Source organism: Sciurus vulgaris (assembly GCF_902686455.1).
Source record: "Sciurus vulgaris genome assembly, chromosome: 4".
Lineage (NCBI taxonomy): Eukaryota > Metazoa > Chordata > Mammalia > Rodentia > Sciuridae > Sciurus > Sciurus vulgaris.
This window is the reverse complement of record NC_136464.1, coordinates 153,873,687-154,017,865: the sequence shown is the minus strand read 5'-3', so window position 1 is coordinate 154,017,865 and position 144,179 is coordinate 153,873,687. Positions and strand designations below refer to the sequence as shown.

Sequence of the window (144,179 nt, the reverse complement as noted above, 5' to 3'; positions counted from 1 at the left end):
CCCACCTCCTGAACCCTTGGGAAAAGCCATCTGTCAATTCATGCTCACCATTAAACAGAACCTCATGTTTCTCAGGTTTTCTTGTGATGCTCTTCTTGGAAGAAGATTATCTTCATGGCCAACACCTGAACTTCTAAGCAGGCAGTCTCCTCTCGTCTCTATAGCAGGCCACATTCCTGAGGCGTCTGTGCCTTGGATTAGTAGGAACAGTGTGTGGCTCCTTCCTACCATCCTCCCACACCTGCACCTGCCTGCCCAGACGTGGAGTTTCTATCAGAGCCCCTACAGCTCTCATGCACACAATTCGACACCTGACTCAGGTCCCAACTATGCCCTCTGGTCCTCTACAGAATCGTTTTATTCCTCCTGTAAGAAAATTTTTTCTTGGAAGGGACCAGGAGACATCAACAATTAAGAGAGGAAAAGCGCCAGGAAACTAGGATCCTCTCTACATCTCAAGTAGTGGTGATAATGACCACGTACTGTAACCTTCATTTTAAAAATCATTTCATATTCTGAACACCTAGATGCCTGAAATTACAATAATGAGTAGCTTCCAGCAGTACAAATTTGTTTTTTGAAAAGATTTAACACTCTCAAAATTTGGCCATTAACTTTCTTTTAAGGATCTTTGAGATCTGGTTAAAACAGTATAGATAGGAGCATGGAAATCCAGTCAAAAGGGTGGAAATGCCCTTCCCCTCTGGACCAAAATTTCTATCACATAGTTTTGACTTAAGAAATTGAGGAAACTTGGACTGGGGGTGTTGTTCAGTGGTTAGAGCACTTGCCTACTGTGTAAGAGTCCCTTAATTCAATCCCCAGCACTGCAAAATAAAAAAGAAATTTAAGAAACTTGAGAAAATGCTAAAGAAATGGAAAAGCCCCTTGCCAGCTTTCTCCCTAATTCCTCTGTGAACACTGTGAGTCTTCATTAAGGCAAAATTGACACAGGAAGGACTCGACTAGATGTAAATGATGGAAACCTAACTCATACTGGCTGAAACAAAAATGAACTTTAACTCATCAAAATGAAGTCAAGAGGCACATTTGGCAGCTGAATTCAGGAGTTCAGACAGTGTTCTCTAGCTCAGTCTCCAGCTCCTCAAGCCTGCTTCTCTTCCTGAGTAGCTTCATTCTCAGATGGGCTTTCTCCATGGTCCCAGAAAGGTCCCACCTACTCTTTGGCTTGTCCAGTTCCCATAGGCAGAGGCTTCAGAGGAAAGAGCAAAGTCTCCTCTTACCTGCTGTCTGCATTGTTGAAGTCCTTCCCGGGGACCTTTCTCTATAGCATCTCAGACAGTTGATCCTCTCCTTCCGCAGATTCTTTCCTCCCTTAATTTCTGTTACTATGTTCTTTGTTTTCCTTCTCAATTCTCTTTCCTTTCATGCCTCCTAAATTTGGGCATTTTCTGAAATTCTGTGCTTATTCTTTTTAATTAGAAAATGTATAAAGTAATATGTACATGCACATATATTTGAAATATTTTTTTAAATTATACATGTGAACACATTTGTAAATAGTTCTACTGGAATTTAGTTCACATAAAATAAAAGACATCTGTTTTCAGTGACTTTTGGCAAATGTAGTCATGTAACTACAACCATAACAAAAATATAGAACATTTCCTTTCCCCCCATATTTCTCATGCCCCTTTGCATTCAAACCTTCCCCCCACCTCTGACCCCATACAATTGATCTTCTTTCTTATTCCTAAGAAATAAGAATTTTTTTGCTTATTCTACAACAAAGATAGAATCATATAATGTATAATTTGTATACAACTAGAATCATAAAATATATACACATATTTTTATAGTACTAGGAATTGAACCCAGTGACACTCTACCACCAAGCTACACCCCCAGTGCTTTTATTTTTTATTTTGAGACAGGATCTTGCTAAGTTGTCCAGGCTGGCCTCCGGCTTGCAATGTTCCCAAGTTGCTAGGATTACAGGCATAGGCCACCACGCCCAGCAATTTTTTACGATGGTTTCTTTTACTTATAATGCTATTTGGATATTTGCTCATGTCATTGCATGTATTTATAGTACTTTTATTTTATTAATGTCTTATTTTTTGTATGGATATACTAATTTATGTATTCATTGACCAGCTGGTAAATGCTCAGGTTGTTAGAAGTTTGCAACTAGAATGAATTATGTCACTATGAACATTCTTCTACAAGTATTTATGTGGCTACATATTTTCATTTCTCATGTGTAAACATGCAGGAGTGAGATTGCTGGTTGTTGGTAAGAATATGTTTAACTATCTGAAAATAGTTCTACTATTTTTCAAAATAGTTCCAAACTTTTTCAAAATACCTGCACCATTTTTTCATTCCCATCACCAACGAGAGGGTGCTCAAGTTACTTCACATCCTTGCCAATGTTGCTATTGTCCAACTCTCTAACTTTAGCCATCCTGATAGATATGTGGTTTTAACTTGCCTTTCTCTGATGATAGGTAACATTGAGCATATTTTCACATGCATAGCAACCACTCATATATATTCCTTATGAAGTGTCTATTCAAATGTTTCACCCACTTTTGACTTGATATTAGTAATATTATTCAGTTAGAAGAGTTTTCTTAAATATTCTTCATACAAGTTCTTTGTCAAATATATGCCTCGTCTTTTCTAAAATTTAAGCTCTTTAATGATACATTTGCCATTTATTGTTGTACCCTTAATGCCTACACAGCACTTGACATATGGTACTCAATAAACAATTATTAATAAGTGAATGAAAAAATTTCTAAATGTGCCCAGTAATCTGCAATGGAATGTCAAAGACAGATTTAAGGATGAAAATGTCTCCATCATTCTTCCTTAATTTCAGAATAAAGGGATTTTCTTATCCAAAAAGAACATGGCAGTACCTACAGAGCATCATCTAGCAAGACTCCAGTCGCCAATTCCAGCTGCCAAACCTGCTCTCTTTCTACATGATTCTGATGAAACCAGGGAGAAAGGGACTAATTTGACTAATGGCAGATTGCCTCAGGTTTCCTGCCTGGGTTTAGTGACTTCAGGAAAAGTGATACAGGCCAGTAGGTATCAAACTTGAGCAGGCATAAAAATTCCCTGGAAAACTTATTAAAATATAAATTGATGGGTTTCATTCCCAGAGCCCATTCACTGATTCTCCAAAGAATTCTCAATTATCCGTGGAGTTCCTCTTGGCCCAGGAATCAATTACACTTTGGAAACCAATGTTGTAGGCAAATGTTTACCAAGTAAAAAGTCTAGAATGTTCTCCATCTGACAACCTCATATGTAGCAAGTGGCACAGGAAAATAACTTATTTCAGTTTCTAACATCAACATAGATGAATGCATGCCAGGCACCAGGAGTCGTACACATCAACCTGAATATCAGGTATGGATTTGATCAAGGAAATCTGTCGACACCTAAGTGAAAAAACAACCCAAAAACACCATACAGAGTCTGTTCATAAACACTACGCCCGGGTAAATATTTCCTAAACTGGGATAAATAAAAACATAAACAAATAGGTCTATAAAAATATTCTAGGCTTGAAGGGAAAAGGACAAATATCCTGAAAATTGAAGGAAGGAGCACACCTCCAGAAACAATTCTCTACAGGAAAAGGTACAAACTTAGCTCAATTGCTTGGTGTTCTCAACAAGGAAACATCATTTCTGAAAATGAAGCAGGAAAACCATGAGAAAGATCAGAAGTTGTCCAGGAAAAGTACCAAAAGACACAAAAAGTTTGAAAGAAGAGAAAATAAAAGACACCCAGAAGTAGAGGGCAAATACTAGATCCAGATAATATAGTTTGGCATTTACATTATAGAAAATTAAATAAGTTATATGAAAATCAAACTCAATGTCTTCCAGAATACGAAAGAAAAATACAAGTTAAAAATGATAAGAGAGAAGCTGTTGGATATGGGCAGGGTAAGCGAGAGTAGAGAGGAACTTAAGACTAGTAAGGCTCAGGAAAGAAGTCAGAAATGACCAAATGGAAAGGAAAACATAAGGACATAACAGAGACATCTGTTTTCAGCAATATGGTAGAACTAGACATCCTTTTTAAAAAAATTCAATATAAAATACCTAGATATGATAGATAAAACCTAACAAATATTCTTTCAAATTCACAGCTGACCCTCCAAGAAAGTAGGAGACAGCCTCAAAGATTCCAGAAATGAAGCAGAAGTTGGAGCTCCTTTGAGTTGCTATTATCACCAACCAAAAAGTTTAGATTTTTGTTAATGCAATGCAGCAGATAAGCTTTCAGGCCCATACCTTGTGAAATGTAGAAGTTAGAATTGAGATTTCATGGACAGCTCAGAGATATCAAAGACTCCTTCTCAGGAAAAGACTTCCTGTCAGCAATGGAAGAGGACATGAAAACTCATGTCTTATCCTAGGCTCTGAAAGAGAAGGAAATGCCTTTCCTTGAAATCATAATTTTACATTTGCCTTTGTGAGTAAGGTCTGAATGCCTACTACTTGTGTGATCTGGGAACCCCCAAAACAAAAGCTTAAAGCAGTCCTGAATGGGGACACCTCAGTGGAGCACCTGGTTAAAGCAGGTTTAAGTCTTTTTGAAAGATACCCAGGATTTCCAAAGATGAAGCCTGGCTCTTTAAACATTCATAATACAAAATATAAGGAAACTAGAATTCACAAGTAAGGATCAGAAACCATCACAAGTAGTGGAAGTAGACCCTCAGCCAGAAGGAATATCAGTTTTCAAGTAGATATTTAAGGAAATTAAAGATGAAACTGAAAACATGAGGAAGGAGAAAAACACTACAAAAAAAAGAAGAAAAATTTTAAAGAATCATAAAAATATCTAAAAATTAAAATAGAATAATTAAATTTTAAAATTTAATGAATACATTAGAATACCAAAGTATGTAGAACTTCAAAGAGAATAACTGAACCAAAAGATGTGATTAAATGAATAATCCAGAAAGCAACACAGAAAAACAAAGAGATGGTAAGTAAGAAAAGTTGATATAAATATAGAACCAGAATGTGAAGTTAATTTACATGTCATTAAAACCAGGAAAGGGGCTGGAGTTGTGGCTCAATGGTAGAGCACTTACCTGGCATGTGTGAGGCCCTGAGTTTGATTCTCAGCACTGCATATAAATAAAATTAATTAATTAAAAGATCCATTGGCAACTAAAAAATATTTAAAAAAAAAGAAATTAGGAAAGAATAGAAAGAATGGAGAAGAGGAACCCTTTTATTCCTCACTTAATAACATTAACTTTTTACTGAAAATGCTGATATTAAATGCAAAGTCATTAAATGAAAAATATTTTATTTATAAATAAAATATTATGATACATTTCACCCCAAACCCAAGATATCCAAAGCAATTTTCAAATGCTAAATTATATTGATCCACCAGTGAAAACAAGTTTATGTAATAAATTGTAATATAAAAGTAAATAAAAGGGCTGGGGAGATAGCTCAGTTGGTAGAGTGCTTGCCTTGCAAGCACAAGACCCTGGGTTCGATCTCCAGCACCGCAAAAAAAAAAAAAAAAAAAAGTGGATAAAAATACTTTTTTGTAAACTTTAATGTAGTGGAAGCTCATTATACTTGCTAATAGAATACTTTTGAGGGATGGTAGTGGAGGTAGAGAGGTATAAGAAAGTCATACTTTAAATAGTCCTTTTTTCTGAATCATGTTCTTTACCTTTGGGAGAGACCATGATTATCTTGTGCTCAAAATAGTATAGAAAAATACCTACAGGAAAAAATTAAGGTTAAACATAAGTAGTACTTCAAACTGGATAAATACTGCACAGGTATTGTAAAGTCATGGGAGAGTCTACCACGTCAACTCCATGACAGAGAACAGTTATGGATTCACTGAAAGTGTTCAATTCAAATTTGTTTGTATAATATTCTCTGACTGTGAACTGTTGTATTGAGTCAATTGATGGGTATGGTTTTGCCTGAAACAGAATTTAAAACATCTTCTAATATATTTATTGTGTTATTGGGTTAAATAAAAACCATTATGCTAGGGAAAAAAAGGAATTGTCTAAAAAGTGGTATAATTTTAGGAGCATTATTAAGGCAAAAGGTTATTAACTGAACAGATATTATGGGAGATAATATGTATTTGAAGGAATAATGACTAAAACTTCTTAAAAGTTGAAGAAGGATGTAAATCCTTAGGTTCAGGAAGCACAGTGATTCTCAGGAAAGACCAACTAAGGCAGTCTACACCCAGACATTTCATGGGGAAACTGCAAAGTACCAAAAGCAGAGATAGCATAACACCAGTCAAAAAGAAAAGACAAACTATTTACCAAAGAACAACAGGTAAGCAGACAACTTGTTTCTCAATAGCAATAATAGAATCCAAAAAAGTCAGTAGAATAATATTCTCAAAGCTGTGAAAGAAAATAATTGCTAACCTAAAACAAATACCCAGGAGAGTACACGGTTAGCTCTCAGACAAAAAGTACTGACACCTCCTGATTATACCCATCTTTTAAGAATAACAATGAAACAGACATTTTTAGACAGTCGACAAACAAGGAAAGTCAATTTACTCTCTCACACACGCAAAAAAAAAAAAAAAAAAAAAAAAAAAAAAACCTTTAAAGAACATACTTCAAAAAGAGAGTATTTGGCCTTTGTCCACAGGTCAGCATGGCCTCTTGGTTCACGTGGTGCAAAAGCAGGAATATCTTTAAAGTAGACTGCTCCAAATGGCACTGCCCAGTGGGCTGCTCCCTTGTGCATCCCTGCAAACACAACTTCCTCCTTCAGAAGGCCTGGAGGCCCCAGGGTCATCCTGAGTTCTAGGATGCTACTTTGGCACCAGCATTAACACTACAGTGTTGTCATTTTCTTCTGAAAGTAAGTTATAAGGGACCAAACTATGTGATCCTCCATTGAAGCAAGACAACAAACAGGATAGTAGAGAAAAAAAAAAGTGGAAAGGAAGTTTGTCAGAAGAATCTTGATATAATGAGCAGATAGAGAGGCAATGAGACCTGGGAGGCAGGTTGTATCCATCTCCAGTAAACTGTAGACTGAGGGGGAAAGAATGTGACTTCAGAAAACTGGAAATATCCTTCATTTGCTCTCAGAGCTTCTTTCTTTGAAGTCAACACATTTTTGAAGTTTTGAGTTTGAAACTCAATTTAGACTTAACCATGATGGAAGTTGTGTAATAGAGTCACCAATTTTATTAGCTTAGGCGTCCTCCACCTCTGCTCACTTATGGTAATAGTCCCCTGTAAGTGTAAATCAGTGTAAGTTTAGTACCTTCATTATGAAAAGTGTGTCCCATCCCATAGTAAAGAACTCCTGCTGAGAAAAAATCCTATGATTTACTGAATGTAGGAAAACTTTTACCCACATATCATGTATCATTGAATATAGAAGTCATGTCGAAGAGAAACCCTGTACTTCAAGGAATATTGAAAAGCCTTTAGCTCGATAACCGATTTTATTGAACAGTGGCAAATTCATGCTGGAGAGAAATCAGTGATTATAGTAAAATTTTATTGAATATTAATGAGAGGGGGAAGGGCAGGGGTATGAAAGATGTTGGAATAAGACAGACATCATTACCTTGTGTACATGTATGATTACATGAATGGTGTAACTCTACACCATGTACAACCATAGAAACAAAAAGTTGTACCCCATTTGTGTATAGAGAATCAAAATGCAATCTATAAAAATTTTAAAAAAGACAATGTGTACTAGAGAGAAAACTTTGCACTAAGTATGGTAAAACTTTCTAACAAATCTTATACCTTATTCTGCATTTGAGCAGTCATACAGAGAAGTCTTGAAAATGTAAGAAATGTGGAAATATCTTTAGTCGAAAATAAATCCTTACCAGGCACAGTGGTATATGCCTGTAATTCCAGTGGCTCAGGAGGCTGAGGCAGGAGGATTGTGAGTTCAAAGCCAGTCTCAGCAAAAGCAAGGTGATAAGCAACTCAGTAAGACCCTGGTCTCTAAATAAAGTAAAAATAGGGCTGAGGATGTGGCCCAGTGGTTGAATGCCCCTGAGTTCAATCCCCAGTACCCAAACATACATACATACATAAATACATAAATCCTCATTTATTAAAAAAAAAATTCATACTGAAGAGAAACCTTGTGAGTATAGGAAAGCTTCCATTCAGATGTCACACCTCGGCCAGCAGAGGATGTGTGGTGGGGAAAGTTCTTTGCCTGTAAAGGATGTGGGAAATTCTTCAGTTACAAATCTAATCTCACTAAGCATGAGTATTTTCGTAATAGACAGACACTTTCTGCATGTAATGGATGTGGGAAGGTCTGTAGCCAAAAACAATATGTCCTTGAACATCAGAACACTCATACTGGACAGAAGTTTTTTGAACCTATTAATTATGGACTCTTCCAAAACAAAAAGACTCTTCCAAAAACAAAACCTCTTTACCCATCAGAAAACTCACACTGGAGAGAAAACTTTTGCGTAGAAAGAGGATAGGAAAGCTTTCATTCAAAAGTCCAACCTCATCAGACAGCAGGAAACTCACATGGGAGAGAAGCCCTTTGTATGTAAAGAATGTGGGAAAACCTTCAGTGGCAAATCAAATCTTACTGAACATGAAAAAATTCAAAACAGAAATTCTTTAAGAATACAGTGTGGACGAACTTTTGACCAGAAGTACCTCATAAATCATTAAAACATTCACTCTGGAGAGAAACCCTCTGAGTGTAATGAATTCTGGAAAAGCCTTCTCTCAATGAACATCACTTATTGTGCATGTGAAAATTCATTCAGGTGAGAAAACTTTTGAATGCAATGTGTGTGGAAAAGCCTTCTCTGAGAGTTCATACATGTGAGAAGCCATACAGGTAAGAAACTCTATGGATGTAATCAAGTGGAAAAGCTTTCTCTCTATTCTCAACTCTAACTGCACTTGAGAATACTTATGGGTAAGAAGCTTTATCAATGCAGCCAATATGGGAATGCTTTCAGCCAGAAGTCACACCATATTAGATACCATAAAATTCATACTCATTAAAAACCCTATGAATTTCTTCAAAAATGGGTAAGCATACATTAGATAGTTATAGCACATTCTGAAGCAAAGCAACACAAATGTGGTGAACTTATAGAAACTCTAAAAAACTTTTAGGACACTGAGAACGGAAGAGGAAGACATTTGTATAATAAAAAGACTTCCAAAAACAAACAAACAAACAAACAAACCCCACAGCCAATGGCAAAAGTAATGCTGAAATTTTAAGACACATCTCTACTAAAACTGGAACAGAAACAGGCATCAGAATGGATCTGAAGTTCTTCACTGTGTAATAAAAATAAGTTATGTTAGAAAGGAAGAGATTAAAAAAAAAAGGAGTTACTTTAGATTAGGCAGAGGAGAGTGAAGGGAGGGGAAGGTGTATGGGGGTAGGAAGGATAGTAGAGTGAAACAAATTATTACCTCAAATACATATATAACTGCATGACCGATGTGATCCTACAGTATGTACAATCAGAAAAATGAGGAGTTATATTCCACTTATGTATGATTTATCAAAACGCATTCTATTGTCATATATAACTATAACAAATAAAAATTTTAAAAAACAGATGATGGATCATCTACAAGTAATTAAACTCTTGTGGTATTGATCCAGTAGAGCAGATTCCAGAAAAAGACCTGTGTATTCAGTAGAACTTGGAATATTAAAGAAATGCATCAGATGAGGAAATATGAGACTACTATAAAAATTATCTGGAGGGACTGGGGATATAGCTCAGTTGGTAGAGTGCTTGCCCTGGAAACGCAAGGCCCTGGGTTCAATCCCCAGTACCACAAAAAAATAAATAAATAAATGATAAATATTTTTTTAAAAAATAATTTGGAATTAATTTGTTCTCTGAAGGTGAAAAAGGAATTGACCATGAACTACACACGGAAGCAAAATACACAAAAATTGAAGACAAAATATGAAAAAGCTATATGCTAAAGTGGCTATGACCTTGGGAATAGGGAAACATTCCCTCATTACAACAAATTTTAAAATCTTTGACTATTCTACTCATGAGTCAATACTTCAAGAAATATATACCAGGAAATGTACTGTGACTTGATTTGTAGTAACCAAATATTGGAAACAAGTTAAAAGATCATCAGGAACAAAATCCAAAGTTCTTTTGATGGGCTACTACATATCTGTAAAATGTAACAAATGTGATCCACCCTATTAACAGCAAAGTCTTAAAAAATCATGTTGAGTGGAGAAAAAGAAGTTTTAGAATTTAGTGCAGTGACTTTTTGTAAATTTGAATTAAAACTACATGAAATCCAGTACTTAGTAATGGATACATATATATAAGTAAATGTTTCTGAAATGAATTGGAGGATACAGACCAAACTCTTGATAGTGGTGGCCTGTGAAGAATGAGAGGGGAAGGGAGGTGGGGTAGGAAGGGGGCTTTAGCTTTCTATATATAAACATGCATTTCTCCTAAAGACTGCAAGTACATACATGAAGATACTGGTTAATTCTGGATTTGGGTATATGGATATCTTGTCTTTTTTTTAACTCATACATTTTCAAAATTTCTCAACATTAATAAGAATAGGGGTAAGGGTGGGAACACTATACCTGTAGAAATCACATTATAATGGACTAATTTCAATCAAATACTGAACTTTTTATAGAAAATATTTCAAAAATTTTATCGACAATTAGCGGATGGACATGCTTTCTATGTAATTTGAAATTATCTATTTTATAAGAATTAAAAATGACAGCATACTACCAAAAAAAGAGAAAAGGAGATGCGAGACAGGATATTTTGAGAAATACTTGAATTTTTAAAATTTATTTGTGCCTCTTTCCTACATACTCATGTGTATGTGAATTAAAGAGTTTGCCATCCTGGTTTCCCAGTTAGAGGTATACTGTGCATATTCATCTTCACTTTGTTTACTTACTACTACTGTTTAATTATAGACTGGCCATATTTTCATGACAATACAAACAACTAACTGACAAGCACTTTTCTGTGATTCTGTCATATTTGGTACTGTCCCATTTGGTATAGCAAGTTGCTTGCTGTTTTGTTTTGGATATGAGGTATCCCCCAAAGCTCTTCTGTTGATGCAGGAATATTCAGAAGTGAAATGATTGGACCGTGAAAGCATAACCTATTAGTCCATCCTGGTTTGAATGGACTCTGGGTGGTAACTGTAGGCAGGTGGGGCATGGCTGAAGGAGGTGGGTCACATAGCTGAAGATGCCCTGGAAGAGTGCATCTTCCCTATGGACCCTTCCCCTTGCTCTCTCTGCTTCCCAGCTGCCATGAGATGAGCAGATCTCCTTTGCCACAACCTTCTACCATGAAGTACTTCCTCATTTGGGGCCCAAAGTAATGGACTCAGTCAGCCAAGGACTAAATCCCTGAAACTATGAGCCCAAAAGAAACTTTTTCTCCTCTAACTTGCTCTTATCAGGTATTTTGGTCACAGTGACAAAAAGTTGACTAACACACATGCCCAAGGTCAGAGTCTATATAGGAGAAGACTACCCAAGTGTATAAAGAAAGACATGAATAATTTGAGAATAATTTAAGCAACATTCAAATACCTTACACAATTCAGATCCCATGATTCAGAAACCTAGGGTTCTGCAGGAACTGGAGCAAAAGTCTTGGCACACAGCTGCCTTCATTGTTTTATCATTCATTCCATAAATGTGGAGGCAGCCTGGGAGCTTTGAATACATTTCAGTCTCTCAACTCATAAAGCCCCACTCACACAATCATGTCAGAGCCCCTGAGTGGATAGACTCTGTTAAACTCTCAAAGTCCGTGGAGAATTGCAGACTGGGTAAGATCTATTAGTACCAATTTATAACTCCAAATGAAGATGGTGGAAGGACTTATTGCTTAATACTGATGTTAATTAAATGAAAGCGTGTAACCCTTTGAGGATAGAAAGTGGTGGAACTGAGCTTTCTAGATTCCCTTCCCTTCCCAGTTCTATGTTAGCCCAGGCAATGGGTTTCCAAGAGAGAGATGAATTAGTGGCCATCTTCTTGTGCTTGAAAGGTTGGGCAGGGCACAAGGTGCTGTAGCAACTCAGGCACAGTATGTCACTTTTTTGGTGGGGACAGTAGCTGGGCCCATAACTATCCAGCTCCTACTGGACCCTCTTCAGATTCTCCAACTTCAGAGCCAGGTGCACCTTTAACTGCCTAACAAAGGACAGTGGCTGCTGCTGTACAATATTCCATCACCACAGCCGGAGGTTTGGAAGCTGTAAGAATGAAATTGTGTCACTTGCTGGTATACGGATAGAACTGGAGACTATAATGCTAAGTGAAATAAGCCAGATTCAGAAAGTCAAGGGTGGAATATTTTCTCTGATTTGTGGAAACTAGTCTAAAATTAGGGGGGGAAAGAAAGAGAAAGCAAAAAGAAATTGAGGAAGGGATTCCATCAAAATAAAAGAAAGATCAGGAGAGTAGAAGAAGGGGATTGAGGCGGGGGAGGAGGGATGGGATAAGGAAAAAACAGTGGAATGAATCTGACCTAACTTTCCAATGTACATGTACACCACAGTGAATCTCACCATTTTGTATATCCACAAGACGTTAATTTTTTAAAAAAGTAAATAAATAGAAAGTCAATAGAGTCGAGAAAAGGAAATGCGGGAGGGAGGAGGGTGATGGTAAAGGCAAGTACAGGGGACTTAATTGGAGCAAATGATACTTCATGCATTTATAATTATGTCAAAATAAATTCTAATGTTATATATAACTACTATGAACCAAAAAGAGAAACAAAAAAGAAAAAATATAAAAGCATGAAAAAATAGACATTACCTAATGGAGCCAGATAAAACAGAAAAGAAAATGATATAAATATCCAAATATCCAAATAAGTGCCTAAGTGTACATAGAAACTGAGGGATGTTACACTTTATAGAAAATTGTTTTTGCTTTTATGTCTAAGTAACATACCTAAAATAAAACTTTATTAAGATTTAAAAAAAAAGGAATCGATGCATGTTCCAGTCCTTGCTCATGATCTGCAGTTTCATCTCACAGGTCCCAATCACATCCACCTTCTCTTCCCAGGTACCTGCCCTGGGGATTTTAGGCTCCAACACCAGGTACAGAAGACAACACTGATTGCAGAGGCAGTATAATCACAACTCCACAATTACATAAGGTCAATGTCGTTGTTATCTATTGCTGTACAGCAAATTACTGTAAAACAACAGAAACATTATTTCACAGTTTCTGTGGGCTGACAATTTGGCAGTGGCTCAGCTGAATCAGAATTGACCCAGGCCTTTCCAGAGGTTGTCCTTATGATGCTAGCAGGGTTCTACAAACTTTTTCTATAAAGGCGAAACAGCAAATATTTTTGGCTTTGGGGACAATACAACACTTGTAATTACTCAATTCTGCCGGCATAGTATTCAAGCAGTCACAGACTGGAAAGAAATGACCTTGGCTGTGCTCCAACAGGCTTTCTCTGCAGCACTAGATAGCAAGCTTTGTGACCACAAGGGGTCGTTGTTTGCTGATTCCTGATCTAAAAGTTTAACTGTGGCTGGAATATCTGCTTCTAAAATTTGGTGCTATTAACAGGAGACTGCACTTCCCCATATCCAGAGCATGAGTGTCCACACAATATGGTGGCTCGTTTGCTTCCCCAGAGTGAGTAATCCAAGGTAGCAAGACAGAAGTGGCAAGAGCCTTTATGATCTAGCTACCACTGTCACATATTATCACTTCAACTGTTTTCTATTGGATATTCAAATCAAGACTGACACGTTATGGGAGGGGTCTACACAGGGCAGAAATATCAGGAGGCAGCCATCTTTCCATGGGTATCTTAAAAGCTGACTACCACTGTCAGGTCCCTAAATAATATCCCTGTGGGTTCTGTTTCTGTCATCATACCCACACAGAAGTAAGAATAATACAAATTTTTATATTCCAAAAATAAAAATAAAAAGAAGTCATTTTGGAAAAATGCTTCATTATAGTCCAAGAAAATTCTAAATTAATTCCAAATATTTATATAAGACATGCCTTATTTAAAAAAAAAATCTCAAGAATATAAATATCTGCAAGTAACCAAGTATGGAGAAGAAAAAAAACAGCTTTGTGTAAAAGGGACCAAAATTAAGCTGCTTCCTCAGACACTCCAACCCTGAGGTCCTAAAGATGATACGAATATTTTTAAAGACTCTGATGGGGAAATGAGTTCAAGAATTCTATTCTGAAAGTGATGATCATGTATCCATGTGTTAAGACACAGACTTAGAAAACTGCTCATGGATACCTGACTGGTTGAGGGAATGCAAAATTAAGAACTCATCATCTCTATTTCCTCAGTTGAAATCATTTTCCTGTCTACCTGAGTTATTAATGTTCCCTATAACCATGTTCCCTATAACCCAAACTTTGTAGCCCTTATCAACTAACACTGCCTTTCCCCCTTATCTTTCCTTTATTGCTCGCCTTGAAGTTTTCTGTATATGAAGAAATTGTTTAAATCATTGTCACATTTTTCATTCCTATGTGCTACAACTTTGGTCTCTCTTTTCCTCTTGCTTATACATTCCATTAGTATCCTAATTCTCCCCTCTGTTCAACTATGCATGTTTTAGTCACATGTTTCACTACTGTGAGCAAAAGACTTGACAAGAACAATTTTAGAGGAACAGATTTTTTAGGGTTTACAGTTTCAGAGATCTCAGTCCCTAGACAGCCAGCTCCATTGCTCTGGGCCCAAAATGAGGTAGAATGTCATGGTGAACTAGTGTGTTGAAAGAAAGCAGCTCAGGACAAGACAATCAGGAAGCAGAAAATGTTGCTCACCAGGGACAAAATATATGTCCCAAAGGTATACCCCCAGTGACCGACCTCCTCCAGCCACACCCTACCTGACTACAGTTACCACCCAGTTAATCCCTATCAGTTTATTAACACACTGATTAGATTAAGACTCTCAGAAACCAATCATTTCCCCTTTCAATGTTCTAATATTTATTGTCTCACACATGAGTTTTAGGGGCACACCCCATATCTAAACCATAACAATGCACCATTGCCATATTAAATTCTGATTATTTTACTTTTTCTGCTTTAAAACTCTTATGATTCATCAGTGCTAATAAATTAGGTACAAATCCTTCTTTATGGCATTAAGGATTCCCTCTCAACATATTACAATAGGACAACACTAGGTACACTTAGACTCCCATAAGTTGAAATCACATATTGGGGCAGGGGGATTACTTTTCTTTGCTTCATGTTTCTTTCCTAGGTCCTAGAAACACCCTCAGCCTATCACTTAAGGAATAGGAGAAGTGAATAATACAATGGAAGATTTGGGTAGATCCAGCTCATTCTCTTCCTGTTCCCCTTCTTTGGGGGACCTGCATACCTTGACCATGTGCTGTGAACCATTCTCAGCTTTGGCATAAGCTTAGTGCAGAAGCTGTATCCCTGGGAGGAGACAGGGCAAAGTGAGTGCTGGGGTTATTCAGGATGGGTACGTCTGTCTGGTTCTCCAGTTCAGTATCAGGAATTCCATTATTGCCAAACACCTGAATGAATCTGGAGGCACATGAATATTGAGGTTTTCTGGAACTGGTGGAATTACTTGTATTACTTAATTTTTGTGGGAAGTATACCAAGTATACCAGGTCATGTGGAATTTTAATCCTTGACACTTTTCCATTGCTAATATTGCTACCTAATGCCTACTTTTAGTTCTTTAAGCCTAGATGATTTGTCTCAGATTGCCTAAAAATTTTGACTTGGTGACTTTGAACATAGGCAAGAGGATCTTTCTATTTTGCTGGGACTGCAAGCACTGACCACTACAGGTGATCTCAGTGATCTCACACTTTAGCCACAAAAGCCTTAGCAAGAAGACTTAGGTTGAGATAGAAAAAAAAAAAAAAATCTTAAGTCTGTGAACAACTATAGATGACTAAGTGATTTTTGTCCTTAATTCTATTTATGTGATGAATTACATTTAATGATTTGCATATGTTAAACCATCCTTGCATCCCTGGGAGAAAACCAACTTTGTCATGATGTACAATTTTCTTAATATGCTGTTGAATACAATTTGCAGTAATTTTTTTAAAAATTTTTCACCTAAGTTCATCATGGATATAGAGCTATAGTTTTCTCTCCTTGATGAGTCCTTATCTAGTTTAGTGAGATAGTTTTAGTCAGTTTTTTCTCTGCTGTGACTAAATGACCTGACCAGAACAACCGTAGAGGAGGAAGTTTATTTTAGGGCTCATGGTTTCAGAGGTCTTAGTCCATAGAAGGCTGGCTTCATTCCTTGGGGCTTGAGTTGAGGCAGAACATCATGACGGAAGCGTGTAACAGAGGGAAGCCCCTCACATCACGATGAGGAAGCAGAGAGAGTCTCCACTCACCAGATACTAATATATACCCAAAGCCATGCTGCAATTCCCACCTCCTCCAGCCATACACTACCACTTCAGTTCATCCCTATTGGGGATTAAATCACTGATTGGGTTAAGACTCTTACAACCCAATCATTTCTCCTCTGAACTTCCTTGTATTGTCTTACACGTGAGCTTTCGGAGAACACCTCACATCCAAACCACAACAGTTATGAGTATGATGCTGGCTTCATAGAATGAGTGAAGAAGTGTTCCCTCCATTTCCATTTCATGGGATAATTTGAGGAGTACTGGCCTTAGTTCTTTAAATGTATAGTAGAATTTAGCTGAGAATTCACCTGGTCCTGCATTTTTCTTTGTTGGAGATATATTTATTACTGCTTCTATCTCATTACTAGTTATTGGTCTAATTAGGTTTTCAGTGTCCTCTTGATTTATTTTTGGCATATGTGTCTAGAAATGTATGTTTCTTCTAGATTTTCCAACTTATTAGAGTTTAGGTTTTGAAAATGATCGTCTGAAATTCTGTGATGTCTTGGGATGACTTCTGCTTTTTTTTATTGTAAACAAATGGGATACATGTTGTTTCTCTATTTGTACATGGAGTCAAGGCATACCATTTGTGTAATCATAAATTTATGTAGGGTAATGTTGTTTGATTCATTGTTATTTTTTTCCCTTCCCCGCACCCCTCCCACCCCTCTTTTCCCTCTATACAGTCCTTCTTTCCTCCATTCTTACCACCCTCCTTATTCCTAACCCTAAACCTAAGCCTAACCCCAATGCTAACCCCTCCCACCCCCCATTATATGTCCTCATCCACTTATCAGCGAGATCATTCGTTCTTTAGGTTTTTGAGATTGACTTATCTCACTTAGCATGATATTCTCCAATTTCATCCATTTGCCTGCAAATGCCATAATTTTATCATTCCTCATGGCAGAGTAATATTCCATTGTATATATATACCACAGTTTCTTTATCCATTCATCAATTGAAGGGCATCTAGGTTGGTTCCACAATCTGGCTATGGTGAATTGAGCAGCAATGAACATTGATGTGGCTGTATCTCTGTAGTATGCTGATTTTAAGTCCTTTGGGTATAGGCCAAGGAGTGGGATAGCTCGGTCAAATGGTGGTTCCATTCCAAGCTTTCTGAGGAATCTCCATACTGCTTTCCAGAGTGGCTGCACTAATTTTCAACCCCACCAAGCAATGTATGAGTGTACCTTTTTCCCCACATCCTCGCCAACACCTATTGTTGCTTGTGTTCTTGATAATCGCCATTCTAATTGGAGTGAGATGGAATCTTAGGGTAGTTTTGATTTGCATTTCTCTTATTACTAGAGATGTTGAACATTTTTTCATATATCTGTTGATTGCTTGTACATCTTCTTCTGTGAAGTGTCTATTCATTTCCTTAGCCCATTTGTCGACTGGATTATTTGCATTCTTGGAGTAGAGTTTTTTGAGTTCTTTATAGATTCTGGAAATTAGCGCTCTATCTGAAGTATGAGTGGCAAAGATTTTCTCCCACTCTGTAGGTTCTCTCTTCATATTACTGATAGTTTCCTTTGCTGAGAGAAAGCTTTTTAGTTTGCATCTGTCCCAGTTGTTGATTCTTGCTTTTATTTCTTATGCTGTGGGAGTCCTGTTGAGGAAGTCTGATCCTAAGCCAACAAGTTGAAGATTTGGACCTACTTTTTCTTCCATAAGATGCAGGGTTTCTGGTCTAATTCTGAGGTCCTTGATCCATTTTGAGTTGAGTTTTGTGCAGGGTGAGAAATAGGGGTTTAATTTCCTTCTGTTGCATATGAATTTCCAGTTTTCCCAGCACCATTTGTTGAAGAAGCTATCTTTTCTCCATTGCATATTTTTGGCACCTTTGTCTAGTATGAGAAAATTGTATTTATTTGGGTTTGTGTCCGTGTCCTCTATTCTGTACCATTGATCTACCTGTCTATTTTGGTACCAATACCATGCCGTTTTTGTTACTATTGCTTTGTAATAGAGTTGAAGATCTGGTATTACGGTACCCCCTGCTTCGCTCTTTCTACTGAGGATTGCTTTAGCTATTCTGGATTTCTTATTCTTCCAGATGAATTTCATGATTGCTTGCTCTATTATATTATATTATAAGGTATGTCATTGGGATTTTAATTGGAATTGCATTGAATCTGTATAGCACTTTAGGTAGTATGGCCATTTTGACAATATTAATTCTGCCTATCCAAGAACATGGAAGATCTTTCCATCTTCTAAGGTTTTCTTTAATTTCTTTCTTTAGTGTTCTGTAGTTCTCATTGTAGAGGTCTTTCACCTCTTTTGTGAGATTGATTCCCAAGTATTTTATTTTTTTCGAAGCTATTGTGAATGGGGTAGTTTTCCTAATTTCTCTTTCTGAAGATTCATCACTTATGTATACAAATGCATTGGATTTATGAGCATTGATCTTGTAACCTGCTACTTTACTGAATTCACTTACGAGTTCTAAGAGTTTTCTGGTGGAATTTCCAGGTTCCTCTAAATATATAATCATGTCATCAGTGAACAGGGATAGTTTGAGTTCCTCTTTTCCAATTCGTATCCCTTTAATTTCTTTGGTTTGTCTAATTGCTCTGGCCAGAGTCTCAAGAACAATGTTGAATAGAAGTGGTGAAAGAGGGTATCCCTGCCTTGTTCCAGTTTTTAGGGGGAATGCTTTCAGTTTTTCACCATTTAGAATGATATTGGCCATGGGCTTAGCGTAGATGGCCTTTACAATGTTAAAGAATGTTCCCACTACCCCAATTTTTTTCTAGTGTTTTGAGCATGAAGGGATGCTGTATTTTATCGAATGCTTTTTCTGCATCTATCGAAATAATCATGTGATTCTTAACTTTTAGTCTGTTGATATGGTGAATGACATTTATTGATTTCTGGATGTTGAACCAACCTTGCATCCCTGGGATAAAACCCACTTGATCATCGTACACTATGATTTCTGCTTTTTTAATCTCTGATTTTATTAATTTGTGTCTTCTTTTTCTTTTGGTTAGTTTAGCTAAGGGCTTATCATTCTTGTTTATCTTTTCACAGAACCAACTCCTCATTTCATTAGTCTTTGTAATGTATAAAGCTGCTCCCCCGCCCTTTCCGGTGCAGCCATTTTCCCCGCCTCCCAACCACTTGTCAATCTGTGAACATAGCTAGCTATTGGTTCATCAGTCAGCTTGCAAGTATCCTTCTCCGATATTGGTCCCCTGTTAGCCCGGCGGAATTCAATGGCCTTACTGTAGCTACCCCACCATCTTTCCTCATCTTTCTCTCTTTCCTATTCACTTTCTCTATCCTCCTGGGTTTCACACTTTCTTGTGCATTCCCTTTCTCGTTCCCTTTCTTTTCCTCTCATTTTCTATCTTACCCTGCAGGGAGACACTCTGTTTGCTTAATAAACTCCCTTATGTGATTTCCCGTGTCCAGCATGGTTTCCATGGGATTCCTTACAATCTTTGTATGATTTTTTAAATTCTCAATTTCATTGTTTTTGGTTCTGATGTTAGTTATTTTCTTTCATATACTGGTTTCTTCTCCTTTTTGAAGGAAGGACTGTTAGAGGCATCATTAGATTGTTTATTTGGTGTCTTTCTGATTTTTTATGTAGCCACTCATAGATATACGCTTTTTTAAAGAACCACCTTCATAGTGTCTCAGGTGTTGCTGATATATATTATATCCCTATTCACATTTGATTTTCCCATCTCAGTTCTTCGCTTCAGAGTTGAGAAATACAGAGCACTTTTCAAGTAGCACTTCACTGTGCAGCCTCTAGTCTGCTTTCCAAATTTGTCCCTTGTGTTTCTCTCTCTACTATCCTTCCCCTCTGCAGTTAACCAGCACAAGTGCCACTGCCACAACCAGATTGTTTCCAGTGTACTCAGTGTTCCTAGTTCAATGCACCCAAGTTTCTGAGTCTCTGAGACACTTTGTATGGTAATGAATTTCAGTGAATTCCCTCTTTCCCCCTCATTGAGAAGTCGCACCCCCACTGCTTGAATCCAAAACCATGGAGACACTAGGAATGCAGCCTTCCACTAATCCACAATCTTGAATTTCAATTCATTCATTTCTAAGAAGCAAATCTGATTGTGCAGCCCCTTACTCGAAACTACACACACATATACACATACACAGAACAAAAATGTTGGGAAATAAGGCTGAGGCAGATTGAGGAGTACTCACCACATCATTAGAGTGAGTGAGATGCATTCCAAACACAATGCAATACACAACCTGGGTGTCTGTGGCCAACAGAAAGTTCAATGATGCCATGGCTGGTGCTGACACTCCGGCACCAGATAAGCCAGGGGGAACTGCATGCAAAACCTGGACCTAGCCCACCCCTCTTGGATCCTTCCAATTTCCCTAGCCTCAGGATGAGGGCAGGAACCCACCAGCCATCTTCTTCAAGGCATGGCTTACTGTGCCTCCCTCTCTTGTTCAGTGTAGACAGACTCACTCACCTTGAGCCAGTGTAGATGGGGACTCACAGGCCTTAGCCTATATACCCAGCAACCTGCTCACCTTTGCCAGCATACATGGAAACTCATTTGACCTGAGCCAGTGTACAGCTCTCATTTGGTTTGACCTAGTGTGACTAGAGACTCACTCCCCTGGGCCAAGTGGGGATGGAGACTCTCCCCTTGAGCCAGTATAGACAAGACTTAATTTTAGCTGGTGGCCTTTGCCACAAGGAACTCCTCTCCCAGGCTTAAGGCCCCTTTGCCAAGGTGTGTGGAGAGGATAAGTGGCAAGTCTTGGAGAAATCACATCTGAGAAGGCGTTGGAGGCCCCAAAGTGTTCCATGGCATCATCTCCATAATACCATATACATGGAAAGAAGAAGTGGGCCAGTGGCATGTAGCCTCCCCACCCAAACCTCCTCAAGAACTCTGCCACAGGTAGTAGAGAGGGAGCACATGGGATTTGGGGAGTGGAGATGTCCCGCCATTTTATGGATACCATTTACATAAAAGCAAAGGGTACCAATGTGGAATTACTCTTTGATTTCTATTGACACTGTATTTCATGAAATGAGTATGCACAAATGAAGACTAAGAAATGCTCAAGTTAGCCAGTTTGCAAAGCTTTGGGAACTTTCCATCCCTGGAATCTCCAGAGTTGTGCGCCTAGAGGGGCTCTGGAAGTGTCTTCAAGCATTTTTCCTTTGTGGTCAGAAATGACCCTTAAAAAAAAAAAAAAAAAAAAAAAGTATGTCACATGTGTCTTTTTTTGTTTGTTTGTTTGTTTGTCTTTGGAGTTGTGGTATTGGAAAAGCAGGAGCACTTAACCACTGAGTCACAGCACCACCCCTTTTTTATTTGTTATTTTTGAGACAGTCTTGCTAAATAGTTCAGGGCTAAGTTGCTGAGGCTGGTTTTGAACTTGTGATCCTCCTGCTTCCACATCCCAAGCCACAGGGATTACAGGTGTGTGCCATCACACCCAGCTGGTTTTCACAGTTTGCCATTTTCTGCCTGGGTCATGTTGTGTTTTGATATTGTGAAAAACATGTTCACCTGTCCAAACACAGAGACTGGACTTAGAGACACAGGTACAGGGAGGAGAGGGTTTACCCTAATGACAGTCTTGAAAGATCGGGTGCCTGGTGGTCAGGGACCCACAGATTGGGTACAACCAGTGTTTTATCCCCTAAAGCACAAGATTCTTACCCACCTCCCTGGTTTCTCATTGACTGAGTCCTTTGGGGTAAACAATCTTCCCAAATGTCATTGATATTTTACTGACTCCTATGGGGTTGTTTAAAGAAATATACCTTTTGGTCCCAACCTCCCTTTGCTTTCTTGTGGTGGAAGAGTCCCCTTGGATTGAGTGCCTTTTGGCAAGTACATTGTTTGTGGGTTAGACGGGTCGGGGCCATTCTTCTTACCTCCTATTTGTCAAGGGCTGTGAATTTTTACACTGTGTTAACTGCTTCTAAGTTTTCATTCTACTCTCCCCTCTAGTTATGTTTCTTACATCCCAAGTCATTTTACATTTAAAGCTAAATAATGTATTCTGAAAATAGACCACTAGACTATCAAGTCTTCCTGAAAACTTATGTGTGAGATAATGCAAGGTAATTCAGAGGGGAAATGATTGGGTATGAGAGCCTTAACCTGATCAGTGGGTTCATGCACTGATAGGGATAACCTGAGTGAAACTGTAGGCAGGTAGGGTGTGGTTGAAGGTGAATCATTAGAGTCACACCTTTATGGTATATATTTTGTCTCTTCCTGCTTCCTGGTGTAATGTACTGAGCTGCTTTCTTCTGTCATGCCCTTCCATCTTGATGTTCTGCCTCATCTCAGGCCTAGAGTATCACAGTCAGCCATCTGTGGATGGCGCCCTCTGAAATGGTGAGCCCCAAATAAACTTTTACCCCACTCAAATTGTTTTTGGAAGCATTCCAGCAACCCAGATGTGATGTTTGTCTTCACATACTCTGAATAAAAGCAAGCCTCCATTGCACAGGGAAAACTAAATAAACTGATTTTCCTTTATAAAATATATAGCCTCCAGTTACTTGCAGGAGCGACAGGAAATGGATTAGTACAACTGAACAACTTTCAACACACAAGCTTTACAATTTAAATGAAATAGATCAATTGGTGAAAAAGTAAGAACCACAAGAACCATAAGAACATGAACATTTACATGGTCCAATGACTATTAAGAAAATTAACTTCCTAATTTGAAAATTTCCAAAAAGTTCTTCGGGTATAGATGATATTACTAGAGAATTTTACCACACATTTAAAGAAGAATTAATATAACCTATATGCAGTCATTTCCAGGAAGTAGAAGAACAAGGAATAAATCACAATTTATTTTATGAAGCTGGTCTTGCCAGATCATTCATCTAGAAAAGTCAAAATAAAACAATGAAAGTAACCCAAAATTGTCAGGTCAAAGTCCATCAGGAATATAGACACAAAAATCCCTGAATAATGCACCTTATTGACAAACCAAGACAAAGTCACACAAAATAATAATAATAAAAAAAATCCTCTTCTATACACTGGATTTTTGAAGTGAAATATTTGAATTCCCATCCCTTTCATTTTAGATATGTTCTACAGGTATTTCTGCGTATTTTCAATGGGCATTTCTTTTAACATGAGAAGGAGAAACAGCACACTAATGTGAAACCATAGGAGCATAACTTCGGTATCATACAGAAGGCTACTCCTGTACATCTCCACCCCAACCCCTCAATTACTGATGTCACAATTTAACAAGTGTGTACATTGTGTGTGGAATCAAGGCTGAAGTGACCTCTGAGGGCCTATGTGCCTCATCATGGTGAACAAATTTTTTGGCATCCCCAGGACCAGCAGAGGGTCCCAAGTCTCTTTTAAAAAAAAAAAATATGTTCTTCTGTACCCTGGAGCCCTTGGAGTGGGGCACCAGTGATCCTGCAAATTCCTGAGGTGCCCATAAGGTATCTTTCCTATTGTGTTTATACAAACTACTTAGCATCTCTTTAGGAGCTGTAATCTCTTTAACAAGCACACCTTTCTAATCCCCAGTTTTACATGCACTTTTCTGGGCAAACTGCAAGCATTTAAAAACTTTAGCTCTGTATTCTGCTTTCTATTTCACAGTAAACCAGGCAAAAGACTGCTATCAATAGCCAGGCCAGTGACTGAACATTGTGCTATATTGAAATTTCTCCCACCAGATTAGTTAGTCCATCACTTTTACATTCAACCTCACACAGAGTCTCAGGACATGACAAAATGTAATCAAGTTCTCCAAGTCAGTATCTGTTTCAGTTAGCTTTCTTGTCACTGTAATCAAAACCCCTGAGAAGAACAACTTAAGAGGATCACAAGTTTATCCATGGTTCATGATTTGAGAGATCTCAGTCCATAGATGACCAACTCCAAGGCAGCACATCATGGGACAAGGGCCCTGCAGAGAAGGACAGCAAGGAAGTAGAGAGAGGGGGAGAGGTGGCAGGAAAAAAGTATTCCTCCAAGGCATGATGCCAGTGATCCACCTCCATTAGTCATGCCCCACCTGCATGTGGTCGCTACCTGATTATTCCATTGAAAATACAAGGTTCTGATTAGGTTACAACCTCACAATCCAACCATTTTACCTTTGAATATTCCTATATTAACACAGGAGCTTCGGTGGGGGGGACACCTCATATCCAAACTATAAAAGGCTGTAAGCCTGTCTGCTTGGGACACTGAGTCAAGAAGATCAAACATTCAAGCCCAACCTGAGCAACTTAGTGAGAGCTTGTCTCAAAATAAAAAAGGCTGGGGATGTACCTCAGTGGTAGAGCACTTGCCTAAAATGTGTGAAGCTTTGGGTTCAAGTGCCAGTATTTCCAGGTAGCTGGGGGTGGGGGGGAAATGGTGCTTAAGGGAATGAGTTCAACCCTCCTGCCCCTTTCATCATGTGAGGATACAGCAATGAGGTGCTCTGACCTTGAACTTGCCAGTTTACAGAACTGGAAGAAGTTAATTTGTTAATTAGCCACTCTTAGGTTTTTTCTTACAGAAGCATAAAGGGATCCAGTCATTGAGGAATGCCTCCATTTCTTCCCCCTATGGGAAGGAGAGTTTTGCTGGTTCTAAGATTCTTGGCTTACACATTTTGTCATTTATCATTTTGAATATATCAATTCCACTGCATTTTGCATTCCAGGGTTCCCAATGAGAAATCTGATGAGGACCTTATGGGGAAATCATGATTAACCCTTCCTCCCTTTCAGCCTCATAGTGTCTTAAGGAGCACAGCATTTTGTTATAGTATCACACTGTGAGGTGTTACCATCCTTTTGACAACAATTACTTAAGAGTTGGAAGAAAAAGGAATTGGATATCTTGAGTGTAGATATGCTGAGGTCTTTCAAAGTCAAAAGTAATCAGATTCTTAGACATAAAATTAATTCCATTGAAGTTTTGTACAAATGTTTATTTCTAAACAAGTAAAACATCAGTCTCTATAATTCACTGAATCCAAAAGTTTCTGGAATCCTTTTTCTTTTTCTTTTTTGAGATTTATGTGAGGTTTAATGAATGAGTCTTTTCCTGCAGCATTTAATAACTCACTCAAAAGAACAAGTCTTTACTGAGAAACATTAGAATATTTAATATTCTATATGAATAATATGAGAAATATCTCATTTTCACAGTAACTTTTTTTAAGTCCCAGTGATGAAAAACTTAAAGACAGTTTCCTCAAAGGAAGTTAAAACACTGATGAACCCAATGCAGTGTTTTAGCATCAGTGTTTAGCAGTCCAGCTTTACTGTTCTGTTGCTTTGACTGAGTCTTTTGGAATATCCTTTTTTATGAATTGTATTGTTGTTATGCAGCTATGGAAGAAAAAAGCTGAACATTTAACTCATCAGTGAAATAGTGAAAGAAGGAGCAGCCAATATACTATAAAAATCGAGGTGAAGTGGAAGTGCCAATGCTGGATTGAATATTGCTCCTGTTAGATCTCCTGCTGAATACCCAAAAAGGTGATGCGTGCAGTCAGCACGTGGATAGGAGGCTTGATTCGGACCTCCTGGAAGTGCAGCAGAGCGCTGTGGAAGATAAAGGGCCAGATGGCCTCTGTGATGATCACTTCGAGTAAATCGGCATGGATGGGATTCTCGTAAGCCAAGTTCCTCTTGCTGAAGTGATAATTGGTCAGACCCAGGTTCCACAGGGCACTTATGCAGTACCTGCTGCAGAGAGTGCTAACAAGCTGAGACGACAGCCTCACTGCACGCATCTCGGGGGACTTTCCCCTCAGCATCATCTGCATCATCACACCCCACGGGCTGCTGGAAGTGCCCACGAGATTCAGGCCATGCACCAAGATGAGAAGATTAGCGTCAGCATCCAGGTGGGGTGCGTGGGGTTCTGCTCCCTAAGCAGTTTAGCTCGTGGGTGCAAGAGCAGAGCTGAAAGGTGGCTAGAAACTCCAAAACCAAGCGAGGACCACAGGCCTGTGCAGCTGCTGCTGGGCAATCACGTGACCCAGCCCCACCATTGACAACCTACGTCCTGGAAAGGCGCAGGTGTCCTGGACTTGGGGCCAGAGCCCCTGCCGCGCGACACTGCTGTCTCCAGTCTGACGAGGGTGCTTGCTCCTGCGCAAGGAGAGGCGGTCTGGGGCCTGAGTCGGAATCCGCTGCCCCACCCCTACTCATGCCCCTGGGGTGGTCCGGTTCTAGGCCAGTGGGAGAACCCAGGTTGTCACACTGGAGGGATCCTACCCCCTTCCCCAGCTGGAAGGTAGTGGATTGGAACTAGAGCCAGGGAGGAGAGGAGGTGAGGGTGGCGAGGGAGCCGCCATGCTTGAGCGTTGGCTGAGGGGCCAACGGTCAGCCGGGCCGACAGTACAGTTCCGCCTCCCTCTGCTACTGGAAGCGGGTGCGGGGGAGGGGGCATAGAATCCTTTCTTAATCTTATTCAGAAAGTGGCAAAGGTCTGGAGACTCAAACAAGAGTTGTTGACCACTGGGGCCTATGTTCAGGCATGACTGGGCCATTGTCTCCCTGACTTCCCAAGGAGCTAGTGAGCAAATCTCAAACAGCAGGTATTATAAGACAGGCTGTGCCTGGGTTTTTGTCCATAAGTTCAGGTGGTTCTTGGTGGTGACCTGTAGGAATTTCAGATAGCACATTTTGTGGCTGTGGTCTTTGGATATTGGTTTTTTGATTTGGGTTTTTTTCATTTGGTTTGTTGTTTTTTTAATCTAGTATCCTTAGTTGGTGTTCCTGTTTAGGATGCATAGAGTAGTCAAGACTAGCATAATGTTGCAGCAGCCTTGCTCCTGTGATGAGATGGCCTTCACAGACCATTATCACCTCCTACAGACCATTGGGCATGGTGGGTTTGGCCAAGTGAAACTAGCCCGCCATCTACTCACTGGGGCAGAGGTAGCAGTGAAAATCCTGCCAAAGGAAAGGCAGGTGTTTCCCGTTCTCTCTGAACCAGACATCTTGATGACCCTGAGCCACCCACATGTGATTCAGCTATTCCAGGTTATTGAAACTGTCCAAAATGTCTACATCGTGATGGAATACGCAGGTGGGGGAGAGCTATCTCACCACATCCAGGCTGGTGGCATGCAGGAGGAGGAGGCCCGAAGACTGTTCAGGCAGATTGCAAGGGCTGTGGGCTACTGCCACAAGAATGGTGTTGTGCACCGAGACCTGAAGGTGGAGAACATCATGCTGGATGCCAGAGGCAACATCAAGCTCATCGACTTTGGCCTAAGTACCAAGTTCATATCTGGGCTGAAGTTGAACAGATTCTGGGGCACTCTTACGTACCTTGCTCCTGAAATCGCCTTGCAGCAAGAATATGAAGGCCCCCCAGTGGATGTCTGGAGCCTGGGTGTCATTCTGTATTTTATGTTGACAGGGAAATGCCCATTTATGGGGATCACCGCTAAGCACCTGCTGAAGCTAATCGTGCGGGGACGATACCAAATTCCTCACCATGTTCCCATGCACGCACAAAACCTCATCTGTAAAATATTGACTGTGAACCCCAAGCAGCGACCCTCAGTAGAGCAAATCCTGCAGCACCCATGGCTGAGTCAGAGAGAGCATTCACCACATCATTATCAGGAGCCACTCCCAAAACAACCAGATCCTGCGATAATGACAATTCTGTTTGATATGGGCTGTGACCTATACAATACCTGGGTGTCTCTGGTCAACAGAAAGTTTGATGATGCCATGGCTACATACCTGATACTCCAGCACCAGATAAGAAAGGGGGCAGGCTGCATGCTCCAGCTGAAACCTGTGCCTGCAAGGCCTAGGCCTAGCCCACCCCTCCTGGATCCTTCCAATTTCCCTGGCCTCCCAAAGAGGAGTATCAGTGAGCCTGCCCTTTACAACCTCCCCTTGCCCTCTCAGCATCAGCTGCTGCAGCTGCCTGAGGAGGACAAGCAGTCAGGGCAGAGGGGCATCAGAAGGTCCAGCCTGCCTGCCATTAATCTCTCCTTCCTACCTACATGGACCCCCACTCGTGCCACAGCCTCCCAGCAGGACTCTGTTTCCCATTCATCCAAACCCTTGAGTATCCTCAGTAGGTGGGCTGAAGCAGCAGACAGTAGCAGTTCCTTCCAAGACACCTCCACAGGGCAAGTCCACGACAACAGAAGACACCAGAAGAGGGTGGCTAGAAGGATCACAACCTGCTTTCAATGGCTGTGTTGTTGCATGCTGTGTGTCAGCAAAGATGTGGCTCCCGTGGCAGGAGGGCAGAGACCTCACAGCTGCAGAAACAGAGTGGCTCCAGTGGGATGCAGAGCTGAGACAGACCAAACTCACGGCCAGTCAGAGGACCCTGAGCTCTTTGGATCCTGACGTCACAGCGTGGGCATTGGTCACCTAGACTCAAACAGCTGCAGGAGGGAGGTGTGCTACCTGGTGCAGGCTTCTCCACATGGGTTCCACTCAGGAGTGCCTCTGGATCCATGGACATCAGGAGTCTCCTCTGCCTCCACCTGCAAGAGACATCAGAGACTGTGTTCCCTAGGACACTTCGCCCTACACTGTCTTCTCTGTCCTATCTCCCATGCTTCTGGGATGGAAGATATGTTTCTCACGAATTATAAAATAAAATTGATGTTCCAAAGGATTCTTTTTAAGGCTGATTAGACAAAAGGAGGGAGGCCTCAGGGTGAGGGCAGGAGCCCACCAGCCATCCTCTTCAAGGTGTGGCCTACTGTGCCTCCCTCTCCTGTTCAGTTTAGAGACTTGCTCACCTTAAGTTAGTGTTATTGGGGACAATATTGGAAATGTTGCATTCACTTTTGTACCATCATAAAGTCAAAAATCTTTGACTATGTTTGAGATAGTTTGTTTATATTTAAATTTCAGGCAAGAGATTAGAGGTTATTTAGGTCAACTTCATCACTGCTGAATGATACTAAAGGCCAAAGACCCATTTCTGACTGATGTTTAAGAACAGAACCACCCTAGAGCCCAAAGGTCCTATGTCTACCCAGGCTCCTTTCTTTATCCTGACTCATTCATTTATTTATAAATACATTCAGGAAATACTTTTGAGGGCTTATTTTGTGCTAAGCACTAGATAGTAACACTTGTTGCTATTATTAATTGTAGCTGAAATCATAAAATAATCCAAATGTCTATAAAATAATATCCAGATTCAATACAGTAATATTCAGCAACAAGAAGGAACAATATACACAAACAATGAAATAGATCAATCTCAAAAAATCATGCAATATGAAATAAGCCAGGTATAAATAACATGATTACTACATTGATATGAAATGTTCACAAAGAACAAATCTATAGAGACATAAAGTAGAAATGTGATTTTGTAAGGCTGGAAGTGGGAACAAGGATTGACTGAGAATAGATAAAAGGCTATTGTGTGGGGTGATGGATATGTTCTAAAACTTTTTGTAATAATGGTTGTGAAACTCTAGAATTACTGAGTCTTTTTACATTTACAATTTGTGGACTTTTTGGTGTGTATCTTATAAACCTATTTAAAAAATAGTAGGTTTGCTTGGGAGACTGAGGTAGGAGGATCATAAGCTCAAAACTAGCAACTTAGCAAGGTTCTAAGCAACTTTGAGAGACCCTGTTTCAAAATTTAAAAAAGTAATGGGGATGTGGCACAGAGGTTACGAGCCTCTGGGTTCAACACCTGCTACCAAAATATAAATAAAATTAAATTTAAAATAAAACACAATAGGTTTAAACAAAATTGACAAACTCTTAGATTAAGAAAAAAAGACTGAAATAAAACCAGAGATGAAAAAGCAGACATTATATGATAGTCACAGTGACAAAAAAAAACACCAAAAAAGAATAAATTAAAGGAGGAAAAGTTAATTTTGGCTCAGTTTCAGAGGTTTAGTCCATGATGGGTGACCCCACAGCTCTAGGCCCAAGGTGAAGCAGAACATCATAGCAGAAGGGTGTAGCACAGGAAATCTCCTTGACTCATGGCAGCCAGGAAGCAGAGAGCAAGACCAAGGTGCCAAGGGCAAAATATAAACCCCAAAGGCAAACCCCACTGATCTTCTTTCTCTAACCATATCCTACCCACCTATAGTTACAACCCACTACGGTAGTTCATTTCAAATTATTAATCAATTGAATGGATTAATCTACTAATTAGGTTACGGCTCTCGTAACCTAATTTCACAGCTGAGCATTTCTATCTTCCCTAATATGAGCTTTTTAGGAGGACACCTCATCTCCAAACCATAACACATTACAACCGATAATGGAAGTACTATTGTAATGAAGTAATCCTTTGTTACAATATAAATACAAAGGATTATTATAGATTATGAACAACTCTATATGTTATGAACAACTCTATGACAAGAAATTTAATAAACTAGAAAAAGGACACATTTCTCTGCATTATAAATTCCATGTACCTACACCCTAATGTGATTTGCTGTTTCTTACAAAACCACTATTGGTTTTATAATTATTTTATCAGTAATAGTGTGACAAGCTCAAACTACAAAAAAAAAGTTTGATTTCTGTCCAAGTTAACACATGAAGTCACACAATTGACAAATGAGTGTACTTTTGACATAAATATCCACTGATATTTTCATTTACTTAAGGAGTAAAAAAAATTATATTTCAATGATGTAAACTACTTCTTTGTTTAATTGAGAGATAGTTTTCAAATACCGAAAGAATCATTTCTTATTAGATTTTGGTCACTGTGAAAAAATACACAAATTAAACAACTTAAAGAAGGAAAGGTTTATTTTGGCTTCAGAAGTTCTGGTCCATTGTCAGTTAGCCTTCTTGCTTTGGGCCTGTAGCAGCACATATATTATGGTGGAGCACGCGGCAGAGGAGGCTGCTCACCCAATAGCAACAAAGAAACAAAAAGCCAAACAGGCAGGAAAGGGCAGGGATCTCAATATCCCCTTGGGGTACACCCACGATGACTTAACTTCCTTCCCTAGGCCCCACCTACTACAGCTTCCACCACCTCCCAATAGTGCTGCCCTGAGGACCAAGCCTTCAACACCTGGTGGGGTAAGGGGAGGTATTCCAGATCCTAACTATAGCAGTTCGCCAGCTTAGAGGAGCTATTAACAATGTAACAGCTTAAGACATGACATATTTTAAGTTTAATCTTCAACAACATTTTAATTCTCACTGTATTTTTTTCCCTCTCATCACTTCTCTTAAGTCGAGATAATAAGCAGTAAGTCAAAGCTTGTTTTGCACCATCTAAAAATTTTGATGGAGTAAATAGTTCCATCATGGCTGATTTCAAGGGATCAACATGGCATCACTGAAAGCAAAGTTGGAAAGAGATGTGTAAACGGATACAATAAATGACCTCGAGAGCATAAATAATGGTAAAATGGACTAAAATAATTAAAAAGTGATTAGTATTGAGTTTTTAATCTTTGTTTTTCATACAATTTAAGTTTGTGTGATTTTATTTTTAATAATGATGATATTTAACTTTATGACTCATTAAATTTCTGGACTGACTCCAGCAGGCTACTGACTGTCCTGTTTTACCAATGAGAAAACCGAAATTCAAAGAGACTATTAATAACTTCCTGTAGTCACAAAAAACAGTGTCACCAAGTTGTCTAATTCCAAACCTCTTCCTTAACACTGTTACTGGTGATCTACCCACGAACACCCTAACATCTTCATGTGAATGGATTTATCATTTCTTGTATGGTCATTACCTTCTTTTTCCAATAGGTAACATGAGAAACCCAACTAGGCCAAGAGAAATGAATAAATGGAAAAAGAAGATCTCTCTACTTATGCTTTGTTAAAATTACAGCAGGATCGTTCCCTACTGATATTTGGTTAAGAAAGAGACCAACAATTGCTCAGAAACTAGTGGAAAGGATAGTTTAAAAAACAAAAATCACTTGATGTTTCTTTTCATACATTTTCATTGTATTTAATGTAAATGTTAAGAACACATGAAGGACACTGTTCAATTGTGACCTGATGGTTCATAGACAATTATACATACTCAGACCTATTTTTTGTTTGTTTGTTTTGTTTGGGTTGGTTGAGTTGGGTTTTTTGTTTATTTGTTTCTCATTCCTAACATTTTTTAAGGCAGTTCTTTCTGGTACATCAACAGTTTGAGGACTAAGATGTTTAATTAGAATATAGGAGTTTTGTTCTTGTACTCCTTTACCTTTATTTTTACTATTAATTTTTAAATTTTTATCCTATACACCTTTTTCTCTCACCTGTTTCCCTGGATCCTCTTTCCCTCCTTTCCTCTACTAATAGCCAACCTTTACTGATCTATCTCTCATCCTCTATTTTCTACTTCTATTTTCTTTCCCCTTCCCTCACAAACATCGTTTCCTACATTATTTCTTTTCTATCTCTGTTCACGACTTAAAATTGTAAACCTGTACATAAACCTACTATATTGACTGTGGGCAATAACTGAACATATCATATCTGTTTATTGTGACAATTAACAGAGTAGATACCTAAGCAGGAACTATTTGGTTGGATGCTGTAACTATTTGCTTTGGTTGTTGTTATTATCTGTCTCCCCCTAAACTGTGAGGTACTGGAAACCTTCAGAGTCCCTATAAATCCACAGGGTAGAAATTCTACTGCCTCAAAACCATACTGTCAAATAGGCAGACACACAAACAACATGAAAAAGCAAGGGAACAAATCACCTCAAACAAACCAATATAATTCATAACAGAATCTATTGACACCACAGTGGAAGAAATGACAGAGAAGGAGTTTAGACTATTCATAAATTGATCTGTGAGGTAAAAGATGATGTAAGGGAGGAAATACAGGAATCAAAAGATCCAAGAAAGAAATGGAGATTCTGAAAAAAAAAAGCAGGAATCCTCAAAATGAAGGAACCAATAAACCAATTAAAAATTCATTGGAAGGTATTACCAATAATCTAGAACAATTGGAAGACAGAGTTTCAGATAATGAAGACAAATTATATAACCTAGAAAATAAACCTGACCACGGAGATAAAATGTTAAAAGAACATGAAAAAAACTTCCAAGAAATATGGGATACCATGAAAAGACCAAACTTAAGATTTATCAGGATGAACAAAGGTTCACAGATACAAATTGAAGGAATGCACAATGTTTTCAATTAAATAATATCTGAAAATTTCCCAAACCTTAAGAATGAAATGGAAAACCAAATACAGGAAGCTTACAGGACCCCAAATATAAAAAAATTACAACGGACCCACACCAAAGCAAATTGTTATGAAAATGTCCAACATATAAAAATATAGAATTCTAAAGGCCGACAGAGAAAAACAAGAAATTATTCTCAGAGAGAAACCAATCTGGATCTCAGCTAGTTTCTCAACCCAGACTCGTGAGCCTAGGAATTCATGGAGTAACAACATATTCCAAGCACCGAAAGAAAATGGATGTCAACCAATAATACTATACCCTGCAAACTTAAGCTTCAGATTTGAAGATGAAATAAAAACATTCTATGATAAACAAAAGTTAAAAGAAATCACAACTAAAAATCCTGTACTACAGTCAGGCATGGTGGCCCAGGCCTGGAATCCCAGTGGCTCGGGAGGCTGAGTCAGGAGGATTGTGAGTTCAAAACCAGCCTCAGCAAAAGCAAGGCACTAAGGAATTCAGTGAGACTCTGTTTCTAAAAATATACAAAAAAGGGCTGAGGATGTGACTAGTGGTTGAGTACCCCTCAGTTCAATCCCTGGTTAAAAAAAAAAAAAGAAAGAAAGAAAGAAAGGAAGAAAAAAGGAAAAAAGAAAGAAAAAAAGAAAGAAAGAAAGAAAAATCCTGTACTACAGAACCTTCTCAGCAAAATATTTCATGAAGAAGAAATGAAATATAAAAGTGGAAACCAGCAAAGGGAGGAACAACACTAAAGGAATAGTCAAAGGAGAAACTAATTCAAATTTAAAAAGAGAAACAAAGCAAAATGACAGGGAATAAAATTCACTTCTCAATAATAACACTGAATGTCAATAGTCTAAACTCATCAATTAAAACAGATAAACTGGCAGATTGGATTAAAAAACAAGAGCCAATAATATGCTATCTCCAAGAGCTTCACTTCACAGGCAAACATAGAAGGTAAAAGGATGGGGAAAAAAACATATCACTCACATGGACTGTGTAAATAAGCGGAGGTTTCCATTCTCAGATAAAGTGGTCTTCAAACCACAGTTAGTCAGAAGGGATAAAGAAGTGGACTTCAAGCCACAGTCAGAAAGGATAAAGAAGGACACTTCATACTGCTTAAAGGAATCATACATCAACAAGATGTAATGATCATAAATATCCATTCCTCAAACAATGGAACATCTATGTACATGAACAAACCCTTCATAATTTCAAGAATCAAATAGACCACAACGCAATAACACTAAGTAACTTTTAACACACCTCTCACCACTCAATATATCTTCCAAACAGAAACTTAACACAGAAGCTACAGAACTAAAGAATACAATTAACAATTTAGACTTAACAGACATATATAAAATATATAAAATATTCCATCCATCAATAACCAAATACACTTTCTTCTCATTGGGGCATCCTTCTCTAAATTAGAACATATCTTAGTCCCCAAAGCAACTCTTAGCAAATAGAAAAAAATAGAAATAGTACCTTGCATTTTATCCAATCATAATAGAATGAAATTAGAAATCAACAATAAAATAAAAAATAGAAGCTGCTCTAACACCTGGAGACTAAATAATATGCTATTGAATGACCAATGGATAGCTAAGAAATCAGGGATAAAATTTTAAAAAATACTTAAAGATAGATGAGAACAGCAACACAATTTATCAAAATCTCTGGGACACTATGAAGGTGGCTCAAAGAGGAAAGTTCATTGCATTGAGCACATTCTTTAAAAAAATAGAAAGTCACCAATTAAATAACCTAACTTTACATCTCAAAGCCCTAGAAAAAGAAGAACAAATCAACACCAAAAACAGTATAAGACAGGAAATAATTAAAATCATAGCTGAAATTAATGAAATTGAAACAAGGGAAAAAAACAGAAATTGATGAAACAAAAAGTTAGTTATTTGAAAAAATAAATAAAATTGACAAACCCTAAGCCAAGCTAATGAAGAGAAAGTGAGAAATGTCAAATTTACTAAAATTTGTGATGAAAAGAAAATATCACCATGGACACCAGTGAAATACAGAAGATAATCAGAAACTACTTTGAAAATCTACATGCCAATAAAATAAAATCATGAAGACATGGACAAATTTCTAGAGACATATGATCTACCTGAATTGAATCAGGAAGACAGAAAAATTTAAACAGATCAATTTCAAATAATGAAATTGAAGACATCATCAAAAACCTTCCAGCAAAGAAAAGCCCAGGACCAGATGGCTTCTCAGCCAAGTTCTATAAGACTTTCAAAGAAGAACTCCTTTTCTATTTCATGGAATAGAACCCTTCTAAACTCATTTTATGAAGCTAATGTCACACTGATACCAAAACCAGAAAAAGACACATCAAGGAAAGAAAACTTCAGACCACTATCTCTAATGAACATAGATGGGAAAATTCTTAATAAAATATTGGCAAATCACATACAAAAACATATAAAAAAGATAGTGCACCATGATCAAGTGGGCTTCATTTCAGGGATGTAAGGTTGGTTCAACATATGGAAATCAATAATTGTAATTCATTTCATCAATAGACTTAAGGCCAAGAATCACATGATTATCTCAATAGATGCAGAAAAAGCATTTGCCAAAATTCAGCACAGATTCATGCTCAAAACACTAGAAAAACTAAGGATAGTAGGAACATTGTAAAAACTATCTATGCTAAATCCAAGACCACCATCATTCTAAGTGGAGAAAAACTGAAAGCATTCCCTCTAAAAACTGGAACAAGATATGGATGCCCTCTTTCACCACTTCTATTCAACATAGTCCTGGAAACTCTAGCCAGAGCAACAAGACAGAAGAAAGAAATTAAAGGGATACAAATAGAAAAAGAAGAGCTCAAACTATCCCTAATTGCTGATGACATGATTCTACAATTAGAAGACCCAAAAAATTCCACCAGATAGCTTCTAGAACTCATAAATGAATTCAGGAAAGTAGCAGGATATAAAATTAACACCCATAAATCAGTTGTGTTCCTATACACCAATGAAGAATCAGCTGAAAGAGAAATCAGGAAAACTATCCCATTCACAATAGACTTAAAAAAATAGTTGGGAATCAATCTAAAAGAAAAGGTGAAACACCCCTACAATGAAAACTACAGAACACTAAAGAAAGAAATTGAAGAAGACCTTAGAAGCTGGAAAGACCACCCATTGTGTTGGACAGGCAGAATTAATATTGTCAAAAGGGCCATAATAGCAAAAGTGCTATACAGATTTAATGCAATTCCTATTAAAATTCCAAAGATGTTCTTCATAGAAATAGAAAAGGCAGCCATGAAATTCACTTGGAAAAATAAAAGGTCCAGAACAGCCAAAGCAATACTTAGTAAGAAAAGTGATCACAATACCAGACCTTAAATTATATGGCAGAGCTATAGTAACAAAAATATTACAGCTGGTGTCGTAGCTCAGTGGTACAGCACATCCCTAGCACATATGAGGCACTGGGTTCGATCCTCAGCACCACATAAAAATAAATAAGGTTTAAACATACATGTGTGTATATATACATTTATATATGTATATATTTAAATGTTCTACATCTCTAACAATTGGAGAAATGCAAATCAAAACTACATTGAGATTTCATCTCATCCCAGTCAGAATGTAAATTACCAAGAATGTAAAAAACAATAAATGTTGGCAAGGATGTGGGGGAAAAGATTCACTTATACATTGCTGATGGGATTGCACTCTGGAATGAACCACCATTTGACCCTGTTATTCCACTCTTCAGTTTATACCCAAAGGACTTAAAATTACCATACTATATTGACACAGCCACATCAGTGTTTATAGCAGCTCAATTCACAATAGCTAAGCTATGGAACCAATCTAGATGCCCTTCAACAGATAAATGGATAAAGAAAATGTGGTATACATACACAATGGAATATTATTCAGCCATAAAGAAAAATGAAATTATGGCATTTGCAGGTAAACAGATGGAACTGGAGACTTATCATGCTAAGTGAAATAAGCCAATTCCAAAAAACTAAAGGCCAAATGTTCTCTCTGATATGTGGATGCTAACCACAAGGACGTGGAAGATTAGTAGTTCACTGGACTAGACAAAGGGGAATGAAAGGAAGGGAGGAGGAATGGGACTAGGAGACTATAGAATGAATCAGACATGTCTTCCCTATCCTTATATATAAACACACAACCAATGCAACTCCACATCATGGATAACCACAAAAATGGGATCCTAACTACAACAAGTTAATACTTATTCTATGTATGTATAATATTTCAAAATATACTCTGTCATGTAAAAAAAATTTATATATTAAAAAAATGTGTGTGTGTGTATACCTCCATCACTGGCCAGAAAGTATGGACAGACCTACAGGGAGCAGCAGCAGAATAAACCTCAAAGAAAAGGCAGAGACAAACTCACACTTCCTCATTTTAACCCAAGCATGGGATGTAGTACCTTCCAACAGGACCAGAGCGGCGCACAGGAACAATTTTTTTTTTTTTTTTAGGTACTGGGGATCAAACTCAGGGCCTTGTGCTTGGGAGGCAAGCACTCTAGCAGCTAAGCTATCTCCCAAGCCCCCAGGAACAATTCTTTAAGAAAAACAATCTGTTCAATAAGTATGATTAAAAAAAAAAAAAAAAACACAGCAAAAAGGAATATGGTAGAGAATTCAGAGTGAGAAAGATGAATATATTACAGCTCTTGCCTTGGAGGAGATAAACATGGATGCAGAAAATTGCAATAAACAGCACTCATACCATAACAAAGATGTGTACAAAATGTAATGTGGAACATGGAAGGGTTTGGAAATGGAATTAAAATTAATCCAACTAGGAAACAAACAAAACCCCGCTTAGAAAGTGTCTTAATTTACACAATGGAATTCCAACAGAAAAGCACTTTGAAACGTTCTAAATAGAGTAGGTTCAGGCAAAAAGCGTAGTCTTGCCATACTTGCTCGGCTTCAATGGCAGCACCAGCACCTGCGCAGCTGCTCCGGCGTCTCCCGCCCGACACCATGGGGTTTAGCCGCACATGCGCAGTCGGTCTGGTCGGGATGCCGCTCGGCCCCGCCCTCACAGACGCCGCGTTCCGAGAGCCTCTGGCGTAGGGACGCTCACGCGCGGAGTACTGCGCAGGCGCACTCAGGGTCCCTTAGCAGACCTAGCGCCTTTTCCTCTCGCCCGAGCGGCTTCTGGTTTGCCAAGTGCTGTTGGGCCCGGCAGGTGCTGAAAATCTGGGGTCGTGGACCCCGGCCAAGACTCAGCAGCACGGAGGTGCCGGGTGTCGCCGAGGGCGCAGGGCCGGGCTCCGCAGGCGGCGTGCCCTGCCCAGCGGCCCCCGCCCCTGCTGCAGCCGCGGCCCTGGCTGCAGCCCCCGTCGCGGCCCCAGCTTCTCAGTTCACCCTGCTGGTGATGCACCCCTGTGGCGGGCAGGACGAGGCCTCCGCGGAAGGCGTCTTGCGGCAGGCCCCGCTCCCGGCGGGCAGCCTCGGGCTGGGACAGCAGATTGGGTACCCATGTGAAGTGGCAGGGGATGCCGAGGAGGACGCAGGGGAGGATGAAGCGGACCTGTTGGACACTTCGGACCCCCCAGGGGGAGGCGAGAGCACAGCCAGCTTGGAGGATCTGGAGGACGAGGAGACACATTCAGGGGGCGAGGGCGGCAGCGGGGGAGCCCGGAGACGGGGCAATGGCGGGGGCAGCATGAGCAAGACCTGCACCTATGAGGGCTGCAACGAGACCACGAGCCAGGTGGCCAAGCAGCGGAAGCCGTGGATGTGCAAGAAGCACCGCAACAAGATGTACAAGGACAAGTACAAAAAGAAGAAGAGCGATCAGGCCCTGAATTGTGGTGGGAGCGCCTCATCTGGCAGCACGGGCAACGTCAAACTGGAGGTATTGCACCTTGCTGGGGCCCTGGGGAATGGGAGATGGAAGAAAAATCCGCACTCCTGCCGAAAACCCCATTTCCAGGACATGCCCACCTATTCCCGAATGGTCCGGGTTGCATTCACATCTTTTTCCGTGTGGAGCCACCCTTTTAAATTATGGTTTTGGGGATTTCAACATTTGGGATTCTGACTTTTCAGAATTGCTATTGTGGAGATTTTAAACATTAGAGAACTTAGACTTAAGTGATTTTGATCTCTTGGAAGTTCAACACTTGGAATTATGACATTTGGGATTGTATCTTTTGGAATTATCTAGCACTTACTAGAGGAAAAAGGATTCCTTTGACAATCTGATAAAACCTAATGAAGACTGTTCCCATTAAAAAAGAACATATACAGGTGTTTAATGTTGCATACAAATTCATAGGGCTCAGGATCCGTGTAGATCTTAACCCACCTCAGTCCATATTCTTGTAAATAATATATTTTACCAGATCTTGGATTAAAGAATTTATGCAAACAAGCATCTTACTACAGAATGAAAGTTAGTAAAAGGAATCAGTTTTGTCCCTGGTATGTTCCACAGGTACCCATACACTTCAGAATTCTTTAGAGAGAGAAGATAATACTCCTCTTCAAGGAAGTATTTTACCTGTGGCTACTTTTGTTTGTTTTTGTTTTGAACTACTAGCATTTACATCTAATGCTGGGGAAATGTATAAAGGACAAATAGATAGTAAATTAGCATCTCCCTTTCCATACCCCCAAAAAGAACTTTAATAATTTCTCTGTTTTAAAATAATTTGCAAGCGTTCTGGGTTTTTTGTTGTTGTTGTTGTTTTAGGGAGGAGAAATTAATTACTGTAATTCTGTGCCATTTGTCTTTTATTGTGTGACACCCAGTTTTAAGGACATTGTAAGAGCTTTAAGTCTTTATCTTTGTTGAACTGAGTATAAAGAAAATAACAGTGCCATTTAGAATATAATAAGGGCCACCATGGTACAGCTATAGTAGTTTAAGGTGGAATAGATCATTGGAGGCCGAGATTACTCTGGAAAGGCTTTGTAGAGGAACTGTGAATAAGCCAGAAAGGATGGCTGTTTCTTCTGTGCTAGGCTCGAAGTGGAGTCTTACAATGCTTCATCAGTGAGGTGGGTTCTGTGTCTTACATAGGTGGAAACTGAGTCACATGAAGGGTAAGTAATTTGGCCTAGGTCACACAGCCAGAAAGTACTCAAACACAAGCAGTCTGATTCTAGAGCTTCACTTTTACTCCCAGACTACATTGCTTCCCTAGAATTCTGGTGGATAAAAGGAGAGTCAGAATGCTTCAGTTAACTGGAACGCTATCTTGTTAGGCTAGGAAAATTGTTAAGTATTTTAGATTCTTTAAGGTAACTAGGAGTACATATTTGATAGTAAGTACTACTGGTTTTGTTTGGATGTTGGTGTCTAAGGGTAATGGTATCATTATAGGGCTTACCTGTTTTATTTATATCAGTGGCAAGAAACTGTTTATGCCAGTGCTAATATTTTCAAACCAGTTTATTGTTTTTTCCCCTAGTGACTTCTACTAAATTCTGAAAGCCATTTATCATTTGCTCGTTTAAGCAATGTTTTACTGCCTCACCCTTGTTTTGGTTATGAATTGGGCTAAAAACTGTCAGAGTGTCGCATTAGCAATATAAAATGGCCTCTGAGTTCATATATTTATTCAAAGACAGGCAGACCCTGTATTTTGGCCCAGATAGCTCACATGAGAAGAATGTTCAATTTCACTTAGCATTTTTTATAATATTGAAGATAGTTCCCAAGTAACTTGTCACCCTCCCACCCAGACCTTTGCCCCTTCAACATGCAAAAGAATTCAGGTGGAAATCCTGGAGGGGGAAGGACTGAGGAGATATAAAATTAACTTCCAAAGCACCTTTTCTATGACTTAATTCCAGTTGCACAGGAACTGGGCAAAAGAAAAAGAGGCAAAGAAGCAAAAATCAGTTCATCACATCTCTGAAATGCTTATCATTGTGCATTACTATACTGTTAACTATTAACATCATTTCTTTTTATCATTTATCCCAGGAGAGTCCAGACAATATACTTTCCATTGTCAAACAAAGAACAGGATCTTTTGGGGATCGTCCTGCAAGACCTACTCTTTTAGAACAAGTGTTAAATCAGAAAAGACTGGTAAGAATCAGCTTGTATAGTAGTTACAAATTTATTAATGAAAGTTGTTTTGTAAGTGGAACTGTTTCAGTTTTTGAGATTTTTAAAAACTTGTTAACCAGTCACCAAAATTGTATTTTGCCTCTTGCCAGTACACACTGGAATCTCATATATCCTGTTAGAACTGTAAGAGGAGGAATATCTTTAATCCTGTTTCTTCAGTGACCAAACTTTGAATAGCTGAGAAAGATAGGATTCTAAAACAGACTGCTTGTTTTCTGAGGTTTGTGGAATAATATTTTAATGTTGAAATATGATTAAACCAATATTTAATAAGTATCTATTACAGATTTGATAGAAGGAATCAGAAGTAAATCAGTAAAGGAGCAAGTGTTCACTAATTATTGGAATAATTAGTAATTTAAGGTCATAAAAGAACTTAACATATGTACCGTACACCAAATTCCTGATAGTCTTAAATTTTTTAGAAAATAAAATTAGAATTTTATCTCAAAAATTTGGAATTAGATTTTTCTGTTTTAAAAGACAGAATAACAAAGAAGAGATTATAAATTTGACCCATAAGAGTGAATGCTGTAGTCAAAAATGGTAAAAATCAAAATGCAAAGTAACAGAGAAAAAAAATGAATGCCACAAATATAAAAGTCTGTGGTTAATATGGTTAATATCTTTTGAGATGATGTTGTTACTGTGTTACCCTGGCTAGTCTCAAACGCCTGAACTCAGGCTCAAGCAGTCCTCCTGTCTCAGCCCCCAAGTAGCTGGGATTATAGTCATACCCCACCATGCCTGGCAAAACATTCACGTAATTCAATGAGAAAAAATCTTTGGCCTCAATACACTGCAAAAGATAAAAAATAGAGATGCGGTACTGAGACTCAAACCCAGTGCCTCACATATGCCAGGACTCAGGATTCAAAAGAGGAGATATTGAGACACTTGGGACCAACTCAAAGCAGCCGGGTGACTCTAACCCGTTGGGAAGGCATCCCGAATGGGACGGTGGTCCCAGAACGCAGGAAACTTTGTGAAGTAGAGCTGCCGGCGAGCCACCCCTCCCCCCGCTGGAGCAGTGAACTCGGACAACTGGGAGCACCGTAAAGGAGGCCGCTCAGCACAGCGCTGGGACTCGGAGCCACCACTGGGGCTCCGGCGGCTGCCCAGGGGAGGAGTGGCGAGGAGAGCTGTGTGGACTCAGAACACCGGGATCTGCCCTGAGGAGGAGGAGGAGGAGCGTGGCCGCTTGGATTCGGAGTGACTGCACCAGAGCTACAGGCGGTTGCCAGAGGAGGGGCTGCGTGGCGAGCTGTTTGGACTCAGACCACTTCTGAACACCAGGGCCTGCCCGGAGGAGTAGGACGAGGAGGAAGAGGAGCGCGGCCGCTTGGATTCAGAGTGACTACACGAGAGCTACAGGCGGTTGCCAGAGGAGGGGCTGCGTGGCAAGCTGTTTGGACTCAGACCACTTCTGAACCCCGGGGCCTGCCCGGAGGAGTAGGAGGAGGAGGAGGAGGAGAGCAGCGGGGCGTTTGGACTCGCAGTGACTGCATTAGCGCTCCACGCGGCTGCTCAGAGGACAAGGCGAGTGGTCAGTTCTTTGGACTTAAAGTGACAGCTCCTGAACACAGGGGGGCTGCCTGGAGGAGAAGCGTGGTGGGTCGCTTGGTCTCGAGTGGCCGCACCAGAGCTCCGGGCGGTTGCCCAGAGGACCCGTGCAGCGGGTCACGTGGATTCAGAGCCACTCAGAGCGACCGCTCCTGAACACCCGGGGGGTTATCTGGAGAAGGAGGAGGAACGGGGAGGGTCACTTCGACTTGGAGTGATTGATTGCCCAGGGCTACGGGTGGTTGGTGGGAGGTGGAGACACGCAGTGAGTTTCTTGGACTCCTAGTGACCGCACCGGAATACTGTGCGGCTGTCTGGAGGAAGAGGCGTGTGGCGGGTCTCTGGGACTCAGAGCGATTGTACGGGCCCCAGGTGGCTGCTCAGAGGAGGGGCCGCATAGCCAGGCGATTAGGTGCAGAGCAGGGTCCCAGGATCTAGGAGGCTTCTTGGTGGAAGAGCCGCACAGAGACAGGCTTAGGGCGGAGCGAAGGTTCCAGGCCTGCAGGCAGATTCTCTGAGGAGGGGCAGCCTAAGGAGATTCATCTGCGAAGGGTGAGGCTCCCAGGCCCAGGAGGTAGGGCCGGGCCCCTGGGAACTTCGCAGAGGAAGGCAGCCCAGCCCAGGCGGTAGCTGTAAATTGAGGGGAACCTCTAGGAGGGAACTAACCAGCGAGACCTCCCCACCGGGTGAGTCTTCCCTGCCAGGTGAGGTTTCCCCACAAGGACGGTAAAACCAGAGACTCAGGCCCAAACAAGCCTTGCCTCAGCCCGCAGCCTAGGTCCCCTTTGGATGACCATTGGTCAACAAGTGGAGGCACCTCTGCCCACTAGCAGGGATTATACCCCACCTGAAGGCCACCACTCCTAGAGAGGCAACTTCCTTGTGGAGCACCGCATTATCAACTTCCTCCAAGACTTCAGCCTACTGAAGGCTAAGGGGGGATATATATAGAAATCCTCAGGGACATTGTAAGTCAATAGAGGAAATCTGCAATATCTCAGCGGTCCTCTGATACCTGAACAATATGAGAAAACAAGGAAAGAAAATGCTGCAAACAAATCTAGATGTTACATCAATAAAACCCAATGACAGCATGGCAGAAGAAATGACAGAAAAGGAGTTCAGAATGTACATACTTAAAATGATCAGAGAAGCAAACGATGAGATGAAAGAGCAAATGCATGCACTGAATGATGAGATGAAAGAGCAAATGCAAGCATTGAATGATCGCACCAATCGACAATTAAAAGAGCAAATACAGGAAGCAAAAGATCATTTCAATAAAGAGTTAGAGATATTGAAAAAAAACCAAACAGAAATCCTTGACATGAAGGAAACAATAAACCAAATTAAGAACTCCATAGAAAGCATATCCAATAGGATAGAACACCTGGAAGACAGAACCTCAGACATTGAAGACAAAATATTTAACCTTGAAAACAAAGTTGAACAAACAGAGAAGATGGTAAGAAATCATGAACAGAATCTACAAGAACTATGGGATATCATGAAAAGGCCAAATTTAAGAATTATTGGGATTGAGGAAGGCCTAGAGAAACAAGCCAAAGGAATGAACAATTTATTCAATGAAATAATATCAGAAAATTTCCCAAATCTGAAGAATGAAATGGAAAATCAAGTTCAAGAGGCTTATAGGACTCCAAATACACAAAATTACAACAGACCCACACCAAGGCACATTATAATGAAAATACCGAACATACAAAATAAAGACAGAATTTTAAAGGCTGTGAGAGAAAAGAACCAAATTACATTCAGGGGGAAACCAATATGCATATCAGCAGATTTTTCAATCCAGACCCTAAAAGCTAGAAGGGCCTGGAACAACATTTTTCAAGCCCTGAAAGAAAATGGATGCCAACCAAGAATCTTATACCCAGCAAAACTTACCTTCAAATTTGACGATGAAATAAAATCCTTCCATGATAAACAAAAGCTAAAAGAATTTACAAAAAGAAAGCCAGCATTACAGAACATTCTCAGCAAAATATTCCATGAGGAAGAGATGAAAAACAAAGAAGCAAATCAGCAAAGGGAGGAATTATCCTAAAGGAATTGTCAAATAAAGGAGGAGCCAAGTTGTGTCAAACAAATAAATAAATAAAATTTAAAAAATGAACCAAATGACTGGGAAACCAAATCATATCTCCATAATAACCCTGAATGTTAATGGCCTGAATTCATCAATCAAAAGACATAGACTGGCAGATTGGATTAAAAAGAAAGATCCAACAATATGTTGCCTGCAAGAGACTCACCACATAGAAAAAGATACCCATAGACTAAAGGTGAAAGGATGGGGAAAAACATACCATGCACATGGACTCAGCAAAAAAGCTGGAGTATCCATCCTCATTTCCGATAATGTGGACTTCAAGCCAAAGTTAGTCAGAAGGGATAAAGAAGGTCATTTCATACTGCTTAAGGGAAGCATAAATCAGCAAGATATAACAATCATAAACATCTATGCCCCAAACAGTGGCTCATCCATGTATGTCAAACAAATCCTTCTCAATTTCAGAAACCAAATAGACCATAACAATAATACTAGGTGATTTTAACACGCCTCTCCCACCACTGGACAGATCTTCCAGACAAAAATTGAACAAAGAAACCATAGATCTCAATAACACAATCAATAATTTAGACTTAACGGACATTTATAGAATATACCATCCAACCAAGAGCGAATACACTTTCTTCTCAGCAGCACATGGATCCTTCTCTAAAATAGACCATATATTATACTACATAGCTAATGTTAGCAAATACAAGAAGATAGAGACACTAGCATGTATTCTATCAGATCATAATGGATTGAAGTTAGAAATAAATCAAAGAGTAAAACACAGAAACTATTCCAACATCTGGAGATTAAACAATATGCTATTATATGATGAATGGATAACAGAAGATATTAGGAAGGAAATTAAAAAATTCTTAGAGGTAAATGAGAACAAAGAAACATCATATCAAAATCTCTGGGACACTATGAAAGCAGTACTTAGAGGGAAATTTATTTCATGGAGCGCATTTAATAAAAGAAGTAAAACTCAACAAATAAATGACCTAACACTACAGCTCAAAGCCCTAGAAAAAGAAGAACAGAACAGCACTAAAAGTAGTAGAAGACAGGAAATAGTTAAACTCAGAGCTGAAATCAATGAAATTGAAACAAAAGAAACAATACAAAAAATTGACAAAATAAATAGTTGGTTCTTCGAAAAAAATGAACAAAATTGATCAACCTTTAGCCACACTAACAAAGAGAAGACGAGAGAACACCCAAATCACTAAAATTCGGAATGAACAAGGAAATATCACAACAGACAGGATTGAAATACAAAACATAATTAGAAGCTATTTTGAAAATCTATACTCCAACAAAATAGAAAATTTCGAAGACATCAACAGGTTTCTAGAGACATATGAATTGCCTAAACTGAACGAGGAGGACATACACAATTTAAATAGACCAATTTCAAGTACTGAAATAGAAGAAGTCATCAAAAGCCTACCAACAAAGAAAAGTCCGGGACCAGATGGGTTCTCAGCCGAGTTCTACAAAACCTTTAAAGAAGAGCTCATTCCAATACTTCTCAAAGTATTCCATAAAATAGAAGAGGAGGGAACCCTCCCAAACTCATTCTATGAAGCCAATATCACACTGATACCTAAACCAGACAGAGACTCATCAAGGAAAGAAAATTTCAGACCAATATCCTTAATGAACATCGACGCAAAAATTCTCAACAAAATTTTAGCAAATCGCATACAAAAACATATTAAAAAGATAGTGCACCATGATCAAGTGGGTTTCATCCCAGGGATGCAAGGTTGGTTCAACATCAGGAAATCAATAAACGTAATTCACCATATTAATAGACTTACAGTCAAGAATCACATGATTATTTCAATAGATGCAGAAAAAGCATTTGATAAAATACAGCACCCCTTCATGCTCAAAACACTAGAAAAAATAGGCATAGTGGGAACATTCCTTAACATTGTAAAGGCCATTTATGCTAAGCCCATGGCTAATATCATTCTAAATGGTGAAAAACTGAAAGCATTCCCCCTAAAAACTGGAACAAGGCAGGGATGCCCTCTTTCACCACTTCTATTCAACATCATTCTTGAGACCTTGGCCAGAGCAATTAGACAAACCAAAGAAATTAAAGGGATACGAATTGGAAAAGAAGAACTCAAATTATCCCTATTTGTTGATGACATGATTATATATTTAGAGGAACCTGGAAATTCCACCAGAAAATTCTTAGAACTCACAAGTGAATTGAGTAAAGTAGCAGGTTACAAGATCAATGCCCATAAATCCAATGCATTTTTATACATAAGTGATGAATCTTCAGAAAGAGAAATTAGGAAAACTACCCCATTCACAATAGCCTCGAAAAAAATAAAATACTTGGGAATCAATCTCACAAAAGAGGTGAAAGACCTCTACAATGAGAACTATACAACACTAAAGAAAGAAATTAAAGAACACCTTAGAAGATGGAAAGATCTTCCATGTTCTTGGATAGGAAGAATTAATATTGTCAAAATGGCCATACTACCTAAAGTGCTATACAAATTCAATGCAATTCCAATTAAAATCCCAATGACGTACGTTACAGAAATAGAGCAAGCAATTATGAAATTCATCTGGAAGAATAAGAAACCCAGAATAGCTAAAGCAATCCTTAGCAGGAAGAGTGAAACAGGGGGTATTGCAATACCAGATCTTCAACTCTACTACAAAGCAATAGTAACAAAAACGGCATGGTATTGGTACCAAAATAGAAAGGTAGATCAACGGTACAGAATAGAGGACACGGACACAAACCCAAATAAATACAATTTTCTCATACTAGACAAAGGGGCCAAAAATATGCAATGGAGAAAAGATAGCCTCTTCAACAAATGGTGCTGGGAGAATTGGAAATCCATATGCAACAGAATGAAACTAAACCCATATCTCTCACCATGCACGAAACTAAACTCAAAATGGATTAAGGACCTTGGAATCAGACCAGAGACCCTGCAGATTATAGAAGAAAAAGTAGGTCCAAATCTTCACCTTGTTGGTCTAGGATCAGACTTCCTTAACAGGACTCCCATAGCACAAGAAATAAAAGCTAGAATCAACCACTGTGATAGATTCAAACTAAAAAGCTTTCTCTCAGCAAAGGAAACTATCAGCAATGCAAAGAAAGAGCCTACAGAGTGGGAGAATATCTTTGCCAATCATACTTCAGATAGAGCACTAATCTCCAGAATCTATAAAGAACTCAAAAAACTCTACTCCAAGAATTCAAATAATCCAGTCGACAAATGGGCTAAGGAAATGAATAGACACTTCACAGAAGAAGATCTACAAGCAATCAACAAACATATGGAAAAATGCTCAACATCTCTAGTAATAAGAGAAATGCAAATCAAAACCACCCTAAGATTCCATCTCACCCCAATTAGAATGGCGATTATCAAGAATATGAGCAACAACAGGTGTTGGCGAGGATGTGGGGAGAAAGGTACACTCATACATTGCTGGTGGGGCTGCAAATTAGTGCAGCCACTCTGGAAAGCAGTGTGGAGATTCCTTAGGAAACATGGAATGGACCCTCCATTTGACCCAGCTATCCCACTCCTTGGCCTATACCCAAAGGACTTAAAATCAGCATACTACAGAGATACAGCCACATCAATGTTCATAGCTGCTCAATTCACAATAGCCAGATTGTGGAACCAACCTAGATGCCCTTCAATTGATGAGTGGATAAAGAAACTGTGGTATATATATACAATGGAATATTACTCAGCCATAAAGAACGATAAAATTATGGCATTTGCAGGCAAATGGATGAAATTGGAGAATATCATGCTAAGTGAGATAAGCCAATCTCAGCCAAAGGACAAATGATATCGCTAATAAGTGGAGGATGACACATAATGGGGGGGAGGGAAGGGTTAGTGTTAGGGTTAGAGTTAGGGTTAGGGAGGGGGGCAAGTATGGAGGAAGGAAGTACTGTATAGAGGGTAAAGAGGGGTGGGAGGGGTGGGGGGAAGGGAAAAATAACAGAATTTATCAAACAACATTACTCTATGTAAATTTATGATTACACAAATGCTATGCCTTTACGCCATGTACAAACAGAGAAACAACATGTATCCCATTTGTTTACAATAAAAAAAGATAAAAAATAAAAATATTACCATTAAATGGTATAGAAAAGTAACCAATATCAATAAAGTGATACAGTAGACAATAAGTGAAAAGTATTTAATAATTGGACATAATGATGTTGAAGATTCCATGAAAGGGGCACTGACATTCTTTCATCCTGTGTCAGCACAGCAGTTTTACAAACTAGTCAAGTAGCATATATCAGGAGTCTAAAATGGTCATCTGAAGATTTTTGCAGAAAATAAATTCTAAATATGGATGAAGTTAAGCATAAGGAGATTGCCAGAAATGTAATTATCACAAGTAGTAAAATAAAAGTTGAAACAATTTAAATGTCCTAAAGTCTCTTAACAGCTCAGTAGATAATTATACATTTAGTTAATATGATTTTGGATGGTCCTTACAAATAATTTTTAAATAAAAGTATTCAATAGAAAAGTAATATAAAATAATATACAAAATTGAAAATAAATTTTATAATAGTCCCACTCTATATGGTTTCTCTTTTTTAATTTATTGGGACTAAAATCACGTCAAATTTTATTATTAGTTTGCAGCTTAATTACAGTGCATGAACTACATGCCTGATTCAGGCATGTTTAGTTTTGTAAGCATAGTGCATGTGGTGTAGGGACACATCAGAATAATTCCACAGCATGAATGCAATCTGATCACATAAGAATAACACTCTTAATAATTGTTTTCTTTTTCTCTTTAAGTCATTACTAAGAAGTCCAGAAGTAGTGCAGTTTTTACAGAAACAGCAGCAACTATTAAATCAGCAAGTTTTGGAGCAAAGACAGCAGCAGTTTCCAGGAGCATCAATCTGAGGAAACTCACCAGGAACCTCAACATGTTTTTCTCTTACTGTAATAGATGAACATATTTTTATACTAAAGATAATTGGGGTAAGATATGCCAGTAGAATATAAACATTTTCCTATGAATGTATGTGTGCACTTGGGGATAAATAAGTACTGCACTTTTTGCATCTAATCCTTTCAGATGACCATAAGTTTGAAAATATCAGTTTATTTTCCCAGAATAGCATTTAATCAACGATTTTTTAAAAATATGTTCCTCTTCAGTCATTGTTACTGAAGATAATGAAGCCATTTACTTTCTGTGCAAGTCATGAAGTTAACAGATAATAATCTTGGAACATATAACTCTGTAGTTCTTATCAGAAGGTGTTGGACATGTATAAGTATGTTCTTTGGGTTGTCATAGTGGACTTAAACTGCTGGTTTTTAGTGAGTGGGCCAAGAATGCTAAATGTTTTGTAGTGTCTGGATAGTCCCACACAACTAAAAATTATCTCACCAGCAATGCTAATGATGTTGCTCTTAAGAAACACTTAAGATAGCTACTTGTAGTGAGAAGATATAGTTGGAGCACCTAGAATTGGGTTCTGGTAATAACCTTTCTTTGCAGTAAGACTGGAGCTGATGGAGAGGTAAGCATTTTTTTATGTATAAGGAAAAGATCATTGGTCATTATTTGTGCAGGAAGGATTCAAGTATGCCAGAATGAATGCATCTCCTAAAGTTGGTTTCTCACTTTTCTGTTATCTGTTAGTGTTGCTCTCCCTTTTAATAGACACTCTTATTCGTTGAATTTATGAATAGTGTAATGTATCTCAACCCAACGCCAGGACAAAAAAAAATCTTAATACTTATTTTTCATTAAAGAAAATGAAAAAAAGGTTCTTTTCAAAAAGAAGATTCTAAAAATAATAACATTTCAGCATTTCCTCAATGGATTTTCAATGCTTAACTGTTTTAAGACTGTGTTATTCCTAAGTACTATCAAAGAATCATTGGGTAATCTGAATACTTTTTTTTTTTTGTATTTTCTCCTAGGAAAACTTTGAAAAGGCAAAGCTACCAATAAAAATAATTCAAATATCAAGATACATTAGAATAATAAATGTATATGTCTCAAGATGAACTTGCAAAAATTGGTTAGTTTCTTGTTTTTTAATTCTGAAATATATATCATGTTAAAGTTAGTCATAGCTGTTCTAAGAAGTACTTATGTAGAGAAAGAATGTTTTTCTTCATTTTTATGTATGTTTTTTATTTACATATCTGCAGAAACACTTGCCAAAATTATTTCATTAAAGTTAAGTTGTTGACCTTTCAGTTGTCTTACTTATTTAGTTGTTTTGTACTAGATACAGAGGAATGTACTATTTGTTATTGTACTTACACTATTGGGAGCTCTATTGACTCAGAGTGTTAATTTTTATGGTGGAAAAAAAATCAGCTTATGATTCTTCAGATGAAATAGAAAGGAAAAGTAATAGGCCAGTGAAAGCTGAATGAAAAGGGATGAAATAATGTAGTTATGAGAGCTTTGAGATGATTACTAGTTGTTAAACCCTAAAAAAGTTCATTGAAAGGCTCAGAATCTACCCTAGGATATTTTTTAGAATAAAATAGCTGCTCTTTATGATTTTGAATAAGAATAGGACAGTTTTTTTGGTACAATTTAGTTATTGCCTACCATATTAAAAAACTTTTCCCTTTAAAACTATCAAAGTAATAAAAGTTTTTTTATTTGGGGCAAATTTATTTTGTCCCCAGTTTTGTGTTCTTCTGTGTACACATGACTTTGACTATGACTTGGCAGCTCCTGCCACCAAGAGACTGAATTTATTTACCTACTCCTTAAATCTAGAGGACTGACCTGTGACTTGTTTTGGCCAAGTTAATTCGAGTGAATAACAGTGAGCCAGCCACAAGTAGACTTCTCAAGGTTTTAAAAACTTCCACCTATTTTTTAGACTTCTACCCAACAACTAGGATAACAAGTCCATCCGGGCCCACAAGACTGTGAGAGACACATGGTCCAATCACTTCTGTTGTACCAGCTAAGAGCCTGCAAACCGCCAGACATAAGTTTGTGAGGCTTTTCTAGACAAACTGTCCCCTGCCAGCCTGCCAGCTAACTACAAATAAGTCAGATGCATGCAAGATCAGCCAAGCCTATCCCAGATTTACAGAATGATCCTGTTGACCTGTAGATTTTTAAGCAATAATAAATGCTAAAAATTGTAAGCCACATAGTTGTAGGGTGGTTTATTAACACAGCATTCATTTTATAGTATGTAATCCATACACTTTATTGCTACATAGAAAATCACTCAAAAATTTGGTGGCTTAAAACAGTAACATTATTTTTCCCAGATCTTAATATGATTACTATGATTTTAAGTGGCTATGCCCATGCTTTCGAGCTAGGTATGCCAGATGCAAAGCTCCCTCACATAGGCTCTATGCAGTGTGACCCATTAAGAAGTAGACTTTATTTTTCCACCTCCTTGAAACTTCGGGCCGTATGATGAAGCTTCACAGAATGTGACTGGAGTAATGCTGTGCCAGCTTCATAGTAGATTAAAAGAAATGTATAAGTATAGATGTGTATACTCAGTAATAAAACCATAAAGGAGTGAACTGGGGTTGTGGCTCTGGTAGAGCACTTGCCTAGCACATGTGAGACACTGGGTTCGTTTCTCAGCACCTCATACAAATAAATATATAAGTAAAATAGAGGCCCATTGACAACTAAAAATATTTTTAAAAAATATAAAGGACTTAACGACTTTCATTTTCCAGTAAAGTTGGGAGAGAAATAATCTGTTAATATGAGGTACAGGAAATGAAAAGAGACTTTATTGAGAAAATGTTAAGTAGCTACATTAAAGCCAATGAGAGAGGTGGTCAGCAGCTAGTAACAATCCCCTTCTTTAATGGTAGTGAACTTTTGGTTGGAAATGGAGCCCCACAACAATACATATAAAATACAATTCTCACATTAATATGCCAGAGAATCCAGACACAAGTAATATGTGCATAATTCCACTTACGTAAAATAGAAATGCAGTGAAACGGTGCTCTGAGATCCAGAAGAGTGGTTCCACACGCAAGGAGACTTCCAGCATTCTGGTGCTACTCCTTCTTGATCAACGTGCTGCTTATGCATTCACATTCTTTTAGTCAAAGTTCAGCCATCTATGTATTTAAGGTTTCTGCCTTTGCAGTATATGTTTGGTACTTCAGTTTTTTAAATGTTTGTTTAAAGATATTCTCAGCTTCCCTGGCAGCTGGGTGTGACATGAGTAAATTCTGGTCAATAGAATATAAGCAGAAGCCATGTGTACAATTTCCAGAAAGTACCTTTAAAAAAAGAAAGCAACCCATTTCCCCTTTTCCTCCACCCTGCTGCCTGGAATGTAGACAAAGCAGCAGATCATCCAAGGGCCAAATGGTCACTCAATAGGTAAGGTGAAATGAGATAAAAGGAATCTGTGTACTTTGATGGCCTCAGGGAACAAAGTCACAGCCCTAACCTGGGGATGTTTTTGGACTATTACTTGAAAGAGAAAGGGAATATATTGTTCCCCCCACCCATGGCCATTGTGATGTCTATAATAATTGTTAGTATAGCCAGCCAAATTTGTACCCCAAATAATATTGTAGGTGAAAGAAATGGCAAGTGACATTAAAGACTTGACCTCCTGGAAGCTATAAATCTGTCAAGGTAATATTATTTGACAGAACTTAACCAGCCACGGTAGTAGAAAAGATAAATTAGAGGTTTGATCTAGGGTTCAGATAGTGGAAGAAGAGGTGAGGGATTAGGGTGTTTTTAAGAGTACTTTCCATGATAGGAGATAAGAGTTCAGGCTAAGCAGAGAAGAAATGAGACCAACAGGGTCTAGAGGTTTCTGTGATGTTGCAGTGCAAGTGTAGGAAGAGTGAGAGCATCTAAGAGATTTAAGCCAGGAAACTATGACTTTTAGGTAGTACTCATTACAATGAATTAATAATGACTAGCCCAATTTTTATTATCCTTTATACCAAAATGTATATCAATTAAGTTGGCCCTTTGCTCAACTAAAGACACTTCCTAGGCTGCTTCTGGAAGAGTTTGACTTAAGAGCAATTGGATAAACAAGGCCAAAGGAAAGGGAGGGGAGGCTCACTTTGGGAGGAAGCTCAAAGCAATTTGTTTCAGCTCATCAACCAGCAGCTCTGGAGTACTGCATGAATTTAATTTTTTTTTTAAATGACAAGAAAGAAAAGGGAAGAGAAAGTTATAGAATAGTTGTTTTGCTTCAGGAATAGTCAGTTCAAACTACCACAGAGAAAAAGAAGGCAGTCAATCAGGTGACCTTCCAAACAGGGTCTCTCTCAATATTTGCCAAGAGTGGTAAGGAGATGGTAATTAAACTCTTATTTATGAATAGGCAAATTGCAGAGGGTTATAACTAATGTTACTAAAAATTAGATATGCATACATACATACTTGTGTACAGAATTGAAAGTTCCTTTTGTAAAAATATTGGGGGCACTGGTGGTTTGGAGTAGGAGGACCGGCCCACGGGGTGGTCAGGGTACAATTTTGTTGAAATAATCTTTTATACTAAGCTTAAATTTTCACCATGCACATAGAATCTTTTCAAAAATATTTTCTTCCTACAAACTAAAAAAAAAAAAAAAAATATGTCAGAAATTGAACAGAGTAGACACCTTGTACTTAACAGTTATTCTCCTTTGCTTTCTGTTTGGGTTTATGGAAAAAATAAGTTTTACTAATGAATCATTTGCATATATGTGCACGTATTTTTAGTGAGACTCATACACCCTTCATTTCAGTCAGTTTTTTTGGCACTGGCAATTTTAGAGAAGCAAAAGATTATTTGGCATACATAGTTTCAGAGATCTCAGTCCATAGACAACTAATTCCATTTCTCTGGACTTGAGGTGAGGCAGAAAATATGGTGGAAGGGTGTAGAGGAGGAAATCAGCTCAGGACCTGGCAATCAGAAAGCAGAGAGGCCTCTGCTTACCAGGGACAAAATACAAACCCAAAGGCAGATCCCCAGTGACCTACCTCCTCCCACGGCACCCTCCTGTCTACAGTTACCAACCATATCAGTGGATTAACCCACTAATTAGGTTACAACTCTTATAAACTAATTCCACCTCTAAACATTTTTGCATTGTCTCAAACATGACTTTTGGGGACATCACATATTCAAACTGTAAACCTCCCCTGCCCCAGAGTTTTTTACCATCCATCTTGAGGTTCCAAATGCATACTTCCCTACTGGAAGTGTACAAAGAAAATGTAATTTAAAGACAAAATGAAAAAATATCAGTTTCCTAGAAATTTATAGTTTCCCAAATAATTCTACATACTTAGGTGCTCTCTGCAATAATCTATAATGCATGCAAAAAGATTATTTTATAGATACAGAAGCAGGATTGTGGAGTTTAAATCAGTTGCTTAAGACAGCACAGATGCTGGACTTAGGTGCCTCCTCATCCCAAGTTACTTACTACATACGGTTGTAGTCAGTGCAGTTTGAACTTGCACCTTGCGTCCTGGGGATGTATCCACCATCACTGGGACATAAGAGTAAAGTTTTTTTTAAATATTTTTTTTAGTTGATATTGGACACAAAGCCTTTATTTATTTTTATGTGGTGCTAAGGATCCAACCCAGTGCTTCACACATGCTAGGCAAGTGCTCTACCACTGAGCCACAGCCCAGCCCCAGAATAAAGCTTTTGTACAGATGAAGCCTTGATTTTTGTAATACATTAAAAGATGAATTTTATTTAAACTCACCCTAATTATATTACTCTACAAAATACTTTCTTCTGGCTAATTCATTTGAACTTCAAAACATGACAAGTAAAAAAAAAAAAACAAAAAAAACATGACAAGTATTATTGTCTGTTTTGGGATGAGGAAAGAAACAGAGAAGTTTGAAGTAACTCGTAAACAGGTCTGTTAGAAGAGAGCCAAGATTTGAACCTGAATCTGTCTCCAAAAGTGGTGATCCTTCCACAGTGATAGGTTGTTGCTAAACACTAACAGTTTCAATAAGTGCCTGCTTTCTAACACAGTAAGCATTTCAATAAATTTCAGTAATTTTTTGGTATATACTACAACATTATCCCTGTTATAATCATATGTTCTGAGGTTTCTTTTTACAGATTCCCCACATTGTTTTTGTTTTTTTGGTTCCCCCACCCTGCCTTCCATGTATCACCCAACTTCAAGAAAATCTTTGTCCCAATTCAGTATGTGTTTTCCCATGTTCACTGAATTATATATAAACACATGTACACAGAACTGCCATTGTTTCATTAAAATATGGGCACATTATACACTCTGGTCAGTGTATTGCTTTTTTGTGCACCAGTATCATGTCGCAATCCCTCTGAGTCCCTTGTGTGGACTGATCTAAATCATTCCTTCAGATGGTTGCAAAGCATCTCCTGATGTACTGTGTCATTGTTCATTCAGTCATTTCATTAGTGGTAGGCATTAAACTGGTGTTGTTTTCTACCGCTGTAAACAATGCAGCAGCAAACATCTTTACATATCCTTACATCTTGGTGTGTATTGGTGGTTTCATGGCCTTACGAAAGACTCAGGAATGGGCTTGCTGAATGGAGGATAATATATGTTTCCTTTCCATAGATGTGGTTATATTCCTTTTTCCAAAAAGAGTTTTAATATTTCACATCCTTACCAGCAATGAGAGGCAATTGGTTTCCTCACATCTTGGCCAGCAGGAGTTAACTGCTCTTCTTAACTCTTGCCTTTCTGATCAATATGTATGGCTACTTATTAAGTTTATTAGCATTTCCCAGAATAATTAGTAAATGAAAGCATCTTTTTAGATGCTTGTTGGCTGTTTCAATTTGCTCTTTTATGAACTGTCTTGTCATAGTTTTTGCCCATTTTTCCATTAGGCTCTCTTTCCCTACTTAATGCACAGAAAGAAGTCTGATGAACATTCAGAAAATAAACCCTTTGTCATTTTTATCCCATTTCCCTAAATCTAAAGTTTACTTTTTTGTATTGTGTTTTGCCATAAAATCTTCAAATTTTTATATTTCTTAATGTGTATAGATAGCATTTCTGTTATGGCTTTAGGGTTTCTAATCTTGATTTAGAAAGTCTCAATTTGGTATCTTTGAAATGAACACTGACTTACAATTTCCTGTTCCCTTTTCTAGAATTAGAAAATATAATTAATATGGATATTGACAAATAGTCCTAATTCCTTTTGTATAACTAATTGATATGGAAATTTTCGTATTCTTTTTATCATTACTCCCTTGTTTCTTTCTTTATCTAAGAAAGTGAATGAACAACCAGTGCTATAGAAGGAAAATGAGTACTATACTCGTGACAGCTGATGCGGGGGTTACATTAAAACCTATGTTCACGTGGCAGATTTTATGAAAATGGGCCAAACTATCATTTGTCTAGCAGGCTTGCCTCATATAGAAGAATATCTGGGTTAAGTGCTACTGTTATAGAGTTTAAAGTCAGCAAGTGTGTTTTTAAAACATTTCAATGAAAATATTTGACATGTTTAATAATTAGGTGAGTTGATCTCACCTTTCAGTCAACCTATTATCCTTAATACACAGTACTCCAAATAATCATTTGTGTTATTCCAAAGTATTGGAGATGAGCTTTTCTTGTTATCATCTACTACTGCAGTATAAATAAATCTTTCTTCTTCACAACTTTACCCTAGTAACAAATGCACACAGCTTTTCTTAAGATGTATTCACTAAGAACAGATGCTGGTTTTCATGAGTTATTTGTTAACTTGGGCTTAAGAGGACAGAAGAGTATATGCAGCTTGAAAACAAAAACAGAAAGCAGAGGAAAACAACCAAATAAGTATGAATGGTAGGATTTTGTTTGTTTTCCTCCTATAGTTGCACCTTGGTACTATTCTCAAAGTGGAGAGCACAGACACCACTAATAAGATTTTATACTGGCTGTCTTAGAAAATCTAATAAGAAATGTTAATAGTAGTATATTAATTGATATTAAATATTTCCACAAAAAATTTATTGCCATTTATTAGTGTAATATGATTATATTAAACCTTGCATGTAAACCTATATACTTGGCCATCATATTGACTAGAATCATCTGCAGAAACTTGTGGGGGCTGGTGAAAGTCATTGTGTCAGCATTATTTCCCTTCAGAAAATAAGGGAACCCCCAGGTATTAGATCGATTGATGTTTCCTAAGATAAGCCAAATTTGTCTTAATATGGAAACTTCGGTTTGCTTTCAGCAGGGGAGTATTCAAAGACCCTTTTTTCCAAGCTCCTATTATGCTTCCAAAGGTGGCCTTTTCTAACTGTCCCTCATGGCATGTATATCCTGCCTCTCCCATGTATAGCCAGGGAAATGCCTATCCTAGAAAAATCCATCTCTTAACCTGGGTGTCCCCATTTCTCTCTGATGACAAATGATGTTACTGTTTCCCATGTCTCTTCTATTTCTTGTTTGCCTCTTTGTGCCAGCAACAAAGAATACAGTTTGTTCTTTGCTTATTAGTCCCAGACATTGGGGTCGTAAAGTCTATCCAGTATTGTCTGAATACTTCTTGCTTTGTTAGCAACTGGAAACTACAGCCCCTGCCCAAGGCAAGCATTGCCCATTTCTGAAGGGCAGCAAGAATTTAGAACTCATTCTCAGAGACCCACTTTGGAGGGGAAGCCTGGGGGCTTTCTGACCAGCCAAGCAGCTCAGACCAGCCCACTGAAGATCAGATGCCAGGACCACCACTGCAGTGACTATGAAATGAACAGCAGGGGCAGGAGACCAGTGCTGCCTTCCCTGCCTACGTGGTGCCCTTACTAGGAGAAGCATTGGAATTGGAAGCAGGAGTTAATAGGCTTATTTCTAGCAACCAAAATGGCAATTCCTACATAATCTGAAAGAGAGTAATAGGTATTTCAAACAGAAATCCCTTAAATAGCTCATATATAGGCATAGCAAATTGAACAAGGAAACTGATCCAAACTAGAATAACAATCATAATACATTGTAGGGTTTTTTTTTTTTCTTTTCAAATTTTTTTAAGAGTTGGGGTTCTTACTGTGCTGCCTTAACTGGCCCCAATTCTCGCACTCAGTCCTCCTCCCTCAGCCTCCCAAGTAGCTGGGACTTACAAGTGCACAGCACCATACCTGGCTTGTGTAGATATTTTCAAATAGGACTGCCTATATTTTGTAATAAGCTGCTCTTACCTGAGATCTCTTGATGAACAAAAAGTAAAAGTTTTATCAGTAGTCCACATACCTAACAGAGTCACTATAATGTTTCAGCTATCTAACACACCCTCCCCCAAAGCACAGTGGCTTAATTTTTGTTTGTTTGCTTTTTCATATGTTTGGTTCACAATGATCAGGATTTGGTGAGCCTAGCTGATAAGTTCTTATAATCTTTTTCTTTTGCAGGGGGCGGCGGGGGGGGGGGGGTACGGTTACCAGGGATTGAACTCAGGGGCACTCAGTCACTGAGTCACATTCCCCGGCCCTATTTTGTATTTTATTTAGAGACAGGTTCTTATTGAGTTGCTTAGTGTCAACTTTGCTGAGGCTGGTTTTGAACTTGTCATCCTCCTGCCTCAGCCTCCTGAGCTGCTGGGATTACAGGCATGCACCACTACACCTAGAGTAATCTTGCTTGGAATGTCACACGAGGCTGCACAACCTGGGAATGTGGCTGTGACTACAGCATCCAAGGTGGCCTCTCATACTGCAGAGCAGAATGTGGCAATCCAAAGGCCCCTGTGACGGCATCATACCTGACAAGATCCAGCCGCTCTCACTGCCAGTCAGTTTTTACATTTTTGGTAGTTGAAAAACTAGTCTTTACATTTTTTAATAGGTAAATTTTTGAATAGAAATATCTTAAATAGCTGACGTATAGGCATAGCAAATTGAACCAGGATACCGATCAAAATTAGAATAACAATCATAATGCATTATAGGGTTTTTTCTTTTTAATTTTTTTATTTTTGTGATATGCAAAAGTTATATGAAATTAAATTCAGCATTGATAAATTTTATTGGAACATAACCATACTCATTTATGATTTATGTCTGCTTTCTCCTATAGTGGCAGAATTGAGTGGTTGAGATAATCAAAGAGCCCACGTGGGCCACAGAATCAAAAACATTTACTGATGGGCCCCTTAAGGCGTTTTCTGGCCCTTGCTCCCGAGCCTGTGTTCATAGACGACGTGCCTTCACTCAGTAGTCTAGCCAAGATTCTTACATGAGGACTTGCTCCCAAGAGGACGAGTCACTGGGCAAACACTTACCAAACCTCTGTTTGCTTGCTATTTGCTAACATGCCATTGGCCAAATTAGGTCACATAACTAACCCAGAGTAGTGTAGGCAGCCAAGAATACCACAATGTGTGGTTCGCTGGAGGTCACTAAAGTAAAATCTACCACAGTTAATAGTTGAAAAACCTAGATTTATTGGACTGCTAACTATGAGTATGACCTGATAGTACAGCACAGGACACAATTTAATAATTTTACCTTTAACAGCAATAGTTAGTGGCTTTTATCAAAGAGTAAGATAAACTAATGGATCCTTGTAAATACTATCACTCAAAGATATACTAATTCCTGTAACTTGTGGCTGTTAAGCTTTTATGGCAAAAGGAACTTTGTAGAGGTCATTAAAATGAAGGTCTTGAGATGGAAAGATTAGACTGAATTATCTAGGTGGGTTCTAAATATAATCCCAAATGCCCTTGTGAGAGGCAGACAAAAGAAGACTTCTTTAGAAGATGAAGTAGCTGTGATGATAGAAGCAAATTGAAGGGATTTAGGAAAAGTTTCTCCAGCCAAGGAAATGCAGGCAGCCTACTGAATCTAGAAGCTAGAGAAAGCAAGAAAATGAATTCTCCCCCAGAGTCTCCAAAAAGAACCATCCATACCAACACCTTGATATTGGCCCATTGAGACTGATTTCAGACTTCTGGCCTCCAGAATTGTAAAAGAATGTTGTTTTAAGTCACTGAATTTGTGGTAAGTTTTATACAGCAGGGAATAGGAAATTAGTACAAGTCTTCAAGAGGTGGCAGTGAGAGGGGCTGAATCTTGTCAGGTTCTAAGCAAGCACTGCTTAGAATCTCTTGCTTCTCTTATCTTAAAGAAAAATTTACCTAATGTAAAAAAACTGATCAACTAAATTCCATTCTATAATAATTACAATTGAATATAAGAGAATTGGTTGCAATCAAAAGGCATTTCCTCTAATAATACAGAATATGTAATATTTATTGTACACTTAGTATCCTCTGTTCTTCACCAAAGCTTTCTAAACCTCAACCAGCACTTAGCTGTAAAACTTATAAGCAGTAGAACAATTTGGAGCCTCAAACTCCCAAATATGGAGAGCTATTTTCCAAAGCAATTTGTAGTTTGCCTGGGGCATGATCCCAAAGGGGATTCTATCATGCTTTGCAATACTCTTGCTTTTTAACTAAGTAGTAGCACTACTTTAATTTGTCATTACAGATTTAAGAATTTGTTTTCCTGAAGCCTTGGTTTAGTATGTAGGACCTTTATCTCCAAGTTCCTGCCTGTGTTTGCCTCTCTCCTTTATTCTAGGCCATTGTGAATTATTTACATGATATAGTAACAAAGGATCACTCTATTTCACCAACGTTCTTTCCACTACTTTGAGTTATTTTCTACTCCTTCAATAATTGAAGAAGCCTCTCTAGTTCTTCAAAACAAAGCTTTATATTTCCTTTTATGCCAGACCAGGAGAATATCAGCTTTGCCACTTTTGTTTACAAACCTGTTTCATAGTATTTATAATATAATAAACTCCTGCAGGAAAAAAATCTAATCAACTTAACCTTTTTTCACAGTGTACAAAAACTAAATGACATTATCAAGAGAGTACAAAGTTAACTTACAGAATGGGTGTAAACATTTGCAAATCATTGATCTGATAAGGAAATCATACTTAAAATTTGAAGAACTCTTACAACTCAATATAAGCACACACACACACACACACACACACGAAAGAAAAATGATATTAAGTGAAATATTTTCTTAAACATCAACATGTTTAAACATTACATTATAATAATTTCACTGTACAGATACACCTTAACCTACCGTGGGGTTATATCCTGACAAAACCATTTCAAGTTGAAAATATCTCAAGTCGAAAATGCATTTCTTACATCTAATCTATTGTTTTAGTCAGCAATTTTGCTGCTGTGACTAAAAGACCCAACCAGAACAACTATAGAGGAGGAAAGGTTTATTTGAGGGCCGGTTTCAGAAGTCTTAGTCCATAGAAGCCGGCTCCATTCCTCGGGGCTCGAGGTGAGGCTGAACATCATGGCAGAAGAGTGTGACACAGAAGTTCACATCCAGTTTCCATACAAAATATATACCATGCCCCCAATGAACCACTTTCTCCATCCATACCCCACCTGCCTCCAGTTAATATTCAGTTAATCCCATCAGGGATTAATTCACTGATTAGGTTAAGGCTACAAACCAATCATTTCTCCTCTGAACCTTCTTGCATAGTCTCACAAGTGAGCTTTTGGGGGACACCTGACATCCAAACCATAACACCTATGGAACATCATAGCTCAGAAACACAGTACTTTGTAGAGTGTCCACTGTTTATCCAATAATCATGTGACTGAATGCTGCGTCTCACTGCTGCTGCCTAGCAACACCAGAGAACAGCATGCTACGTAGTGTTAGTCTACATATGCATATAGTACTGCAAATCCTTCCAGCTGAATGCTATGACCTTTACACAGTTGTAAAACCAAAAAATTATAAGTTGAACCATTGTAAACTGGGGACCATCTATACCTTTAAATATTTATACTGAGATAAAATTTACTTTTAACATTCACTTAATGATGTTACAGTTAACTCTTTTTAAAATAATTTTGTCAAGAAAACCAAATGTGTTAACAAATGAATTGTAAGATGGTATCATGTTTAGTCTGAAGACTAAATATATAAGAAAATACAGATTAAACTGGGTCATGGCATCAGAATTGACAAAATACCTTTACAACATGATGTTTGAAATTGTGCTTTACACATCAGTGGGCTATTTTGATAATTTTTAGAGTTTTTTTTTTCTTTCTGAATTATGAGGTTAGCCTGCCACTTGCAAGAATTATCTCCAAATAACACATTGCAGGTGTGAATAGTTTCTGATGGAAAAGCCAAACTGAATATAATTTTCATTATATTTGCTCCATTTAACACAATTATTCATTATGTTACTGGTGTAATTCTGAGGTCACATCTAACTATTTTATCAGATGCATGCAGATTATGGAGCCATTGGTGACCATGCAGAAGTAATTTTAAAAATAAGAATCTTTTTGTTAACTCAGTGATGCAACATTAGAATTCCTGGTGATTCCTGCTATACTCAGAGTCACATTTTGAGAATAAGTGCTTAGAATTAAAGCCAGTTTTGAGCTGTCAAAACTACCTTGCTACTGATGTGTAGCTGAATAACTATTTTCAAACTGGATCATAAGCAGGCTTTCCTGATGACCTGCTGTGTGTGGTCAATTGACATGTATTTGGAGACTTGCAATTATTATTTTGAAGGTGAGAAACCAAATACTTAACCTATTTTTAAAAGGGAGAAGCAGAAACAAATACAATTTCTGCCTTATATGCCCCAAATATCTTTTCAAAGTTGGAAAATGCTGAAAATGAGTAGATACAAACCCTGCCTTTAAACACCTCCCAGCTTCAAGTCTATAATCCCAGGGGCTCAGGAGGCTGAGGCAGGAGGGTCACAAGTTCAAAGCCAGCCTCAGCAATTTAGCAAGCCCTAAGCAACTTGGTGAGAACTTGTCTCAAAATAAAAATTAGAAATTTTGGGGGATGTGGCTCAGTGATTAAGAACCCCAAGTTCAATCCCTAGTACCAAAAAAAAACTCCCAGCTGAGAGATGGACAAATAAACAATGTGGCACAGATAACTGACCATCGATGGGCATAATTGTTATGGGAGTACAGAAGCCAGTCATCTACCTGGCTTAAGGGAACTGACTGCAGGAGGGCAAGTTCAATCAGCCCAGGCCTGATGAAGATGTCTTTCCTCCGACCCCTGCATCAGCCTGTCACAGGAGATAGCAAATGGTTCCCCTTTTATCTTCCTTCACAAGTGGTAAGCTCCTTTATGGTCAAAAGTTTATTATCACTGTTCCAGCTGTATAAAAGCAATCTAATGATTGAATATGTGTAAGTTTCTAGGATGATGAAAATACTGCATCTGTAAAATGGGCTAATGTTTAAAGACAGTATTTTATGTCTATACCCTGATGTATTTTAAAAAGTATACAAGTGTTTGAAATGCCAAAGTCAAATGTTAGATGCGAGAACAGGGTCAGGAGCTGTTGGAGGTACAGGGACAGAGAAGCCATCCCTGCTCTCTAGAAATGGTATTACCACTTACTCTTTCATCATATTGAAGATTGAACCCAGGACCTGGCACATGCTAATCCAGTGTTCTACCACTGAGCTACATCCCCCAACCTCCAAAATCTTAAACCTGAACTTTCATGATTCCCACCCGTACTGGAACCTAAATGACTTGTCTTTCAACCATTTATATTTTGGAGTTTCACAAAACAGTTCTTCTGAATAAAGGGCTACACTCCTTCTTTAAAAAAAAAAATTGAAAATACATCATATCAAAATCTCTGGGACACTATGAAAGCAGTACTTAGAGGGAAATTTATTTCATGGAGCGCATTTAATAAAAGAAGTAAAACTCAACAAATAAACGACCTAACACTACAGCTCAAAGCCCTAGAAAAAGAAGAACAGAACAGCACCAAAAGTAGTAGAAGACAGGAAACAGTTAAACTCAGAGCTGAAATCAATGAAATTGAAACAAAAGAAACAATACAAAAAAATTGACAAAATAAATAGTTGGTTCTTCGAAAAAATGAACAAAATTGATCAACCTTTAGCCACACTAACAAAGAGAAGACGAGAGAACACCCAAATCACTAAAATTCGGAATGAACAAGGAAATATCACAACAGACAGGATTGAAATACAAAACATAATTAGAAGCTATTTTGAAAATCTATACTCCAACAAAATAGAAAATTTCGAAGACATCAACAGGTTTCTAGAGACATATGAATTGCCTAAACTGAACGAGGAGGACATACACAATTTAAATAGACCAATTTCAAGTACTGAAATAGAAGAAGTCATCAAAAGCCTACCAACAAAGAAAAGTCCGGGACCAGATGGGTTCTCAGCCGAGTTCTACAAAACCTTTAAAGAAGAGCTCATTCCAATACTTCTCAAAGTATTCCATAAAATAGAAGAGGAGGGAACCCTCCCAAACTCATTCTATGAAGCCAATATCACACTGATACCTAAACCAGACAGAGACTCATCAAGGAAAGAAAATTTCAGACCAATATCCTTAATGAACATCGACGCAAAAATTCTCAACAAAATTTTAGCAAATCGCATACAAAAACATATTAAAAAGATAGTGCACCATGATCAAGTGGGTTTCATCCCAGGGATGCAAGGTTGGTTCAACATCAGGAAATCAATAAACGTAATTCACCATATTAATAGACTTACAGTCAAGAATCACATGATTATTTCAATAGATGCAGAAAAAGCATTTGATAAAACACAGCATCCCTTCATGCTCAAAACACTAGAAAAAATAGGCATAGTGGGAACATTCCTTAACATTGTAAAGGCCATTTATGCTAAGCCCATGGCTAATATCATTCTAAATGGTGAAAAACTGAAAGCATTCCCCCTAAAAACTGGAACAAGGCAGGGATGCCCTCTTTCACCACTTCTATTCAACATCGTTCTTGAGACTCTGGCCAGAGCAATTAGACAAACCAAAGAAATTAAAGGGATACGAATTGGAAAAGAAGAACTCAAATTATCCCTGTTCGCTGATGACATGATTATATATTTAGAGGAACTTGGAAATTCCACCAGAAAATTCTTAGAACTCACAAGTGAATTGAGTAAAGTAGCAGGTTACAAGATCAATGCCCATAAATCCAATGCATTTTTATACATAAGTGATGAATCTTCAGAAAGAGAAATTAGGAAAACTACCCCATTCACAATAGCCTCGAAAAAAATAAAATACTTGGGAATCAATCTCACAAAAGAGGTGAAAGACCTCTACAATGAGAACTATACAACACTAAAGAAAGAAATTAAAGAACACCTTAGAAGATGGAAAGATCTTCCATGTTCTTGAATAGGAAGAATTAATATTGTCAAAATGACCATACTACCTAAAGTGCTATACAAATTCAATGCAATTCCAATTAAAATCCCAATGACGTACCTTACAGAAATAGAGCAAGCAATTATGAAATTCATCTGGAAGAATAAGAAACCCAGAATAGCTAAAGCAATCCTCAGTAGAAAGAGCGAAGCAGGGGGTATTGCAATACCAGATCTTCAACTCTACTACAAAGCAATAGTAACAAAAACGGCATGGTATTGGTACCAAAATAGAAAGGTAGATCAATGGTACAGAATAGAGGACATGGACACAAACCCAAATAAATACAATTTTCTCATACTAGACAAAGGTGCCAAAAGTATGCAATGGAGAAAAGATTGCCTCTTCAACAAATGGTGCTGGGAGAATTGGAAATCCATATGCAACAGAATGAAATTAAACCCATATCTCTCACCATGCACGAAACTAAACTCAAAATGGATTAAGGACCTTGGAATCAGACCAGAGACTCTGCAGATTATAGAAGAAAAAGTAGGTCCAAATCTTCACCTTGTTGGTCTAGGATCAGACTTCCTTAACAGGACTCCCATAGCACAAGAAATAAAAGCTAGAATCAACCACTGTGATAGATTCAAACTAAAAAGCTTTCTCTCAGCAAAGGAAACTATCAGCAATGCAAATAAAGAGCCTACAGAGTGGGAGAATACCTTTGCCAATCATACTTCAGATAGAGCACTAATCTCCAGAATCTATAAAGAACTCAAAAAACTCTACTCCAAGAATTCAAATAATCCAGTCGACAAATGGGCCAAGGAAATGAATAGACACTTCACAGAAGAAGATCTACAAGCAATCAACAAACATATGGAAAAATGTTCAACATCTCTAGTAATAAGAGAAATGCAATCAAAACCACCCTAAGATTCCATCTCACCCCAATTAGAATGGCGATTATCAAGAATATGAGCAACAACAGGTGTTGTCGAGGATGTGGGGAGAAAGGTACACTCATACATTGCTGGTGGGGCTGCAAATTAGTGTAGCCACTCTGGAAAGCAGTATGGAGATTCCTTAGAAAACTTGGAATGGAACCACCATTTGACCCAGCTATCCCACTCCTTGGCCTATACCCAAAGGACTTAAAATCTGCATACTACAGAAATACAGCCACATCAATGTTCATAGCTGCTCAATTCACAATAGCCAGATTGTGGAACCAACCTAGATGCCCTTCAATTGATGAGTGGATAAAGAAACTGTGGTATATATATACTATGGAATATTACTCAGCCATAAAGAATGATAAAATTATGGCATTTGCAGGCAAATGGATGAAATTGGAGAATATTATGCTAAGTGAGAGAAGCCAATCTCAAAAAGCCAAAGGATGAATGATATCACTAATAAGTGGATGATGACACATAATGGGGGGAGGGAAGGGTTAGTGTTAGGGTTAGAGTTAGGGTTAGGGAGGGGGGCAAGTATGGAGGAAGGAAGCACTGTATAGAGGGAAAAGAGGGGTGGGGGGAAGGGAAAAAATAACAGAATAGAAAAAAAATTGACATTGGTAGTTAGCTAACTAGTACAATCTCTTGAGAGTAATTTAAGAATAATAGTATTTTATATAAACTTTAACCTTTATAGGAATCTACCTTAAGGAAATACTGATTATGTAAGGATATTCAATGCAATGAGTTCATAACAGTAAAATATTCTGAATCTTTTATTTAAATCCTAAGTGTCTAATAATGAACTACCATAAATTTATACTCTAATAAAAAAATACCTGATCAAGTTAATAAGAAAGTTACTCTTTTAGAAATATCTACAAAATATTTACAGATTTTTTTCCTCCACTATTTGAAGGCTAGATGGAAATTTATATGGAATTAAAAATTTACATGTTAGATAGAGACTTCATTTTAATTTTTCCTCACTAGCCTTTCTTTAACATCTTTTTAATTGTCAATATACAGCAGTGTACAGATATTTACAAGAGTAAAATTCATCATTCTTTCCTATACAATGACTATCACTGAATATTTGCTACTATGCAGAAAAATTCTTCTATGTACAAATGGTCCCTGACTTACAATGGTTTGCATTATTATTTTTCATGATTTTTCAACTTTAGGATGGTGTAAAAACAATATGCATTCTGTAAAAATCACACTTCGGGTTTTGAATTTTGTCCTTTTCCCTGGCCAGTGACACTATGATACTCTCTTGCATTGTTGGGTAGCAGTAGCAAGCCACAGCTCCCAGTCAGTCACACAATCTCCAGAGGAACAACCAATACTCCAAAGTATGCCGTGCTGCTAAACTAGGATGTTTTTTTAAGATTAGGTGTATTAAATGCATTTTTCACTTACAATAATTTCAATTTACCAAGGGGTTATTTAGATGTAACTCCATCAGAAGTTGAGCAGCATCTGTATATCATCTCTAAAATTTCTACAAAATGTATTCAAGATTTTATACTTAATACCAGTAATCCCAAAATGCTTAATTCAGAATCACCACCTAATTTCTAGACAGCACTGTGAATTTTTTAAATATCCTATTTTCAAAATAGGACAGTTTGAGATTAATTGTTTTAGGAAGGTATAGGTCTACATGCAGTGAAACCTGATATGAGGTCTGTAGGAAAAATGAGCCAAAAGACATATTGGGTACAGTATTCTTTATTATAAACAATCAGATGACAATATAAGTATGCATTTGAAGGACAATCAAAGCCAAGTTCATTATAATCAAAAGCACTGCTCCACTCACATAGAGACAGTTTCTTTTTTTGTTGGTGTGTTTTACATTCATTTGAACTTATCTTTAACATGTGCCAGGATCACCTAACCTGATACACCTGTCATACAGTTCAGCTGTTAAATCTTAACAGGAAAGACAATTTGGAATGCATGTTATATTTTGATTATTTATTTATTGGATATATATACCAAATATTTGGGACACAAAGGAGCTTAATGTCTACCAAGTAATATTTCTAAGAGGCATTTGTCACTGTTGTTGTTTGCTGTTGTGGGAATATTCATATCCACAAGAGACAATATAAAGGGATCCTAAATGCTAGCAGTTGGTCAACTTTTCCTGATTAATTCTGAGTATAAAAAAAAAAAAATAACATATAAAGTGTATGTGTTAAAAGTGACATCTTTTGGTTCCAAAGCACTGGTAGCTACTAACATATCATCTAGCTAAAACAAACTTTTCACATTTCATTTATTAAAATATTTTTTTAGTTGTAGATGGACACAATACCTTTATTTTATTTATTTATATGTGGTGCTGAGGACCGAACCCAGTGCCTCACACATGCTAGGCAAGTGCTCTACCCCTGAGCCCTAGCCCCGGCCCTCACATATCATTTTTTTAATAGACAAAACAAAAAAGTACTGGCTTTCTTGTGAGCAGGCCTAGATGTTACTGTTCTCTGTCTCATGAGCCTTGTCTATTGCAACTTGAAACGTGATTGTGGTGATGATGTACTTAAAGGCCTCCCTGTCCACTCTTTCATTATCCTATAAAAGAATGATATTCAATTTTTTGGCTTTTCTACCTCACCGAATGAATGCCAAATGGACCACAGAAGTCTGAAATTAAATACTAGATTACAATATTTGAGAACTCTTAGCAAAAGAAGAAAAAGTTGTAAATGTGACTGTTACAATGACCAGAGGGTTTACTTATCAATTCTCAATTATGAGTTTTACGGGTATCCTAATAAAACCTTTTAGTCTATGACCATACTACCCTGAAAACACCTAATCTTGATAATAAAGGCTTTGAGTGTGACATGATGAGTAATATGTGCCAATTTCATAATTTATTTTTCACAGCAAAAGTTCAGGTGCACTACAATAACCTGTCCTAGTTTCCCAAAGTTGCATGGAAATGTTAGTATTTTTGTTCTTGTAAATGTCATTTATAAGCCACGACTGCTGATTAATTCTGTAAAGACATAGCTTACAAAAGGATGAGTTTGACAACTTGTGGGGAGATCAAGAAAACTGTGTTTGATCTCCACAACAAAAGCTATGTGTTCTTGATGTTTCCCCCACAGACTGTACTAACATGGGACCATCCTAATTATTGACTTCTCCAAGAAAAGGGGAAATGGGGCAATTATTAGAAAATGGGGAGGCAAGTGTAAGAAAAATAAAAACTTTTGAGACATGGAAGAAAAGTAGCATTTATCCAAGGAATTCATTACCTGATTGCTCAGAAGAAAAGGAAAATAAAATTTCAAAATACAGATAATTAAGAAATCAATGGTAAATTTATGATTACATAAATGGTATGGCTTTACCCCATGTACAAACAGAGAAACAACATGTATCCCATTTGTTTACAATAAAAAAAAAAGAATGAAGGAGAAACTTCATTCTTTTTTTGGTGGTGCTGGGGATTGAACCCAGGGCCTCGTATGTACAAGGCAAGCATTCTACCAACTGAGCCATGTCCCAAGGCCAAATGAGAAACATTAAAAAAAAAAAAAAAAGAAGTATAGGAAAGAATGTTTCTCTGGGTTAGAGCAATAATTATCTGACAACAAGGCAATAAGTCATCCCTTAACGATAGCCAGGGTGTGGCAGAGAATGCTGGACTTTCAAATAGGAAAGCTCAATCCCTCTAACAGAGGGAACATCTTCTGACTGATTGCCTAACTAACTGAATTCACACATGATGCTGTTATGTCCTCCTCACTTTGAGCCCCAAATTTAACTCAGGTTCCAACCTAAATACAAAACTCGCTAACTAGAAGAATACAGACCCAGTATGTCATAGAACTGGTGAGTCTAATAAGTGTAAGTGTATATCCTGCCGTATTCAGTTATCATACGAGGTTTTTTAGGTATCCAATGCAACCTTTAGCTTACCATGTTGCCATTACAGAATGGTTTTATGGGGAGGATGGACTAGATGAGCTCATCTGTGTTTGCCATATCAAAAAGAAGATGGAGGTTGGAAGAGGAACAGGAGGAGGAGAAACCAATTTGGAGATTCACACAAAAGAGAAATTTTTAGGATTAGTATTTCAGGCGTTAAAAAAAAAAAATCAATGACACTTTTTTCAAGCAAAAGGAAACTGGCATATTTTTGTTCTAAAAATTCTGAACCATGAAAATGTCTATATAAACAACTTTTCTATTAGACTCTCTGCTCCACGAGGGTTGGGACTGCCTTGTCTGCCTTTGATTCCACAGTACCTGACATTGTACCTGGCACATACAGGTGAACAATACAGAGTTGATGAATCAATAAACTATGGTTTTCTAAACACTAAGTGGGCCACCTAGTTTTAATGCAAAATGGAATAATTACTTTCTATTATATATATGGAAGTTTCTATTAGATAACACTAGTCATTATAAGAGGTGACATTAGCAGCTCACTCATATATCTTTTTCACATGATCATTTCTACCTCAAATACAATTTAATGAGAAACAGCTACATGTGCACTAATGCTAGATAAAATGCATAAATGAAACAATCTGCTGGATTATTGAAGTACTGTCTGTTACAAGCAAAACTTCCATGTTAAATTACACATTTTTAAGAGGATGTGAAATATTTTTCCAAGCAATGTGGTGGTGTGTGGATAGCAAGTACCTAAGAATTTCAGGAATTTCCCTTTATCATCCTAGAACATGTTTTTTAATATTATGTATATTTTAAAAGATGTCCTGCTATTCAGTACCACCATTCTCCCAAAATTATATGAGCTTATATGAAATTACTCTTACTTATGAAGTTATTTCCAGGTAGGAAACTAGCTTTAGAAGAGGCTACCAGATTTAACCAGTTGATAATTTAGTCAATACAGGCACAAAGGTAATTAATTCATAAACTTCATCCAACATCGTGTCTAGATTCCCTCAGAGTCGTTATTATTATTTCAATAATCTGTAAATAGTTAATATCTGCCAACAGGCAGGAAAATGTGGCAGAAGAGGTTCCCTGAAGTAGAAGCTTTAATGTGGGAATGTGAGTAAACGTTATGATTCCCTGTTCAACCCTTTAGTGTTACTGCTTCTCTGCATGGGAGTTAAACATGGCGGCATCGCCCACTGCAACAGACTCAGAAGTCAAACCAGACTTCTGAGTCTGGAAGACCAGAACCTGATTTCCAACATGAAAAACAGGAGCCTCCCTGGGTGGTTCTGGACATACCTTATAACTTGGGATTATAGTGCATTCTGTGCTACTTTCATGTTTGTTTTCCCTTACTGGACTCTTTGTTTTTAGAGTGCTAGGTTGAGGCAACATGACTCCCAGCTTCACACTTTTTCTCTTTTCCAATCATGGTTTATATTTATTTAAAATGTACCATTGATACCAGCACAGAAGTCCAGCAGAAATAAAGGATCTGTGGCTTACCTCACATAACTCCTATACAAACTTGATTATTTTTCCCTTGCCAATAGCACTACAAGTGAGATAATTTAAACCATATGGGTTTGATCACTCGGTTTTGTCTAAAAGTGTTGTTTGCTCTATAGCTACCAAAACCTGACTTTGGCCACATGAAGTGTTTCTGTTAGGTCTTATGACATGCTGACTCGAGCTGCCTGGGCTCCATCAACACCCTTCACATGTGGCTGACGCTGCTGCCTTTCACTTGCTTCTCCCACAAAAGCAGCAGCACAGGACTGAAAAGCCTGCTTTTCTAATCACACCCTACTGGCCCCAGGTTAACTAGGTAGCACGAAACAAGTGGTGATAAAAAATATGAATAGTGTATATTATATGTATTTACACGTGTATTTAGAAACTTGGGTTAGCTGCAAGTCTAAAATGATCTAAGCCACTGCCTGCAATAGCATCTATTCTAGAGAAATGAAACTTAAGACATAACTGTTAAGACACTGAAGAAATGGGGTTATGCGGGGATCCCATCTGAGTCAGAACCTTGTCCAACCACTGCAGTGGTCCATGAAGGTGAATCTCAATCCAGCAGGGGGTGCTCGTGACATCCTGGCGATGATACTCAGCTCCCCAACCCTGAAAAGCAAGAACAGAGCCCGAGTGATTGTGTCAGCCTCCAAAGCCTCCAGGCAGAGTACAGAGTTCCTGGCAGACCTCACACACTGGGCAGCTCCTGACAAGAGAGGGAGAGGGCGCTGCACCATCCTGTAAGGACAGACAACTGCATCCATCAGATACCAGAGGAGTCTGGATCGGTGCTCTCCCTCTGGGTTCACACGACTCCATGCCACCCTAGAGGTCTGGGCTCCAGCCCAACACCTGGAAAATGCTGGCAAGTCATTTCTCCTCCCTTCAGGGAAGAAACTCCACCTTACGTTAATTCACGCTGTGCATTCTGCACAGAATGGTTACTCCTTACAGGTCACTAATTAGATCTTAAAACTGTGAAGAGAACTGGAGGGCCTCTTGACTTTCAGGGTTGATATCAAAGCTTGCATATCTATTAGTATATTTTACACATTAATAGAAAGTTATTTTTAAAAACAAAGGTAGATCAAGTCAAACTTATTAGTTTTGTTACTGGGAACAGTGAATCTCTTCTTGGTAGTTATTTAAAAATGAGATTTGACCATGCCTGTTCGCATTTTACATTCGTGACCACGATTCTAAAGTGGCCCTCTACTGCCACCTGGCACCACATTCCCCAGTCTCGCTTCCCCTTCTAGCTTATTGCTTCACCCTGGCTCCACTCCCAAAAGCCTGCTCCCCTGTCTGCACTTGCAGCTTATGATCTTTTTTTTTCTTATTTTCATGAGAAAAATGAATCTATCAGAAATGAGAATGTCCACCCACTTAACATGGCCTTTCTATGTCTTACCACAGATAAATCATCTGTATTTCCAAATAAGTCCATCCTTTTACACATTAGATTCACTAATCCACTTATGCATTATTAAGACTTTTGGTCGTACTATTACTTTGCTGGTTGGCCTTTCTCAGTTTCTTTTACTGGCTATTTAAAAATCTCTTATCCCTCGCCTTCTAAGTATCTGGGCTCAGTCCTAGACCCACCGTCTTCTCAGTTTAAACTCAAATCTCATCCAGACTTATGGAGTTATATACTATCCATATGTAGGAAATTCCCAAGTTTACATCCCCAGATGCAACTCCTGTCCCCAAAGAGATTCTTACCTCTAACTCCCTACTCAACATCTCCACTTGGAACATGTGACAGGCACCTCAAAGCTGCTGTTACCAAACTGAACTTACCTCCAAGCCTGACTCGCCTGCATCTTCTCCATCTTGGTTAAAGGCAACATTTCATCTTCCTACTTCTCTTTCCTCACACCTACCTCAAATCTGCCTTCACAACTGGACATCCTTCCACTGCTCGTAACTTCTTCTGGAGTTCTCCTGGCAGGAGCACCCATCTCTTACCTGAATATCACAACAGCCTTCTCGCTTCTCCATTTCCTACATTAATACCTATTATCCACGCAGCAGCAGAGTGATCCTCAAAAACGTTAGTCAGACCACGGAACCCTTCTGTTTAAATCTCTGCAAGGCCTGGTCACCTCTTCACAAATAAATGCCAAACTCCTTGTGGTGGCTAATGAAGGTTTGCTCTGATCTCCTCCCACCACACTCAGTTGGCTGCAGGCACACTGGCCTGCTTGTTTCTCCAAATTTCCAGGCATACTCTTGGAGTTAGAATTTTGTGCTTGTGCTTGCTTATTCCACTGAGTCCTATGACCAACTCCACCATCTTCAAGTCTCTGCTGAAACGTCTTCTGTGGCTGAGGTTCCCATCACTTGAGGCCTCCCCAGACCTCAGCACCCAATTCCCTTTACCTGTCTCTACATGTTCTTATTCCATTCACCTTTATTATGGCTGTTGTTTATTGCCTCTCTCCCTCCTAGCATATTGGTTCCATGAGGCAGAGATCTGCAAGTAACCATCAAGGTATCCCAATGCTTACAACAGTGCTGGGCCTGGCACATGGCAGGTGCTCAGTAGGTATTTGTTAATTGAATGAATAAAGGAGTCCAGGGTCAGCAGACATCAGAGCTGAATAAGACCTTAGAGATGATCTGATCCATCACGCCCACAGCATTTAGTGATCTATAATTTTTAAACTAATCATCTATAATTATATTCACCAGATATTTTTAAAGTCACTGTAATACTAGCAAGTTTGTTTTTTTGTGTTTTTGTCTAGCTTTACAAATTTAAAGTTGCATATCTGAAAAATACATCCAGTTGATCTGAGATGAAATCAGACTTCTACGAGATGTTGGCATTCCGTCCTCATTTTAAAAATAGACCTGGATAAAATAACTAGAGTTGGAATGATGGTTCATTAACAGCAATTCAATGCCCTCTGCTGGCTCTAAAGTAACAGAGCATTTGAAAAGATTTCTAGCTATGTGTTAATTACTTTACATGCAAAAATGCTCTCAACAGTGAATGTGAATAAAGCTGCTTTGTCATCATGAAAGAGAAATGGTTTCCAGAAATCACTTTTTGAAATTGTAAATTATGTATTCTTGATATTTATTTTTAATACAGTTGCTAAAATTATTAAAAAAAAAAATAAGAATTTGTAGAAAAATAGAACAATTTTTTTGTCCTGGTAACTTTAAAGGGCTATGAAAATTTACTCTGAGGGCTGGTGAAGTAACTCGGTGCTAAAGCACTTAGTCCCATAAAATACCATTATTGTCGCCTTATTTTCTTCATTTAAAAAAAAAAAATCAGACAGCTCCTTTAATTTGTTTTCCTCCTAAAGTAACATGCTTAGGAACTTTCACAAAATTGCTAAACAAGACAAATCCTGTTCATAGAGAGCTCTTCTTAAAAACTCTTAACAGAATTCAAGAAAAAAAAAAAAAAGATTCTTATCTACCTGAACTGACTGTACTACTGCCACATCCACCAAAGACCAAAGAATGCTTCCAAATTTTGTGTTGTTTCTCATTTTTATAATCCAAAAGCAATTACTCCTTACCTTAACAAAACTCATCCGTATAGTGCACATCTTAGTTAACTCATAAACAACTTCAAAGCCATGGTGAACCGACTGGGCAAGCAGCTGAGCAAAGAGCTGGTTGTTGAAGACCTTGAGGCTGCACCCACTGGGGATCTTGCAGACGGTGGCTGGGTGGAAGCCATGCTGATAGTTGCAGTTCCTGCTCTGCACAAAGATGCTGCTGTCGCTCACACACTCGGCATACACCTCTCCCCCGACGTAGTACAAGTGCACGCCTGTGGACACAAACACAGCACCCTGCCAACACTGTTCCCTTCTCAGTGACTCTTACCAGCTGGAGAGATGGGACTTTTCCATCAGGTGAATTTTCACATCTCCAATCACAGATGTCTGAGTTAGGCGTGTGACCCAAATCCCCACTTGTTTTCATTATAATTTTTTTTACTTTTAAAAAGTAATTAATTAGGAGTATTTTCAGCTGTCATAATTTTTGTCATTTTCACAAGTCCATTTAAAAATGCAGTCCTTGGCTGAATAGAGTGAACATGCCTGTAATCCCAGAAACCTAAGAGGCTGAGACAGAAGGATTCCAAGTTCAAGACCAGCCTGGGCAACTTAGCAAGACCCTGTCTCAAAATGTTTAAAAAAAGTTAATAAAAGGGGCTGGGGGTATAACTCAGTAGCAGAACACCCCTGGGTTCAGCATCCAGTACCTCCCCCATGTCAACTGTTACTCCCAAGGAACAACTAACTACTCCAGTAGGCTTTCATATATTATTACTTCTGTTACTCTCTCAATCTCAGGCTTATTTATTCCAAAATAAGGTTTCATAATATTAGAAACAAAATAAATACATCATAAAAAATATAATCCTTCATGTACATATGTCAACAAAAAATTTAATTTAAATGACAGTTAATATCACAAAAATGTTACTTAAGCACACACACTAAACCCACTCCAGGGGAAACAATAAATGAATTTTAAAGTTTATTTTACTAACAGCTATAAATCTGTTTCTCCTACTAGATTCTTCAAAGCGATCTATCTCATTTAAAAGGTGTACCACCCACTATTACAGTCAGGTCATACAATGTCTATTTGACTTGTGAACAGTGACGTTCCCAACACTATCAGACATAGTATATAAAAACTTATGAGTGAATGTAGCTCATACCACTTTACCTAACATTATTGGGGCTATCATTCAAAAGAGCACCCCCAAGAAAGGGCTGATCATGTGAATTTTTATTCCAGGCTAAATTTTAGTCAATTCTTTCTCTCCTCAAGTCAGGGTTTGAGATTAAATATAAAATTACAGCAAGGGGCTGGGGTTGGATAAAATGAAAGACATTATAGTCTAGTGAATATTAAATACAAGAATGATTTTTCTCCCATTTTAATGGAGGAAAAACTCTAGCACCAGATGTCAGCATAACCACCATGCAGTTAAGAGGAACTTGTTGAAGTGATCCAGAATATACCTGTTATATGCTGGTTTCCTCAAAAAGAAAATACAAAACTTTTAAAGATTAGAGCTTATAGGTGCCCCCGCTCACCACCAGGGCTTCTCATACCCCAAGTTTGGGAAACTCTACCGATAGAGCTGCTCAGTTTGTCAGAGTGAAAGAAGCACTGGAGGTAATTTTGCATTCTGTGTGACTAACTCCCGACATACTTCGTTCTTTTTCCCTGTCTTCTTTCCCTTGATAGGATTTTGCCTAAGTCCACAGAAGAGAGAAGCCTGGGCAGGTGGGTAGTAGAGAATAATAACTTCTAGTATATATTCCAACCACATTGCTCAGAAGAAACCGACCCAGAGTCCCACAGATAAAGCAGAGCTCTGGGTCTCAGGCCACTGTTACTTTGTCACTGCCTATGTCAGACTGGCTCCACCTTCTCTTTCCTCAGCCTTCCTCTCCCTTTTCTTTCTTTTCTCCATTATTCATTTTCCTGATGGCCTGACACTCACGACGCAGGCAGACAAGGAGAGGAAGCAGAACAGCCCCACTGAGTTGGAAGAGATGACTTGACTGGACCATAGTGAGGCCATGACAGCAGGGCCTCCCTTAGCCACTCTCGGGGGGAAGCCTGCCTCTTAGGCAGGGGTTGGGTAGGCGAGGGGGCCTAAAAGAGGGAAAGCAGGTGAAGTAAGCCAGAGTGAGGCTCCTAAGCCTTTAGTATGCATTTGAACTGAATGACCTTCAAATATATAATCCTCCTGGAACCTATTAAGTAGAATAGATAAGATTTTTGTTATCTGACCCTGGTCTTTATTTAGGGGTTGGTTTTCAATCCTGTTAAAGGCTTATCTGCAACCACAGTACAAGTTGGCAGAGAAAGAAAAGCAGAGGAGAGCCTGGGCTGATGGCTGGGTAGGGGCCCAGCATCCTGAGAGAGGAGTAGTAGAGCCAAGGGGAAGAATGTGAAGACCGCTGTGTTTAGCAGGAGAGGTCCAAATCCAGCCCGCTGTGGAGGAGGTCAGCTTTTAGAAAGAGGGCATCATCAATACAAGAGTCCAGTAGACGATCCCTGGGCAGGGGTATAGCTCAGCCTCAGCAGTAGAGAACTTGCCTAACATGTGGGAGACCCTAGATTGCATCGCCAGCACCGCACACAACAAAATCAAAACAAAAAAGCCAGATAGCTCACTGACTCAATAAGTCTTAAGTTAGTAAGTTCCAGGTGAAATGGACACTTTCTCGCTTTGGGAACCACAGATAAGGAGCTTAGATTATGTTACAGATCAGTCTACAAAATTGAACAGGCTGGATTTTAAAGCATGGGATATTTGATAACAATTTTCAGACAAGAATCTCATAGAACTCATTATTCCGCTCTGTTCATGAATACTAGCAGGTGGTCTCATATGTTTTTATCTCTCTGTCAGAACTGCACCTCACTGAATGTTATTATTTGTGAACTGTCCACTTTTTGGACATTTCTTTAGGCCAGTTCAGTAAATAATGAACATGTGCAGGTTTCATTGCAGCTACATCTACCAGTTCTTTATGAAATCATACCTATTCTCATAGCAATAAAATATGCCACTAAAGTGTTATTATAACAGAAATTTTAGATAAAGCAATGTAAACAAAACTATTGTTAATATAATCCTATAACATGTTCTAACTTCTAGCAATAAGGAATAAGAAAGTACTACCTGCTATTGTTGTACGTGTGCCTGCACAAATACATAACAACAAACCCCACTATTATATATAATTGTAATCCACCAATAAAAAAATTCTGGAGAAAAAAAAAAAGAGGTTACAAGAGAACCCAGGCAATGTGGTCCCAAGGCAACCTCTGTTCACACTTGGGCTGCGTCTTTCTTTATCTAAACTTTTCATTTGTGTGAGACTGCCACCCACTTTTTATGAGACCAGTGAGTCTTGAGTCTTGAGTCTTGTGTGGTGACACCTTGGGATTGATTTAGGTCTGTGCAGTCAAAATGCAAGTGTGTCCCTTTAATCTTGTTCTATTGTCTCAAAGTAGAGGCACAAGGAGGGAAGACTGGAAGGAGAGAAAATGCCACCAGAGGGAGGCTGGGAGAGTACCCAATGCCCTGGAATCTACTCAGAGTTAGGGGAGGCAGTCAGGAAAGTGTAGGTATGCATGCAGATCTTCTGACCGGGAAGGAAGGTAAATGCCACCCCCTACTAGAGAACTCAGCCTCTCCACTCTGCTAAGAGCAAAACCTCAATGTACCGTTCCCATTTTGATCTGGAATGTCCCCAAAAGCAGTAATACTGCAATGTTCAGAGGTGAAAAGCTTGGCTTAGGAGAGCTATAACTTCAGCAGTGGATTAATCCATTTAATGAAGTAATAAGTTGAATGGTCTACTGTCTACCAACTGTAGGCAGGTAGGGTATAGTGCTGGAGGAAGTAGGTCACTAGGGGCATGCCCTGGGGGACTATATCTGTTCCTGGTCCCCTCCCTCCTCTCTGGCTGTCATGAGCTCAGCAGCTTTCCTCTGCTGGGGCCTTGCTCCATGACATTCTGCACCATCTCAGGCCCAGAGCACTTGAGTCAGCTCACCATAGACTGAACCTCTGAAACTTGGTGCCAAAAATAAACCCTCCTCTAAGTTGCTCTTGTCAGTCTTTGAATCACAGCAACAAAAAGCTGACTAACAAACTAACACAACTTAATGCCTCCCTAGAGGTTACTCGATCTTGCCTTTGCCTTCTGTTCTGTACAGATCTTTTAAAACCTGGCTGGTAATCAGGATCATCTGGAGCTTAAAGAAAGTACGTACTTCTGGGTGTGAATAATTGTAGTTCTTTAAATTTCTTATAAAGTGAGATACATACTGAAATAGGTGAACAAAGGAATACAAAGTCTGAAATTTGCTTTAAAACACGCTAGCAAGGACTGGGCCTATAGCTGAGTCCGTGTGAGGCCCTGGATTCAATTTAGCATCACAAAAATAAATAAATAGATGTAAAATACTCTATCCAAAACAGTCTGGAGGGTAGATGTAAAAGGAGGGCACAGAATGTCAATCTTATTGGCACTAGAGATGACATGAAGACTCGTTACACTACTCTCTCTACTTTTGTGTATATTTGAAGTGTTCTACAACAATGTATGATCAAGAAAATAAATATCCAGATTTCCAAATCCACACCCAGAGCCTAGGTCAGAGGACGAGCTAGGCCTTCCATAGGACCGTTCCTAGAGTTGTGCACTGCACTCCAGGGCCTGCCTCATTGTCTTCCAAACTTGGTATAATTACTATAATACTTTTTCAGTAGAGGACAGTGATTTCTTTTGAGGAAGGGGCAACTTTTCCTAATTTGCATAATCACTTCTGGACTGTAGGAAGTCTGTATTTGAAGACTAAGTCTCTGTGGACAATGGTGACCAAGCAGGTTTGGGCCCAACTGCACTATGCTGAATGTCCCCTCACTGCCAGTCACACACTGGGCCACCAGGCTTGGGCTGGGCTGGGCTGCACTCTCTCACTACTGTGGTAGTGTCCCCAGTGCACCCTTACACCCCATGTACCCCATCCTCACAGGAGCAAGAAACCCACTTAGAAAATACAAACATGGAAAATTAAAGTCCGCCACAGACCCACAGCCCAGAAATGATTACAGCTCATATCTGTTATGTATCTTTGTCTTCTGTGAAGTACGTTTGAAAAATTGGGATCATCCTTTACGTGATGTTTTAAAACTCTATTTTTCATCTAGTAATATATTATGAACTTTTTTCCAGGATACAGGATATTCTTCAACATCAAGTTTAATGGCTGTAATAGTATGACATTCTATGTTAAAACTTTTTTTAGGATTTGCTTTTTAAAGTTGAGAAGCCATATCCACGCTTGAAAGCAGAATGGAAGGGTTATTTTGAGACAGGGAAACTAAGTCCTTGGAAAAAGAAGCAAATAAAATAACACCCGAAAGGGCAAGTCCTCCTTCCGAGGAACTGACACAGCAGACACTTGCGTCAGGATGACTGCTTTCACGAACAGGAAGAATTACTAGAATTCCACAGAACTTAAAACACGACAGAAAATTAACATTCATAAAAAGGTGAAAAACTGGACTGGGTTTGTGGCTTAGCAGCAGAGCAGTTGTCCAGTATGTGTAAGGCACTGGATTCCATTCTCAGCACCACATTTAAATAAATTTTAAAAAGTAAAGATGCACTGCCAACTAAAAAAATAAAAATAAAAAGTAAAAAAGGCGAAAAACAAATTCCAAAAACAATTCAATGATTTAGGATATGTGATAATTTTTTGCAGGGTGATCTTGGTTTACCTCAGCAAATTCAATAGCTGGGGTAATGATTCAGGAATTATCAAAATGATGTACGTTTTTTCCCACGTAGGGAAGAAAAGATATCAGGCAGGTGGAATGCCACACGTCTACACATGCAGAAGGGAAGCAAGCCTGTCCCTTCAAAGTGTCACCTAGGGAAGTGAGGTAATCAATAAGGGTAGCCGTCATCAGTACTATCATCATTTTATTATTTAGCAAAGCATTCAAGTGTGTTGCTTAGTTTTCAAAGAATGTGGACAGACCCCAGATTAGAATTCAGCGTTTCAGACTCTTGGAGGTATTGCTCTGCTATTTAACAGGTGGCTCTGGTGTGCTAGTGCTAACTTGTTAGTAGCTACCTAAAACATTTTGCAAGAGTCAGAAGAATGGGTTCAATTCCCTTTGCACCAGGTAACTACTGCATGGCTGCAAACACATGCTTCCTACTGGCCCCACTGCCTCATGGTGTGTCCCACTGGATGGGAAGCAGGGTGAGAAGGCCTGGGAAGTCCAGCACAAACATCCTCACCAGAGGGCACACAACCTGCAAGCACCCGCTGCCACCCAGGAAACAACACTAATTTCTTTTTTGGAGGGCCTGCCAGCTTGGCTAATTTTAAGGAACAAAGAACACAAAATAAAGTGACCTCAAAGCTAATCAGTAATTCTCAAGAGGAGAAATGGTTCATCAGTAACCATAATGGACAGAATTTTTTCTGTAGCTATCTTCCACCTTTACCCTCTCCCCAGTCCAATCTCAATACAGCAGCCAGGTTATTCATTTATCTATTCATGCATGAACACAAGCATGCTTGCAATGCTGGGGATCAAACTTGAGGCCTCAGGCATGCTAGGCAAGCGCTCTACCACTGAGCTACACTCTCAGTCCAGAGGATCCTTTTAAAGTACAAATTTATATCCTATGAACTCTTGGCCTACACCTATCTTCCCATTTCACACTCTGTCATGTCTTCCCCTGCTCAGTTTTTCTCTATTTGACATACTATATAGATCACCTCTTGACTTTCTTTCCCTAGCTGCACGTAATCCAGGAAGGCAAATGGTTTTGTCCTTTCTTCTGCCCTCCCCTTGTGTCCAGTTTGGCTGAGAACAGGTGCTCAGTATGTGTCTGTGAGATGAATGCATACCTCTGAAATTTGCATCTCTATTGCTTCTCTGCAGAGCAAGTTCACTTTCTTGCTAACTTACCAGTTCATTACACACTTGGGCTGGTGCCCCAGGAAGCCAAGCTGCTCAAAGGAGAATAATCTCAGCAGGACCTGAGAGGTGATCTCACAGGAGATCAATGGCCCTTGATTTAAAATATCCCATGCCAAAACATTTTGCTGCCATGCTTTATGGCATGCCTCATAGCAACTCTAAAAAAGATTTTTTTTTTTTCATATTAGAGTAATTCCTAAGCAGATTTCTGAGCATATTGTGACTTTGCCTTGGAGACCAACAAAAGTGGAGAGCCCATCCTCCAGTTAGGAGACATCAACAGGAGCCGGGTGGCCTGGCTTTTAGACTAGGTTGCATCCTGGCTCTTGCTCTTATAGATTAGCTCTCAGTCAGCAACACAAGCACCTGCTCTCCTCCTCCTCATCAATAACACCTTGAACAAGCTCCTTGCAGAAAGCTTCCCAGAGAGTACTGAAAACTCCTTTAATATTTTAATTTTATATTTGTGTTCACTAGCACCAGGAGAAGTCTACTACAGAGACCAATCTGCAAGGCCCTCAGCAAACAGCTCCACAGCACTATGTGTTAATATTTTATCTTAAGATTTTACTGAAGATTCTCTTATAAAAATCATTTTAAAACAGAGTCACACCTGAAAAACTTGTTTAGGAATTCAGTCAAATAGAATTATTTCTTCTTTAAAGTAAGCTGTTTTCCCCTTTGGGATTAGAACTATGTGGAGATTGAGTTTCCTCTTTCTGTACTCCCTGTCAGACAACCAATCACAAAAGTCACAGGCACAGTCACAATGCTCATTCACATGGATGACACACAGTCATCCCTCAGTGTCCGTCAGGGATTGGTTCCAGGACCCACTGCAGGTACGAATCTCTGAGGGTGCTCAGGTTCCTTATATAAAATGGTGTAGTATTTGTATAGAATAATGCACATTTCTCCTGTATACCCTAAATTTCTAGGTGACTTAGAATACCTTAAAAAATGCAAATGATACGTTAATAGTTGTTACACTGCATTGTTTAGGGCACAGTGAAAAAAGAAAAGTCTTTACATGTTCATTTCAGTACAGATGCAATTTTATTTCTGAATGTTTTGATCTAAGTTTGGTTAAATCCACAGATGTGAAAACCCAGATACAGATAGCAACTGTACTTAAATTCTCTCCTTCCCCACCTCAGTCTCTGATTTTCTATTTTCTAGTTATTATTTCACAGAAAAAGTTTTCTTGTAAGCTGCCTCAAAGATGCTATGAAAGAATCAGAATGTAAATAAACATAAAATAACTGTCTTCATTAAGCATCAACATCAATAAATGAATTCAACCTTGCAGGCTTAATAAAACAGGGGACACATAAGGATGCAAGAGAGACTTTAAAAGGCATCACCCAGTGAAATAATGAGTCTCCCTGTAAACCTTAAAGAAAAACTTGAGGCTACTTTTCTGGATGGAAAGAAAAAAGATGAAACAACTCTGAAAGTTCCTTCTCTGTGACTCCTGAGTACTATCAGGCAGACACGCCAACAATTCTAAAATAAAAGAAAGTATTTAAAGACCCTCAGCCCAGCCTTATACTCTGCTGGGATATGCTACCCTGGCTAACATGGATGAGATGGGCATCAAAGGCACACAGGTGAGAGACCAGCAAGGCCTGTGCCCTCCCACAAGCTGTCACAAGAACTGCCAGACACAGGAGAGCCCGTCACCTGTCACAGGCTTCCAAACACACTTCTTTCATATTTGTAACTACCTCACTTCTAAGTCACCACAGGTCTCTTTACCTCATATCAATAACCATCCAGTCAGATTTCCTCTCCTTCAGAAATCAACCTAGTCGGCATCTTTAGGCAATTCAAAAGTAACACGTGACACCTGCACTGAATAAGCTCATCCTCCTTTCAAATGTGTCATCTTTCTTGGGTTTGCAATACACCACCCCCAAAGGTGGCCTGCCAACTTCAAAGGTGGAGAGACCAGGACCCTGAACGCCCATGAGCTCTCTCCAGTGGTGATGCCAGAACCAGCCCACGGTTTGCTAGCCATGGGGTCTTTCCACGGGACAACACGGCCAGTTCGTGGCTGGTTTCTAGTTCCACTCTTTCAGCTCAGAAGGCTACGTCACGGCATGACATAGTTGCTCTTACCCTTTCCTATGTGTCTCCTGGTATTTTCTATTGTTGAGTTTCTGTTTACATTCGAAAGAAGTCCAAGACAGAACCTGTTCCTGTTATTTGAAGGGTCGGTGAATCCATCTATGAGCACACTTCGGGAGGAAGCCTGGAATGTCTCCCCTACTCGGTTGTTCAGTTCATAGTAGGCGACTGAGCACCAATGCTGCGGCTCCTCGTAACACACTGGTCGGAAGTCTGAAAGAAAGGAAGCCAGACAGCACTCATGACTGTCATGCCTGGGCCCCAAAGCCCATGATTCCACCAGGAAATGGAGATGAATACTTTCAACCAGAGGGTTGGCTGTAAGACTAGCAAGGCTGCTTTGCAATCTTTTAAACCTGTTTAATGGAACCTGGGGCTAACACACTTTTGGAGTAGAGGCTTGTTAATCTTCCATGGTTACAGCATCTGTAAATATGCTTCTTAGTCAATGATAGGAACAGGGAAAAGATGATATGAACAGATGTAGAAAATCATCACCCCTAAAGTAAACATAGCTCAAAGGAAGTTGGCAGGTGACCTCATCTTCATATATGAAAGATAGCATCTTATTTTACTCTTATTGAGTCAAACTGAATTCATGGGCCAAAATTTCCTAAAATTAAAAAAAAAATCATTTGAATATGATGAAAAACAAATCAAAACATTAAACAGAATTTTATTTAAGAAAGAAAGAAAAAAAATCTTCCACTTAGATGGGCTCACATTCTCCTGGGATATCTAGTTACAAATGGCATAAAAGTACTTTAAAGAAAGCTGGATCTTTCATTTGCAAAGCCATGAATGTGATGCTTTCACCCCACATGTTAATGTTGAAGCAAATGTTCCTGTAACCAACCACAGTACAGAGTTTTTCCTTTCTTTGCTATGTGCACCTTTTCTCTTCCTATTGATATTTTTTCTTGAATACATTAGTAATTCTTGCATCTAGAGTATGTTCCTATATGCACTAAAATATAAAATATAAGTTTATCTGTTTATAAAACAGATAAACTAGGATCACTATTCAATTTATAAAAGGATCTCCACTTAAGAGAGAGAGATCCTTTAAACAGTAAACTCCTTTAGACCCTTCCTACTCAAACTGTGGTTCATGGTGCAGTCATGTCTGCCTCACCTGAGATCTTGCTAGGAGTGTTGATTCTTGGACCCCACCTCAGATCTACAGAATGAAAAACTGTATCTATGTAAGACTGCTACATGGTTATGGTTTGTATGAATATTAAACCTGAGCAACTCCTCTAGCTAAATGAAAGACACCACTATAAACCTATGGCACAAATATATTCTTACAATAGAACAAAATCTCGAATTTTCTTAAGTCCCCAGTTGCATATTAACTGTTAAGAATTACAAACTTTTAAGCCACGCATGGGGATGTGTGCCTGTAGTCCCAGCTACTTGGGAGGCTGAGACAGGAGGATCACTTGAGCCCAGGAATTTCAGGCAAGCCTGGGTAACATAGTGAGATCCCGTTTCAAAATAAACAAAAACAAGACTAAAACAAAACAAACAAACAAAAACCCTCACCACCACTACCACCAATGACAATACCCTACAAACCTCTAAATGCTAGGGTAAAATTAAAAATTAGCTTACTTTAGTAACAAGGATGATAAAACATTCATTCTCAAGTCCTGAGGAATGCCAAAGTGAAAATGCAAAGCCATGCCATCTGCCTCTTAAAACACATTTTTGTTTTGTTTTGGGGTGACAGGAAACACTCCTGGAAAACAGCTACATTTAGCTGTTCACCTGTGATTTACCCCCATGAGGCACTGACAGTGCTAAAAGGCTATCAGCAGTGGCACCTACAGTGCAGCCATTCTGGGTCCCTGGGGCTTACGTGGCATGAAGGGGTGAGTGGGTCAATGACAGGAAAGCAGTGAAACAAAGGCTTTGTCAGCTGATAAGCTATGCAGACAGTCCAGTCTGTTTGGCCGTTAAACTCTTGGGCTTGGAGGGCAGTGTTACTGCTAAAGAGAGACCATGTTAATGTAACACAATGCTTCTGAAGTGGCATGTTGAGTGCCTTACCAAAGAAACTGGATATTGAGATCCCCACTGGAGGACTGCTTAGTTTTACCTCTGACTGAATGAATTAACATTGAGTTCAAATGACTTAAGGATTTTCAAATTGAGGAGCTGTTCTCTGAGCTTTCATCAACAGAACAGTCTGTTACCTGGTTTGCAAAGCACATGGTAAGCTGACTCTCCTTTGAAATTAGTTATTTTCAGTTTCCAAGTTGCCACAGATTGTACAAAGGCCAGAGGAATGAACTGTTCCTGAGGTACTTCAAGATATGCCCCCAAAACAGAAGAGTTGAAAATCAATTATAACCTTGGGCCCAGGGTACACTACTGAGCAGGGTCTTTCTCCCCTAATATCAGTCCTGATCAGACAGTGACCTTGGTTAGGCAAATGGTATAGAGTCCATAGATGGCAGCTTGTCAGGAAGTAATTCATAACACCATAAAACCTCCAAGGCAGTGGGAAAACTTGAGAAAGACCTCAGAACAACTGATTCCTTCAGTTTCCATTCCCAGTGTTAGTTCAGAAGGGCCTTGAAACACTAGTGGTGGGATCCAACAGTACATAAGATCGGATCAGTCCTTTCTTGAACTGAAGTGTCTACGCAAGTAGTTCTCACACTTGAAAAGTGTGCAAAAAATGCCAGTGGCACTTGCTAAAAATGCAGATTCCTGACCACATGCCCAGAAATTCTGATTGATTAGATCACTGGGAGTCTGTAGCCATGTACATTATCCCAGGCCCTGTCACCAATTCTAATGCAGGGGCTCAGGAGCCACTATAGGAGGCCATGGGCATGGTATTTCCTTATGACAAAATGGACAGTGACCTTAGTGAAAAAGTTATAATGAAAGCTGGCTCTTTTGCAGGTCCTGGAGTAAATCGATCTAGAAAGTTCAGATGCTGGGCGCAGAATTGTCATATGACTCAGCAATCCTAAGTCTGCATCCAAATGATTTGAAAGCAGCGTCTCAAACAGACACTTGTCTGCTAACTAAGGTTTACAGCGGAATTCTTCACAGAAGCCAAACAGAGGAAACAAGCCAAATATCTAACAGCTGATAAATGTTTTTTTTTTTAATTTGGTATATCCATATAATGGAATATTCTTCAATCACAAAAAAAGTATTGATACATGCTACAAAATGGACAAACTATGAAAACACTTCATTAGGTGAAATAAGCCAGATAACAAAAGTGCAAATATTGTATGCAACTACTTATCATCAGGACCTGGAACGGGCAAACTGGTAGGGATAGAAAGTAGGCTGGAGGTTACCAGGGCTGGGGATGGCAGGAAATGGGAAGCTATTGCTTCATAAGTAAGGCATTTCTACTTGGGGAGATAAAAAATTTGCAAATAGATAGTGGTGATGGTTGCATGACATTGTGAATGCACTGAACACCACTGAATTAGACTCGTTAAAATGACAATTTTTATAATGGGAATATTTTACCACAACTTAAAAAAAATCTAATATACTAAAAAAAAAAAAGCATTGAATTGTACACTTGAAATAAATCAATCATATGGCATCTGAATTACATCTTAATAAAACTGTGTAAAAAATTAGAGACAGAACAAATTAAACTCAAAAGTTCCTTTCACTCTTACTTATCTATGGATCTGTTATGCAGGTTGGCATTTGTGGTTAATCATTCAGGGAAGAATTGTTCTCTCTGAAATGCACAGTGCCGTGCCTTCCGTGAGAACCTAATCAGCTTCTCTGCTCCTGGCTGGGCTCTGTCCTTCATGGACGGGAAGAGGAGGAACACCATCACTTTGTTTATGTAACCAGGGTCAGAATGCAAAGTCCATACAGGAAATTCTCATAGCATAGATGTGTTATGTAAATATGCTATTTTGCAACATAATTATCCTGTCCCTTAACCATGGCTCTGCCCTCTGTTTCTGTCTTACCTCCCTCTCAATGAACTCGGCCATGTGTAGGACTTTAACCACCTGCTCCCACACTGTGAGGACTTCTGAACTTTCATCCAGCATCTCAGTCTGTCCCCCACATCAAGTCCCATAGATTCTACCTCCTCTAATTCATTGCCTCTTTCCAACCCTACACCTGTTTTAGTTCAAGTCCTTGTAGTCACTTGCCTGACACAGCCTCTCACCACCTGATTTACATGATTGTTCCCACAGACATGCTTCCTGAAGGTCAGAGGCCACAGTAATCATTATTGCACTTCTAGCCTTGGCCCAGGGCTGTACACTTAGCAGGTACACAATCATTACTGAGTCGATAAAATCTCTATCTACAGTTCTGAGCTTTAATACATGTTCCAAACGCCTGCATAGTAATTTCTTTTCTCAATAAGCAACTAATGAGCAGCTCTAGTCTGGCTCTATGCTGGGCATGGAAAAGAGAAGGAATCATATAATATAAAGTGATAAATGTGAAAGTATAAATAAATAACTTGCTGAGGAGGCAAAAAGACTACAGCAGATTGTTAACAGCTGGCACCAAGTGTATTTACATTTGCCTTTAGGAACTTGTTAGTCCTTGATATTATTTATCTTACACTTAACAAGGTGCACATAAATGTCTTCACAGGTGTAGCAGCATGCAACTATGGCCGAGTGCTGGATTCTCCCTTTCTCTTTTGTATGCTTTATTCAATTCAGTAAATAGTTCCTGAAGAGCTCTCTATTCAAGCTGGTACCCTGGCTTCACAGAGCAAAAAGTGAGAAGCACTGGCTGGAGGGAGGGTATGCACCTATCTTCTGTAATTGGGGGCTCCCTCTGATGGTTGAAAGAGGCCACCAAAGAAAAGGCCTACCCCCTGACTCTCCATGTTGCTTGCCCTCAGGTCAAGTCTTTCTGCTTGGGTTAGAGAAGTATTTTAATCTTATTTCTACTGCTTAAAAAAATACACACACGTATATAAATATATACATATATATATAAATATATACATACATATATATATACACACAAAGATATATACGTGTGTGATATATATATATATATATATCTCCTTGGATATTCCCAGAAATGGTGTTCAAACCCACTTAGTTTCTGAGAGGTTTTAGACGAGAATCAGGACAAAAACATGTTGTACAAATTGGGCCAGTGCAGATCTTTTTTGGTTCATAGGCGTGAAGATCATGCTGTCGTGTGTGTGAGATGTGCCTCCCACTACACCTTTTTATGATGTCAGCACATTCTCCATCTGACGTGGAGAAAAAATTGGGTACAGTCTTAGAGAAAGGATCTAACAGCCTGTGGAGATATCTTGAAACCTGTAAAGCACTGAGTGTCCGTTACAATGACCATGATTGTGGTTGTCCACCATAAATAACAGCTTCAGGTCCTAATTTCCCATATTTTCCCACAGACCGTGACTCTTACTGACCTGAGTGTTGATATGGAGACTCTGGCTCAGAAGGACTTCCGGGGGAGTGGGGGTAGCTGGCTGAGCAGGGGGACTGCGAGAAGACGTGGCTGGGCGAGGGAGGGAGCGCAGGACACGGAGGCTGCTGGAAGGACTCGGGGTAGGTGGCATTGTGTGGCATGAGCGGCTCGCTGTGCAGGGAGGCGCTGCGGAACTTGGCCAGGAGGCTGAGCTGGGGGTTGTATTCACTGTGTCTTGGCACGAGCACTGGAGGCAGCACTAGGAGCAGAAGGCGACAGGAGAGTGAGCACTCAAGGATGCTCATCAGGATGGAACAGGGGGGACGCTTGCTGTTCTCATCTGCCTGCTTACTGGTGGTAAAACCATTTTTCCTTTGGGAATTGTCCCTCTGCTATTCACCTGCTCATGATACTACTGTCCATGATGGTCCCATCACTACCCAAGAAGTGAGTATGTGGGTCACACCATACCAACAGCCTTCCTCCTTGCCACCTGCCTCTTAAACAGAATGTCACAGCTGATGACAAAGTTCAGCGGAGGATCTTCCTAATGTCAGCACTCCAAAAAGACCGCCTATGCACTCCCACCTTGGAAATGACCAGCGCTGTCCTAATACTTGGCTCTCTAAAGACCTGATTGTTTACATCTTCTACAATTCTGCCAATAAAGTCTTTTTTCAAAGGTGCAATTGGTTTCTATGGCTTGTAATAAAACCCTAAGTGATGCCCAGAGTATTTTTCCTTCAGGGACCATGTTGAATTATTTAGATGACGAGCCTCGATTTCAGATTTGGTAATGCTACTGAAATGACAAGATTCTATTTATTCTTACAGGAAAGATTTAAAGGTGAGGAACTAAAAGTTACCAAATAAAATATAAGCAGTGAATAATAATAAGGGTGAACAAGTAAAAGATAAGTAACAATAAGAAAATCTGTCAGTGAAGTATGCTCATTTTAGTAGCTTCCTTCTGAGTTCCCCTCTCTAAAAACACCATGAGTGTCCCTGATCTGAGCCGAAAAAAGACACAGGAATGAATTCAAATTTTCAAGGGCAAGCTTTGGGCACTCAAAGCTTCCAGTGACTTCTAAAGCATCATATGCTGGCATAAAGGAGGTGCCCATAAGTGCTGAAGTGTAGCCTGGGACCAACACAGGCACAGAGAAAGTGAGAGAAAATGAGAAAATGGTCAGAGAGGCAACAAGAAAATTTCGTGAAGCTAAAAAGGAGCTTTGCCTTCAGATCAAAAGAAATACCTGAGTGCAAAGTCCTATTAATATAAAGAAAGATCCAGACCCAGTCACACCATCTTGTATTTCTAACAACAAAAATAAATGAAATATTCTGAAAGCACCTGGAGGATCTCCTCAAGGTCACCTATAGAGAAAAGAGAATCGATTTCCCACACCAGCAAGGACCACTGGAAGACAAGGGACCAGTGCCCTTCCTAGGGAAAGCAATTCTTACCCCAAATTCCACAATAGAAACTAGGAGAAAATATACACTCAAAGGTGAAACATAAAAGCAAGGATTGAGAAGAGGAAAGAAGATAGACAGTCACTTATCCTCATCTTTGATGTTATCATAAAGGTGAAATCTAAAGAAGATAAAATCAGAAACGGATATGTAAGTGTATTATTAAGAGTTAATTCCATAATTTTTAGCAATCATGAAAGCAAACAGTAAAGAACTAAGAAACAAATTGTTGAAAGAAGAGGTTTCGGCGGGTGTATGGGGTAGGTTTTACTTGTAAGCACACTACTGATTTATCATATACAAGTTTTGATTTTTTTTAAACCTCATAAAATGCAAATATTCTAACAGTGGTCTAAAAAATAAGGTCTTGAGAAAGTAAACATTTTGAAATATTTGGAACAGAAAATAACAACAGAAGTACAATAACATAAAACCTATCATTTGCTTTTTTTACCATAATACACTTATCTCTTTCTTAATAAGCAATAATTTTCAGTTTTATAAATGAAAAATAAACTCAAGCATGTAAATGAAAGGTTTTAAACTAAAACCACTACAGGTGAGAGCAGCAGAGAATCAGAATATTTCTTCCTCCTTTACAAGTTAGTGTTTATATATTCTGCCTTAGGACATTAGAGAACAAAGATTCAACACCACCATTCAGTACTAACACATGGATGATAAACCATGAAGTTTCCTTTAATGTATTTTCTGTCTCTACAGCTAAAAGATTACTTAGCTCCTGAATAGAGGGGTTGACAGAGTAAATGACAAATGGCTTCTTTTCAAATGATATTTCTCCATCGCTATGTTAACAGTGTTCAAATAAACACTCATTTTTTTGATGAAGAAGAATTTAAATAATCTCTGTGACTTTGGTTTCAATGTAAGATGTCTACAATGTTAATCCCTAAGCCTGAGGAACATGATGCCTCGCACCCTTCTGAGTGTGGGGACTTCCATTTCTTCAATAGTAGATCTGAGGTATTAAGAAAAACCAAAGGATAATTTCCCTTAGGGTAAAAATATATTTTGAGAGTATGCATTTTTACCATCTGGGTAAAACCAAGAGAAGTGAATGTCTATAAAGAAAACTGATGGTCTTCTTCTGGTTGTTTTGGCTTGACTGACTCAGTTACAATAGATTTACAACTCATGGGAAGTTCAAGGCCAGACCCAGCAATTCAGTGAGGCCCTAAGCAACTCAGAGAGACCCTGTGTCAAAATAAAAAATTTTTAAAAAGGCTGGGGTAAAGCACTCCTGGGTTAAATCCCCAGTACCCAGTACAAAAAAAAAAAAAAAAAAGGATTGGCAACTGGTTATATTTTTAAATACTTTCACTCAAAACAAAGCTATCCCTAATTACTTAATGCTATTTCCACATCTCAATGACTGCTTACCAAGGAGACCTAGACAACAGATTTTCATTTCTATTTTGAGCAACCTTTTAAATACTATGCCATCTTCATATCTCAGGGATACAAGAGGGAAGTACCAGGAGTTACTGGGCACATGGATGCAGTACAAAAAACAACTTTGGTCTCTTAATCAAAAGTTGTGTGGTTTTGACAGAGTTATGATCATTTTATATATAAAAAAATTACACTCCTGAAATAACATCCAGCCACATGGAGTAGAATCATCGTGAATGATGTAAACATTTCCCCACAGCTTTTACTAGACCTGAGCCAGGCAACTTGTGGCCTGAGGACTGGAGACACTGTTGGATACCAGTCTGAAAAAAATTGTAATGAAATTCAGTTAAGTGTTTAGAAACTTTCAACAAAATTTGATGAAGTAATTTTTGTATCTCAAATAATTTTTAAAAATTGACCTTGTATTTTGGAAGTCCCTTTTCAATTTCGTTTGCCCAGCAATTCATTTTATTGTAAAAGTACTGATTCAAAGTATTAGAAATTAAAAAATCTAAAACTGGTCCCTCACTACAGATAGCTTGAGAAGCACTAACAATTATTTAAGTGATCATGGGAATGAAAAGAAAATCAGAATACAGTCTTCAATGTACCTAAAATGCACAGTCAAAAAAAAAAAAATGAGATTTCAAAGACAAAACTTAAGCTTGTATAACCAGGTATTCAGCAAACTTGTTAAGATTAACATTTTTATTGTTTTCAAAATATTTATTCTGCACATGGCTAGATAGCTAGATGTAAAATCTGGTTGTTCTATTAAAAAGATCAGTTAGAAAAGAAAAACACTGTATAGCTTATATATTACTTTAAATTAATATCATCCTGAGTCATCTTTCTGGAAATTCAAACCTATGATGATATGAAATATAGCTACATATGTAAAACATTCACATTATCATCCTAAAAGAAACTTAAGAGGGTATGAAAACCTAAATTATCAAATAATTATTTAAAAGTATAGTTTTGAATATCCAAGAGGAAAACTTGATACTTTTTACAAAATACTTCTTACAAGCTGTTATGTTTTACAACTACGTTACTTAGGAAGAGAAATTACTTCTTAATGAACATTTTTACATTTGGATATGCATTCTATATGCCAAATATAACTGAAATCTTTCAGACAAAAAAGAAACAAGCCATTTTTGTCATAAATGCAAACTTTTTTTTTTTTTTTGAGATGGGGTCTCATTCAAGCAATAGGATGGAGTAATTTTTGTATCTCAAAAAATTTTTTTAACTTGACCTTTTATTTTGGAAGGCTGCCTATGTTGGCCTTGAACTCCTGGGCTCAAGCAATCCTCCCTCCACCCACTCCACATTTTTTAAGATACGCAACAAGAGCTCAAGAAAGGTTGGAAAGAAGGGAAGAAAGCAGACCTCCATGATCCTGGGAAAACGTATCAGATTTGCCAAGAGCATAGGACCTTCTAATGGTCTTCCCAGGGTCTCTGTCTCTAGACAGTGGCCGTGAGAAGTCACTTTATCACGACTTCCTTGACGGCTTGGCAAAACAATGACAAGTTTTGGGAGCCTGAAAAATTACCTGCCTAAGACTGATGTGGGCTGGGCATGGACAGTTATCCAACACTGCATTAAGGAGAACTGAACGTTGGAGCTGCTCCCTAGACAGCACTCTCTCTCTTGATGGGACCCAGACCATTTCCTGGAGCTAATGTCACCCTTTGGTTTCTTGGAATGAGGGAGATAGCCCAATGAAAAAGGAAAAAAAAAAAAGCATAAAAACTTTATTCCTGCCCAGAATTCCACAAGAACACTCAATCCAAAGAGAATTTCAAGAAAACTATTTCAGTCTATTAAGGATCAAAGAGACAAACACGACTTCTCCAAAATGGGGATGAAATACTCTGATACCCACACACAAACAGATGTGTGGAGAGTATTGGAACAGTACTCTTGTATGGTCAGAACCATATTTAAGGGCTGAGGACATAGACCAGGGGCAGAGCACTTGCCTAGCATGTGAGAGGTACTAGGTTCAAACCCCGGCACTACAAAAAACATATTTAAATACAACCACCTATATTCCTCCAACCCCTGGTGTTTTTAGCCCTGAAATAATTTTCAGCAACTCTTTCTTTGGCTCTTTTCAGATCAAGATGAGGTATCTTCCATTTATCTAAATTTGAACAAAGTGGAGGCAAAACATCAAAAATACAACAAAACAAAACAAACAAAAAAACCCTTTGGTTTAGCTCAATTCAGATCAAGGATCAATTCAGTTCATTCAGTTGTTGTGGGGAGGGGGAGATAGGATGTTTATTTTTTAAAACTAGTCTTTTTCCAGGACATTTTAAGACCTTTCAAGGCCTTAAAAAGTAGGAAAAGGTCATGATGATTTCTCCAAACTTCATCAAAATAAAACTGCATTGTTCAAAATCACACAAAGCTTGCATATACATTGAAAATAACATATGTTTCTTCTAGGTTTTTCTGATTACAAAATTTTGGATTCATTCCTAAAAATCAAACCTCCCTCTCATCTCTCTATAGGTAGAGGTCCTTGTGTGGTGGGTACCCCACTGTTCTCCACCAATGGAACTTTTCACTCCACTTTAACTTTGAAATGAACCTAGACATCATGAACAAAACCCACCTGGAGTCTCCACCCGGCGGTAGTGGTAAGGGTTAATGCACACCTCTTTCTGTTTGGAGCCGAAAGGGAACTCACAGCACTCCAAGGGCTTCAACTCGTGGTGGGACTGGAGATCTGGCCAACGCCACACCCGGCAATAAATAACGTGGGGCAGACCCTTGCGGTGGGACACCTGCAGACGTCCATCCAGGGACCTGGGAATGGTGACACATTTGCTGGGTTGCCCAGGGCAGCTCAGGGCCCTCTCCAGCTCATCCATAGCTCCTTTCTTCTTCTTTAATTTCTTCACTAAAGAGTCCACGGCCTTCTCCGCCCACTTCTCCTCTTCATCTCCTTGCTTCCAGCCAAGCAGTCTCTTCACTGCGGGGCTGGTGAAGGAGAAGAGGGAGCTGATGGGGGTGCTGGAGTGCATATGAGGTGGACCGCAGATGTCCCCACACACAGAAACCAGACTCACAGCCCTTCACAGCCTGCAGGGACTGGGACAAGTCAGCGGCCAGGAACACTCCAGGGAGGGCATAGGTACAAATTTGTCTTTTCTTCTGGAAGCAACTGTGACTGATTCCAGTTGGGAAGTGTGCTGATTTCTTCCTAAGCCCTTGCATGGGCTGGCCAACTCTGAAAAACAAAGTGAGATTTCAGTGAGCTTCATCCAGGTAATTTTCAGAAAAAAGAAACACTGTTCCAATGTTTTAACTTGAAAATTCAATCATTTTTGATGCTGCCCTCCCTTTTGTCCTACATTCAGGTCTTAGTCACTGCCTTAAAAATCTCTCAGAATTTGTCTCTTTCTATTTCCACAATACCTGGGGTCTGGCCCTTCTGACAAGAGGGACTCCCTCAGACCAGGGTGGAAAGCTCTGACTTCCCTCCTGCTCTCCTCCTGCTCTAATCCATTTATTCCCCAACCGAACTTGGATCAAGTCATTTTCCTATTTAGGAAATGATGCAGTTCCTTGATTTCCCAAGTGTAAACTTCTCTGCCTGAGTTTCTAGGACTTCTGTGCTCTTCCCTCAACTTACTCCTTCTTTCTTTCTTTATAGGTTGCAAAGGTAACCTGCCCCCACCCCACTGTAAGACATATATGCAAATGAAAAGGGAAAAAGAATTATAGCCTCACCACTGGGGATAGTCATGCTTGAACCTATCTTCTTCCAAACTACCTGAGAGGATGGCGGTTCTCAAAGTGTGTCCCAGGAATCCCTGGGAGTCCCTGAGAATCTTTCAAGGGGCTGTGAGTTTCAGCCATATCTGTGTGAGCTAAATTCACTTCCTGCACTTCAACCAAAACAACAGATCACAATAGGTTGGTGTAGAAGGGGATATGAGAATCTGGGTCTCCGATTAAACCTGGCATTAAAATGATTTGTAAAGACAGAAAACAATGGCACTCTTCTCACTAAAGTCCTTTTGAAAACATAATTTTTAGTATAATATGCTTGTGTTCATATATAATAGATTTATTATTTTTAATGAATCAGTAAGTATTTCTAAAAATGTTTCAGTTTAAATTCCTAAAATGAAAAACACTGACAGACACAACCCACATACAGGTTCTCTGGAGTTCTCCATAACTTTTATAATGAACAGGGGGCACTGGAGTTGTGGCTCAATGGTAGAGCACTTGCCTAGCATGTGTGAGGCACTGGGTTCGATTCTCAGCACCACATATAAATAAATAAAATAAAGGTCCATTGACAACTAAATATATATATGTGTATATATATATATGTTAAATTATATAAACACATATATACATATATTAAATTTAAAATTTAAAAAATGAACAGGGGTCATAAGAACAAAGCAGTTTGAGAAGTGCTTTTCTCCAAGTCCCACATACTCACATACATAGATGTGAACACCAAAGAGTGCTGTTCTCACATTTGATACTCCGCTGAAGACCAGCTGGACCCTTCACCCTTTCATCTGAAGGTGGACCTCCTTCCTGGGCATTCATCAGACCCATTGAAGTTTCCTGGGGCAGAACTGCATTTCCTCTTCTGTGAAAGCACTGGCTTAAACAAACCTCCTCTTTCTTCCAGATTTTAAAATCAGCCACCTCATTAATGTTCAGAGTGGCTGCCTCTGGTCACAGTTTGAAGAAAGCTGACTCATTTTAGTTTCTGGGAATCAATGTAGCCCACAGTCTCCAACAATTGCTCATTTAATATACATTAAATATAATTTTCTCCTTTGCTTCCCTGGAGGGAAAACTGAACCCTTCCCAGTACCATTATGGGCTTTTTTTTTTTTTTTAAATTAGGTATTGAACACAGGGGCTCTCTACTATTGAGCTATATTCCTAATCCTTCTTTAATTTTTTAAATTTTTTTAATTTCAAGACAAGGTCTCTCTAAGTTTCTGAGGCTGGCCTTGAACTTGTGATCCTCCTGTCTCCCTTCCAAGTTGCAAGGAATTCCCAGCACCGGGGGAAAAGAAAAAATTAAAAAATTGAGGTTGGATGTAAAGACAGAGGAAATTTCTCTGATGGAAGAAAACTGATTGAGATTTAATGAGTAGAACACATCACTTGATTCCACATGTGGACCTTATTTAGAATTATACAGAAATAACCCGTGATGAGTTAAGGGCTTCAAAGCTGTTCTTTTTCACTTGGCAGTTTGACTTAGACTCAGTTTAATTTGGAAAGGTTGATTTTGTGGTTTAACAATTGTGAATTTATAAAGTAAAGTTAAGTCACTGTGCTCAAGTTCTGTTTACTTGATCTAGACAGGTTGCTGCACAGCAGTGGTTAGAAGGCTGAGGGGCTTTCAAGAGACATGGCATGACACAGAGGAACCTGAACCCTTACAGAGCCTTAGATTCTGCTTAGCATTACATCAGATTTGTTATTAGTAAGTTGCAGCATCAATCTTTATGCTTAGGTCAGTGGTAGAGAAAAGCCTTTTATAAAAATGTTCACCAGAGTCCAAATAAATATACCTTCTAAAAAAACTTTCGCTCCATGGAGCAAATGATAGTTCCCTAAAGTGGGTTGACTTTGCTTTGTGTTTTTTTAAAACTGTGACTGCCTATCTATCTAATGGTATGTAAAATCAATTTATCATCAGAACAAAATAGCTTTCGTAAAACCAACAAAACAAAACAGACTATGTTGCAGGGCAACTGACAAAGAAAGAGTGAGTGTAATATATTATGTGTGCATAAGTTCACTGCAGCTTTTCACTTAGAGGCATGTGCTCTGTGTATGTGTGGTGTGTTTGTAGTATATGTGGGGTATGAGTCCAAAATGCAAATTTTATTTACTTTTTTATGCACCTTGCAATCAAAACAGCTTGAAAGGCATTACTCCTAATTCATACATTTCCTCAAACTCTGAGATTTACCTTGATTAGTGACATGCAGGGGCCACTATTCTCTTGTCCTCTGGGGAAGTCCCATTTAGTTCTGAATCTGAGGTCTAAAAAGCTCTAGGCTAGTTCTAGTCCTCCCGAATATAGGCTCTCTGCTGTCTGAGATCCCTGCCCCTTTAAAATAATTATACTAGTCTCATAGTGGCTCCAAAACCTAGATTTTATTGCTGAAAGACAGCTCCTGTCCAATTAAACAGAGGCCTTTGCATTAAGGGAGGCTCAAGAGTTATATTTAGAATCTCAGAGTGATAAACACCAAATTCATAACAATGACCTTCTGGTAACAGAATAGAAAAGAGCAAAAAATTAAACTTCGGGTACACAGATGTTGAAAATATGATTCTCTATACTTCTTTGCATGTTTTGTGTATTTAAAAAATTTTTTTTGTAGTTGCAGATGGACAACATGCCTTTATTTGTTTATTTTTCTGTGGTGCTGCGGATCGAACCCAGTGCCTCACTGCTAGGCAAGCGCTCTACCACTGAGCCACAACCCCAGCCCCTGTTTTGTGTATTTCTAATAGAAGAAAGCAAACTTAGAATCCCACTAAGGTTCTTGTCCATGCTAATAGTTTCTATTAATGAATCAAATTTGGAATTTCACTAAGATTTTTGTCTATGTAAATAACTTCTGTTTGTCCAGGCAGAGATGTTTAAGGTTCATAAAGGCAAGCTCATTCTCATTTCTGTTTAAGCCACTAAAAAGAACAAAGGGCCTCCTATTTATCTCCAATTAGCCATAACATCATCACCGGTGAGGTCCCCCTCTACCCCCACCTGCTCAGTACTGTCAACCTGGATCCCGATAGCTTTGCACTGTCAGAGTTGAATGTCCACAGACTGCAGGTGCTAGCCTACCATGACCTCCTGAAGACCCCACTGCCCAGGCTCACATAATTACTAAAATAGAGCCCTTCCACAGGGGCCATTAAAATACTGTTGCAAAAATAAGAGAGTGTCAATTAATTCTGCTCTTATACCATTCTAATAAAGTACAAAGAAGAACAAAACAAACATAGCTAGTTCATTCCCACATAATATAGCAAGAGCTATGAAAGAGAGGAGGAGATGGTTGTGTATGAACAGTTCTTACTCAACCTGGCAGGTGTGGGGGGGTGTTTCTAGAAGGATTCCTAATAGGATAAATGAGCTGCAATCCTTTTAGAAGGATTAAAATCACGGTTAATAAAATAAACTGACTTGGCAGACCAGGGAAATGTCTAAGATTTTCTTGTGCAGTTCTAATCTCATAAGAGAATGGCGCATCACTGTCACAGACCAGCTGTGTGGTTTTAGACACGTCATGTGGTCTCTCTGGAGCGCCTTATTTTCTCATTTGCAGATCCAGATGGGCTCAGCCTCTGCTTCAGCGTCTGCATGGGTGACGGTGGTTCCATGACCACATGGCTGTTGGCTGGATGTGCCACAGGGGAGCACATGACTGTTCAACTGCTATTGACGCTGCACCATTACTCCCAGCATGAGGCTTTGACACGACACTGTGGCCTAGAGCAGGGCAAAACCACAACTTGTTTTCCACAAGAATCAAACCAACCCTTTGATTAACAAATGTCATCCAGCAGCACAACACGGTTTCCACTCTGGCTTCCAGTTGTTTCTTTCTGGCATTATTATTATTATTTTGACTGCAAAGGGATAAGAGTAAAAACATATGCTTGGTGTCACTGTGTTCAGCGAGATTAGTTGGTGCATCATCTGGCACTCATAACCCTGGATCTCTCAAATGCCTTCCGGTGACCACTGGAGCTTGCTGTCCTGAGGCAGAAAGAAAAACACTGTGCTTTCTCTGATTCACTCACGGCTCGCTTCACGAAACTGCAGCACAAAAACCGTACTTCTTTTCTGGCATCCGGGTTTTACAATAAACTCCAACTGAGTGATCAAAACAACTTCTCATCTTTGAGTTTTTTTTTTAAATAAACAGGCCCACTTAATAGAAAAGTGCTGACCACATGCACACACGATGACTTAAATGTATGTGATTCCATGCAAAAAACTATTTACCAGGCCACATAAAAAGTTTGGGAGACCCGGTTGCTTTTGTATAATAATCTGTCAGTTTAAATCCAACCTCCCTTAGCATACTAAAGATTATTTTCACTCACTGGGGCTCCCTGAAAGATCGATTCGTGATTTTTAATCCTTTAAAAAATACAATTTCAAAAACACTATTTAAGGTGGATATGTTGATCGGCCTCTCTGGGGCATGTCTAAACAATGAGCACACAGAACCTTTGAGATTCTTTCATGGGCACTGCTTTGTGGTCAATGTGGCCAAGAAAAGTATCCATCAGTCAGACCACAGGTTGCATCAGCCCAGGGATCAGGCGACATCTCTCTGATCTTTAAGGACCTGAAGAAGAGACCATCACTGCGACAGAACATCTTTGTTTCATTATTTGTCTTTTATTTTTTCAAATTTGTCACTTCTGCCCCTCTAATCCATGGCCAACCTTAAGGATACCTTGGTCTCTTCTAGAAAAGTTTACTAACCAAAATTAGAATGTGAACACATTTTCCAAAGAAATTGTTAACCCCCTTCGGGGAACAAACTGCTTTCTTGATGACTCTTGTAGCACTTTAAGTACCCAAGTAATTAATAATCAATAAGATGTGCATTTAAAATGTTAAAAATATATCCAAAAGAACACCTACCTAGAAAACAGGTGGCTGCTACTATCAGCATTGGCATGTATATGGCATGTCTCATTACTGCACACATTTTGAAAGAAACTTGGTTTAAAACACACACACACACACACACACACACAAACATTTGATTAAGTAAAATTTGTCCTCATTTGGGCTAGTCTGGCATCCACATGCTTCCACGTGAGCGGAAATCATGAGGTTCTATTGTAAAACGAAAACTACCTCGTGTGCAGACCAGTTTAATTTCATGCAGTTGGATAAACACAGGAACAGTATCAAGATGTCCTATTCTGGACAACAGAATTCCCACCTGTACTGGGAGGTTTCCTACAAATCTATGAAGGGACAGTCCTGGTTCTCGGGTGTACCAATGAGCATCTTGTTGCAGGGTGGAAGACCTCCAGTCCACAGCAGCAAAGAAGAAGACAGAGATGCATTATTATAATGAGGGCTCTATTCAGGGGGCACTGGAGCAGGTTCAGGGCGCCAATGGATCTCTGAATTATCTGCTTTCCCTGGGCGTATTAGCCAGCTCTTTCACTGCTGTGACTAAAAGGACCCAACCAGAACAACTGTGGAGAAAGAACTGTAGGGCTCACGGTTTCAGAGGTCTTAATCCATAGAAGGCTGGCTCCATTCCTTGGGGCTCAAGGTGAAGCTGAACATCATGGTGGAAGAGCATGGCAGAGGGAAGCAGCTCACATCATGATCAGAAAGCAGAGCGAGAGACTCCACTCTCCAGACACAAAATATTTACCCCACAGCCACGCCCCCAATGAACCACTTCCTCCAGCCACACCCCACCTACCTCCAGTTACCACTCCGTTAATCCCATCAGGGATTACCTCACTGATTAGGTTAATTCTCTCACTGCCCAATCATTTGTCCTCTGAACCTTGCATTGGCTCACACACGAGATTCTGGGGAACACCTCACATCCAAACCATAACACTGGGTGATAGTGTAAATATGGATTTTTCTGGGAAGACAGTCCATGGGTATTTTTTCTTTAAAAATCTCCAAAGAGCCTGTGACCCCTCCCACCCCAAAAGATTTTAAAAACCTACTGAATTAGAAGAAAGGGAGGAAGGAGAAAGTGAATAAACTAAAGAACAAAAGAGAAGAGCTGATTAATCTCACTAACTGGGTGTCAGGACAGAGCCTCAAAAAGCTACAGCAAATGGAGAAAATAAGATCAAAATGGAGGTAAGAAAGGCTTAAGGCCTCGGGAGGCTGAGGCAGGAGGATCACAAATTCAAAGCCAGCCTCAGCAACTTAGTGAGGCCCTAAGTAATTCAGCGAGACCCTGTCTCAAAAAATAAATAAATAAATAAAAAGGACTGTGACTCAGTGGTTAAGCATCCCTGGGTTTAATCCCCTGTACCAAAAAAAAAAAAAAAAGAAGAAGAAGAAAGAGAGAAAAGAAAGACTTAAAGCCACTGAGTACTCTCATGATAAGTGCTTTATGTGCATTTACATATTTAATCTCTGCCACGGCTGTTGAGATTATCAATCCCACTTTACATATGAGGAGACCAAGGCACACAGAGATCTAGTAACTTGCCCAAGATCACACAACCACAAAGGGCCCAACTTACATGGTTTAACTTTTGATTTTTTTTTACTTTGTAATGATGTGAAAATGATATGCCTTCAGTAGAAACTGTACTTCAAAGCTTGAATTTTGATCTCCTCCCAGGCTAGCAATACCCCATCTGATCCTACCTCAAGATGCCAAGAGACTGGGCAGTGGCAGAATCCACAGCTCCTGGCAGCCTCATGATCACACGGGGAGAGGATTGATGTGCTATGCTGCCAACATAGACAGAGGGATACTGTGTCTTGTGTTTTTACATTTTTTTCTGATGATACCAACTTACAAAGGGTTTATCTGGACATGACCCCACTGTAGGTCAACTACCACTGAAGCAAGTGGTAGTGCTGAAAATCAGACCCCGGCAGTCTGGCTCGGACACACACCCTCGGCACCGCAACACCCTTTTCCTCCCAAAGGAGATGGGAAGGAAGCAGCAAGGGCTGTCTCCCCCGTAGGTGTGGGTTGAGAATAAAAGAGCCCAGCACCCAGGGCGGGGCCTGAGTTGTACGCAAGGGGAAGACAATGGAAGAAGGAGGCCGGAAGGCAGGAAGGCCTCTCATTCCCGAGAATGTGGCAAGGTGGAAAGTGGAGCAACCGCAGGGCTGGGTTCTGCGTCGGGGAAAGGATAAACCGGAGTTAAGCTGCATCTGTCAATCGCCATTCATTCTTTCATTTCTCTCAACATATCTGCCTACTCTCAAGACCTATTGAATGCAAAGCAGACATGGCTCTTGCCCTTCCAGAGCTTAGAAATCTGTGTAAGTATTTAACAAGTAAGGCTTGACAAGCCACGAAGAACTACGCAGAAGAAAATATGGTGTTGGGATGGAGAGAGGAGCAAGGGACCCGCGTGGACCTACGGCCCAACCTGCACCAAGGAGGAGGTAACAACTAAGCCAAGAGAAAGTGCATCAGGACTCCGAAGAAGGGTCGAAGAGCGTGGCAGAGGGGTGGGGAGGATGGGTGCCCTCGGGTAAATGAAGGAAATGAAGCCCGCATCCCAGGAGGAGTGGGCAGGGGAGTGAGTGGCTGGAGGCAGCCCAGGCTGGGCCTGGAAGGCCACATACAGAAAACAGGTCTTCCTGTAAGTGCAAAGGAAGCCTTTGACTGGGCTTTAAAAACAAAGGAATTACATGATCTGAAGGAATTTCTAAATGATTGCACCGGCTGCTTGTGCGGGGGATGGAGGGGAGGAGAGGGAGGAAGAGAGAGCAGCCGGAAGGCACTGCGGAGCACAGGTGAGAGACGTGGTAGGTGCAGCAGGCGCAGCAGCCGTGGGCAGTGGGGTCAGTGCTTACAGGGTCTTAAAGATGGGGCTTCCGGAGGCATCTTACAGACTGGGAGGAATTAATCAGTGAAAAGGAGAGATTCGTGTTGCAAAAGAGAGAGAAGAGCAACAGAAGGGAAGAAAGGAGAACAGGAGCGGATGCAGGCGGGGTGTCCAACAGGTCACAGCAAGACAAGGACGTTCCCTCCGCAGGACTCTGATGTGAGTGAGACTGGGAGTGGGAGTGGGATCTGGATGGCAAGCAAAAGGCCAGCTCCCACGGGAACCAGCAGCTGGCAGGGCTGACAACAAGGCCATTGTGAGGGTCACCCTCTGCACCAAGGACCTTCAGAAAAAGCAGTTCTGCTCTCAAACACATGAGCCCTGACCTTTCAAGTTGCCCAGTCCAGTCCCAGCATCCTCTGTAGTCAGACTCACATCCCCTTCCTGGTACAAGGGGACAGCTAGAGCTGGATGAAGGACCAAGTGGGTGGCGGAAATGAGTTGGAAAAATATCACTGCCATGGACTCTCAAAACACAAACCGGTCACATTCCTAGTAAAGTAGGTAGTGCCCTCAAGTGGGGAGAAAAATAACAGTCCCCAGTATTTGTTGTGATGAGCCTGCCACTCAGCACTGGTAAGTGAGGAAATCACAAATTCTGAAAGGTGAATATGGGAGTTCACATTGTTAAGAAAAGGAAGTGAGTAGCTTGTCTTTGAACTCTTTGGATACAATGGCTTAGAAAAAGGGCCTAAAGATGAATACTTTCACATCCCTCCAAGGACACACAATAAACTGATCACATTATCATCATGGTCAGGGGAGAAGAAGGGTGGAAGGCATTTGGCTTTGCATTCTGTATCCACAGGAAAACGCCTCTAACACAAAAATCACAAGGGAAAACTCAGGAGAGGTCTGCAGAAAAGTGGAAAACATTTTGACCACCATTTTGCCAAGCACTGATTCTGCTTCCGAAGAAAGCTCATACTGGAATTTCTTCTTGAATAATCTTTTTCAACAAAGACTGTTTCTATCCACCTCTTTCTCAACATGTTTCAAAGCAGTACCATCTGATTAGTCTCTCTGGAATGCCCAAATATCTTGGTCCAGTTCTTGCTAAAAACGATAGACTGCATTTCCCATATCCATTCAGAAAATAATGTCCTCTTTGCTTTAAAATGTGGCTCCATACTTCTTGGGAGTACTTACATACTCCCAAGATTAGTCTTGGATTTCTGGTTAGACAATAAGTAGTGACCTTCTCATATACAGTACAACTCATTTATCAGGAGTTCCCTCTTTTTTTCCCCCCACCCCTGGAACTGGGGTCCACTGGGGTTAAGTGAATCCAGGGTCACTTAACCACTGAGCTACATCTCCAGTTCTTTTATTTTTTATTTTGAGACAGGGTCTCACTAAGTTGACCAGGTTGGCCTCAATTTTGTGATCCTCCTGTGTCAGCCTCCAGAGTTGCTGGGATTAAAAGTGTGCAACTGGATTATCAGGAGTTCTTACTTGTTCTAAAATGTCAGATAGCCAGAACTAAGCAGAGAAACAATGTAAAAGAACCAAAATGGACCTTTAATTAGCAGTAGACCCCAAACAGCATCGCAACAAAATAGTCTGTTACCCAGAGCCCTTTCTTAATACAGACCTCAGTCTTTATTTGTACTAAACCACTTTGATTGAAATCTCATGTATACACAAATTTATATCATCCCATTACTAACAATGCAATTCTTTCTTTCTTGCCCTGTATATTTGTAACTCCTCAAGTGTTTATAAAACATCCCACATTCTCAAGGAGAACAGTAGGCAAGACCAAGCATTTGAGCATGGATGATTTATGAATTACAAATTGAAGATCCTTAAAAATCTATTTTTACTGAATTGTTTATAAACTTGTGAGTAACTGTTTCCCTTCAAGAAAAAAAAAAAAAAACTATCTGTACCTTAGCAACCTCGAAAAGAATAAACCAGATCTTATGCAACACAAGATGCCCTTCCTCCAAGCATGTCTGACCCACGAAAATCCGGATTTACCACAAATACAAACTTGGGAAAGATTATTTGTCTTACAAACTAAGTCATAATACATGTAAAAGTATGATTCCACTTACAAAAACCTGATTCACATCTAGCTTTTTCAGGAATAAATATCCTTCCATTCAATAAATATTTACCAAGCTCTTTCTATGCTGCAGTTTTTAGAGTTAACTGCTAAGCTTTCAGAAAACTTACTTCTAAAGCTATATCAAATTCTGTAGTCAGAAACGATCTAGATCCTTGGTATAATTAAGAGATCTCCCTATTTCTACTTCCAAATATAATTTTAACCTTAAAATTATATCATCCATCTTACCATCTAAATATTTTTGTTGGGCACCAAAGAATACCATCGTCAGCAAACTGTAGAACAAATCAAATTAGTTTTGAGGACATTTTATCTTATAAACCCTTTGCCCATCAAAACACCAAGCATCCTTAAAACTAAGAATTTTACAACTGTTCCAGCTTTTGTATAAGCAATACGGTATTATTTTACTGCCATCGCCAATGAACCCCCATTTTTAAAATGTTCCCAGTATTCAGAAAACAGATAAGCTATATTATTCTAAACACCAGATGATATCCATGCAGACTAGTTTAGCTCCAATATGGAAAATGGATAGTTCTCTCTTTGTTTTAACAGGTATTTAAAACTGGTTTTGTAGATAACTTGGCACCTTTTTTCTGCTTGTTGTAAAGTCACCTTAAAAAACTTTTTTTTTTTTTTTTTTTTGCAGTGCTGGGTATTGAACCCAGGGCCTTGTGCTTGCGAGGCAAGCACTCTACCAACTGAGCTATATCCCCAGCCCTTGATCCCATTTTTTAACCCTGAAAAAACATGTAAGAAAAAGAGAAATGAGCTCCCCTCTAATGCATGCACTCTCTCTCTCTCTCTGTGACTCAAAATAAATGTAGTCCAGGCCAAATGGGGAATTTTTAGCCACCCGCATGGCAAGAAGAGTGCTGCAGAGCCACTCCACACAGAGGACAGAGCACGTCTCTGAAAACATCCCCTATGGAATGAAGGGAAGGGAGAGGGGAGGGGACTAGGAAAGACAGTAGAATGAACGGGACATAACTTCCCTATGATCATATATGAACACACGACCAGTGTAACTCCACACCATGTTCAACTACAAGAACGGCAAGTTGTACTCTACGTATGATATGTCAAGAAACGTTCTACTGTCATGTATACCTAAAAAGAAAAACAACAACAGAAACATTCAAGTTCCATTCAGGATCTCTCTGCCAACATACGAATCAAACCATGTTTATGTTCCACACACACTTCAAACAGAGCACTCATCTCCAAAGTTTATAAAGAACTTACAAAACTTTACACCCAAAATACAAAGAACCCAATCAATAAATGGGCCAAGGAAATGGGCAGACACTTCACAGAAGAAGATATACAGGTGATCAACAAATATATGAAAAAGTGCTCATCATCCCTAGTAATTAGAGAAATGCAAATTAAAACCACCCTAAGATTTCACATAACTCCAATTAGAATGGCTATATATATAAAGATGGGGGGTGGCGGAGGAAGAGAAGAACAAAGGAACTTTGGATGGCACAGAGGAAAAAGGGGTGGGAGGGGTGGGGATGGAAAAACAGGAGAATGAAACAGACAGTATATGTATGATGACATGAATGGTGTGAAATCTACATAGTGTACAACCATAGAAATGAAAAGTTGTACCCCATTTGTGTACAATGAATCAAAATGTGTCTGTAAAAATTTAAGAAAATTAAAAAAAAAAAAAAAACAGACCGACTTTTTGTTGCACAGATTACTGGCCCATTGAATAAAGGCATGTTGGATCTTCAAAAAAAAAAAAAAAATCATGTTTATGGAACTTATGAAAAAAATGTATTAACTTCCTTAACTCCAGCCTGTAGTTCACAGTCTCAAACAACAAAATGACCTTTCCCTTCTCCTCTTTCCCACACCGGTGCTCTGAGAAATACACATCTCAGGAAGAATAAATGGCCATTTTGCCTGGTACTACCAAAACCATTTCACTCTCTTTCCACCTGCTTAGGAGTAGAGGTTATATGTAAAAAATCCTTTAAAATATCCTCTCAGAAGCCTTCCTGAAGTATTTCTCAAGGCCCTCACTCATCACACATACTGATGGAGACTCTGCCATGCGCTGGATGCTGTGCCTCACACTACGACAGGCAGAATGGTTTCCTGAACCCCCAACTTCACGGCCTGACAGCTCCAGGTCAGAACACAATGCCATCGACCTGCTTCAAATGCGAGAGTTTTAAAATGTCCTAAAAGATATGTGAGGGCTATTTCTGCCCTTCCTAGAAGGTTTACTAGGAAAAAAGATGTTACTTTGTTTTATTATGTTTTTAATGTAAATATAGGTAGAAATGAAATGATTTCTTTGTAAAGAATGCAGAACCCTGGCAGCCCAGAAACAATGTTTATTTCTTCACTATACAAGACTGGTGAGACCCACAGCCTAACTGGAACCGGCAGGAAGCTTCCCTGGCTCCCCAGGACATGCACGTGAGTTGCTCTGAGTGGCCACCATTTTCTCCAGGTGAAATTCCCTGGAAACACAGGGATGGTGTAACTGAGGAAATGACACCAACTGGAGTCCTAATTCTGCACTGTAAATTCATTCACTCCTTTAACTGTTATATGACTACCACATAAGCAAGCATCTCCTGGACCTACAGTGTGGATTCTCACTGTTGGAAAAGAATTCTAGAAATTAAAAACAAAACAAAAATCTAAATCTGCACTGGAATAAGTGTGCTCCTCTATGACAATGAATTCTGTACTTTATCAAGCAGGACAAACGCTGAAGAGAACAGAGTGCCACACCATGTGGGAAATAGTCGGGTTGACAATGATGATAGTGTTGTTGAAATATATATAAGATGGCATAACTGGGTGATAAGCCTTGACTGTACTACTGACTCAAAAGATTAAACTGCACAGCAGTTTAGCTGCTTAGAATCACCCAGCTCAGAGACATGTTAAGCAAAGGGCCTGACAAAGTCATGGCTGATCCCACTATGGAAATCAGTAAGGAGGCTCCTCAAAAGAGTAGGAATGGAATCCCCGAATGACCCAACAATATCCCTCCTTGGTATTTATCCTAAAGAATTAAAGCCATCATACTACAATGATACATGCATACTCATGTTTATAGCAGCACAGTTCACAATAGCCAAACTATAGAACCAGCCTAGGTGTCTGTCAATGAATGAATAAAGAAAAAGTGATACACACACACACACACACACACACACACACACACACACACACAAACACACCGAGGAGTTTTACTCGGCCATAAAGAAGAATGAAATTATGTCATTTGCAGGAAAATGCATAGAACTTGAAAATATGTTAAGCGAAATAAGCCAAACTAGGAATGTCAAGGGTCTTATATTTTCTCTCATATGTGGAAGTTAGAGAGGAAAAAGTAAAGAAAGGTGTGTGTGTGGGGGGTGGTCTCATGAAAATAGAAAGGAGATCAGTAAGAGTAAAGAAAAGGGACCAAGGGGAGGGAGAAAGGGAAGGAAAAGAGAAATATTGGGGAATGATATTGGCTAAATTATATTGTTAAACTATAAATATATAAATATATATTTATATATGTATAAGTTTAGATAATGTATAATTATACATTTATATTTATACATATACATTTATTTATATATAAATATGTATATATTTATATATATAAACGTATATAAATATACATATACATTTATTTATATATAAATGTATAATTATATAGTTATACAATATAAATGTATATTTATACATTTATGTAAATGTATAAATATGTAACAAAAATCCCATCATTATGTATAATTATCATGCACCAATAAAAATGTGAAAATAATAAAAGGGGGAAATAAAAGTGTTCAGATGTAACAACAACAACAAAAGTCACGGGTAATCACCCATTAACCAGGAGGACATCCATGCATAATGAAGTCAATCATCATGCAGAACAAAAATTCTCCCTGTGTAGATTAAGTCACTGCATCTAGATAAATAAGTAGTTGCTATATACCAAGACATGAAATACAGCAGAAGCCAAGAGGGGATACACCAGCTTACAGACACAGTTCCCTAAAGGTATTAAAGAAAATATCAAGAAAGACATTCCAAAAGGTGACGATTCCATAATCTCACTAAACTAAGCTGCATCCAAGTTTTAGAGACAAAAGCCCACATGCTGACAAAATCAACACAAACTTTTCATCCAACAACCTACTTATTTAAATGTTACCAATCATTTGAGCTTTAAAACTGGTATCAACAACTGTCCATAAAATTCCCAGTCCTTTTGGAAATGAAATGTCATTCCATAGCAGGAACAATATGTTTTCTCAGTCGGTTTAAGTTTTACTTAGCAGATAATTTCCAGTGATGCTTAACTTCAAAATAATCAAGCCCAAAGCCACAACTGAGATATACCAATAGTTGCACCCTTGATCAGCAAAGCAAATAGAATAATAAACAAGATGTACTTCTAAACAAAGAAAATGTGAGGGCATTCCTATGCATGAGTTCAAACCAAATATAGGACAACTCAAGCTTCTGTGGTCTTCTAAAAACACTGGCACTTTACTGGGCTAGAAATGTTTAGTTGTCAAATTAGAATGTATGTAAAAATCATTAATATGTCCTCATATCATTTACTAAATTAAGACTTCTTATTGAAAACCTGACTTTGTCTGAAATGCCAAGTGTTGATTAGGATATGATTAACAAGAATTTGTAGAAATGGTTGGATAAAGCACTTTGGAAATCATTTGCCATTATCTTGTAGAGTTAGAATTGGCATATCATAATAAGACCTAGCAATTCCATAACCTGGAATATAACCTCGGGCAGAAATGATGAATAAAATCAATGTCTCAGGTCTCAACCAGCATTTTAAAAATAGACTGGATTTTATGTCATTTCTCATAGCAGGGGAAAATAGTGTTTCTTGAATTTTTGAAGAGAGATTTAGTGTATGTCCTGTTGAGTTATAGTTATTAAAAAGTTTGAAAGGCAATTCTCTGAGTAAACTATTTCACATAGTATAAGTCATAGCAGGATTCTTTAAAATAGCATAAATCTAGAAATTATCCACTCATTCCTCATCTGGAATGATGAATAGACCAAATAATGAAATAATGTCATAATGGATCTTGTATAGTATAAAATACATTAACTAAACCCACAAAGATTAATCTGAGGAACATGTTAACTGTAAAAAGCAAAGCCTAGAAGTAATTAATATGAAATCACTTTCATAAAGTGCAAAATCAATTTTATAAAGTGCAAAAACAAAAACTAAGTACCATGGGGGATACATACTTATGTAATTGAGTTATATTTTAAAAGTCAAGACAAAACACAAAATTCAAGATATTAATACTCCTGGGTAAGAGACAGAGAGCATTAGTGATGTTGTATTATTATTATTATATTGTCATCCTATATTTATGTCATTATACTATTCCATTATAATGTTTATAAATGCTTCACATATTCTTTTGAATGCATCCAACATTACAAAATGAAACAATTAAAACAGGACCTTAGGGGACATGTATATCATGGTCCCTATTTTTATTTATTTATTTATTTATTTATTTTTAATTTTTTTAGGGAGTCTCCAAGAAGCCCAGTGGTTTCTTTTTTATTTTTTTATTTATTTTTTATTGTAAACAAATGGGATACATGTTTTTTCTGTTTGTACATGGAGTAACAGCATACCATTTGCATATTCATACATTTACATAGAGTAAAGATGTTTGATTCATTCCGTTATTTTTTTCCTTCCCCCCACCCCTCCCACCTCTCTTTTCCCCTCCATACAGTCCCTCCTTCCTCCATTCTTGCCCCCCTCCCACCCCATATTACGTGTCATCATCCGCTTATCACTGAGATCATTCATCTTTTGGATTTTTTAGATTGGCTTATCTCACTTAGCATGATATTCTCCAACTGCATCCATTTGCCTACAAATGCCATAATTTTATTATGCTTTATGGCTGAGTAACATTCCATTGTATATATATACCACAGTTTCTTTATCCATTCAACAATTGAAGGGCATTTAGGTTGGTTCCACAATCTGGCTATGGTGAATTGAGCAGCTATGAACATTGATGTGGCTGTATCTCTGTAGTATGCTGATTTTAAGTCCTTTGGGTATAGGCCAAGGAGTGGGATAGCTGGGTCAAATGGAGGGTCCATTCCAAGTTTTCTAAGGAATCTCCACACTGCTTTCCAGAGTGGCTGCACTAATTTGCAGCCCCACCAGCAATGTATGAGTGTACCTTTCTCCCCATATCCTCTCCAACACCTATTGTTGCTTGTATTCTTGATGATCGCCATTCTAATTGGGGTGAGATGGAATCTTAGTGTAGTTTTGATTTGCATTTCTCTTATTACTAAAGATGGTGAACATTTTTTCATATGTTTGTTGATTGCTTGTAGATCGTCTTCTATGAAGTGTCTGTTCGTTTCCTTAGCCCATTTGTTGATTGGGTTATTTGTATTCTTGGTGTAGAGTTTTTTGAGTTCTTTATAGATTCTGGAAATTAGTGCTCTATCTGAAGTATGAGTGGCAAAGGTATTCTCCCACTCTGTAGGCTCTCTCTTCGCATTGCTGATAGTTTCCTTTGCTGAGACAAAGCTATTTAGTTTGAATCTATCCCAGTTGATTCTTGCTTTTATTTCTTGTGCTGTGGGAGTCCTGTTAAGGAAGTCTGATCCTAAGCCAACAAGTTGAAGGTTTGGACCTACTTTTTCCTCTATAAGATGCAGGGTCTCTGGTCTGATTTCAAGGTCCTTGATCCATTGTGAGTTGAGTTTTGTACAGGGTGAGAGATATGGGTTTAGTTTCATTCTGTTGCATATGGATTTCCAGTTTTCCCAGCACCATTTGTTGAAGAGGCTATCTTTTCTCCATTGCATATTTTTGGCCCCTTTGTCTAGTATGAGAAAATTGTATTTATTTGGGTTTGTGTCCGTGTCCTCTATTCTGTACCATTGATCTACCTTTCTATTTTGGTACCAATACCATGCCGTTTTTGTTACTATTGCTTTGTAGTAGAGTTGAAGATCTGGTATTGCAATACCCCCTGTTTCATTCTTCCTGCTAAGGATTGCTTTAGCTATTCTGGGTTTCTTATTCTTCCAGATGAATTTCATAATTGCTTGCTCTATTTCTGTAAGGTACATCATTGGGATTTTAATTGGAATTGCATTGAATTTGTATAGCACTTTAGGTAGTATGGCCATTTTGACAATATTAATTCTTCCTATCCAAGAACATGGAAGATCTTTCCATCTTCTAAGGTGTTCTTTAATTTCTTTCTTTAGTGTTGTATAGTTCTCATTGTAGAGGTCTTTCACCTCTTTTGTGAGATTGATTCCCAAGTATTTTATTTTTTTCGAGGCTATTGTGAATGGGGTAGTTTTCCTAATTTCTCTTTCTAAAGATTCATCACTTATGTATAAAAATGCGTTGGATTTATGGGCATTGATCTTGTAACCTGCTACTTTACTGAAATCACTTATGAGTTCTAAGAGTTTTCTGGTGGAATTTCCAGGTTCCTCTAAATATATAATCATGTCATCAGCGAACAGGGATAGTTTGAGTTCTTCTTTTCCAATTCGTATCCCTTTAATTTCTTTGGTTTGTCTAATTGCTCTGGCCAGAGTCTCAAGAACGATGTTGAATAAAAGTGGTGAAAGAGGGCATCCCTGCCTTGTTCCAGTTTTTAGGGGGAATGCTTTCAGTTTTTCACCATTTAGAATGATATTAGCCATGGGCTTAGCATAAATGGCCTTTACAATGTTAAGGAATGTTCCCACTATCCCTATTTTTTCTAGTGTTTTGAGCATAAAGGGGTGCTGTATTTTATCAAATGCTTTTTCTGCATCTATTGAAATAATCATGTGATTCTTGACTTTAAGTCTATTAATATGGTAAATTACGTTTATTGATTTCCTGATGTTGAACCAACCTTGCATCCCTGGGATGAAACCCACTTGATCATGGTGCACTATCTTTTTAATATGTTTACATATGGAAAAATGTTCAACATCTCTAGTAATAAGAGAAATGCAAATCAAAACCACCCTAAGATTCCATCTCACCCCAATTAGAATGGCGATTATCAAGAATACGAGCAACAACAGGTGTTGGCGAGGATGTGGGGAGAAAGGTACACTCATACACTGCTGGTGGGGCTGCAAATTAGTGCAGCCACTATGGAAAGCAGTGTGGAGATTCCTTAGAAAACTTGGAATGGAACCACCATTTGACCCAGCTATTCCACTCCTTGGCCTATACCCAAAGGACTTAAAATCTGCATACTACAGAGATACAGCCACATCAATGTTCATAGCTGCTCAATTCACAATAGCCAGACTGTGGAACCAACCTAGATGCCCTTCAATTGATGAGTGGATAAAGAAACTGTGGTATATATATACAATGGAATATTACTCAGCCATAAAGAATGATAAAATTATGACATTTGCAGGCAAATGGATGAAATTGGAGAATATCATGCTAAGTGAGATAGGCCGAACTCAAAAAGCCAAAGGACGAATGATATCGCTGATAAGTGGAGGATGACACATAATGGGGGGGAGGGAAGGGTTAGAGTTAGGGTTAGGGAGGGGGGCAAGTATGGAGGAAGGAACTACTGTATAGAGGGTAAAGAGGGGTGGGAGGGGTGGGGGGAAGGGAAAAAATAATAGAATGAATCAAACAACATTGCTCTATGTAAATTTATGATTACACAAATGGTATGCCTTTCTGCCATGTACAAACAGAGAAACAACATGTATCCCATTTGTTTACAATAAAAAAAAAAAAAAAAAAAGAATGATGTTGGCCATGGGCTTAGCATAAATAGCCTTAAAATGTTCAGGTATGTTCCTACTATCCCTATTTTTTCTAGTGTTTTGAGCATGAAAGGGTGTTGTATTTTGTCGAACGCTTTTTCTATGTCAATTGATATAACCATATGATTCTTATCCTTAAGTCTATTGACATGATGGATTACGTTTATTGATTTACGGATGTTAAACCATCCTTGCAATCCAGGATGAACCCCACTTGATCGTGGTGCATGATTTTCTTAATATGTTTTTGGATATGGTTTGCCAATATTTTATTAAGGATCTTTGCATCTATATTCATCAAGGATATTGGTCTAAAATTTTCTTTCCTTGATGTGTCTTTTCCTGGTTTGGGTATGAGGGTGATATTAGCTTCATAGAATGAGTTTGGTAGGGTACCCTCCTTTTCTATTTCCTGGAATACTTTGAGAAGTATTGGAATGAGTTCTTCTTTGAAGGTCTTGTAGAACTCAGCTGAGAATCTGTCTGGTCCTGGGCTTTTCTTGGATGGTAGGTTTTTAATGGCTTCTTCTATTTCATTGCTTGATATTGATCTGTTTAAATCGTATATGTCCTCCTGGTTCAGTTTGGGAGGAGCATATGTCTCTAGAAATTTGTCAATGTCTTCGGTACTTTCTATTTTGTTGGAATACAGATTTTCAAAGTAGCTTCTCATTATGTTCTGTATCTCAGTGGTGTCTGTCATGATATTTCCTTTTGCATCATGTATTTTAGTAATTTGAGTCTTCTCTCTCCTTCTCTTTGTTAGTGTGGCTAAGGGTTTATCTATTTTGTTTACTTTCTCAAAGAACCAACTTTTTGTTTTGTCAACTTTTTGAATAGTTTCTTCTGTTTCAATTTAATTGATTTCAGCTCTGTTTTTAATTATTTACTGTCTTCTACTACTTTTGCTGTTATTCTGTTCTTTTTCTAGGGCTTTGAGCTGTAATGTTAGGTCATTTAGTTGTTGACTTTTCATTCTTTTCTGGAATGCACTATATGCAAAGAATTTTCCTCTTAGTACCACTTTCATAGTGTCCCAGAGATTTTGATATGTTGTATCATCATTCTCATTGACCTCTAAGAATTTTTTAATCTCCTCCCTGATGTATTTTGTTATCCATGTTTCATTCAATAGCATATTATTCAGCCTCCAAGTGTTGGAGTACTTTCCCTTTTTTATTTTGTCATTGATTTCTATTCTCAGTCCATTATGATCTGATAGAACACAAGGAAGTATCTCTATTTTTTTGCATTTCCTAAGGGCTGCTTTGTAGCATAACATATGGTCTATTTTCGAGAAGGTTCCATGTGCTGCTGAGAAGAAAGTATATCTCCTCGTTGATGGATGGAATAGTTTATATATGTCTATTAAGTCTAGGTTATTGATTGTGTTATTGAGTTCTATAGTTTCTTTGGTTAGATTTTGTTTGGAAGATCTATCTAGTGGTGACAGCAGTGCATTAAAGTCGCCCAGAATTATTGTGTTGTGGTCTGTGTGATTCTTGAAATTGAGAAGGATTTGTTTGATGTACAGGGATGCACCATTGTTTGGGGCATAAATATTTACTATCATTATGTCTTCCTGATTTGTTTCCCTTAAGCAATATGAAATGTCCTTCTTTATCCCTTCTGACTAACTTTGGCTTGAAGTCCACTTTATCTGATATAAAGATGGAAACCCCCGCTTTTTTACTGAGTCCATGTGTGTGGTAGGTTTTTTCCCCATCCTTTCACCTTTAGTCTGTGGATGTCTTTTTCTATGAGATGAGCCTATTGCAGGCAGCATATTGTTGGGTCTTTCTTTTTAATCCATTCTGCCAGTCTATGTCTTTTGATTGATGAGTTTAGGCCATTAACGTTCAGGGTTATTATTGAGAAATAATTTGTATTCCCAGTCATTTGGCTTATTTTTGGTTTTTAAGTTGGCTTGGTTTCTCCTTTGAGTGCTTTTTCTCTAAGGTAGTTCCTCCCTTTGCTGACCTACATTGTTGTTTTTCATTTCCTCCTCATGGAATATTTTGTTGAGAACATTCTGTAGTGCAGGCTTTCTATTTGTAAATTCTTTTAACTTTTGTTTATCATGGAAGGATTTCATTTCATCTTCAAATCTGAAGGTTAGTTTTGCTAGGTATAGGATTCTTGGTTGGCAACCATGTTCTTTCAGAGCTTGAAATATGTTGGTCCAGGCCCTTCTAGCTTTTAGAGTCTGGGTTGAGAAGTCGGCTGCTATCCGTATTGGTCTCCCCCTATGTGTAATCTGATGCTGGTCTCCCCCTATATGTAATCTCTTGCTGCCTTCAAAATCCTATCTTTATTTTGAATGTTAGGCATTTTCATTATAATGTGTCTTGGTGTGGATCTGTTGTGATTCTGTGCATTTGGTGTTCTGTAAGCCTCTTGTATTTGATTTTCCATTTCATTCTTCAGGTTTGGGAAATTTTCTGATATTATTTCATTGAATAGGTTGTTCATTTCTTTGGTTTGTATCTCTGTGCCTTCCTCAATCCCAATAATTCTTAAATTTGGTCTTTTCATGATGTCCCATAGTTCTTGGAGATTCTGTTCATGATTTCTTACCATCTTCTCTGTTTGGGTGACTTTATTTTCAAGATTAAATATTTTGTCTTCATTGTCTGAGGTTCTGTCTTCCAAGTGGTCTAGTCTGTTGGTGATGCTTTCCATTGAGTTTTTTATTTGGTTTATTGTCTCCTTCATTTCGAGGATTTCCATTTGGTTGTTTTTGAGAATCTCTATCTCTTTGTTGAAATGATCTTTTGCTTCCTGCAGGTGCTCTTTCAGCTTATGGGTATTATCATTCATTGCCTGCATTTGCTCTCTTATCTCATCCTTTGCTTCGCGAATCATCTTAATCATGTATAATCTGAAGTTCTTTTCTGACGTTTCTTCTAACATACTGTCATTGGATTCTATTACTATAGAATCCAGATTTGTTTGGATCATTTTCTTCCCTTGTTTTTTCATGTTGTTCATGTATCTTCCCCTCTAGCAGTGCAGATCTGGGGTACTGCAGATTTCCCCCTATAGGCTTATAGTGGCCCTATAGGTTTCCAAAACCCTTTCTTTAAGGGGAGATCAATATTAGCAATGTCCAAATCAGAAACTATGCAATCCTAGACCAAATAGCCCCTATGGGGACAATAACAAAATTGTCATAATAAACAAAGTGAGTTCAAATATTATCTTCGGTAAAACAAACAGGTTTGCAATAAGGTCTGCAGTTTCTAATGGAGGACAAAGAGGATGCAGATGGATGTAGAATGTGGCTGTTAATGGGATAAGAAAAGAATACACAGAAGTTCTAGAAAATAGAAAGGGTGAGAGTGTAATCAAAAGAAATCAGATGTTAGCATGCAAAAAAGGGAGAAAGAGACTCTGAGGTAATAGGTAAACAAAAGGAAAAGACAGCAAGAAAAGTAAAGAAATAAAAACTTAAATTTTTTTAAAAAGGAGAAAAAAGAAAATCTACTGTATAGCAGTCATATACTAATGAAACCTCCCAGTGTTCAGTAGCCTGATGCATGAGAAGTACCTGACAATGAGCTTCAAGCCTCCAGCAGGTGTCTCAGGATGGGATTTACCCCACCCAAAGATCGGAGCTATGGCTTCCAGGATTATCCAAGATGGCTGCTCTGGCTTCGAAATGTGTTGGCAAATGGGGAGCTGCAGCTCAGAGGTGGACGTGGTCAGCTGGAGGTCCTGGAGACAGGATGCAGTTGGTCAGGCAGGGGCCTGGAGGTCCCGTGTGTTTGGTGTGGTTGTGGGATCCTGAAGGCCGGGTGCAATCAGTCCGTCTGGGGTCCCGGTGATAGGGCGCAGTCAGTTGGTCTGGGGGTCCTGGCAGCAGGGAGCAGTCAGTTGATGTGAGAGCCACAGAGGCAGGGAGTGATCGGTCGGGCTGAGGGATCCTGGAGATGGGGCTCAGTCAGTCCAGCCAGGGATCCTACGGGGCCTGGCTGTTGTCTCAAAATGGCGGCAGCCACGTGCAATCAAACCTGCAGGTACTGTAACAGTGAACTTCCAGGCAGCAGCAGGCAGCTGGTGCTCCACTGGCGGTTGGCGATCAGTTTGCTGACTGTTGTCGGACGATCAGGAAGTGAACCTTGAGCATTGGGTGATGGATAGGAGTAAGGCAGGCGATGGACAGGCGAGAGGCAGGCAAATGGCAGATGATAAGACGCCTGACAGTGAGCAATCTGCTCTCAAAAAAGGTGTCGATATGCTGGCAGACTGCAGGTCATCACAGCAGATAAATGGGTAAACACCAGGGGATCAATAAGCAGCAAAAACTGCCTCACCAAGAAACAGATATCCTCTGCTTAAATCCGGCGATACGGAGCGACAAGGAACGCAGCCTCCCTCTAGTCCGCCATCTTGGATCTCCCCCCCTATTTTTAAATTAAGAATATTTCTTAGCAGATGTTCATTTAATTACCAAAATTCAAAGATTAAGAAAAGTAAGAATTCTAATCTATAAGTAGAGTAGTCTTAGCACTATGGCCAAGAGGTTAAGAATAAGTATTTATTGAGCATCCATTATTCACATTATAAAGTTTTACAAAATTAACATGTGGAACCATTAGTCCAAAAGTTAAATTATTCATTATGGACTATGAACCTTCCTGGCTCTAAGTCTTCCTTAATGCCTTGTTGCTTTTTTTAAAAAATATTTTTTAGTTGTAAATGGACATAAATCCTTTATTTATTCATTCTTATGTGGTGCTGAGGATCAAACCCAGTGCCTCATGCATGCCAGGCAAGCACTCTACCACTAAGCCACAACCCCAGCCCTGCTTTCTTACCTCTTCCTTTCCCCCTCTTCAAAGCCCATCACTTCCAGAGTTGTCCTGATCCTATTTATTTTATGTTACCTCCCTGCCTGACACTCTGTACTTCTCACTGTCTTAACTGAATACTGTGGCAAGTTGATCGAGGTCCCAGTGGAAATCCCACCTCACCTGAGGCTGTGATGCCTCCAGTCTCAGAATCCTGAGCCAAACCCTTAAAAAGACGGCAGAGGAGAAACCCCTTATTGATATACCATTCCAAGAACACTCCTGACCATATTTTATTATGTCACTTACTTTTACATTTCCATGGGAAAGATGGCTATCAGCTTTTCCTGAACAGCCTGGTAGTGAGGGGGCTTCAAACTACCTACCTTCCTACCATTTACCTCCATCTGCTGCAGTCAGTTCCAGCCAGCACTGGGTAGCTTTAGGTCAGCTAAATCCTCAAACCTACATCTTCCTCGGTATCCTCAGCTCATCTCCTTTTAATGAGTCTCAGTTCTCTACCCCCATATGTACTGTGATTGACCATAGACAAGGCACTGATCTGGAACCATATCCCTTACTACAATCTGAGTGGCCATGCAAACTGTATCCATTAAAGGGTCTAACACAGGTCTCTCAGCACTACTGACATTTAGACGTGGTCTCTCACATGGGGGACTGTCCTGTCCACTGCAGAATGTTAGAGCATCTCTGGTCTCTACCCACTTGATGCCAGTAGAGCCCACCTTACCATATTGTGACAACTAAAAATATCTCCAGACATTGTAAAATAGCTCCTGTCATCCTCTGTAGACAGCCACTGATTCAACATTTAAACCATGATTCTGCACAATTATTACAAGGTCTTTTAGATTTGGATCACTGTTGAGTAAAAATGAAATAGTATTCCAGGAAAGAAAAAGAAAGGCATGTTTAGTGCAGATGTAAATATTTAGACAGAACTTGTTCAGCTAATGACTGCACGTGACTTAAGTTTTAAATTCTAGGCATAGAAAATTTAGTACTTTTTAAAGTTATCATAGGGAATGTTACCTGGTGCAGTTATTTAAGCTAAGGACACTAGAAGGATTTGGATCATGGTTTTATATTCAGATATTAATACACTTGAAGGAAATATCATTTTCCTGGTCAGCTTGAAACTTAGTGGTTCTGGGTTATTTTGAACTATCTTAGAAAAGGCCAAAGGATTCAAACTCCAGTCTATCACAGAAAGAGAAGAATTGCAATTTTATGTTACCTAAATTGACAAGTAATATGCAATTACGAAACAGATTTGAAATGACTTCATTTTAAATTGGCAAATATAAAGGGAAGAAAATTAATGTCTTCCTCATCCTCTCATTCCACTGCCACCTACCTGTTGCAAATTTTGTTCAGTTTTTATTTTCTAAACATCTCCAAACCCATGTCTTCTTCACAACCCCCTTGATCTCCCACCACCCCTCCCATATCTCATCTGTAAATTGCCAGATTTCTGAAACACATTTCTCTCTCTTTTTTTTTTTTTTTTTTTTTTTTTTTTTTTTGTGCAGTGCTGGGGATCAAACCCAGGGCCCTGTGCTTGTAAGGCAAGCACTTTACTAACTGAGCTATCTCCCCAGCCCCTCTAAAACACATTTCCAATCCTACCATCCTTATTTTAAAATGTACCTGTACTCCCTATACTACTGTAGCATGTTTGGAAATGCTAAGAATTCCCTTTCTTCACTTTCCTTTCCTGAAATTCATGATCATTCAAAAAAAAAAAAAAAAAAAAAAGCCTAGAAAAAGGCAAAAAAAAAGTTTCAGAAAAGACTCAACCATTTTCATCTACACAGAGAAAATATTTGCCATTAACATTTTTACCTTTTTCTTTTTTCTAAATAAACATGTTTTAAAACAGGAATTCATGTATATATATGCCCTCAATTCTGCCTGTTTTAATAAACAGTCATTTTCATGTTATTAAATGTTTTTAATATTTCATGGTAGCCAGAATAATATCCAACTTTTGATTTTAATTCTAAATTGCATGTTAACCTCACTTACTGTCTTTGTGCAATAATTTGAAAACAAAATACAGGTTGGTTTTCAACAGTTTCACAGTAATTGCTAAAACAAAAAGAAAACCTTAGAAGCATGTCCCCTCTAGTCATAAATAAATCTATCGAAGTCATTTACAGTTCTAAAAACACAAGTTCTACAGTAAGTCATTTTTCTCACAATATTAAGACATTACAGAAAAGCTTAAATCTCAACTAAGCATAAACCACAATTCCCAAATCCCCATTCACTCTCTGGTTTAACTATTACTAATTTATGCTCACTTCTAGATATTTTACTCTGCATATTCATACATACCAAGATCCTCACAATAATTTGGAATTTTAAAGATATTTAATCATTCCGCAACTGAATTGAGGATATTTTCTGTTAGTATTATATAAATCTGTCACTTTTTGTGACTGTTTCATAGTATTCTACATATGACAAACCCTTTCTGCTTAAGCCAACCTGCTGTTCAAAATAGTCTGTCACAGGGTGGAAGTCTAAAATATATCCATGCCTATCTGTTTGAAAACTGGCATTAACTGAAGAAATATGGGACATCTTGAGAGGAAATTCTAAGGTAAACATTTCCCTAAATAATAAAAAGGAATAATGCAGAACTTTGATAACTTGTTTTTTATAAAAATAAAACAGAAAAACTTCTATTTTGATACCTATTTACGAACTTAAACTACCACATGACTAGATAAAGGCCATTGCATTTACGTTTTAAGATATAATCACTCAATTCATCTACTTCTCAACTTATGGGGGGTTCTTTATCCAAAGTTCATTAGCCAGAATATTCCAAAGTATGGGAAATGTCCTACAGGCTAAGAGCATAGATTACCCTTAGTTAGGGTATGCAACAAAAAGGTTGTTTTTGAATCTACACAGAAAGAAGTTGAAAATTTGAACCGCCTCATATCTACTAAAAAAAGCTGAATTCTTTCTTAATAACTTGGGAGAAATCACCAAGCCCAAATGGGTTCACTGACAAAGTTTATCAAACATGTAGCAAAGAAATAATACGCAAATTTTTTTAGGTTATGGATAAAGGAACAATTCCAAATTCATTTTATGAGACCAGTATAACTCTGATACAAAAATCTGATAAGGGTATTATAAGAAAAAAGAAAACCTACACAAATATCACTCAGAAAGAAAGATGTAAATATCCTTAGCAAAATACTAACAAATCACATCCAGCAGTATAAAAAGGGTTAATGCATCATGACCAAGTGAGGTTTATCATGGAGATGCAAGGCTGCTAATGCATTTGAAGACAAGCGCATGTTTCACCATATCAATAGAATAAAGCAAAAATGTCACATTATCATCTTAAAAGATGCAGAGAAAACATTTCACAAAATTCAGTATCTATTCATGAGTTTTAAAAAACTGCTAACTTTCAGCAAACTAGAAATAGATGGAAATTTCCACAATGTGTACAAGGCAACTACAACAACCTATAGTGAAATACTACAAGTTTTCCATTAATACAGGAAACAAAACTGGTCCATCTGTCTATCCTAATGCCAACACTATACTCTTGATTATTGTGAATTTGTAGTAAGTTCTGAAACTAGAAAGCATGAGTCTTCTAACATTATTTTTTTTCAAGGTTAGGTTGTACTTTACTTTTTTATCTTTCCCCAGAAAGGCGAAACTTGGGAGATGGACCGTTGACCATTTTGACCCTCACATCTAGAATGGGGGACCCAGCACATAACAGGTGTTTAACATTTGTTGAATGAAATTCATGAGCTCCTAGAAGATGACTTCATCTCTAGCTGAGATGAGGGTGAGGGCTGGAGTTACAGGAAGTGTGGAAGAGAAAAACCACCGTTGAGCAATTCCTGCTGGAGAATCCAAGGGGCAGGAAGGAGGAGGAGCCTAAACCTCGACAGGTCAAGCAAGAAGCAGCCATTAGTCTGTGTACAACTCTGACTTTACTAATTCCATAGCACTACGACTAAAAATCTGTCATACTGAGTGAACACTGGATAAGGAAAAGTAGCATAAATAACAATAAATTGTTTTCCCTCAACTGAAAAATTAGCTTTCGCATCTTGTCTCGAGATTGTATATAAATAATTCCCTTTGACAAGTTAATAAAATTTCACAATCGTATCAGAAAATACACACTGCAATGCAAAAGTGCCACAGTGACCTTTGTAAAAACTTCTAAATGAAATCTTAAACAAACACTTTAATCACGTTTAGTCAAATTAAATAACTGGGCAGTGACATCAGCAAGTCTGAACGTTGTTGTTAATGGGATAGAAGCCGGTGAAGAAAATGCAGAGCTACAGGGAACATTTCATGCAGTTTAAGAAATTCAGTAGCAATTTTCTCTAATGCATATTATTCTGTTTCTTAACGTAAAATATTTAAAGTGTAAATAACTATGGAAATCTGGAAAGCACCATGACTGTTAATATAAATTATGTAAATTGCCACTGAATGATTGTATTTGTCTTACATAACAGCAAATACTACTGCTATGAGATTAAGCAATATATCGCCACTCTACAAATTAAGCCCATAGGGTCCCATCTGTTTCTAGGTTCCATTACAGTACAGCTACTATTGATTAATAAAGGAATTGTTAACCAGATGATGCCATTGTGCCTCTATTTAACTTTTTCAAAATCAATGATGCATCGTCCAAGCATGGCTGGGAGTCTTATGGCGGGAGCTAGCTGCACATCTCCTGGTCCTCTTGCCCCGATGAAGATATAAAACAGTGTATGAAGTGTATAAACCATCATTAAAATTGCAAAGCTCTGGGATTTCCAGGTGCTAACCACTCCACTCAAACCTCAAAGAAATGTACAACTGCACCAGGTAATCATCTCAGCTTTAATTATGGTCTGTCTGGGCATTTTATTCCTGGGACAGAGATGACAGCCTACAGAGATCTTTTTTTTTTTTTTTTTAAACTGGATCTTCAACTTAACAACCAATAAACCACAGGCAATTCGTTGCCTCACCTGCAAAACCCAGTTCAAGGGGCAACGCGTCTCTTCATCCTTCAAACCCAGCTCAGATAGCACAGGTCTCTGTGACGTCCTCAGATGGAATTATCTTCTCAGTAGTGCCTTGTACACATTTCGGTTTCTTTTTTTATTTCTTTCTTTTCTTTTCTTTTTTTTTTTTTTTTTTTTGCAGTGCTGGGGATTGAACCCAGGACCTCACACGTGCTAGGTGCTAGGCAAGTGACTGTCATTCATATCTGTATCTTCTACATAAACTGGGTTTTCAACAAATAATTATTATTCTTTAATGTCAAATGACTTTGACACTGAGGTTGGGTGCCTAGAATAGAATAGATGCTTGCATGTGTTAATTACTGGTAATTTCCTTTCTTCCCTCTGCTTGGGATTTCTCTCCTTATTCTTCTATCACCATTCTGCTAAGAGAACTCAGCTCAGGGTTTTGACACACTGGATCTCAGTTCTCAGTTGGGGAAAAGGGGTGTGATTTTGCACCCCAGATCACATTTGACAATGTCTGAATACAGACCTGGTTGTCACAAGTGAGGGAAGGAGGTGCCACCAAGCCAATGGAAGAAAGGAACTGCTGAACATCCCATGCCACAGAGAACAGAGCAAGCAGCAATTATCCAGCCCCAGCTGCCAAGAGTCCAGGCTGGAAAGGCTCCTGATTTTTCTGCCCTGTTCCTCCTCTTGTTCTGTTCTAATCCACTCTTCCGGAAAAAGTCTATTGACCCTATTCAAAACATCTGACGTTTATTTTGAATGTCTTTATTTTTTAGGAGTTTACAACTGAATTTCCAATAACACCAATCATATCAACATATCATAAGCAGAAATGGGACCAAGTTTTTAAAATTCTTATTTCTAACCTACCTGCTTTATGACTTTTTTTTTTTTTTTTAACTCATGGAAGTTTGAAATGGGGAGAACCCCAAGGGAAGAAAGCAAAGACACCAGAAGATGACAGCTAATTTTCCTTCAGTGATCACATTTCTTCAGCTACAAAGGCCAAATGGCTTTTGCAATTTCACTTGAAGAATAAGTGCTGAGCCAGTGAACGCTGGATACCACACTGGACTGTCATCTCTCATGCTGTCTGGAACCTTTTAATCTAACCGTGATTTTGTTTAAAATTAATATGACCAAAGATTAGTGGGCTTTAGAAACAGGAAAAAAAATGTTAATGTTTGACTTTTTACCTCACCAGATGTTATAAAATTCTGCAGAATAAATTACCTTCAATGAGGAAAGTTACATCATAAATTGGGGGATATGCAAAATTTCTTTAGAAATGTCCCATTAAAAACCACATTCCATGCAAATCACATATTGAATAAGAGATTACTATCAAGAACATCTGAAGAACTCCTGAAACAACAAAAGTGGGCAAAACACTTGAGCAGATGTTTCTTGAGCAGAGAAGATATATGAATGGCAAATAAGCACAAGGAAAAATGTTCATCATCAGTCACTAGGGAAATGCAAATCAAAACCACAAGGAGGTATCACTTCATACTCATTAGAATGGGTATTAGCAAAAACCAGAAAACAACCAGTGTTGGCAAGCATGTGCATGTTCCTGCAAATGAAAAGACTTAATAACACTGGAAAATAAGTTGCTACTTCCTCAAAAAACTAAATATAGAGTTACCATGTGACCCAACAATTACACTCATAGGGATTGAACTCAGGGGCACTCAACCACTGAGCCACATCCCCAGTCCTACTTTGTACTTCACTTAGAGACAGGGTCTCACTGAGTTGCTTAGTGCCTCACTTATTCTGAGCTGGTTTTGAACTTGTGATCCTCCTGCCTCAGCCTTCCGAGCTTGCTGGGATTATAGGCATGCGCCACCACACCCGGCCTCCAACAATGTTGATGGAAGCATTATACACAGTAGCCAGAAGATGGAAACAACCTTAATGTCTACTGACCAATGAATGAATAAACAAATTGTGTTTTATATGTACACTGGAATATTATGCAGTCACAAAAAGGAAAATTCAATACATGCTACAGTGTGAATTGTACCAACCTTGAAAACATTATGCTCAGTGAAATAAGCCGGACCATAAAGGCAAATAATGTATCATTTCACGTATATGAAATATTTAAAGACAGAAAATAGAATGGAGGTTACCAGGGGCTGCAAGGGTGGGAAGGAGAAATGGGAACTACTGTTAAATGGTACAAAGTTTTAGTTTGAGAAAATTAAAAAAAAAAAAATCTGAAAATAGGTAGCAGTGATTTTATTTTCCCAATACAAATCTGCAAAATGCCAACCAACAGTGGCACACACTTGTAATTCCAGTGACTCAGGAGGCTGAGGCCGGCCTGGGCAATTTAGTGAGAACCTGTCTCAAAATAAGAATGAATATAAAGGGGTCTGGGGATGTAGCTGAATGGTACAGTACCCTGAATTAAATTCCTAGTACCACACACAAAAAAAATTAAATGCACATAATGTTATTGAATTGTGCATTTATAAATGTTTAAAATGGTAAGTTTAATGTATATTTTATCATAATAAAGAAAGATTCTATTCCAAATGTTATAATATGCTTCATCACTCTTCAAGGGCTTTACAAATGAAATCTCCTTTTGACAAAATCAGGAGTTTTTTGATAAACTTGAATTTTCTAAAGGAAAAAAATGCACCTTGGTTCATGAAGTCAGAATCTCTGTAAAGTAAATGCTGAGAGATCTTCACATCCCCCAGGCCCAATTCTACAAGTGACCCTTCTTCCAAAAGCCTGCACTCTCGAAGGCCAGCACAGTCTGTGAGGTCTCCGGTGCTCCGCCTGCCTTTCAGGTCTCTCCTTGCACTAAATGCCAATTCATGTAAACATATCAATTTTCTATGATGGTGGCAGTTTGGGGGCAGGGGGAAGTGCTGTTTTAAAAATAACATTTGCTTCAACACTGAGAAAACAGAAAAAGTATGCAATGATCTCCACAGAGATTGTTTTTCAGAGGAGATCTATTTTCTATCTCAGAGCTGACCAACAATGATTTTACAGGCCATTAATCAATATTATTCCACTTTCTTTTCTCAGAATCAGCTAATCTTATAATGCAAACTATAAACCTCCTCCCGTCAAAACAAAATTAAATTCAACAAACAGTCCTAAGTTCAACAACTATGAGTCATCTGAAAGAAAGCAGAAATATAAATTTCTTTTTGTGTACTAACACATATTAAAAATTGTGTTTAAACTTACTAATGCACCAGAATCTTCATGACTTCAAATAACCTGAAGTTCAATCATTCATAAAATTGACTTTATGATCCCTCTTAGAATAGGAATATAAGATAACATACTGCATGAACATATCATTGGGTAAACCAGATTTAACTACACTACTTAACATGAGAATATTTGGAGCTCATTTCAAACATTTATTTTTATCATGACTCAGGGATTTGGCTACATTGTGGTCCAGATGAAGTGACCTAAGGATCGTTTGACTCACGTCTAATGAGAGGTCACAAAATACTCAATAGGAATAAGAAAAACAAAGTGAAAGTAAATAAGAAATAAATTTAATTGGGTTTGGGGGAAAAGCCAATAAAGCATACATACATAATCTTACTTTGAAATTAGAAACTACAACAACTTGATTTCTTATGTTAATACCGCATTTTACCTAAAACCAAAGGCCCTCACTAAAGTGGTTTATCTGGCCCAATGATGATGGTTACACCAGTCACCACTGTGCTATGAAAGGTAAGCTGGTGTCTTTGGAACTTGCACTTAGTAAGTCATTTAGGAATAAATCACTTCATTCCTGCGGTACAGTTTTCTGGACAACTGCTATAGTTTGATTTTTTCAGCCAGTTCACTGATGTTGATTCGACATCAATTAAATTTCCATGGAAATTTAAAATTATTATTTTATTTGCTGCTGCTGCTGTTGTTATTATTATTATTATTATTATTATTATTATTATTTTGTGTGTATGGTGTTAGGGCTGTAACTCAGGGCCTTGCTCATGTTAGTCAAGAGCTCAACCACTGAACTACATTCCCAGCCCTAAAATTATTATTTTCTAATTAAAGAGACAAAGGGGAATGAAGGGACCGGAGAGAGGATGGGAACTGGAAAGACAGTAGAATAAAATCGGACATGACTTTCCTATGTTCGTATATAAATACGTGACCAGGGTAACTCCACATCACGTACAATCACAAGGATGGGAAGTTATACTCCATGTATGTATGATATGCCAAAATATATTCTACTGTCATAACAAAAAGAACAAATAAAAAAAATTTTAAAAAGACAAAAAAAAAACCCAGAGACTAAGTTTTTGTTATGGCTTGCAACCACTTCTTTTGGAAACAAAATGACTCTTTCATTCCTGTTTGCTATTTTATTCATGCCAACATACAGTGAAAGCAAAGTAGAATAGGCATAAAAGCAGCAAGGAAGAAATCTAAAGGACATGCTTAATAGTTTGGGTCACTTTCTTTTTTTTTAGTTGGAGGTGGACACAAGACCTTTATTTTTTATTTTTATGCGGTGCTGAGGATTGACCCCAGGGCCTCACACATGCTAGGCCAGCGCTCTACCACTGAGCCACAACCCCAGTCCCTGTGTCACTTTTAAGGCAGAATTAGAATGCTGAATTTTTTTTTCAGGTAGTATTTTTAATATTAATAACATAATTGAACATTGTAATGCTAAGCAATTTACAAGATAATGCCCACGTTACCTTGTGGAGATTATGGCTTAAGTTTCCAGCATTCTAACCTATATCTTTTCTGGTATATGTTTGGAAATACTGAACACCACCCCGTAAGTGTGGTATTTTATTATTCAAGTTTGAAACAGGCCACGATTGAGTGCTTCCATGAACAAGAGGCAACAGGAGGTAATACATAAAACACAGGATTTAGAGAAAGAAGACTGAGTCTGCATGCTGGCTCCCTTACTACTGTGATCTTCAAGTAAAGAATTACTTTGATGTTGCTTTCTCCTCTGTAAAATGGAAACAATAATCTGGACCTTTGGTACAGAGGTGCTGAGAGGGATGTGTGAGAAAGCAGTTTAAAACTATAAACTATTGCAATATTATTTTTTTAAATATTTTTTAGATGTCAATAGACCTTTATTTTATTCATTTATTTATATGTGGTGCTGAGAATCAAACCCAGTGCTTCACACATGCCAGGCGAGCATTCTATCACTGAGCCACAACCCCAGCCCCGCAATATTATTTTTTATTACTAATGGATAGTTATACTTTGGTTTATTCCTCCTGAATGCCTCATTGTAGGAGTAACAACATGCACCCCAAATGAAAAAACAATCTCAAAAACAGATTAAAGAGTAAAAGGGGGAAAAAAGATAAATACTCCTATAGCTATTACAATTATTTTAGACTCAGTTTAAATGAGTGTATTTATATAATTTCCAAACTTACTGCAATTTTGAGCATCAGACTGGGAGAAGGAGATTGAGTCGGTCAGATTTCCACTGCTGAAACACAGTACCTGAGAAAAGCATCTTAAAGGAGGAAATGGTTATTTTAGCAGACAGTTTTGGAGATTTCCGTCTATGGTCATCTGGCTCCAAGTCTTTTAGGCCTGTGATGAGGCAGAGCATCATGGTGAAGAGGGTGTGGTGAAGGAAAGCTGCTCACCTCATGGCAGCTGCGAAGGTAGGATGGGGAGCTGGGCTGGGGGGACACCCTTTCAGAGCCACACCTCCAGGACCCACTTCCTCCAACTAGGCCCCACCTCCTACGATTTCGCCATCTCCTAATAACACTATCAAATGATGAATCTGTCAGTGGTTAATCCACTGATGGAGTCAGAGTACTCATGACCCAATCACCTTCCCACGGGTCCTACCTCTGAACACAGGTGCACGGGGGACCAAACTTTCAATGCATGAGCTTTCAGGGGACATTCCAGCTTCGAACTGGAACAGTGAAGCTCCGGCCAGGTACAAGGATGGCAAAGTGACATCAAAGCCAGAAGCTTGACCACTCAACCACTTAATCAAAATAGAAACATGAAACCACCCTTGGTATCCACCATGTGCAAATTATACTGCTTTCTTTTCCTCAATCCTATATTCAATAGGTCACCAAATCATGAGGATGGGCTGGCTATGTTTGGCTTAGACATGTCCCACCCCAGACTCTAGTGAACCTGTTCCACCTCAGGCAACTGCCTTCTCCTGCACCTGCCCTCGACAGCCATCTCCCACAAAGCATCCACCTGTTTGGGCCCCTTCAATCCAAGCCCAAAGAGGATCCCACCACACTCTTGCAAGACACCTTACTGCGACCTGCAGCAGAATGGGACAGTCACTATTCCTGTGGGTTGAGATTAGAAGTGCCATATGGGTGCTTTACAATGTTTCCCAAAACTTCTGCAAGTATATATTTATATATTTCACATTTACAAAGCAAACACCATGGGGTGGGGTGTGCACCCATGATTGTAACATGGATTTCAGGCAAAGCTCTCCAAAGTCTAGCCTCTCCAGGCTACACTGCTCCTCATCTCCCTGGATCCCTTGACGAGCACCCGCTCCTCCTGAAGCCAGGGCTTCTGTGCAGCTATATGCTGCTCCTCCCTCAGAACAGAGCTGGAAGCCAACTTCCTGGAAACCTTCTCTGGTGGCCCCAGGCAGTGGTGGCCATGGCTGTCCTCTGCCCTGGCTTCCGTAGCACCAAGCATACACCTTTATAATTGAGCTTGTCACATCTGACTCCTTGTATGTGATATGCTGTCCCCAAAGATGCTGAGCTTCTTTTAAAGTCCACAGGCCATGCCATATCATGATCCATACCACCTGGTCTGGCAGGCAGAAGGCCAGTATTAAATGTTGAGCAAATGAAGGTGAAATCCAGTTTTATCAATAACATTAAGCTATCTGTGATCAATCTAGCTTCGGCACTACTTTGTTAATGTGATACTTTTAGGTAGCTAGTCGGCCATGGAATGGGTGAGCAGGGGAGGGCAACTGAAAACCACAGGGAGCCTCATCTGGCAGGCTTGGTATGTCAAAACATCCCCCAGGCATAATTACATCCCCTTAATAAGAACTGTGTCAAGATCATGTCACACCTGACCAGGTGGCCTAGACCCTCCCTTATCACCTAAACTCGCACAACTTCCATCACCCTGGCAACTAAAACATCAAGACCCTCACAAAGAAAGCTTGTGGAGGGCCACTTACAGGGCAGTAAACTCCATTAAGGGGGCAGCAAATTGAGGCAAAAACAGGGATTCGGTTTTCTTAAATTCCAGCTATGTGAGCACCACACCATCCTCTCAGACAGTTAGCATAGTCCCTATGCTGTCAGTCAAAAGCCAAGAGGTGGATCTAGATGAGTCTCTGGAAACTTCCCTAGGACCCCCAATGAAATTGGAAGGCAGGAGAGGCATGCCAGCCTTCTTTTCTCTGAGAGGACCCATTCACCCCTCGAGAGTGACCCCTTTTCCACTTTCCTATCCTTTCCAATAAACTCATGCCTATTACTTTGAGTGAGGTCTGAAATCCACCTGGCATAATCACAAGAACTGGGGAGAAGAAGGGGCCTCTGAGGCTGCCTCAGTTTTGTGGCAGGCTTCTGCCCTGTAAAAATACAATAAATTTCTTTGAAAAGCAGAATTAGATAATGCACTCCCTACTTCCTGGGCATTTAATAGTTTCTCTGCTTAAAGTGATCTTACGGAGAACACCAACTTGAGCATGAATACCTGCAAAGTGTTAAGTGGCTATAAATAACATCCTAAATGTTTTAAAAGAATGGCATGTGGGCAGTTTTAAAAGTTTTATTAATGTGTGTATTGAGGGCAGTTGAGTTTCCTGGCAAAAAGCTGCCTGAGGGGTGGATTTACAAGCCCACAGAGAAGCCTCACTAATAAGCTGTTAGAGATTGCTTTCTTGGAGCAGTTCAGATTTTTAAGTGTGATAGACACCCATGCAGCAGAGGCAATGGAGTGTCAAGGCCCAGTGCACCTGCTTTGCTAGGTGTTAGACATTAAAACGAAGTATGCATACCACTGCAGTTTGTCTTCCCTCTCTCCTGGTTATCCCTTTGATCACATCATTCTCCTATTCAAACCCTTCAAAAGTTCTCTTCTGGCTACAGGTTAAAGCTGAATAGTTCTTCTTTGTTTACAGATTAAATTCCAAATTTAGCAGAGTGCAGTGGCACACACCTGTAGTCCCAGTGGCTCTGGAGGCTGAGGCAGGAGGATCGCGCGTTCAAAGCCAGCCTCAGCAACTGAGCGAGGTACTAAGTAACTCAGTGAGACCCTGTCTCTAAATAAAATTCATAAAAGGGCTGGGGATGTGGCTCGGTGGTTAAGTGTCCTTGAGTTTAATCCCTGATACACCCCCCCCAAAATTCAAATTTAATCTCCCCTTCCACCTTACCCTACAAAACCCCAACCTATTTAGGGAAGAGAAAGGAAGGTGGTGGATCAAGGACATTAATATGGTAGAGGCTGAGTAATTCAAGATAAGATAGGGTCCTTTCCCTCCATGATTTACAGTGTAGAGGAGGAACCAGAAATTGAAACACATGATTAGCACAGAGGTAAAAGGTGCGCCATTATAACTGTAATTAGAAGAGCTCCCAGTCAGCTGAAAGAGTCCCTGGTTCCCCAGAAGGGGCTCAAACTCATGTCAGACCAGTAGAGGGGCGCGAGGAAAAAGAGAGGAGGGACTTCCTGAGAGACAGGCCCACAGCCTAGTCCTATGCACAGTGTCCTGACAGTCTCACAAAAACCTACAGTAAGAATCTCTGCCGCTCTTATGCCTTTTATTTTGCCTCTATTTATATTCCCAAACCTCAAATGAGATCATTTTTATTATCCTTGTCAAAAGTGACTTGAAATTCACACAGAGTGAAAATGGAATTCTAACCAGAAAAACAAAGAGAAATATACCCAGATATGATAATGGAGGAAGGCATTCTGATGTCTGCTTTCCTGATCTCCCTCACTCTCCCTAACTAGGTTATGAAATCCTGGAGACCAGGATTTTATTTTTGTTTTGTTACTTTATTTTGTGGATGCAGTTCCCCAAGACCTGGTTTGTACACAATTTAGATACAACAGGCAGAGTGTAAATAAAGGTTGAACGAATAGCCTACAAGGTTCCACAAATGTACGAGTCCCACGTTCTAAAGCAATTTTTTACATCCGCAACATCCTAATATTTTAAGACCCTGAAATAAAATTAACACAATATTTTGGGGGAAAAAAACACAAAAATTTGTATTTAGAATATCTTGCAATAAATTTAGGTAGAATGACAGCAGAAAGAAAGAAGGCGCCACTCCTCTGAAATACTGTCCAGGCACCAACTTGTCATTGTTTGCAAACAGCCAACACCTAATGACTGCTTTGCACAAACACATCATTAGTCAGTGAGCTGTAAGCGAAGCATTTCTGTACACCAGGTTGTTGTATTTAGCAAACATCTGATACAACCGTTCCTGAAAATGAAATTCTACCACCACTAGAAAACAAGGAAAGAATGATAAAAATGAATCAAGACAAAGAAAACCTCATGAGACCTAAGGCCTTTTTAACCTAACACATTTTCTTACTTTCCACATTCCTGAGCACTATTTTTGGCTTTAATGGTCACTCATATCATTAACAAGAATCACTCCTACTGCTAATCAATGGTGGTTTCACTTTATGAAGAAGCTGTACTCTTATTTTTGGGTATTACTTGGAAATCAGGATTCACTTTCCCACAGACTCAATGTTCTGAGTGCTGATGGACTTTCCTGGTGAGATTACGAAGACTCTCCCCCCTCCTAAAGCAGGTGGCCTTGAATACTTCTAACAGCAGGCCAAATGTGATGCCCACCCTTGGCATCTGCCCACCTGCTTCCTACCACACTCTCCCCTCACTCCTGAGCGCCTCACACCTTCACAAGTGTGCCAACGCCAAAGTTTTTAAATTACCTACTCTTCCCCATCCCGTCAAACTCCAACTCTCTCCTATGCGATTCTCAGCAAACAAGAAAAGCAAAATAAATTCATGGATTTATTATGAAGTATAAGTAATGGGAGACATCAAATATGCTATCACATGGATGAAGACAGATAGAATCTTCTAATCCTTTTCTGGGTTATCATTATTTTCTGAAATGTGATTACTGCCAAGTCATTTAGATATAAAACTTCAGAACACAACTGCTCACACTTCCAAACAACTCTCCTTAAAAAACATACCTGCAAATCTGCTCCACACCTTCCACAGCCCACAAGGACTTAGGGCAGAATACTTCAAAGACTACATTAACCTTTTCACAGTTACTGCATTTTTGTCAAAACAAATTCAAATGTACGCATGCACACACTAAGCAAAGATGGGCTTCTGAACAATTTAACAGATTTAAAGTGAAAAACATTAGGCTGCAGGGAAGAAGATAGTTGATGAATGAAAGCAGGGTTTAGAAGGAGAAAGGTCCAGGTTATCTAGCGATGGGCTCCTGGGATCAGTGAGTTTAGGCTCCGATCTCTGGAGTGTTCCCACTTCCCTGCTTCCAAGCCTTCTCAACTTAGAATCCTAGATGTCACAGACGTAGCTGAGTGACACCCAATAGCATATGTATACTTTCCAGATTCCTTTGTCCAGTGGTAGAAAACTGGGAACTGGAGTGCTGGGGTAAATGGTCATTTCTGGCAATTTCTGCCTTTGAAAATCAAAGACTGCTTTTCACTACCGCAGCCCTAAACCTTTCCATGGTGAAGGGATGCACATTACCTATTTATAGTCTCCCTCAAACTTAAACTTCAGAAAGAAGAAAAAGGAAGTGGTCAGATATTAAATATTAAATTTCCCCAAGGGGAAGGTCATGTAAAGATAATCCTTATCAGTGACGTCAGCTAATGAGAACACCAGGGGGGGAGGGGGAGGGGGAGAAAGGGAGTAGGGGGAAGAGAGAGAGAGAAAAGAGAATAGGATTTGATATTTGGTATTTTTAAACAGAAACTGAAATGGCCTTGACAGGAAAATCAGAACCATGTAGGTCTCCTTTATATTTATTTTATGGGTTCAATCTTTTTTCTTTCAATTAAACATAGGCTGCGGAATGAGGGCAAAGAACCCTAACTTTTCAGTGCTTATGCCTTCTAAAGAGCTACGGGCCTGTGCTTACAGATTCATAAGCCATTTCTTAACATTCGTGCATTTCATTTTAAGTCAAATAGAATTTGAATTGTATAATGTATTCTCCTGGATTCTTGGAAAACAGGTTTCAAGTTGATTAGAGCTTCCCAATTAAAACTGTACAATCACAGATTATCCAGGCATGATACTCACATACAGATTCTATTTTTTACATTACTGCATATTAATTCTATTAATACTGAATCAATGAGCAGAACACGATGGGTTTTCAGATGGCATTTAGTATGGTGTGGTAATGTAATAAGCAAGGGAGATGGGAGACTCTGTTCTCTAACAAAGCCGATAAGACCCTTCATACATTCAACCTGTACAAAGCATAAGCTCATCTCAGGGGCAGTCTGCTTTCTTCTTGTGAGGGGAGTTTGAAACCCATACACTAAAACAGTATCAATTTTTATGTGGGGGTGGAGGGAGTCAGCATATCGTGTTAGCAATTTTGTATGGAATCACATTACAGTTTCATTGTGGTAACCATATCACATTAAAATCTGGTTTTTTTTTTCTAAATGGCTTCCATTGTGTATTTAGAGAATCTGATATGGAAAATTGCTAATGCAATAAGGGTATCATAGAAGCTTTCCTGACCATAATGCTCAGCCACAGTATTCCAGAGGAGGCCCAACTAGATGGGGAATTCCAGGTTTTTTTCTCACAGTCTCTTGACAAGTCCTCAGCTCCAGTTCAACACTGGCTTCTTGAAAGATGGACCTTTAAGACCTATTCTATGGGTGAAATGCTTTTACAGATTTTATTTCAGAAGGGACCAGAGGTTCAGTGAAAAGGTTTGTCATTTAACTACAATTTGTTGACTGATTACTAAATAGGGCTCTGTAGTCAGCATTAAGGGAATGAAAAAGACAGATGAAACACAGTCCACTTCTGCATGGATTTAGTAAGGATCATCTCAGGGGAAGAAACGAATTAGTATAGAGTAACTTAATTCAAGAAGTGACACAAGTGGAAAATGCGAAGAGCCATAGAAGTTGGAAGGAGGACACACCTCGCACAAGAGTCATCACAGAAGGCAGCACCTGAGCAGAGCATACAGGCCAAGGAAGTTGCTGCTAAATCTGAGGATCTGGTGGAAGGTGAGGAAGCCTGGGAGGGCATCCTAGGCCTTTGTGTGAGTAAAGTTACAGAGAAAAGAAAAGTCAGGGTGTGTATGGGAAACTATAATTAACTCTTTTAACCGCAGTATAAAATATGGAAGAACTGGGAAGGAGAGCCCAGAAAAGTGGTTTAGGGTCAGTATGAGGCTAACACCTAAAAAGACCAGTGAATGAGACAGATGAGGGTGACAGTGGAATTCAGCATGGTTTTGGGGTGAGAAGTATTAGGATGAAGACCACTAAGAAAAGCATTGGTTTCCTGGGTATGATGACTTCCAATGCAAACAAATACCTTGAAATCTTAATAACTTCAGTTGGCACAAGTTTCTTAAAAGACATAATTTACAGGTATTAAAAGGTTAGTTTACTGCCAGGGAATTATTTGTTTACTTTTTGCTATGTCATTACTCTTCACATGGTCAGCTGACAGTATAACACAAAACTGCACTGAAATGTTCGTATTACTATAACAGTACTTACCAATTTATTGTTCATTTTTTTCCTTTACAAAAACTTTTCAACTCACTAGCAACAGTAACCAAGGAAATATAAATCCAAGAGGCTTGAATTACAATAACTTGAGGAGATTCATGTTTTCACCATACTGCTATATTTATTGTTTTACTCAAGACACTTCTCTGTTTCTGAATTTCGCTCTACTTGTTCAAAACAATAAGCAGAAAGTCTGCACTAAGCTTCAATGAAACTTTAAAATTTAATGTAATATACAAAATAAAACCGCAGTTATTTGTCATAACCTTTACCTACCCTTATATCAGAGAATATCCTCTAGAGAACAATCTATGACACATTAAAGTGGAAAACACTGAAACTACTACTTTATTACTGAGTAAATGTCAGATATAAACTGATCTGTTGCCTTCACACTGTAGTGACCACTTACTAAACACCATCCCTCCAACTTAGCAAAGCATATTGTACTCTTTAATCAGAATTAAACTATTTGCAAAATTAAAATTGACTCTTTTTATTCTTATGAAAGACTTTCTTGATAATTTTCTCCTCCAACTGACCACAAGATTGGAAAGAATAAACAAATTTACCATTTATTTATAACTTACAGATATCCCTATCAATGTTTCATTAAAAATGATCCAAAACTTTCTTATGCCACGTCTTTGTCCATCAGAGATGCAGTAGTTGACATCTATGGATATTTTCTGATTACTCATTATTTGGGGATATACAAGTAAGAGAAAGAGATCCTAAAAGGAAAAAGTCCAAATAGCTTATGTTGGCTTTAAAAGACTGATGTCAAAGATGTGAGAATTAAAAGTAGTTAGTGGGTTAACCTAAATTTTATCTTTGATTTTTAGTAAACACTGTACTGATAAAAACAAGTTTGCACAGATCAAGAACATGTTGGCATTCTCTTAAGCATAGCTTGAAACCACAGAGTTCCAGCATAAAACAACTCTGACAAAGATAGCCAGTCAAGCATAAAAATGGGACTTGGTTGTGTCAGAATACATGGAGGCCTGAAGGCTGTCTCCTGGACAGTCCTCCTGCCCTCAATGAAGGTGATTATGGCCACTAAAAGTTATTTTTCTGATCTATTATTTAAAACTTGTCATATTTAAAACGTTCCTTATTTACAAATGACCACATGGGTTTCTTATCTGCAGTGTCCTTGGATAACCACAAACTTGAAACAGCTCCCAAATGGTGTTCATGGTTTCCTACAAGCAAAGGGAAACTCATTTATTCCATCTTTGTCTATTTGGAGTGGAGAACGTGTTTGGGTTTTATTTTTACTTCCTTTTTAAATATAGATCACTAGTTTTTAAATGTAAACATCCAATGGCATTCCCTCACACTGACAGGCATTCTAGGGCTGAAGGCAGTCTGGAGTACTCACATTTCACGGTCCCAGACGATGCTGTGAATATTCCACTAAGCTGCTGCCTAGGAGGTATCATTATTAAATGTCTTTATGACTTTACAGCTATCCTCCATTATCCTTGCTAAACCACATTTCCAAAAGATCATCCGAGACATTCAGCTAGCCACTGAAATGGATTTGTAAACTGGATCCATGGAAAGCAATCCACAGTGTCTGTGGGTGTGTATCCCACTGAATTACTGGGTAAAGAACTTACATACAATTTTGTTCCAAAACTAGTTCTCCATCATTTGTAGGTTATTTCTCAGGAGTACCAATTCCAGCCCAGAAATAAGCCAACAGAGTATTTCCAAACTATCATTTCGAATTTCCACAGTCAAGGGTGGGAGGAGGAAGGAACAGGAACAAGACTTGTCAGCGATTAACCATCCATAAAAATGTTTCCCCCGCGCTTCTCCTTCGGATCACAAAGCTGGCGTCAGTCAGTCTCCTGTATCTGTCCCCCACCTCGCCCCCCTCCCCTCTGCGGAGGGCTGGCACCGAATGGCAGGAGTAGGAAAAGACAAACATCCCAGCTCCGAACACAAGCCAAACGTTAGCCCAGCGACACTTGAACAGCATTCCTAACTTTTTCCCGTCACTTCGCGTGCCTCAAAGGTAAGCAGAGTGAAAAACAAAAACAAAAACAAGTATAAAATCGAAGGCCAGCGAGGCCAAGGGGTCTCTGCAAGTTTTAAAATTCTCCCCAAAGAGCCACAACCTAACCTACCCTACAGACACACACACCCGCGCGCGCACACACACACACACGCACACACCCATTTATCTACGGTCCCAGCTCTCCAGCCACAGCAAACGTTACTCAGCTCTAGTCCGGGCTCCAGGGCGTCTGATCTCCGGGCGCGGCCCCAGCGCACAGCTCCGGCCGGGGCGCGCGGCCAGGACGCATCCCTGCTTACGCCCTAGGCCACCGCCCCGCCCGGCCGCCGCCCCAGCCGCGGGACAGGCATCCTCTGACAGGTCCCAGGTGCTGCCAGCGCCTGGGTGGTGGCAGGCGCGAAGAACGCGCGCGTCTCCAGGGCGTCCGCGAGGGTCGCGGCCAAGTCCTGCGAGCAGTCCCCCTCTCACCCCTCGCCCATCACAGCTCCCCACGCAGACGGGCTCCCCCGAGCAATACGGGGATGAAGAGTACAAAGGGCTCGCCACACACCCAAGGACCTCAAAGGCTTGCCTGGCGCGAGAAAAACTGCTACACACACACACACACAGCGCGCCGCCGAGGAGGTATCTCTTACCTGTCCCCACGAAGCCACTCATCCCGCCCCCCACCCTAGATCTGGCTGTCCCCCGCCCCCTGCAGTGGGTCCCCTAGCCGCCCGCTTCGAGCGCCGCGCACTCACTGCCTGGCTGCGCGCGCCCAGAGGCTGCAGAGCCCGGCGGCGGCGACCGCGGCGGCGGCGGCGGGGACCGAGACAGCGGCTGCAGCGGCGGCGGCGGCGGCGGCCCCAGCCGGCGTCAGTCAGACTGGAGCCGCGAAGCCTCATCGCCCGTATTAGTGCGCGGACCTGGAAAGCGGCCAGGGAGCCCTGCTCGCGGGCCCGCCCCGCCCGCCGCCGCGCGCGCGCTGGCCGCTCGGGGAGCAGGCGAGGAGGGGGCCGCGCGGCCGCGGGCCAGAGCCGGGGGTGCGGCCGGCCCCACAGCCACGTGCGCGGAAACTGGCGGCGGGGGCCACCCGCGAGCCGCGGGTGGCGCGGTGGCCCCAGCCCTGAGCGAACTCTCCGTGTTCCAGCAACCCCAAGCTCGTCCCCTGCCTGCGATCACCCTGCTGGGGGCGGCTCCAGCCAGCGCGGTCGCCCCACTCTCTTTCCCCTAGCACCCCTAAGACTTCTCGCCTCCACCTGGAGCTTGAGGCCGCCACGGAGGTTAGCAGAAGGAGAATACAGAACCACCAACGAATCAGTCTGAAAACCCTCTTGAGCCGCTGTTTCTGGGACCTGATTGGGTGCTGTCATTTGCTATTTGTTCCTTATTTGTTTTTCAAGTTAAAGGGGGTCCCTACACCCATCAAAAGTGCCAGAGCAACTGGCTTGCCCTGGCCCAGGCACAAGTAAATCTAATCACTCTGAGTGGTGAGTAGTGGTTCAAACTAGTCAGATAATTATGTGGATTGTAATTCCTTACGCAAGCATATAATATATAATATTGTCTAATCTAATAAATATACAGCCTTGTGGGTACACAGCAATGTTAATGTGTAACCTTCTTGCCTCATGGCCTGGCTGCCCCTAGATAGCCTGCCTCTTGAGGTCTCTGTGGACTCCCAGAACTCACTCCAAAATGCCACTTGGAAAATGCCACCAATGTACTGATGACCTTTGATTCCCCGTTGGCCCTTAACTCTTCACAGAAATGGCATTTGGTGCAGAGGCAAATGTAGAATAAAGCCTCAGCTCAGCTCCATCCTGTGAATGCAAAAACCAGCTCTCCAGGAGGCTCTGAACCTCTGAGGTGTAAATGGCAAGGCTTTGAGTTTACTTTTTCTAATTATAAAAGCTCTGAACTTTTTGGCAGATGCAAATTTTTACTTTATCATACTGTTGTAGTTGAACAGTGACCTTATTTAAAACACATTGACGTGAAACCCTAAATATCATGCTTTAACCTCAAATTTAAATCATATTTCTACACCTGGCCCATGTACCTAGGCTCCAGGAAACATGTATCTTAAGGCTTGTGGCAAATAGGCACTTTATTGGGAATAAAGTTTATTGGAAATAAACTAATTCGGTACTCAGAATTGGTACCTTGTGGCTCAGGGTTTTTTCCTTTTTTTTTTTTTTTTTTTTTTTTTTTTTTTTTTTTTTTTTAATGTCCAACAGTAAAGGAGTTACTTTTCTTTTTTTTTTTTTTTTTTTATTGTAAACAAATGGGATACATGTTGTTTCTCTGTTTGTACATGGCGTAAAGGCATACCATTTGTGTAATCATAAATTTACATAGAGCAATGTTGTTTGATTCATTCTGTTATTTTTTCCCTTCCCCCCACCCCTCCCACCCCTCTTTACCCTCTATACAGTAGTTCCTCCATACTTGCCCCCCTCCCTAACCCTAACTCTAACCCTTCCCTCCCCCCCATTATGTGTCATCCTCCACTTATTAGCGATATCATTCGTCCTTTGGCTTTTTGAGATTGGCTTATCTCACTTAGCATGATATTCTCCAATTTCATCCATTTGCCTGCAAATGTCATAATTTTATCATTCTTTATGGCTGAGTAATATTCCATAGTATATATATACCACAGTTTCTTTATCCACTCATCAATTGAAGGGCATCTAGGTTGGTTCCACAGTCTGGCTATTGTGAATTGAGCAGCTATGAACATTGATGTGGCTGTATTTCTGTAGTATGCAGATTTTAAGTCCTTTGGGTATAGGCCAAGGAGTGGGATAGCTGGGTCAAATGGTGGTTCCATTCCAAGTTTTCTAAGGAATCTCCACACTGCTTTCCATAGTGGCTGCACTAATTTGCAGCCCCACCAGCAGTGTATGAGTGTACCTTTCTCCCCACATCCTCGCCAACACCTGTTGTTGCTCGTATTCTTGATAATCGCCATTCTAATTGGGGTGAGATGGAATC

At 39.2% G+C, this 144,179-nt stretch overlaps 3 protein-coding genes and 1 pseudogene across 9 annotated transcripts; 2 read left to right on the top strand and 2 right to left on the bottom strand.

Annotated features, from left to right (window-relative positions):
- Positions 1 to 25,675: 25,675 nt before the first annotated feature.
- Positions 25,676 to 26,874, bottom strand: LOC306659003 (aquaporin-11-like; annotated as a pseudogene). Its single transcript has 2 exons — positions 26,700 to 26,874; positions 25,676 to 26,625 (listed from the first exon to the last, which is right to left on the bottom strand). The product of its transcript is annotated as an aquaporin-11-like (transcript).
- LOC306659055 (sperm motility kinase Z-like) lies at positions 26,512 to 28,931 on the top strand. Its single transcript, XM_079136294.1, has one exon. It carries the CDS (start codon positions 27,213 to 27,215, stop codon positions 28,806 to 28,808), a length of 1,596 nt encoding a protein of 531 aa, XP_078992420.1. The 5' UTR covers positions 26,512 to 27,212; the 3' UTR covers positions 28,809 to 28,931.
- A 9,812-nt stretch (positions 28,932 to 38,743) lies between these two features.
- Positions 38,744 to 51,862, top strand: RFXAP (regulatory factor X associated protein). The gene is made up of 4 exons (XM_079136553.1): positions 38,744 to 39,528; positions 41,608 to 41,715; positions 50,248 to 50,436; positions 51,391 to 51,862. The coding sequence occupies exons 1-3, from the start codon at positions 39,046 to 39,048 to the stop codon at positions 50,356 to 50,358; spliced, it is 702 nt and encodes a 233-aa protein (XP_078992679.1). The 5' UTR covers positions 38,744 to 39,045; the 3' UTR covers positions 50,359 to 50,436; positions 51,391 to 51,862.
- Positions 51,863 to 69,329: 17,467 nt separating this feature from the next.
- Positions 69,330 to 142,118, bottom strand: SMAD9 (SMAD family member 9). 6 transcript variants are annotated; one of them, XM_079137393.1, is made up of 7 exons: positions 141,359 to 141,783; positions 139,759 to 139,902; positions 96,670 to 97,287; positions 91,144 to 91,401; positions 85,716 to 85,937; positions 76,615 to 76,871; positions 69,330 to 73,681 (listed from the first exon to the last, which is right to left on the bottom strand). In XM_079137393.1, the coding sequence occupies exons 3-7, from the start codon at positions 97,079 to 97,081 to the stop codon at positions 73,538 to 73,540; spliced, it is 1,293 nt and encodes a 430-aa protein (XP_078993519.1). In that variant the 5' UTR covers positions 97,082 to 97,287; positions 139,759 to 139,902; positions 141,359 to 141,783; the 3' UTR covers positions 69,330 to 73,537. The 6 variants fall into 6 exon arrangements, with proteins under 6 accessions (XP_078993519.1, XP_078993517.1, XP_078993521.1 ...); XM_079137391.1 differs by lacking the exons at positions 139,759 to 139,902; positions 141,359 to 141,783 and adding an exon at positions 141,941 to 142,113; XM_079137395.1 differs by lacking the exons at positions 139,759 to 139,902; positions 141,359 to 141,783 and adding an exon at positions 141,836 to 141,850.
- Positions 142,119 to 144,179: the final 2,061 nt, after the last annotated feature.

Excerpts from the sequence above, each read along its gene's own strand:
- LOC306659055 (XM_079136294.1), top strand. The coding sequence starts at position 27,213 with ATGCATAGAGTAGTCAAGACTAGCATAATGTTGCAGCAGCCTTGCTCC.
- RFXAP (XM_079136553.1), top strand. The coding sequence starts at position 39,046 with ATGCACCCCTGTGGCGGGCAGGACGAGGCCTCCGCGGAAGGCGTCTTG. Across the intron at positions 39,529-41,607 it reads CGGGCAACGTCAAACTGGAG|GAGAGTCCAGACAATATACT; the intron begins GTATTGCACCTT and ends CATTTATCCCAG. Across the intron at positions 41,716-50,247 it reads TGTTAAATCAGAAAAGACTG|TCATTACTAAGAAGTCCAGA; the intron begins GTAAGAATCAGC and ends TTTCTCTTTAAG.
- SMAD9 (XM_079137391.1), bottom strand. The coding sequence starts at position 97,081 with ATGCACTCCAGCACCCCCATCAGCTCCCTCTTCTCCTTCACCAGCCCC. Across the intron at positions 91,402-96,669 it reads CCGCCGGGTGGAGACTCCAG|TGCTGCCTCCAGTGCTCGTG; the intron begins GTGGGTTTTGTT and ends TTCTGCTCCTAG. Across the intron at positions 85,938-91,143 it reads GTCTCCATATCAACACTCAG|ACTTCCGACCAGTGTGTTAC; the intron begins GTCAGTAAGAGT and ends CCTTTCTTTCAG.